Source organism: Alligator mississippiensis, chromosome 12 (genome assembly GCF_030867095.1).
Source record: "Alligator mississippiensis isolate rAllMis1 chromosome 12, rAllMis1, whole genome shotgun sequence".
Lineage (NCBI taxonomy): Eukaryota > Metazoa > Chordata > Crocodylia > Alligatoridae > Alligator > Alligator mississippiensis.
The window spans coordinates 59,787,780-59,909,675 of NC_081835.1; the positions used below are offsets into that span (position 1 = coordinate 59,787,780).

General features: G+C 46.8%; 1 protein-coding gene and 1 long non-coding RNA gene across 2 annotated transcripts; one reads left to right on the top strand and one right to left on the bottom strand.

Annotated features, from left to right (window-relative positions):
• Nucleotides 1-3,193: 3,193 nt before the first annotated feature.
• On the bottom strand, nt 3,194-115,788 carry RAPGEF1 (Rap guanine nucleotide exchange factor 1). Its single transcript, XM_059715626.1, has 26 exons — nt 115,642-115,788; nt 68,748-68,887; nt 63,292-63,470; nt 59,995-60,151; nt 54,856-54,944; nt 54,235-54,387; nt 52,876-52,999; nt 50,635-50,818; nt 49,332-49,847; nt 38,339-38,541; nt 35,345-35,503; nt 24,427-24,711; nt 22,800-22,892; nt 21,134-21,222; nt 20,166-20,277; nt 18,488-18,563; nt 15,369-15,457; nt 13,748-13,836; nt 12,671-12,856; nt 11,510-11,594; nt 11,193-11,287; nt 10,283-10,361; nt 10,043-10,144; nt 9,528-9,625; nt 8,076-8,204; nt 3,194-7,389 (listed from the first exon to the last, which is right to left on the bottom strand). Exons 1-26 carry the CDS (start codon nt 115,664-115,666, stop codon nt 7,239-7,241), a joined length of 3,687 nt encoding a protein of 1,228 aa, XP_059571609.1. The 5' UTR covers nt 115,667-115,788; the 3' UTR covers nt 3,194-7,238.
• Nucleotides 115,789-115,926: 138 nt separating this feature from the next.
• LOC109286545 (uncharacterized) lies at nt 115,927-118,964 on the top strand. The gene is made up of 3 exons (XR_002094616.2): nt 115,927-116,562; nt 117,241-117,311; nt 118,630-118,964. It is a non-coding gene; the product is annotated as an uncharacterized LOC109286545 (long non-coding RNA).
• Nucleotides 118,965-121,896: the final 2,932 nt, after the last annotated feature.

Here is a 121,896-nt window from a genome sequence, read left to right on the forward strand (position 1 = left end):
CATACACACGGCCCCAGCCCAAAAGCTGCTTTACCTGCACTGGCCGAGGAATACTGCATGTTTGCTGCTCCTGAATCTTCGTACCCATGCAAGCAGCCCTCAGGGAGTGGCCTGCTCGAACGCTGGTAGTGGTGTAACATCGCATGTGTGAAAACCAACAGGATCGGTGCAAGGTGCCCGGCTCTGGATGCACAGAGCTGAGCTTGCCCTGCACACGCGTTCAGCATCTGGAAATTAGCTGACTCAATCATGTTTGCAGGTAGGTCTGGGGGAGCACAGCAGTGACCCGGGCAGGCGATGCCCACAGCACCGAGACAACCCAGAGGCTTTTAACTGGGCATGGAGTTGTGCTGCAGTAAGGGGCAGGATTTTCACAGGCTAGCCATGCTTCCAGCTTGTTTTTTAGAGCCGTTATCCATCCCCTGTGGTCCCAGCCTGGGCTTTTCATAGCACCGCTGCTTCCGTTGACAGCCTTAGGGAGGCTGGTCTGGACCCAGCAGAGCAGTTGCAGGTAGGAGTGCCACTAGCCCAAGGAGAACCCACTCCCCACTTCCCTTCACCATTTAGCAACTGCCTATAGCCCCAGACCCGAGAGAGCGGGTGCCGGTGAGGCAGGCCTGCCCAGGTCACTGGCCACAAACAAGCCCGAGAAGCAGGATGATTCGGACCTCTTACCTGCATCAGGCAGAAAGCAAATCTCTCCTGTCCGCCACTGGGGATTCATCCAGTCGCAGGTCCAGAGCACCCAACGCCATCTCCTGGGCCCCCTGCCTGGGCTTTCCACATCTCCATGCTTCCCTGGACAGGCCTCTGGCCTGCACCACACTGGGCCTGGCCTGGCACCAGCAGAGCTGCCCTCTGCCCCTCACTCCCAGCCTCTCTGCTGCACCCCGGCCCCTTATTCACAGCACGGATGTAGCAGGGTGGCCACCAAGCCTCACCCATCACCCTGCAAATGACAGCCCCACACCTGGGCAGTCCTCCCGTGAGGGGGGTGCAGCAGACCTGTGTCCACTTCTTTGGAGCTACTTTGGGCAGCACTTCAGCTGCCACATTACAGGGGCTTCTGCATGGACCAGGTGGCTTGCTCCAGACCCAGCATCCCCAGAGGACTGGAACAGCCTTGTTGAGGGACAAGCAATGCTGGTTCCCACTTTGGGAGCGAGGCTGACACAGGGTTGCCTACAGGAACTTCCAGGACACCTCGTTGCTGCAGACTGGCCACAGCCACAGCCGGGAAGCGACCCCACCACAAACAGCTCAGATGGGCTCCGGCGGGCTGCCATCAGTTCTGCCACTGACTTGCTGCCAGGCCTTGGGCCACTCCTTTCACCTTGCCTCACTCAGCACCTTCTTCTGCAGGGAGGGCGCGTGCTCTTCTGCCCGGCGAGATGCCCAGCAGAGATGCACTGTCACAAAAGGCCGAGAGGTGGCGGACCAGGTAGTCATGGGGCCCGCGTGCAGAAAGCGAGGCCAACCCCCTCCCTCGGGTCCTGCCCCTGTAACAAACTGGCACAGGATTGCTCCAAAATACTGGCAGCATCTACACATCTGCATGGGGTTAGCTCTGAGCTATCACCTCTCCATGAGACAGGCCTGGAGGCAGCATGTGTTACCCAGGCAACACGATCTAAACGGGTCCCTCAGCTACGGTTGAGTACAGCTCAACCTTAGGCACGGGGACCCTCGCAGAAGGGGACCGTGGTAAGCACAGTAGCTCGGAGCTACATGAATAGGAGAGACCCATGATTACAATCAGCAGCGAAGCAGGAGGCTGTGGCATAGTTCACCAAGCATAGGCAGGGGCATGGGAACCTGAGATCTATACTTATTTCTACCCTAAGTCACTTCAACTGTGCCTCGGTTTCCCCATTTGTAAAGTGATCCACGGATGGAAAGTGTTATGTAAATGCAGGATGTGATTAAAGCCTCGAGAAAGTGGAATCTGCTCACACAAGGGCTAGCACCTCTTCTCCTCTGGTAAGGGGCAATTGCTTTAATGGAAGCCAACACGGCAGCTTGATGTCAGTCTACTTCACTGCAACCTGAGCAGGGAATAAGGGTCTGTCTCAGGCCCCTGGAAATACTGCTGTGCTCTGCTATGGGCCTGCTTGTGAGATCTCACACCAGCTCGACCTCAGTCCCACCAGATGCTGCCCGCGTTGCCCCTTACACAGGAGCAGAAGTTGAAACCTCTGTGCACCTGGCAGGCCTGAGCTCTTAAAACACCAACAAACCGTCAGTGCTTAAGCCCAGCAGCTCCTTTGGCCAACACGGAAAGGAAACCACGTCTGGGATGTAGCACGGAAACTGCTTAAAGAGCGATGTTACACAAAGCACACGGGACAAAATTAGTAAAAAGAAAGAAACAGGCAAAGTCCAAGTCAGGAGGCAAAGCACCCTACGTAACGAGAGCGGTGCAATGCTTGCAGAAAGGCCCGCAGCAAACAAGTGACATAACTGCTTCCCCGTTTGGTGCTTTAAAACGCTAGACCAGCCTTTCAATTTATCCTTGCCATAAAAAAGAGCGTGCAGGCTCCATCCGCCCTGGTGCTTGCGGCGTGCTTGCCTGTGCGGTCTCTCCCACTGCAGCTTGCAGTGGCTGGAGGCAATGCGGTTTTCGGGCCGGCTCTGATGTGGCACTCTGTGCACCACACCCTGCAAGCCCATCCGACCGGAGCGCTGCTTTTGGTATTTGACTCAGTCAGTGTCTGAGCATCCTGCTCTCCAATCTGGCACATGCCGATTATTTCCAGTGGAATTTTGAACCTTAGCCAGGACCAGAATAGCCCATGAGCACTGCATTTCCAGTCATCCGTTTCTCCCAGCAATTATCCACAGGCGCAGCGTCCATCACAATGACACTTACTGGATATTCTGACACACGCACACCCTCCTTCGCAGGGTGTAAGGGAACAGAATTCCCCTGCCCCTACACACACACACACACACACACACACACACACCCATGCTACGTGACTACGACGATGCAGAGGTAAGTGGTATTTCATGAACAGTACTTCCTTGGAAAACACCCCTGTTCTGTAGCAATGAATGGGCATAGGCTGGGGAGCAAGGGGAAAGGGAAAAAAAATGTCTTGGTTAGAAGGCATGTGAGACGAAAGCCAACTCAAGAACAAGACCTAGGCAGAGGCAAACCGTAGAAAACACGAGGCCACACCAGCTGGAGAAGTGGGATCGATTGTCACTTTAATCCACAGACTGCGGCATGCACTGTAAACATGATCGTTAGCCTGGGTTCTTTATCTGTGTTTATTTCTTCTTAAATATAAAAGTTACACATTTGAAATGTTTGCAGGAAGATGTCGCTATTGGGGCTGGGTTAGTGGTAAATATACACTGTAACATCTGGGGATGGCAGGAGAGGCTTGGGGACTGTGGAGCCGGCCGGGTTCAGGTCACACGGGGGACGTCCCGTGTCTGGCACTCATCCCTACACCTTTCCAAATATGGCTGCTGTCATCCTAGAAACACAGACGCTGGAGACAGCCCTTATTCGGCCTCTGCTTTGCTATTCAGTCAACGCTGTAGCAACCCTCGACTGCAGAAAAAGGAAGTCGCCCTCAGGTCTCTGCTTGCAAGAGGAGGCTGGACCGACCATGAGAACCGCCGTCTTCTATCCCGCTCAGGCATCGGGCTTGCCAAACACAGCGAGCCGTGGTGTGAGCCCTCCACATGCAACGAAGCGCTTGGACTGCTGCTGACAGGGAACTGATACATGATCTTACGGTACATGGGAGAACATTCCCGTGCCCCTTCTCTGTCCAGCTTTGCCTGCACTGTGGCTCTGGGTCACCCCAGTTCTGGCTAGGTCCTTTCATGCACCTACAATTGAGGGAAAAGCAAGCAGGCTGAGGCTTACCCATGGGCGTCCCCCAAGAGCTGGCCTTGCCTTCATGCCACGCAGCGTGAAAGTAACGGGATCCTGCTGACTGCTGCTAACCATCAGTTTCCCAGTCACTATTTGCAGAAAGCTGCTCAAGCAAGGATCTCCCAGGGTGCAGCCAGGAAATCCACATTCCCACTTGTGCAATGGCAGGGAGGGCTTGCCTTTTGCAGGGAGCTGGCTTAATGCACACGGGCAGCTGTGATTTGTTCTGGGCTAGTTCCCAAAGGGTCTTCTTCTCTGGCGTTCGGTGACAAGGCAGGATGTAGAAAACAATGCACACGTAGCTGGGAGGGTGGAACTAATGGAAAACACTGACACGTGCACCTGCGGGGCTGGTTTTAGGACAAGGTGCGTTCCTGCTGAGGTCAGCTGGGTCCTTTCATTCCCCGTCACCTCTTCTCAGCAAGAGCTGCCTCAGACATCACCCCAGAGGGAACGCGACACGCACGTGCACGTGTGAGGAGCTGAGCCAACGTACTCTTGAAATGAAAGGACAATTTGAGCGACACTGCCACGCACGCATACAATACTGCTATGAATTGCCTACACTCTGCTCTGCTCTGCAAAAATAAAGTGGCGTGTTTGGAGCCAGTCAGCAGAGGAGTCTGCACCAAACGCAGGTCCTATTTGCCTTTTCAGACTTTTTTTTTTTTTTAAATAACTTATTTACAAAGAAAGAAAAAAAATCACTTCCTGCTTCAAAGTTGTCGAACCGTTGAACGATTGCAAAGACTTTGCTGTACGTGGCTTCCAGCTGAAATAAGCAGATTAGCTACCTAAGAATGAGCTCTTTAACTGTTTTTCTTTTGAAGTTAAGGGCACAGTTTCCATACTTGTTCTGCTAGTTTTTTCCACCTCAGGAGCTGTCTAGGTCCAACAGATGAATCCTGGCTAGCCTCTTACTCCTCTATATTCTCTTTACATCAAATGCAGCCACACGCAAAGGATAAATCACGCTGTCCGTCCCTGCTCACTCGCCACGCTTGTTCTGAATGGCCTTTGGACATGGACACTATAAGACACGATGAGAACCAGCCTGAAAAATTAATCTTGCATCTGGTAGGGTGCCGGGGGAGAGAAGGGGGGGACATTGTATGGTATCTACAGAACAACACACTGGTTTAACCTTAAACTAGTCTAAAACCAGGGTTAGCTGAAGAGGTGCAACACCCTTTGCAAAAACTCCGATTTCACTTGAGCTGGTCAGAAAAGAAAGGTTTTCACAGTTACATTGACAAAACCCACTCAACCAGGATATTGCAGCATTTGACTCGAGTTGCTTCAACACGCTCCTTCAGTGAAAATGGTGCCAGTCTGGGTGCAGACAAGTCTTGTTTCTGCTTAGATATATTCATTGAAAACAAAAAGGAAATACACAGTTTAAAAAAAAAAAACAACAAAAAACTACCCTTCAACTGAATACTGAGGGGTGTCGTCCCATCTTGGGCCATGCAGATTGTCACTCAAAGCTGCCACTTAATAGATCAGGAAAGACTTTGCAATCGGTTTGCAGAAGGAAGTGCTTATAGCTCTGACTTAGACAAATGACAGGTGTAGCAAACACCAAACTGCTAGTGAGAAATAAGTTAAAGGATGCTTGTGGGGAAAATTCCCAGGTAAAACCTCTTAGGATTTATAGCCCTAAGACAGCAAGGTTCTGTTCAAATCCTCTACAACAAAAAAACCCCCCCTAACCCAACCCCCCTTCCCCCCCCAAAAATACACATGATCACTGTCAAGTGACTCGCACGCTGTGGTTCCAGAACAGGGCCTTGTCAGGCCAATTAAAATCTACAACAGACACCGGAAAACACGATCAACACTGTAAACAATTGATGGAGGACAAACGAATGGGAAGGGAGAGGGTCTGACTGGTCAAGCCTAGCTGCATTGGTGATAAGGACACATCCTCCAGAGGCGTGAAGATGGGGAGAGGGGACCAAGGGATTGAATAAGGCACATGGAACAGACTGGGGTTAACGTGGCATGTGAAAGTAAATGTGGACCCTTCCCCCTTCCATGACATGTGGGGATGTCTGGGCCCCAGTCATTTGGGACTTGGCTAGGCTGGGCAACTTGGCTTTGCCAACTGCAATGAGCTCCTGCAGCTTTTCTACTATCGAGATCACAAAATGCAGCACCAGGGGGTATGAAGAGGGGGACGACAACAAGGCTGGGGGGAAAGGATGATCAGTCTTAGCGTCGAGCTAAAGCCTTTTCCTTTCCACCTCGGCATTAAGGACTCCGGGGAACACACCTGCTAGCCCTTCTGCCAGGGTCTAGGTGCCTTTCTGTGCACTCTGTTCCAGACACAGCTGCCCCAGGCCTCCATTATACCAGCACGTGGAACATTATTCACGAGTTGTGGATTTTATGCATGGCATTCTGCACATTTTCTTTTTTCCTTTAAACCCACTGGCATTCAGACATGCATGAAAAAACCTCCAATGGAACCTAAATACTAGTATATACAAATGGCCAGTCTCATATACTACAGTATTTACGGTGCAATAGCCAGTACCATTGCTAAGAGATACACGTCTACAAGACAGTGACCCACAGTACCTTGGCTAGTCATTGCTTCCAGGGATTGGAGGGATTACTGTCATTTAAATAACGAGATTCAAGAGGGGGGCATGCCATGACTGGAGACAGCAGCCCCCTTCCCCATGTCTTCAGTGCCTCTGCTGTGTCTGTGGAGGTGGCCTTCCCTCCATCAGGAAGGCCAGGGAGATCTGGGGCACTTAGATTTGCCAGCCCCTGTAAACACAAGCGAGCTCTTTCAAACTGGCACTCCTCTGGGGCAGAGGGGGAGGCTCTCTTCACCTGCCCCTGCCCCTAGGGAAAACGTGATTGGAGATGGCACTGCACAGGAGAGCTGGATGGGAAGGCAGGGAGCATTCCCGGTTCTTGCCGGCTGCTGAATCGAGATTGGCAGACAAGGGGCTGGCGGACACTGAGCTGCCCCTCCCTGCATTTGCAGACTGGAGCTGGAAAAACGTGCTTACAGAGATTCTCCTTCCCAGGCTCTCTCTTCCCCGGTTTAAAGCTGATTCATGGCACAGAGGGACAAGGGGTGGAAGAAGGAGAGTGAAATGAGCTCTGGGGCCTCTGGGCTTCTGCTGTCTAACGAAAGATGGCATCCATACACATTCCCAGCTCTTCCGTTGAGCGACCCCAGCCTTCACAGGCCCAGAAAAGCCAGCAGCTGCTGCCAACTGGGAGGGAGAGTGCGACATCCAGTAACAGGTACAAGTTTGTTGCTCTGGTCTCAGAGCTGCCCTCTGTGCATCTGCGCAGCAGTGCTCACTCACACGTTCTCCTCCTCCTAGGTCTTCTCTTCCCTGTCTGTTTTTCGCCTTGTTATATTCCGAGGCTTGATTTTCAGAGACAGTTCCCACAAGGCCTCCTCGGCCAGATGGTCACTGAAATCGTTGAAGAATGAGACTATGTCGTCATTTCTTTTGATGTCATAATGTCTGAAAAACCAGAGAGAACACTGCAGTTAATGTGATGACTGCCACATGCTGGGAGCCACCCTCATCCTTGGCGAAACCCTAACTATCTGCTCTGGAAGACGCTCAATGTTCTAGTTCTACCATCTGTACAACAGGGTTGACTGCTTAAGGTAACAATGCACTGGTCAAGGAGAGGCAAATGCAGCGTTGATCTTTGAAAAGGGAACAAAACACCAGTCTGGCAACTAGCATGGACCACTTATAATGGCAATCGCTGGCAGGACACAGCATGAAAGAGAAAAACTATGAAGACTGAAAGGAGCACCAGCAACAAATGAGGCTGGAGAAGGAATAAGTTGAACTTCACAAAAGGACCAGTGGACACCTTGTTTCATGGGAAGCTTAAAAACAAGGATGGAAAATGCTTTGGTGTGCATGCTGCCAGGATTACGTCTGAACCCAAAAGGGACGGGGACTGGATCCAACTTCAGACCCAGCTTTCTGCCGTCTCCAGGATTTGGGCATTCTACGCTGTCCCCTCCTGACTTCACGCCACTCCTTTCTTAACTGGGTTCCTTCTTTGTTCCAGCACCAGAGTATGATCTGTGCCCCCCGTGCCCTCTCTCATCTCCTAGGGTATCAGAGCTAACAGTCCCAAGTCAGATTTGACTCCCTCCTCAGACAGACAAACAGCCAACTGCACTTACACTTGCTGGAAGCACCTCATGCTGTCCAGAATGTTAAACTGCTGCCAGCGTTTGGAGAAGTTCACTTTGCCATCGATGTAGTCTGGGTTCCCCAGATGAACAAAAGTCAGGTCCTGGAGAATGAGACCACTGGAAGAGAGATGGGGACAGCAGGCAGGGAAAAGGGAGACAAGTCAAGAGCTTCAGGTTAGTCACAAGGACTGAAAGACAACCATAAACCCCTTCCACTGCTCAGTGCTGCAGCAAGGTTTAGGTCCAGGGTTCTTAACCAAACACAGCCATTCCTTTCCTAGACCTCAAAAGTTCTTGTTGCCATGTTCACATTTGGGACATCCTAGAGAGGAAGCACCGGCACTTACATCAATGGCATGGGGGGCTGGGTTCTGCACCAGAGGAAACTTATCTCCCTGCAGCTGAAAGTGAGGACAAGACACAGGGGAGTTTCCACTGACATAATTCCCAGCAAGAACAGGGTATGGCAGCTTCAGTTTCCCTGCAGTGTTGTGCAATGGGGGGGACGAGCTCTACTTCTGAGAACGTGGCTGGCAAAAGCTCCCTAGGGGAGGCACAAGATCTGTATGATTTCCATTGCCCTTCTGCACTGGCTTGCCTGCTGACAGTCCTGAATGGATGGGAAGCTGTAGCTAATTCTGTGTTTCTGCTGCCTCATCTAATCAACTTTGCACATAGGGAACTGGTGCTAGGGCAGATTTATTTTAGTTTTACTAACAGACCCAGAGAGAATCTGACATCTAGATTACAGGACGTTTACAGTGAAGGGAAAGGCCTTGAACACTTCATTTGAGCATAGACAGTGAGGATGCATGTTTGCAAAGTCCTAGTTTACCAGCACTTACAGTTTGCTGAGCCAGGTGTGTCACAGCCGGCTCTGAATCAGCTCTGACTGATGATTCACTGCGGGTCAAAATCCAGTAACTTCAGACTTCTCAGAGGGAAACTTCTCTATTTCTACTCACAGTTCTAGGAAGGGATTCTAGTTGACTGGCTTGTACCAAAGGTACAAGATAACTCAATCTCTACTCTGCTGTCCCTGATTCACCTCTGTGTCAGTGTCCCCGGGTGTGAACTTCCTGAAGGGTGGTGGGTTATAGTACACTGTACTGAGGGATCAGGCTAGAGAAATCCCAGGTCGAGTTATTCTGTGAACGTGCAGGAAGACTGGGCATTCTGCCATTTCCGGCAAAGGGATGAGCTGCTCCAGTATCAGCACACATGCTTCTCAGTGCCAACAGAAATCCAGAGCTCACAGGACCCAAGAACAGAAGCACTTGAAGGAATCCTCCTCGGGGGATAAGCATTTGGGAAAGCAATTAGGGGAATGAGGACTTAACGATTTCAACTTCCAGCACTCACAAGGTTTGAAAGCAACTACAGGACTTCTAGATATGACTGTACTTCAAGTCAAGCACACCTTGAACTGCTGCTACTCACAGGTATGGTATACAGGGAGGCTCCACCTCTGCCAGAGCTGCTCGGTAGGCACGGAAGGATGAAGAGCTGTCAATCAGTGTGCAGTACTCAGCCAGGCCCTAGGGAAACACAAAGCACACGCTGGTACTGCTGCTACCCTCTCTGCACCCGGGTGTGTGGAAATCCCATCCACAGAGACCAAAGCCAACTGGGATGCAGCAAATTCTGCCAAAAGGCTGAATTTACCAGGGTCTGTGCTTAGCTAGGCAGACAGAAACCCATGCACTTTGAACATTATCATGCCTTCACCATGCATAGACAGATAGGGTCCTAGCCTGTAACAGTACTGGCCTGCATGCAATTTTCAAAGTAGGATGCTGAAGGAAAATGCAAATTAACAGCTTTTTATGAGAGAGACTTTATCATTACACTTTATCGACTGCACTCAGGTTTGAGTTACTAAAACCTAACGAACAATATTACACCATAACTGCATTCATCTTTCACTCAAACACAAGAACCCCTGTGCTTCTCACCTCTGAGGTCTGCTTCTGCCACTCCAGCCGTCGGATGGGTGCCGAATCCAGTGCAGAAAGAATGGCCAGGTAGGAGTTAAAATTATTCAGCTTCCTTAAGTGCTGAGAAGAGGGAGAACCATCAATGAGCGAAGGGTTGTGAGGCTTTCTGGCAACAAGCAGTGCTACACCTAACCATGTCCCACACTGCTATTTCCATCCTGCATGACATGCAGAAAACAGCCCGCATCAAGCAGTTACCTTCATAATCTTGATAAATTTAAGGAGCAGCCTTTCTCTGTCTTGCGCTTTCTCCTGGAGCATAATGATTGAACGGACCCTGGGAGGAAAAATGAAACAAAATGGTAACAGGGATTAAACCACTCGGGCTGGGTTATGATCTGACGGTTCCTGCTGCTTCTCCTGAAAAGCTGGTAGCTAACAAGCACTGATCGATGATGCTGAGAAGTGCCCGGTGCTTCCCTGTCATGTTTCTTCTCTGCACGGCTTAATCAAATGCTTTAATGCACAGACCTTCCAGAATTCCCTAATGTGAGAGCTGCCTACAAGGGTGCACTGCTGTCCCGCAGAAAGTAAGGCTACTGGCCACAGGGGACGTTACTGGGCAGGTGTCTCCCTTGCTGCTGTTGAAGTGGACTGGCAGCAGCAGAATTTCACTGAATCACCCATGTTCTGGATGTGCTTAACTCCTTAATGGATTTAGCCATGCCGGTCCCCATGGCTTGGATTTTCATACAAGCCACAGCATTAGCTGACAGATCAGTTCTCTCAAGAGGCCTGTTTTCAGACTGTTTATATGGAACAGCACCTGCATTTCTACACAGAGCTCAGTTCCATGCAAGAGGGATGTGTGTGTACTCAGGTACATGAGGTGGTGCTTGAAGGGTCTCTGTGATATCAGCCATAAATCTGGGAGATGCAACAGTTTCCACAAATGTTTGTGTTCCTGCTATTCATGAGTTGTTTGCAGAGTGGTCCATGACCCATTCAAGGAGGAAATAAAACTGGGTAAGAAAAGATACATCTTGCTATGGCCAGACAAACCCACTGAGACAGTCACAAGGGAGACTGCCTCACAGAGAGTTTTCTTGGACTCTAGGGGCACTAGTGATGAAATGTTACAGAGGTGCCATTACTGTAATCTCCTTACCAGTAGGACATGTTATTAAAGTGCTCAGTGAACTGTGTCAGGTTGGGACTCTTCTCTTCATTTTGCTCTTTTGCCCAAAGCAAAACTTCTGGGATCTGGGAAAGGAAAGGAAAGGAACACATCACACATTACAAGATGTCTCCTTGTGGATTCCTGTGTCACACACCTGAGTTACAGCTCTCCCCTGACACAAACCCAGCTGTCTTCTACAAGGATGACAAGTGTATATGCATGCAAGGGCTGTCAGAAAACAAAACCAGAGTTTGCAAACAGCTTTTGTTAGACCCTCTCCCACTGCCCCAATCCCTCCTCTGTACCTCTATTTTATAGAAGAGCTCGGCATCCAGGAGAGTCAGCTGCTCAGCTATTTCGTGACTATGGAAATCATGCAGGGTTCCTGGCCTGTGGAAGACAACGAGTGAAAGGTAACAACTAATGAAACCCTGATTCACCTTGGATCCTTTATATCATTTACTTTAGTGAGCTTTCATCCCTCTCAAGGAAGTCAATGAAACAGAGAGAAATCAAGTGTGAGAGTGACCAGACCTCCGCCGTGTTAAACCACCTGCACATCAGTGTGTCCCCAAAAACAGCCACATTTCCACACTGGAAATGGACTAGACTTTTTAAAAAAGACCATCCCTGCAGAGGAGAGGAGCACATACTCTCCTGAGTGCACGCAGCCAGTGGCACGACTTCCCTATCAACAGCAGGTTTCCATGTCATCATATTTACCACACCCTTTCCACTTCCCTTTATCCTGCAGCTGTAAAATCTCAGGACCCCTGTCCTCTCAGGAAATTCTGCATGCAAGCCCTCCTGCTCCTCAGACAGAGCCAAGAACATGCTGCTTGCTCCTCTCCTCAGCTACAAAGAGCTGGACAAATTTTGCTCTCCAGCATTTGGAGCTGGGAGACCATTTACATGATGCCACAGGGCCTGAAATTCAACATGACAGGTCCCTGCCTGGGTCATGGCAGATGTGTAAAACATCCCCCTGCCTGAGGCAGCCAATGGGCCTGTTGCATTTTGGCCTCCTAGGCTTTGCTGCAAGAACTTGCAATATGCCACACTCATGCCTCCTTCCATACATCTGTCTGAGAATTCTGACTTGTGCCCTCTCCCCTGGCACAGCCGAAGAAGGACAAACACATCCCTCTTCATTCACTGAAGGCTCAGGTTATTTCACTGCCATACAGGCAGTGTTCACATAGCTCCTGACCAGGGGCTCAATCTTTGAGTGTAGGGAGGCATATTCAATGCATGCCCAGGAAACCAAGACTGGATGGAAAGAGTACATATGTATGATGGCATGGGCAGGCACAGGTAGGTGAAGAATGGGCACTGCGCTGAAATGAGGAGCAACACTCCTGTTGCTCCTGTTCAGAGCATGACATTGACTTTCCCCTGTCCTACGTGCAGCACAAGGACAGTCACCCCTCAGAGAGGGCTGCAATGGGACTCAAACACTGTCTCACCTGGCAGCCACCCCTCGGGCCGCGAGGGGTTTGATGGAGTTGGCGTATCTCAGCATTTTCTTCTGGTCGACCTTGTCCAGAATATTTTTCCGTAACACCCTAGCGAGGCTGAGCTCCCCGTTGCAGACTAACCGGAACACCAGTTCCATCAGCAGCTTCAGAATCTCTTCTGTCAACTCCACTAAACTGAGAAAGATGGGAAACACAGGGGGTGGGTCAGACACAGGGCATTGCAGACAACAGTCCTCTTATTTACCTGCTGTAATAAATGCTTGCTACCTTTCATCAATGGGAAAAATCAGAAATCTGCATTGACGTTTAAGAATAACATGATCAACACCTGCTGTGCCCCCCAAAATGCACTCCTTATAATAGCTTGGTTTTTCCATTCAGCATGCTAAGCTTCCCCACACTCACAGCTCTGAGAAGCTGTTTCTGACATATTTTCACTGGCAGGCTAGACATGTTGTCCACCTTCACTCATGATACTGCTATATGAACCAGACTCCTTTTGGAGACTGGAGCTCCTACAGCCCACCTGCTGGGCATTGCTCAGTGGCCTCTCATGATGTACAACCTGCCTCACCTCACCTTTCTCTCCCCTGCCCCAGTCTCCCCACAAGGGACCGAAGTCCTGAGTCAGCATCAAACCTAGGATGCTTGCAGGGCAGCAAAATAAGCCCTCAGCTAAGGCAGAGAGAGGTACAATGAGAGGTGTTCTTAAAAATCTCTCCCTTGGACTCTGGCCTACAAGGCTATTAGCTCAGTACAGCATCCAACAGCTTTGCCCACAAGCAGAACGGAACCCGTCACACACTCCTCCTCTTGTCAGCTCTTCCTCCTTTAAAAGATACCTGTTTTATTGCTTATTTTTAAGTCAGAAAGAGACACTGAGAAAACACCTTGACACATTAAAGGCCCAGTGAAGGTGCCACATGGCCAGCACAGATCTGGGGAAGGCCACTTCAGGTCTCCCACCACAGATCTGGTATACATGATGTGGCATGTAGAAGTGGCGCAGCTCTATTCCTGCTACCTCCCTCAACCACCCCTAAACAAAGCAAGAGGGATGCTCACCACAGCTCATCCACCACTCGCACCAGCACGAAGAATGTGTTCTTGCTGACGCGCTTCTTAAACGTGTCTGGGAAGTGACAGAATTTCTCATATGTCAGTCATGAGTTAAAGAATAAACTCAGTAGAGCCAGGGCCATTGGGGGCACCTTTGACACGTGCCCTGATGCGTGTCCCCAAAGGAGCATTATGATCTGCCACTACTGAGGACAGAGTTCAATTTCTGAGAGAGAAACACTGACAAGGCCCTGTACCGAGTAATACAGGCTGCAAACATGAGAAAGGGTCTTGTGGATGCAGTAATAGATGGCAGAGATGATGTGCCCTGGAACCGTTACCTCTAAGGTGACAATTAAATAAGCTGTCAGGGTGCTAGCACTGTCACAGCCCTTCAGCTAACTGCAGCATCTGGTCTCGCTTGTAACAGCAGCTCTCAAGTTCCGATCCTTGTCTCATTCCCTCAGCAGGCAGCACTTCCATTAAACATGCACTCACTCCATCAGTTGCTAAGGATAACGGATGTGGTTTGGAGACCTCCTAGTTTGCAGCTTGAAGAACAATGGCTGTAGTGATTACTACTGGGGAAATACCTCGAGGGCCAGCGTGGGTCGAGAAGACTTGCAACATGCAAGGATGCGACAAGGATCTAAACATAAACTACTTAAAGCAGATAGAGGGAGAGATATGGAGCCCAGAACTCCAAGCTCTGGCTACCTATGCCCAGCACTTCCCCAGAGTGGGTATTTTCACTGCTGACTACAGCATAAGGAGAGGTTTTCTGTGTCCAATTAACAGTAATCACAGCAGGAGCAGAGAGAGTATCGTCTCTGCTGCAGATGGCAGCAATGAGCCGCAACTCCAGGAAGCTCGACAGGCTGCCTGGATGTGCAGCTACAAGACGGAAACCCGCAAGGCGTTTTTCACTGCCTCTTGAAAAGTGTCGCAGCTTGGAGCTGGTGGCAAAGACAGAAGCTGTGGGAAAGGAGCCAAGGGAAGGGAATTCTAGTCTTCAGTGCTCAACAGGGAACACCATGTGGACATGGCTGCAAACATGACTGCCGGTCTACCTTCTAGTAGGTAAAGGGCCATAGACCCAATACCCAGAATCAGCCTCACATCTTGGAACTAGAACACAAAGGGGACATTCTCTTGCATTCTGCCCTTCTTGGTAGTGAGAGAGTGGCAGAAATAGTGACAGGCCTGAGCAATCCTCCTTAGAGCTGCTTACAGAGGTCCAACGAACCCTCGTAACATCTCTAGGAGGGCAAGTCATTGTTGTGGTTACATTCCACAGGATGGGAGCCGAGGCACAGATGGTGACTGATGAGCTCAAAATGATGCAGCGACTCAGAGCTAGGATCAGAACCTCACTCTGAGCCCAGCTCCAGTGAATGATAAACCACTTGGTCTTGATTTATAACCACAGGCTTGTGGAAGGCAGAGGTGAAGAAATAAGGCTTTAAATAAGGAGACAACAGGCTGCATACCACCCACAGGGGTGACTATCTGACACACTGCCTTGCCAGCATGGCTCTGATTAAGTCTTGCCCCACCCTTCTCTTTGAAGTGTCAGGCACACTGCTCCCAACTCAGGAGGGGTCAGGAGCATCCCACATTTGAAAGGATATCTGTACTGCAGCTTCTTGATGAGCTCTTCAGGGGTAATGAATGTCCTGTAGGTTGTCAAAAAGGCTTCACAGTACAGCACCAGATCTGAAAGGAAAGACAATAACACCTCAGTCAACTCTGGGTTCAGAAGGGAGCATTCTCTGTCGTGAACCCAGCATCCTTATCAAGGGGAAATAAATAGGTAACGAGTAGGAAAATTTCTATAAAAGCAAACTGATACCCAGCTTTGTGGGAACACTGTTTTCTTATTTCTTACCAGCAGGGGAATTTTAACACCTAACAGCAATTCAATTCCCCCTACCTGCCTGCTCTGACTCCCAACTGTGATGCTGGGAGCCTGGTTTTAAATTACCGTCTTAAGGGTCTGTAATAACAAGGATTGCGAACACTGCTCGGCAGACTGGTGATACTTTAAAGAAAAGAGTTGCTTACTAGCTGCACTGTACTCACTACTTATAAGTGCAGCATGCAGAAAGATGGACTATTTCCAACAAGAGAGGGAGTTCCCGTCACTGCCAACACTGGCTAAAGGGTGTCAGAGACTAATCCTTAGGATGCACTGGCAGGTCACCAAGGGCACTGGCCACAAAGGACCACCACAGCAGCTTTGTCCATGCTCCTGGGAGCAGGACAGGGAAGCTGAAGTTTGTTGGAGATGCTGGAAAAGCAGGTAAAAGAAAAACGGTCAGGAAAGGTATCCAGAAACGAGGGTGAGAAACTGATCTGCAAAGTGTGGACTGTGATGTCCTTTCATTTGGCAGGGGCAAGAAGCAGGGAGGGAAAGAGATTTGACAGCGAGCCCAGTGAACAGTCCTTCCTTCTTTAAACATGGGCAAAATGAGTTGGATGGTCTCAGCCAAAACCACCACACTGGCCTCACTAATGTCTTTGGATTCACAGTGACTGCGACAGGAAAAAGAGGTTTCAGGTTAGAACTGACATAGGCTGGCAGAGCCGTTTTTGGTCCGGGGGACAAGACTGGTTCCTGCAGGTCATTGCTGAGGCGCATTAGCAGAGCTGTGCGAGGAGACTTCCACAGCATCTGCCCACACTACACAAATGAAGGCTATGCCTCAAGACAGAAACTTCAGCCCCAGTTACCTGTTCATGTGAATAACCTCAATACGTTTGGACCGGGGGAATGAAGTACAACAATCGGGTTTTTCTGTCGGCAGCGTGTCACTTGGCAGAAGTCTCACACAGACAACTCCAAAGAGCTGCTGCTAAAACAGAGGAAAGCCACTGTCTTTTAGTTAAAGATGATCAGATGGAACCTCTAAAGCAGGGCAGATGGGTACATATATCAGAGGTGAGCAGTGTACCTTGTTTGGCTATAATCCTCCCTGTGCAGCAAGCCTGCACTTAGCTGGCTGCAGACTGCACTCCAAAAGACCATGAGAGTCCTCTCATCCCTTATTCCACTTTGCTCTGGTACTGACACCCAAACAGATGAGGAGCCTTGTTCCCTAGGGCAAGGCACTGTATTCATCCTGGGTCCTCCTCTGCCCAAGAGGCAATGGGAGATAATACAGCTGAGTCTGCTCTGGCACTCAGGCTGGCCAAGAAATTTATATTTAAAGGAAAGCCTCTTAAACATCCCCCTCTGTGCAGCTGGGCCAATTGATCTGCAAGCCCTGAATTCTTCTCATTGCAAGCTTAAGTCGTTAACTCTTTCCATCTCCCAAACACCAGGGTGGCATAGCACAAATTCCTCTCTGCCACCAGCTTGGCATGGCACAGGGGGGTGAGGTTTGATGTACAATAAACAGACCGCACGCATGTGTCCTTTCCCCACACTTGAGACAACTCCTATTAGGAGATGATGTTGCTGCCTACTTTTATCATGTGCTAGTTTGTGTCTTATCAGGCTCCCAGAAGCCCTCACCAATGCATGTGGTTCCTTTAGGTTTCTTCATTTTCACCTCCTAGATGCATCCCTCTAGAAATTAACTCTCTGAAAAATGGAAATGCTGTGAAAGAGGTTTTTCCTCTAGCTCCAAGGAAGGGCAAGGCTAAGATGGAGCTCATAAGCAATCCATTCCACTTTCCCCTTGTTTTCCTCTGCTCTACAAAAGAAGTGGAATGTTTCTAGAGGGAGAAGGATCACTACACTTGTTGCCAAATGCCTACTGGTATAGTAGAGAAAAGAGGTCCATTCAAAATGGACAAGGATTAAGACTTTTGGTAGGAGGGCTGAGCAGTCCATTGGGTTGGTGCATTGGCTAGACGACCAGTTGATTGAGACCATCAACAAAAGAGCATTTAGATGTCATCTTCAGCAGTGCTGAAAAGTGTACTCTAGTTACAGGTCTGGAAGAAGTGTTGCCCTCTGTGTGGTTGGGCTGGGATTGGAGAATTAATTAACGAACCATTATAATTTGTGTAGCAAACAGGATGGTTAAGGCTTAATCTCTCGAATCTTTTCATACAGGACCACAGGTATGCAGTTCTAGGAAACCTGAATAAAGAGAAGAAAGTCTCCCTCCAGCCCGCTGCTCTTGTGCGTGACAAAGAACTGTTGCGTGGGAAGGGGCTGGCAGTGCCAGAGCCTCAGGGCTGGAACAGGAAGTGGTGCTGCAGGTCGAAACTGGACTGCGCCAGGCAAATGGTACAGGAAAGCATTGCCCAGTGCCCACACACTCTGTGCCTGGCTCACCACAGTGACACCACTTCCTTTACTTCCCACTACTAAATTCACTCCATCCCAATGTAGAACTGAAGGCAACGGCATAAGACAGTGCATGCTAGACTCTGAAAATTCAGTCCATGGAGCACTGTGCCCTCCATAACAATTATTCTTATTATATGGGAAGGCAGGCACTAGCTGTATCACCAGGCTTTGCCCTACAGGTTTTGTCTCTGGGCACAGAGGTTTAAAAACCTCACTGCTGTGGAATTGAATGTACAAGAGCTTATCCAGCTTATCTCTTTCTCAAAGATAAGCATAATCCCCTTTGCAATAAGGCACATTATGGCAGTGCTCTGTCTTGTCCACATCTGCATATAATGACACAACGTGACAGTTTATATGCTGCCAAGCTTCACCGGGTTCCCAGAAGAGTGCCACACCAGGCTGCCCACGCCCCTCATCTTACACCAATCCACACACAGTACCTTTCCGGTCGGTCTCAGTTGCATGTACTAGCAAGATATCCCCGGACCCCCCACGAACATCTGGCCCATCGTCGCCCTGCAATGAGAGTAGACACAAGTTATAGCTTAGACTCCTTTCAGTACAGCCCAATTCCTTCATACCTAAAATGCAGCACTAACTAGTATGGTCCACCTCAGTCTGCAGAGAATGAGCTGAGACACAGGTTCATGAATCAGACCCATCCTGGGACCAAGTGGGAGAGCTCTGTTGCCCATACGGAAGAACCTAAACCTGACTTTGGACTACGCTGTAAAGGCACAAGGAGCAGAGATGCTGACAACCATTCCAGAGATCACGAAAGGGGCAGCAACAGACTGTAACACGTTAACACAGACCTTATAGTTTCATCACCTTGCTGGTTATAGGATGAAGGCTGCACATTCAGCCTTAGTTCTGGCATTTCCAACTCTGGAACATTTAATTGCAAGTCTTTATTAACAGTTTGGCAAGTTGAGCTTCCCAAGGCTCCCCCCCCCCCTTTCTTTTTAGGGTGGAGAAAGGAAGGAAACTCAGAAGGTGCTTCAGTATCTGTAATTTTGAAACTCAGCTGGCTCAAAAAAACCCACAAATGGAGTGTGTCAAATTTAATTTTCTGGAACTATTTGGCCAAGTGCTGCTATTATTGATCAAATCTAGAGGCCAGGAATAGAATCCAAGAATGTGAGCTAGCAAGTGTCATGTCCCCCCCGCCATATCCTGGACCTTTCATCACTAGAGCAAAGCATCCTCTCCCTATATTATAAATTCAGGGCACAGCATGCTACTGAAACATGTGAAACTACATTATTTTTGAGAGTTTTCCACCCTTCAGGTATAATATCCCTGCAAAGAGAGACTAGAATAGTGCCTAGCTCCTTGCAGTATTTCTCTGGTATGCAAACTTGTGATTTTTCAGGTGAACTGTTGGCAAGGCCCACAAAGTACCACTTAAAGAATGAATGATAGCTTCTAGCTCTCTCCTGCTGACCTCAGTTCTTCAAAGAGCACTCCTATAAGTTTCAGTAAATGATATATTGTCTCCATTTTCCAGACTAGCCCCTTGATAGTCTGAAAGCTTCAAAGACCTTGTGTGTTCCTTCAAGCTCTGTCAGAGACAGCTTGGGCTGGAATATCAGCAAGTGAGCAAAGAGGTCTGGAAGTGCACAGAGGGTCAGATAGAGCCATTTCTCAAATGTAGGGACAGCCACTTTGCTGAACAGCTCGCTCACACTTTTGAGGCCTTTTAGACATTTTGAATCTGAAAGCGTTCCTGGAACAGCATTCCCCATCCTTCAGGTTTGAAAGGCAGCAGCTATAATCTGTGCTCAGTTTCTCATACTAAGACACTCAGCTATCATAGTTGAGATGCTGCAGCATGCTGGTAGTGGAGAGTATGAGGACAGGGGAGTCTTAAGAGAGAGAGTGCCCAGGCTTTAATAAACTCTTGGTTCAACAATCTTCCATTTTTGTGCTGGGGTCTCATCTGCTTTCAGGACAATTTATGCACCTGAAGCTGCATGCAGCTGCTCTGTAACTCCATTTTCTTATTAGCTCGTACACAGGCTGCTCATTTGATTCTCTGTCTCTGCACTCATGGTCGATCAGGCTTTATCAAAGCACAAACTGAGAAGCATGAAAGTGACTCTTCGAGGCACGTACCTCCTGCTTCAGTGTTAGCCTTGCCATAATTTCATTGTGGTCAATCAGGGACAGCTCATCTACCTCCTCCTCCAACTCTGACGATTCCAAGGCATCTGGTGACATCTGCTGCCTGGAAGACAAGCAAGCAGCCATCAGTGTCCTGCCCCACACAAGCAGGAAAGCAGACAGTGTTTAGGCCTTTGCTACAAAGATCAGAGGATGGGGCAAGTCTGAGACTCCCAAAGGCAGGGGTACCCTCTACAACTGAACCCAAGTGTCTAGGTCTAAGGCCGTTGCTTTGTGCACCCCTAGGAAAGGAGACATGATTGAGATGAACCATTCAGGAACTGAATGCTTATCTGGCTGCATTCCTGGCTAACAGGATTTTGCTGCATGAAGCATGAATGCACCTTTCAGCGTCTCCTCATATTGTTTGCTCACTCATGTACAGCACACAACCGTGAAGCTAAGTGATTCTGCCAATTTAGGGATGCTGAAGAAGAAATTCTGCATGACTGGAGCCTCTCCTTGGATGGTTTCTAAGTGCAGTGGCCAAGGCCCTCATCTCTCCTTTTCATTGCACATTGTAGGCTTTACCCCCGCCCAGATGCTATGCATCTCTGGTGCGTGGAAGGGGCCAAAGGGGACATTCTTGGGTCCTGGCACCCCTCCTCTCAAACAGCTAGGACTGGACACTGTCAGTGTTGGACTAAGGAACTAGATGGACTAGCAACTAGCATGGCAGTTCTTGGGCTCACTGAGTTAGTTAAATTGCCCAGCACTGCTTGTATTCTCTTCAGTTAGCCCTGCGTTCCCCTTAATCTCGAGTAACTTAACAGGCCAACAGCCATGATGGTGTGTAGCCTGCTGGAGCAAAATATGAAATAACATAGGACTAGTTTGGGAGTGGCAAGGGTAAAAATCACACTGTGGATGCTCTGCTGTCTTGCGGAGCAGGGGGAGCTCTACATGAAGGTCAAGCCCACCTCTCACCACCGTCTTGGCTTTCCTTCCCAGTGGCACTGCTATTTGAAGTGGAGTCTTTGGAGTGGCCGTCTTTGACAGCAGGAGATTCCTGGGAAGAGAAAGAAACCTTTGATCACTACATAGGATCCCTGCGCTGCAGCTGGTCTCACACTCACAGCCTTGCTGCCTCTACAAAGCCCTTTATTGTCAGTTCCTATGGAGCGATTAGGTGATGCGAGTCAATGCCATGGGCCAGGACCGTGTGGAACTTAATTAGGCAGGAAATTTGGAAGCATCTCTGGAGACTTCAATGTAATTATTATTGTTTGCTTTTGAGGCTGTGAAATGATGCTGAACGTTATAATGCACAAGTCAGCTGTCAGCATGCATCTTACACAAACCTTCCCTCAACCTTTTTAATCAGCCCTTACTGTTGAAATGCACTTGCCTTCTGTTGAGCTATGTGTATTCTACACCAGCTCTAAACGTCCCCATTCAAGTCCAGTTCCCCTAATTCCTCCCCGCATACAGCCCGCAATGAAGTCCAGCCTGTCAGAGTATGTGGCTTTAATAATGGCCTCCCCTTCCCCGCCTCTTTTCTCTCCGAGGAGTTTAGACAGTGACACAATGCTTCCACGTTGTGATGCACTGCTGTGGAAATGATGCTAATCTAAGAAAGCAGAACAATCTGAACATTCGGCATGTAACAGCAGGTAGAGAGTTCAAAGGAAAAAAAAAAAAACACAGCATCTTACATTAGCCATTTATTAAGGAGGAAAACGACCATGAATGACAAATGAGAGTATTAACCCTACAGTGCTGTAGATTATTGCTATTTAAAACCCTTCCAAGTGATCTTTGGATGTTCAACGCGCCAAACCTAGAGAACTCATGCCACCTTTCTACAATTCAGATTCAGCCTTGAAAATGTACCACTGAGTCTGGCCTTTTGAAGTACCTACAGCATTTTGCTGAGCTATGTGCAGTGAAAAATGCTGTCAAGTCCTTGATTTTCAAAGGTAAGAGCTAACTCAACTATATACAAGAGCAGAAAATACCTGGATCTATCTACTGAAGAGACCAGAGGGGAGCCCCATCTCTTGGGGCATATAGAAGCCAACTGGTAAAAGCACTCACAGGCACCTGCCCGCTGCAGGAAATGGCTAACATATGCTCTGTGCCGAGGAAGAGGGAACAACCTGTGTCCATAAGGATTAATATGGGATGCCCAAGGTGACAGCACTTTATAAACACAAGACCTGATTAAAAAAAATGAATAAATAAATAAAGCCAACGCAGTTATAAATAGAAGCACCTAACTAGCACTGATAAGGCTGCTGCACGGCTCCCAGCTTGTAGCTTTCTAGAAAAAAAACTCTCCTGCAAGAAGCTCTAGACAAACAGCTAAGCATATGGAAGCAGCTCAAAAAGAAATGCAGCCCATGTTCTTAACATGTTCACTACAACCTCCATAGCCAAGCAAGTGCCATCCACTCCTCATCCAAATCAAGACTCCACTGCAGACAGAAATCCAAGGATGGGCAAGCAGCAAAGGGGTCTGTTCACCAAAAGAAACGTGGAACCTCTACAATATGCAGGAAAGGCTTATGAGCGTGTTGCCCCCGGCGTGAATCGCATGCACTGAGCAGCCCCTTCCCAGTGTTTGGCCTTCTCCAGGTTACTTACTCCTTCAGAGAGAGGGAGTTCCCCGTTGCTTTGGCCAGAGGAATACAGATTGACGTATTCACCCTCACCAGCATCCTCACTGGCGTTTTCACTCTATGGGAAACAGGACGAAAGGAAATAGGTGACCGTGCCCCGTGCCCAGCACTCGGTGTTAGAAACGTGTGCAAGTGAACAAGCCTGGCCAATGCCCGGAACGGAGGATCTGTCAGCACCTGCTGCAACCTGACTGGGAACCTTGGCTTGGATGGGAGGCTGCTACCACTGTCCATTGGCTCTGTGTTTTCACTGAGATAATTATTTTCCAATTCATGAGGACTAATCAGAAGACCCTGAGCAGAACAGCACAGCCAACTGCTTTCTGATGGCTAGCTGTAGGCTCAAAGTGATACTGCAACATAGCAAAACACAAATGCAGACTTCAGAGTTACAGATGCTGAATCCTTAAAGCTTCAAACAAAAAATCCCAACTGTGCCACAGCAGAAGCCTAGCTACAATGATCTACAGCCCAGCCACAGTCAACGTGGCTAAGTCTTGTAGTAAAGAGGAGACTGCACTGTGCTCCCAAACCAGGCTACGCAACTTGGAAACGTCATTACAGACACAGGTGAGACCCTACCTACAATACGAGACTGAATCAGACTGGAGGCTACTGTACTGGAATAGCATCCTGCCGCCACTAGACTAATGAAGCAGAACCTGAAAACTGGTTTCGCGATGACTTGACAATCCCTGAATTAAGGAACGTGTCCCCTGCTCCAAACGGTTGAGCAATCCTTGCAGGCACTGTGTTGACTGTTTTGACTTCATCAGTTTTGGGGGCAGGAAATACAGAATCCTTGAATTCTGGTTTTCCCAGGCCTGCGAAGGAGGAACCACTCTGCAAATAATTAGCTCAAAAGTGCAGCTACAATGCACGAACCTGCACATTCAACAGATTTAGGAACTAAAAACTCGTGACACCCACCCTGTCTGGGCAGCTGTATCAGCTTATTGGACTAGTATCTCTGAATGAGCTAAGCAGTTCTGCGTGCTGACACGTCTCCTTCAACAGCAAGCCCTCTCGCCAGCAGCGGACCTCAGGCATCTTGCAAAAGGAAGGCCAGCATTTAAATCCCCAGGTCAGCAGCCAGCTGTGCACAGATGCATGGGAGAGGCAGGCAGTTACACCACACTGATAACTGGAGCAGAGGCTCATTGCAAAGGCAGGGGTGGAGTGCCTGGAGCAGCTGTGACAAAAGCCCGACATAATCCATGACAGAGGGTGGACCAGTGCTCAGAAACCAACATCTTGCACAACTTTTTCTTAAAAATCTCTGCCTTTCCCTTCCTCCAACTTACACCACACAGTTTTGAGACAAATCCAGGAATTTCTCGGCTTTCCTCATCCACCCCCGCTAGATCTTGGAGTGAGAGTGTCCTGGGAGTGCTAATGCTGCAACCTGTTTCTGTTCGTTGCTGCTTGTGACCTGTCACTCGACTAGAAAATGGTCTCGCCACTCCCACTACACACAAGCTGGTTCAGGTCACATGTGGGTTATGCTAAAGTGGGCATTAATACAAGAGACATTATTTAAAAAAAAAACACAGCCTTGTGTTAAGGTGCATTATCTCTTTGGTTATTCTCACCGAAGACGTCTGGAGAGAATCAGTGAAAGAGGTTTCAGAAGGAAGGCAGACAGGAGCATTCCCGTTAAAGCTGCTCTCCTGAGAAGAGGAGTTTGGCACATCCACAGTGCTTGGTGACTGGCTGGCTGTGGTTGGCACCGCTAGGTCAGGGCTCTGAGATGGATGGACAGGTGGAAAAGGTGGGGTGGTGGAGACGCAGGAGGAGGTAGAAGAAAGAAAAGGAGGGATGGAAGCTTGGTTGTGAGGCACAAAGTCCTGCGAGTAGGACCTAAACACAGATTTGTACTACAGGAGGCAAAAGGAACAACACAAAAACAAGGAAGACAGGAAAAGGAGAAAGACAGACAAAAGAAAAAGTAATTAGATTCACAGTAGCTTGGCAGTGACAGTACAAGGTAATTCTAACAAAGGCATCCCTGCATTCAGAGGCTAAACTAAAAGGAGACAGCATTTATTTTATCACCCGCACACAGTAGCTAGGAGAGCTACCTGGGACACTGGCCAGTTCTTCCTAGGTAAAGGCATGTTTCTGTACAAATAGGAGGCAGGCTGCTCATCTTAGAGAAGCCATGGAAAGGAGTCCACAGTGTCATACCTGGAGAGATTCAGTCTTAGGAAAGTCTTGCATAGTTTGGTACAATCAGTGACAAAAGGCACCTCGAAAACTGTATCAAGTTTGTGAAAAAACACACAGGTATACAGAAACCACAGCAATGAGCATGGTGCAAATACCTACTTGAAGAAAAGTATTCTGCATGCACAGGACTTTTCTGAGGATTTCCATGGGAAACACACTCAAGAAACTGTTTGGGGAAACCATATAATTTGGTGGTTACTGTGAAAAGTCTGCTCCACGGATATAAAACCTGACAGGGGAAAGGGGCCAAACACCGTCTTTCAAAGTCAAGCTGAAATGGAAGGCAGGTTACAATCACCGAAAACTTCAGGGAGCAGAAATGTCGATTGCTCCAAAGAGCAGCCAACTCGCCATTGAAACCATCCTCTCTTATTCAATGGGTTTCGGGAAAATTAGTTGGAAAAGGGATGGAAGGAAGCTTTCAATCTATACAAAGCCCTGTTGTGCTACGTCTCCTTACTGTCAGACTATTTTCCCAGGTTGTAAAAACAAGGGTGGGATGGCAGGAGTACACTGAGTCGATAAGAAAAAGCCCACACCTCGCTGCAAATGCTGCTGGTGAGAACTCCCGGCAGGATGACAGACGCAGGAACAGATTTCCCAGGCTAAAACTGACACCCCGTTAAAAAGACAGACACATGAGGCTGTATCCGCTGGTCATGAGTTTACTTTAAAACGCACATAGCTGAACCACTGGCAAGACCTGCAGTATCCAGGAAACTTGAAAAAAAGAGTGAAGTCATCCAAAAAGCTTGGGAGAAGCTGCACTTGCATCTCACTGGCACCAGAATTGATGAGCTGCTTTAGGAGAACCACTGGCTACAGTTTTCTAGCAAGGCAAATGCAATTCGATCAAGGCAGGCAAATAAAGATGCTGCCACATTTAAAAAAGGGGAAAAATATGAGTCTTGAACGCCATGGCCATGCTTTTTCAGTACTGAAACTTCAACAACCCACCTCAATTCTTAGTAGGTTGACCACAGCCTACTAAGGTTATGGCCAACCTACTAAAAAGCATAAAAAGCAAAGCTGAACTCACTGCCTGACACAGAGCATCAGCACTGGGAGGCGATTAATTTGGCCCTTTATATTTCATCCTGAAACCATCTCAATGTCCAGCAGAGAAAAATCTAACCTGATAAGTCAAGGCACTCCCTGTGCCAGCAGCTGGGGCAGGGAAGCTTTACCACCACGAACTGAAAATGAAACAAAGAGGCGCCTGGTAGATTTTACCTTCCATCACCTTGGTCCTCTTGGCTGCCCCTCACATTGGGCGTGGAGCCCGTGCAAGACTCTCCGCGGTCTCGGAGCCTGGCCTCAGTTGCCCATCATTACCGAGAAGAACCGAGAGAGGTGCTTTGGAAGCAGACCCTTCCTGCAAGCCTGCTGCTAAGAGGAGTCTGGCTCCAGGTCACGCTCCTTTCCGTTCCTGCCCATCTCTTTACAGAGAGCAGAGCTGGCTCTGGGGACTCTGTCAGCATTTGGTGCTGCCTCAGTAACATTGACAGGTCTAATCTCCATATTTATGTTTGGCTGCTTGGATAAATGCCCCTCATTTATTCTTTTTCACTCGCCTGGTACAAAATGCTAAATCCCCTTGTAAGACTCCGGGCTCATGACATGGGCCTAGCTCAGCACATTCATTCTCCCTGCCACGTCTGGCTTGATATTTCATGATCTCACCAGTATTAATGTCCTGCTAATGTTGCACGCTTCAGGCTAGGCCCCGATTAGGAAGGGGAGCTGTGTGAACGAAGAATGGGGATGAGCCACCAAGCACCCTTAACTGGCAGCTCTGCTGCCCTTGTAATGCTGGCTTCACAACAATGGACTTCTCTGCCCTGATTAAAGGAAATTTTTGTCTCAAGCATGACCTGTGTCCCAGCTGAAGCCCTGTACCCTCCTAGGTTCAGCACGCTGGCCTGCCTACCTCCACAGGAGACAGAGCAGAGAGAGAGTGATCACAATGGCCGTAACGTGGCATATACCACCTGAGAGCTCCCTAAGCACTTGGTCAAGGCAGCTGCTCTTTCATAAAGGGAACAGAAAACTGAGCACAAAGACGACGACATAGGGGACTTGAACAATCTCCCAGGGCAAATCAGTGGCGGGGCCAGGATAAGACACCGTGAACGCCTCTTGCTGTCATTACTGAATAATGCTCCCACCTGAGCTGAAAAAGCAAATGCCCGCTTCTGTAGCAGAGGGGCCTTGTGAGCTGATCAGGCCATCAGTGAAGGGGAACGGGTGGCCTCGGTCTAATCACTGGAAGAATTATCCATTCTGCAAAAAACTTACACATTGCTTGACAGAAGGGACCCGTTTTGCTCGGGGCAAGGCTCCGTCTGGAAGCACATGGGGCGATGCACAAGACAGCAGGGAAGTTCAAGGCTAAACCAGCATATGCAGCTGATCAGGACACAGGTCAATTATAAGGGAGGGAGGGAAGTCTGAGCAGCTTCTGCCTCAAACCGTTTCAGATGCCCGAGTCCCAGTTCAAAAGCATTTCAGCACTCAACCAGACTGCAACACCAACGTCGAGTTAAGAATGCGGGATGTGGAGCACACAATGCAGATAAGGTGCTTGGCTTTACAGACCTCTGCTTCCGGCCTTCTCAACAACGCCGTCAAAATTAAACTGGAATTGGACTTGCAAAAGATGCCTGTTCAACACACAGGTAGCATGTAAATGCATGCAATCCACTCTCACTGGCATTACATGACTTGTAAATGAGCATTTTAGAGCCCAGCCTCCAGAGACAGGGCAGGGAAGCTTGGGCCGGCTGGTATTAATTAGTCATGCTGCTCCCCACGCACAATTTCGGGATGTTGCATCTTCTCCAAACAAGCCAGTTAAGACCCCTCCTTTCTCCTGCAGCTCAGCACGCCTGAGAGCAGCTCTGGAATCCCAGCTATGCAGTCATGCTGGGACAAGAGCCAAGAATGCAGGATACTTTTAAAGGGGAAAAACACCCTGTGTTTGAGACCGTGTCCATATGGCACCCGTTCCTGCAGAGCCCCAGCCCCAGCACGCAGCTGCAGCCCAGGTTGCGAGAATGACTTCCATAGGGCTGGGGCACAGTTCTCCTGAAACAAAACCTTCTGAAAACCCAAATATACTCCTTGGGGGGTCAGGGGGGATGGAGATGGTTCCTTCAGCAGAATGGCCCCAAAATGTAAAATCTCAGCTGAGAGTTGATCTTGAGCAACGGCTGGTGCTTGGTTTTACCCACTTCTGTAAGGCTTCTGAGGGTCAGCAAGGCTTTGGCTACAGTTGTATTAAGATGGCTTCTAACTCTGCAGCTTTGCATGTTTGTATGAGGAGCACTTCTAAGTAACCTCCAAGGAAGGAAAAAAGCAGGCAGCATGCACCCAGACCCTCTGGGAAGGGATGCTTTCTTCTCCTTGACCCTCATGTGATGCTAAGTGCTAAACTTTTCATGTTATAACACGGCTCCTCTAAAGAGCTCTGCTTAACCACTAGCACTAGAAAAGAAAGCACCAAGGTGCTATTCTGCTGCTATTCCCTGCAATGAAGTCCCAGCAGCCAGTTCATTTCCTTGCTTGGCCTCACTAGGGAAAAGCAGCCAACTGAAAAGCCAGGACTACCAAATGAATCAGAACTCGTGGTAGAGGTAATATCTTTTATTAGACCAACTGGACATTTGCAAAAAAAAAAAAGGGTTTTATTTGCAAACATCTATTTGGGTCTAAAAAAAGATAGCACCTCTACCACGAGTTCTGATTCCTTTTGCCTCCAGACCAATACACATACAACCTGGATACCCGAGTGCTACCAAAGTACTTGCAACTGCATTAAGCCAGCAGCAGACTACCGAGTGGAAAAGGAGTCCTTCCTTGCACACCAGTTGTGGCACTCTTCTTCCAGTGACAGCGTCGCCGAATGCTTCCAACTCCGCCTCCCTCCATCCCTGTCCTGGCTGCAAAGAGAAGCAAACAACAGCCGTGTGCCGCTCATCTCAGGATGTACCAACTGCTGCCACCACTGAAAACATTCCCAGCAATTAGCTGGCTGCCCACAAGCCCCCTAGTTGGCACTTATTTTGGGAGTGTTGCTGTTCTGCTGACAGTGGGGACGAGCGACTGCAAGGGGCAGTCGGGGCAGCTTGCTTTTAGGTGGATGTTAATTGAGAGCAGTCACCTGCACTTGCAGTTCAGAGCTGGACTCCATTAAATGGCTGACAGGGCACTTAAAAGCACCAGCCGGCAGGCACCGTTCACCCTTCCAGGACCCCTCATTAGGAAGCCAGCTGAGCTTCTCTGGCAAGTTTATCTGCGATTCTGCTCAGCATTACCAGATCAGCTACAGCGTCCAGCTTCTGATACGTGAAGCAGTCCAGGGAAAGAATCAGACCTTCCCGTCCTTCCTGCTATTGCTAACTCCAGGGAGGCAAAAGCAACAGGCCTGATCTATCTGCCCAGTGGGCAAATACCATGTTTACAGATACTGGGCGTTGGACAGGGCTGTGACACCCTTGGCTTGTAATGACAGAGGGAACTATTAGAAATCACTTCCTATCATAGGACACAATGCTGGCCCTCCAGGTCCCTTACTAATGAGGAAGGAAATGCTTCGACAATGAATGGCTGGAAGTGTATACTGCCAACAATATGGCTTCGAGCACTGCCACCGGAAGGGCAGCGACCCCTCGTACTTAAACATTTCTCAGCATAGCCCTCCGAGTGGTCTGCTCAGCTGACCTCGCTATTTTTAAAGGCTGCTTAGCGCACCAGAAAGAGGGCCTGAGTTTTCTGCTCCCTTGGGCAGATGGGCTCCATGCGAGCCTGCACTCCAGCGAAAGAAGCTCAAAAGCAAAGCTCCGCTTATTGAGCCTGGTTTATAGTCTACCTCCACTGGGGAAAAAATGGATAAGTAAAAACCTATTTTCAAGCCTTATTAGCAGTGTTTATGGTGCTGATTTCCCTTTGCAATCCTAACTGGCAGTTCCTTCTGAAGCTCTCAGAAGAACCCAATCTGATGCACAGACACAGCACTAACGACTATTTACCCTGTAAAAAATACCTCCAGGCACAGTAAATAGCTCTTTTGAACCAGAGGTTGGAGCCTTTTGCACTTGAGAGGCAGAGATAAGGCTCCTAGAAAGTCAATCACACCAGGAAAGTGGAACATAGTGTATAAAGCAAATAGAAAAAGGCTGCCTAGACATATAGGCAGAAGGAAAAGCAGCATTTCAATTGTGTGGTCAGAATTAAGCCATTGGGGGAAGTGATTTTCACAGGCAGGATTCAGCAGTGCTGGAAGATCACAACCCTACTGGTATCCCCATTCAGGCCTGCTATGGGTAATGGAAATAAACTTAGCCGCAGAAGGAAACAACAAAGAAACAATGCTTGGAGCTCAACAACTAATTACACAGATTTAAATCTTCTGAATGGGTCCGGTCTGGTTTATAATCAAACAAAATCCTGTGATCTCATGCTTGCCTCCAGCAGGGAGCGGCTTTCATGACTGAAATTTCACACATTTTACACAACTTGCAGCTCTGCTCTGGACTGAAGTTGCAAGGGGGGCTGCGGATCAGGAGAGAGCTGCGCGGCCAGCATGTACAAAGCACCAGCCCTGCTGCTGAACGAGGCTGCCTCCCCTTCCTTTTCCTGAGCGTGCACAAACACAAAAGAGAAGAGGAAAACCGGTTGCCGCAAACTTTCCATGCACTTGCTCAATTCACCCTGGAGCTCTGACAAGGAATAACTGAAATACTGAATGGGAACGTTTCCATAGGGAAACTCTTTCCACCTTCTATAACAGTCAAGCAGCCAGTTCAGTTTCTGGAAAGATGCTTGCCATCTTTTTCACTTAAAGAAAAAAAAGAAGTTACAGTGCACCATTTTTCCATAGTGAAGGAAGCTGCCAGCTTTCCAGGAGATGTCTGTACATGCCTGCTTTATATGATTGCATTTGCAACCAGATATTTGTGCAGGGAATAGATACCTACCAGTAACTGGATGCGTTTCAAGTCTTCCTACTTTGCTCAAATCGAAAACACTGACAGAAAGGGGCATACCTTGTCTCTATTGATTTTTTTTATGTGTTCACCATGACTACATCTACACAATTCTCCTGTGGCCCAGTTACCAGGTTCAAAGCCTGACATTCATGTTCCTAGTTCATCCCCTTCCAGAGGCAAATGAACAAACAGATGACGAAACCAGAATAATATCTACCTCCACAGTAAAAGTGGAAGAGGATGAACAACAGGAGAAAGGAAGACTTCTGCCAACAGTTACCAAGAAGGAACATTTTCATACAGAGTACGCTGCTTCTCTACCACTGAACAGAAAACAGCTCCAAAATAAAGAAGTGGGATCCCTAAAATGACACATGCCCCACACGCCACTTCAAACTACTCCCATGAGTACGAGATTTGCAAATATGACTCTCCAAAAGATGGGGAACTGTCCAACTGCCCTTGACAGTCTCACCCCATAACGCATATGGGGGTCTCTGCCTTGGGAGATCAGGCTTGGAACAGAATTGGTGGAAAACAGACTCAACTTGCCAAACCTATGAGGTCTGAACCGGCTGCTCAAAACCTGCTTCTGTACAGTAAGTGCCATCACCTCTGATGCAATGTCCTGCCAAGCAGGGGAAAGCATTATTAATGGGTGGACAGGGGCAGGGTTAACCTAGGGATGGAAAAATCAGGCCTGCAGAAAACCATCATATTCTGGCATACTTTATAAACCAGAGTGAAAAAGGTGAAATAGCTTCAAATTCCCTAAGATACTAACAAAGTGTCAGCAAAAACCAAAGGGATGTCTAACCCATCCTTCACCATTGCTTCCAAATAGAAATAGAGCTGTACCTTATCTCCAGGCTTCAGCCACCATTGCCTTCACCCTCCTAAGGACTTAGTCTAGACACTGGGTCATTCATGGGCTCTTACACTTTTTGCCTAATCTGCTACTCAGGAATCTCGCTTCTTATACTCAGTTCCACTCTTTTTCAGCACTCTTGTAGTGTTGTGTTGTAGGCAAGCAGTCTTTTGCATTACATAGCAATTCCTGGGAAAAACACAAGCAGAACCTATAACTCCATGATGTTACCAGGCCTCCACTTGCATGCCTGGGACACTGGTCTGTCCAAGATGGAATAAAAATTAGAGGTACACCGATACATTGGTCCATATCGCATTGGCACTGATAAAAGGAAAATTGACGTTATCAGCAATCGGCTTTTTTTTTGGCTGATGTGGCTGATAATGTCGCCGATAAATACCACATGCATGTGCACAACTGCAGCATGCATGCGGCCAGCCCAGCAGCTTGGAGAGCAGCATCCGACTGGTAAGTCTGTTGTGGGGAAGGGGCAGGGGGAGGGAAGGGGCGAGGGAGGTGCAGATCAAGGCCCATCACGGTGAGGGAGGGAGTGGGGCTGGAGCAGAGGCAGGTGCTGCCCAGGTGGGGCAGAGTGGGCACAGAACAGAGCCAGCTGGGGGATGCAGGGGGGGTGCGTGCATCTCCCACCCCTGTGCACGCCCCCGGGGGAGGCATGGAGGGAGTATGCCACCGGATCTGTGTGCAGGGCGAGGCCAGGCTGCGGGCAGCACCGGGCTTCTGGCTGTGGGGGCTGCGCCAGGGCTGCACTCAGGCCAGGCAGCAGTGGCTATGGGGTGGACTGCATACCAGCAATTGGATTGGTATCGGCTGCTATGGCTTGTTAATAATTGGCCATCAGTATCAGGTCAAAAAAATCTTTATCAGTACACTCCTAATAAAAATGCAAATCCTATTTTCCATACTTTTTGAAAAGAAGAGCCCACTGCAAAAAATATCCCCTGCCTCCAATCCCCAGGAGATTGGAATAGGGAGAATCAGACCAGGAGAGTGGTAATGCCAGAAATTCAAGACATGCAGACTGAAAAGCAGCCCTCTTCAGAAGTTGATAGAGGGCCAGGGTCTGAGTAAAGAATGGCTGGTTCAAGAGCAAATCCCTCATCTGGAGCTCCAAGAAGCATGAACTGTAGATGTAGCTGACTTCAAACTCCAAGGGTAATAGATGGCTTGCTCACCCATCTTTGCTGTCTGCACCAAAACCTTACAAACTGGTACACGAACGAACATTACCTTTTGGACTCCATCCCACTGCCTTTCCTACCCACATTCACATGAAGAGAGAAACTGCTAAGCAAGGCAACTTTCAAGGCTAATGTGAGCACAGAGTCTCTGTGATGAATTGCTCACATGCTCTTAATGGATAGCCATTTCATTTTTTTTATTATTATTACATTTGACTTCCCAGTATTGATTGAAGGATGCTTTGCTTCATGTATAGAATGGATAAAGATTAATGTTTCATTTTAAGAGACAGGATAATCAGTATTGATCATTTTGTCCTAAGCAGGCCTATTCCTTTGGTGGCTTCTGTGTGAAAGGTTAGCTGTCCCGAGCACCAAATCCCTCTAGGATTTGGTGGGCAGCCAAGGCTTAATCCTTTAACAGGTTAATTGTTTTTCCAAGCATTTATCTAAGTGGACTTTTGACTACAAAGAGAAGGGACAAAGATGATAACACAGCATTTGAGAGCAGAATGTGGCAATTCACTTAAATCCAGTATCTGCAGTTTACAGATTTCCACAAGCAGGAATACACAGTAACCTCCTCACAGGCAACAGAGGTTTCTCTCTCTCTCTCTAGCTAATGTTCAGAAAGATATTAACAGAAAGATTCTAGCCCATCCTAATCCCCAAATGAAGGGTCTTAACCTGGTTATGTATGATTTAATTCTCTGCAGTTGTTCTGTACCTTATATTACGGCAGTAGTTCTCAACCTCGCAAGATTCAAGGCACCCCTTGATAGACTCAAGGCACCCTTGGGAAAAATACCAGCTCTTAATTCTCACTTATTTCCTGACTACAGAAAAATAATGCAACAATTTGTCTGTTGCAAACAACTCAGAAAGGCCACAACGGGCCAGAAAGTTATTGATACTGCAGACTCCCATTTGAAATCTCTGAGCTTATCTTGTGAATCCTGGACAGGGGTTTGCACACCCAAACCTGTATGACACCCTGAGGCATCCTTAAAAGGATCCCACAGCACCCTGGTTGAGAAGCAGTGCATTAGGGGCAGGAACAAGGGGCTAGACCACTCCTGATAGGTAGGTGGGTCAGCTGTGAAACATGTAGGGCCACTGACATTCTGTGTGTCATAAACAAAGAGACATGGACAATGGGAAAACCACATTTTTGCCTGAAAATGATGGAGCTTTTACAGTCACAGACAATAACAGAAATTACTATAATTCAAAGTTATTAGGGAGAGAAAGGGCTATTTTTTTCCTGCTTGTTTACTTTGTACATTTGATGGCGCATTGAGTACAGCCGGTTCTACTGGTTTCCCAAGCTCTGTCCAAGTGTTTTTCTGTTGCTGGAAAGAAAAAACCCAAAAAAAACAGGGCAATAGGAAACACACAAACAAACAATGCATTTTTAAAAGGAGTCCAAAACACAATTAAGAAAAGAAAACTGACAATTTAAAATGAAATCATGCTTGTACCATCCATTTAAGATCAACTAAAATGCTTTCTAGAGTAAAAGAAACTTTGGTTATACTAAATCATTAAACACCCCCAAGTGTAGCTTTATAACTACAAGCAGTTTCATTTGAAAAGTAAACTGAAATGCTTTTTAACCTGCTGAGATCTGGATTTATAGCTGTGCTCCGATACCAAACTATAAGCGGTGCTGGAGCTAAAATGCAAAGCTGCACCTCAAACGTTTGCCACTGGCTCTTTGTGCATAACTTTAACGGTAGAAGCTGTTTCATGCGCTTGAATGGATCCCTGCACTGAAGGAAGGGACAGTCCCTCATTATCTCTCCAAAGCTAGATGCACAAAGCAGTATTTAACTGACTAGTCCTTGTCACTGCCATTACGAGTGAGAGTACTTCACAGAACCAGTGCCTTGGGGCAATGCAGATGAAGGAGTTTGCCTTTGGTATACAGGCCTGGTTTCCTGCTTTCTTCCCTTGCCCCTATCATAAATACACACAAGATACCCATAAAGACTAGCTTCCCCATCCCAGGGCATGTCTCAAGGTCCAAACCAGCCTCCGCCTACCCAACCTCTCCCTGTCCCAATTGTCCTTATTACTAGTAAAAGCTTTTAAAAGCAGTCATGAACTTCTGAATTTACCTGGAATTGGGAGACTGATCATAGAACACGTGCAAGAGCATTTCACTAACACAACACACGCACGCACGCACACGTGTAAAGACGTGCAGTTAGTGACTCACCGAATGCACAGGAAAGGAGCTGTGCCGGTTGAGAAAGGAGTTAGAGACTGACATACTGAGGCCCTGAGTGGCACTGATGTCCTCGGGCAGGAAGGGCACTTTAGTTTGCTGGACACAGTAGGAGACAGAAGGGAAAGAAGAGGCAGCATAGGAGGCCTGCTGAGTAGGAGAAAGAGAAAGCAAAAGAAAGAAGAAACAGAGAAAGAAAGCACAGAACAGACTATGAATATGGGATAAGAAATGCTAGCTGCAAAACAATGCATTTCAAGTTGCTTCTAAACAAGTAGCTACTCATAAAACTCTGATGCCTCGTTGGAGTTGGTCCCACGGACACATGGTTCTTAGCTCGAAGAGGCACTGCAGAGACGTTATTAAAACCGCCCTTGTTGATCACACCCCTCAGGAACAATTTTCCCCTCCTGGCTTGTTACTGTTCAGCTGTTTGGTGCACAGGTGAGCTCTTCCTTAGTGTTACTCTTCACAAACCACAGGGCAGAGCTGCTCAAAGAAGCAAGCGCAAAACAGGAGCTGCTGCCAAGCGGTGAAACTGGCCCTTGCTTCCAGACATTAGGAGGGCTACTTTGGTGGGCTGGTTTCTTGGCCAACCAGCAGCCTGGGAACTTAGGTCTCTCCAAACTGAGCGATGACGCACTTCCCCCGTGAACAGGCCTAACCCTGAGTGTTTTAATCTTTAATACCCTCCCCCCTCAAAAGCAAAACTGTGCTCCATCTGCATAAGAGGGAAATACTATACTTTACGTATCAAAATGCATCCCACTGAACGGTCTAGTGCACTCCATATATTGGAGGGTTAGCCATTAGAGATCCTCTCCAACAGCCTGGTTTGCTTGGCAAGTCTCAATTCAGATTCAGGGATTTTGGGTACCAATGGGTCTACAGCCAGATCTGAAGCTCACAAGGCAGCAATTTTTCTTAAAAATTTATGCAGAGGAAGAGTTCATCAAGCAGAACTAGACTCCAGCTGGAAAAGTTCCTTGTGTCTATGTGATTTGTTTTTGCCAAATCTCTCAGGGCAGCCAGCACAGGAGAACAATGCACTGTGATAGCTTTTGCAGTCATTGTTGAATGAACTATTGTCTCATTGCAGAGTTCAGTGACACCATTTCCCAGATGCCTGGGAGATGAAGGAACATAAGGAAAGGCAACCCCGTCAGGAAACCTCTGCCTCCAGGGAACTGTAGGCAACACCTTGATGGTATCATCTTGCAAGGAGAAAACGCCCAGCAGGCAGAACTATGACCTCTTGGTCAGTCAGACAATTATTAAAAGGCAGCAAAGGTGGGGGAGTGCAGAAAGGAAATGCTTTGTTTCAACTGACTTGGATTTGGGAAAGCGGCAGACTTTCTTTCCAGAACAATAGTATCTACCTTATTGAAGGTCTCATCAGGATTTTATTGGGTTCAACGTTTTATACAACCCTTTTACAATGTGCCACCCAAATGCAGCCACTTCCAGGGTAGGAGGCAGGTGATGGGATAAGTAAATGTGCCACCAGGTCATATATACTGGAGCACCACCTAGCTCTTCAGGAAGGTGTCTCATTGAATTTGTAGTGCCCTTGAAAAGCAGATGGGACTCTGGGATTTACCAGTGTCTCATTCAAGGGACCCTGGCACAGCACCACTGCGTGGGACTCGATTTATCTTCCTTGGAAGGATGGGCTGACCCTGGTAAGTGCTGAACCTGTGCTTCCAGAAAATCCAAATGCTTTGAAACTGAAGCTCCAAAGCTCTCCATTCAATTAAAAAAAATACAGCTGGAAAGTCAAAAATCAGCACAGAACTGCAACAGGGACAGACATGAACAATTCTGTCACCCAACCTTGGGGGCAAGTGTAACATTTCAAAGGACATAAAATAAGCTTGTCTGGTAGCAACTCCCCCACCCCCTCCAGGCCCGTGGCTAACAGCACAGCAGCACAAGTTAGCTGGGCGTTTTCATTCGAATGAGTTTGCTTACTGAAACAAAATACAATCCCTGAAGCAAGAGGATTTAAAAAAAAAGCTGAGGAAAAGAAAAGAAATAGGATGAAATCCTGGCTCACTGAAGTCAGCAGCAAAACTCCCACTGGCAGACTTCAGTGGAGCCAGGATTTCATTCAGAGAGTAGAAACCGGCAGTCAAGACCTCATCATGCTTGGGGCCCTCTGAAGCATGCTCCAAACGCCTGTGGATTTGAATGGGCACAATGCACGTGGTGCATTCTTACTTCCAGAAGGGCAATGGGGATTCTTGGTCCAATGCAGCAGAAACCTCAAGCTGTCACAAACCAGATTCAGCCACTTAAATAAAAAGCCTGGTACTAAAGTAAGTCAAGACAGCAGGGCTGGCATTGGAATGGCTGTCCATTCCTGTTCCTGGTGGACCTGGAGCAGACAGAGACAGCTCACTGTGAGCAAGCTAATGGGGTTTAACAAGGAAAAGGATATGCATTTATGGCAGTTACCGGCTGCACTAGAGCCGTCTTTGCTACAACCGAAAGCCTACAAGCAGTAACTAAGTTTGAACAGTTACTACTAGCCAGTTCCCTGAGCAGTATCTGAGAATGGCTTTAGGAACTGGGTTACAAAGCAATGCTGTAAATTATATAGTGGCGTGTAGCCTATGGCGTGGTTTAGTCATCCTGTCTCTTAGGATACACTTGCTCAGACTGCCAGAGGGACAGAAGCAGTAAGAGTGTCATTAGCACAGCTTCTACCATGTTGTTTGCAAGACCTGGAAATCTCATTTTCAGAGCATTTTTGGTTTTCTCAGAGCCTGTGGGGAAATGCTTGGAATCGGTGTGCTGTAAGTGATTAAGTGATCGGTGATTAAGCTGGGTCATGCAAAGTGTCAGAAAACATGTCGACTAGATTGCAGGGAGTGTAATGTGGGTAAATTAACAGACAGAGATCTGCCACAACGGACAGGCTGACTTTTCCCCAGATCTGTTCCCAGGAGTCTAACAGACCTTGGTACTTAGGGTGTCACTCACCAGCTGTCGCTGTTTAGGTGGGAGAGCAGGGGGAGGTGCCAGATCTTGGGCTGAGTCTATGCTGATGAACGAGTCGTTGAAGCCATAGACTTCCATGAGGTGCTTGTTTTTCTGCTGGTAGATGTGTTCATTCTGGGGCGTTTGGTAGAACATGGATGGCTGTGGCTCCGAGTAGTCTTCCACAAACTGCATGTAGGCCATCACTGTAACACAAAGGAGGGACACACACATTGGTGATAACCAGCCCATTACAGCCTTTCCAGAAACAAGTGGACAAAATCCCCATGCACAAAAATCAAGGAGCAGATGCACTGGAATCCTTTATTCATACTTAGCTTAGGGAGCAGAGAGCTGAGTAAACCCTTGCAACCCGTCTTCGTTCACAAGTAACACAGAAATCTCCCGCTCACCTTGGCTGAAAGAAGTTGTGATCATCAACCTCAAGTGGGGGCACCAGTTCCCACTTGATCGGCTTTCACAGGACAGACAACTATATAGACTGTCCAAACAATCCCCTTTCTTAAAGCAGGCTGACACCCAGGGCTGAGGTCACATATGAACAACCACATACCTGAGGGTTTCCTTGGAAAGAAACAAAGACTGATTCTGCACTACCACATACTGTTGCAAAACTTGGAGCATGCTTACACCGAAAGCTCCTTTGAGAGCGCAGACCCTTTTCCCACATCTGCCAGTTCCCCCACTTTTCCCGAGCTAAAGCATGCCTCTGGCAGCTGGCACAAGGCAGATACTACCACATCCTCCTACCAGCTGCCCTGGTTCCTTCCGCAGACGGTGCTTTCCCAAAACACCCTGTGATTTATTAGCAGAGCTGCCAGCAGCACATGGATGTGGACATGTTTTGACACCTTGGCAGTGGTACGTGGCATCTGCCACCAGAACTTCCACTACCAAACTGGGTATGCGTAGGCAAGGTCAAAGTAACTCCAGCTGGACTGACCCTGGGAGTAGGCCGCTTGACAGCTAACTGGCAGTAACTTTTGCCAAATGTTTTGGTAGTAGCTAGAACAGGGGTGCTCAATCCCTGGGGGCCAGATCTAGCCTGTGGAGCTTGTGTTATCCGGGCTGCTGGGCTCCCCCAAATCTGAAAATGTGGTGGTGGGGAGTGGTGGCAGTGTTAAATGCTGCTCTCCCACTGCCAAATTTCAAGATCCATGGAGAGAGCACTGTCGGCTGGAGACAGCATAGCCCTGCACGCTAGCAGGAGCGCTCAGGGCTGGAGAAGAGCAGGGCCCAATACAGGCACACAGGGCCGGGCCAAGGTAGCACGGGACCTGATTATCATGGCACGAAGGTTGGGCCAAGGCAGCACAGGGTCTGATGTGGGTGGTGTGGAGCCCACCCCTGTACACTGACTCCACAACAAGTGATCCAACCTCCAACACACACCCAGTTGAGCACCACTAGGATAGACTGATTTCTAGAAAAAGCAGCAGACCTTTTCCCACGCTGTCAGAGAGTCAGCACTGGATGCAGGAGAGGGGAGCCAAACTTCTTGACAATGGGAAAAGAGGCTCTAGGTTAGGGTGGGCAAAATGTGGCTTGGGGGCCGGATGCGGCCCACCAGGCCATTCTATTCTGCCCGTGAGGCCCCTAAAAAATGTAGAAAATTAATATTAATCTGCCCTGGGCTGCCTGTCATGCGGCCCTCGATGGTTTGCTGAAACTCAGTAAATGGCCCTCTGCCCAAAATAATTGCCTGCCCCTGCTCTAGGTTATGCTGCATGGACCTCCCACAACCCATTTTTGTTTTGGGACTGGCAGGCATCAAGCAAAATACCCTGCATATTTATCAACCCAACTGAAATTCTGTCCCCTTTCTTCTCTGAAGTTACCTCCAAAATGCAGTATGCCGAGGCACAAAGTTCACCTACAGAATTTAGTTAAAAGAAATGTTTTCATGATTTTTTTAATTCAGCGAACATATATTGTTCTGACTTCAAGAGGGAGAGGCAGTCAAACAGACTAGAAACCAAGGCAGTTTGTGCTCTTTTTACTAAGGGAAGTGCAAATATTTAAAAAATAGCACGAACAGTGAGAAGTAAATTAGACCTTTTTGTAAAAAAAAAAAAAAAGAAGCACCTTCACTTTAAATAAGCAGGAAGGAACACTTGGGTTGTTGGGTTGTTTTTTTTAAAGTTGGAAGCATCCATAATCACTGTCCCTCTCACTCTGCCACCTTAAACATTATAATTTCCCTCTCTGTGATCATCCCAAGCCACAGCTGCCCAGCGTCATGTGCCCAGTGTCACACACACACACACACACCCAGCCTCCCTTCAGCCTCTCAACTTCGCATTTCCGAACTGATTTGGTGGGAAAACGCCCTGGTCTCTCTCACGGGATCCATCTCTTCCAAGTCACCTGGCACGACTTTGCCTGGGCCCTCTTTGTGCTGCGGCTGGCACTGGTGGAAAAGCCTTCTCCCAACAGGACCTGTGCCATCTGGAATGGCCTCCTTGCATCTCCCCACTTGACTGAACCATCTCAAATTTCAGCTCTATCAGTCTTTTTTTCCTCTTTTCTAAATGTGCTTATGCCTCTAATTCTACAACTAAATCCAAATCTACAGCATGTTTGGGAGGCATTCTGTATGGAAAATATTGCAGAAGGAAGCCATAATCCTACCTGGAGACTCCTGGAGCGGTGGACCTCTGCAATGATGTGATGTCCCATAGAAATCTACAGGGCTCTGCCTAGGCATGGGAGCCTGCTTGTGCAGTTCTCATAGAGAATTAGGGCCTTAAGTTGTATTTTCTTGAGCAAGCAACGCATCTAACTTCAGCATTTCTCTCTCAAGCACTTTAAAAGGGGCTGACTGGCACATCTGCAAAGGCACCTTGTCATTCCTCAGTTGTTCTGCTCATCATTAGTGACAAAGGGTTTGCTTTTGCCTCATGCATGTTTTTATATCTAATCATGAAGCAGCAATTAGTCGGCTTGCACAGGCATCTTAAGTCTTATGGCTGCAATAAATGGATGCCTGCTGGCAAAACGGCAGGCGTTGATCACAATGCAGCAATGCATGCATTATGCAAAATCAATGCAGGGGGCCAGTTCCCAGCTTACAAGGTCAGTCACCGAGTGACGTGCTCGGCTCCGCTCCAGCCACCGGGTACCTGCTGGCCGTCCAATTCCACACAGGATGTAGCCATACATACATGTCAGCAGGAAGGAGCCTGTCTGCACCTGTCAACTGCACCTTTGAGACTTCCTCGGATATTTTTAAACTTCTTTTACAAAAGGAGCCTTGCAGAGCTGCCCCAAAGAATTATGAGATAGGCCCCTGCAGCCAAAGCACAGGAAAACGCTGCACACAGACCTCACCCTTGACCGGCAACACCTGCTATTCCCATCTTATGATCCTGCTCAGCTCTGCCAATACACATCATGCTCCTGTCTTGCAGCAACCTGCCAGCTCCTATAGAGATCTGGCAATGCTATTGAATCCTGACCTTCAGTAATCCCTGCTATTCAGTCCCTGGGGTCCACACAGTGATGTCAGATTTTCAGTCTTCACCTTCAGTACTCTTCCTGGGCTCCTCCTTCAGCTCTGTGGCTGCGCTGCATGACTGGAGTGGATAATTTTCAGGACTCTTTGGATAACGAATGCAGCAGATTGGACCTGACAGCCTCAAAAGGCCCCTTCCACTGTTACACTCCTCAGTACCCTTTGATGAGTCAGGAAAAAACATGCCAATATGTGCATACGTGCAGGGGGGTCTTTTTGCTGGGTGTGGACAAATGACCCCAAAGGGTAGGACTGAGACTTAATTTATTCCCCTGGTGATGTCACTTGAATTTGAACCAAATCCTCTCCTGGTGAAAAACAAGAGTCTTGATACAATCATGCCAAAAGAGGATGGAGCTGGACTCTTCTCAGCGACGGCAGATGACAACAAGGAGCAATGAGCTCAAGTTGCAGTAAGGGAAGTTTAGGTTAGATATTAGGAAGCATTTTCTCACTAGGAGGGTAGTAAAACAGTGAAACAAGCTACTCAGAGAGGTTGTGAGATTTTCAAAACCCGGCTAGACATCCTTGGACATTTTCAAAACCAGGCTAGACAAAGCTTCAGCTGGGATGATCTAGTTGGGGATGATCATGCTTTGAGCCGGGGGTTGGACTACATGTGACCTCCTGAGGTCCCTAATTTCTTAATTTTCTATGGGCCAAGTTTCTCTTATTTTCAATCAAACCCAGGCAAAGGACTCCTGGGGTACAAGAACAAATGTTTTCAAATATCAGCAAGACTCAGGGGACCAAACTGCTCCCTTCAAAGCATATGTACAGAGAAGCACTGAAAGCCCCGTGTCAATACAGAGCTCCAGATCACAAAGCCTCTTTAACAGACCAGCTATCCCCAGCACCCTAGGTTACATGTAAGGGCTGCGACTTTCCTGGGTGGAGGAACAGAAGCTAAAAGTCTGGGGCAAAAGACCACGTTTTAGCTCACAGCTTGAATGGGACTGAAACCAGTCAGAAACAAGGAAAGCCTCTGCGGGGTTGGTGACCCAAAATACGGTAACAGCCTACACAGGCATGTTCTGACTAAGCCTCGGTAAGGATTCATCTACAAAACCAGCGCCACATTGAATGCACTGAGCTGACGTCACCACCCGACAGCCACAATGGAGCCCTGCTTCAGTAATGGGAGTGTTGGTGAAGAGGCGACACATTCGATTCCCAGGGAAAATGAGCTTCCAGCCTGTGCCTTTGCTCAGCGCAGCATGCCTCTATGCTGCTGGGAACCTTAACTCAGTCTGGAAAGGAAGAATGAAGAGCTCCTTATCTCTGCTCTTTATGCCGCTAATGCGTCCCATTGCCATGGCAGCGACCGATAGTGCAGGGCAGGTGAGCGTGTCTGTGCACTTCACCTACGTTTTTAGGTGAAGGGAAAGGCATTTGACACAGCAAAGCACAATCCCTGCATTCAGTGTTGCGGGAGCGGGGGAGGCTGAGCGCGCACAGAAGAGGCCCTTTAAATGCCTCTATCTTCAGAAAAGAAAACGGACGCATTCCTGAGACTGCTGTTTGCAGAGGGCTCCCCCCACCCTCCCCTCCTCTCTGTGCTGCGGTTTTTAATGAGGCAGAAATTCAAAAAGCAGATGGGGAAGTGACATCACTGGCTCGGCACTGGCTGCACACCCTGCAGTTTCTTCCACAGGCGGGAGGGAGGAGACGTAATGCCTCCGGCCAGAACATCTCCACAGCGGCACCCTGTCACCCCCCTGGAATGAGAGACGCAGTCTGGAGCGTTCCCCTCCAAGACCTTCCAAAATGCCTCCCTTACGTCACCTCTCCACCTAGACCCAAAACGTGGGGGGGGACAACAGCAGTGCTGCGGTTAGAATCACCTTCACAAGCATGTCGTGGCTTCCTGCTCCTGGATGAGCACCTCTTCAGCTTGCACGGGTGGTCACAATCAGGTTTAAAAGGAGCCAAAGCCTTCTTGGGCTACCCTAGTTGGGTGCTGAGCTCCACAGGCTAACTGCCTCCTTGCCAAAACTCAAGTCAAGATCTGTCGCACATCTCAGGTGGTGTCAGCTGATGTGCGATACTGTTACCACTGCACGAATGATGGATGTGTGTCTGTGCGAGGACAGGGGTTAAATTAAAGAATAGACTCAAGCTGTGCTCTCGTGGAAAAATCATGAAGCAGATCCTCAAGGAATCTATTTCTAAGCACTTGGAGAAGGTGATTAGTTAGGAACAGTCGGCATGAATTCACCAGGGGCAAGTCATGCCTGACCACCCTGACTGCCTTCTGTGATGAGATGACGGGCTCCGTGGGTGCAGGCAGACCAGTGGATGTGATACACCGTGACTTTAGCAAGGCTTTTGATATAGTCTCCCACAACATTCCTGCAAGTAAGCTAAGGAAGTAAAGGTTGCATGAATGGACTGTCAAGTGGACAGAAAACTGGCTGGCTCACTGGGCTCAAAGGATAGTAGTAGTTAATGGCTCAATGTCTAGTTGGCAGCCAGTATCAAGTGGGGGTCTTGATAACTACACATTGGGGGTCTTTAAGAGAAGGCTGGATAAGCATCCGGTTGGGGCCCTCTGACCCCAGCACTTTTTCCTGTCTAGGGCAGGGGGTCGCACTTGATGATCTGTTGAGGTCCCTTCCGACCCTAGCATCTATGAATCTAAGTGGAGTGCCCCAGGATTTGGTTCTGCAGTTGGTTTGTTCAGTATCTTCACCAATGACCAGGAAGATGGGATAGAGTGCACCCTCAGCAAGTCTACAGATGACACCAAACTGGGGGAAGCAGTAAATACGTTGGAGTGTAGGGTCAGGATTCAGAGAGACCTAGATAAATTGGAGGACTGGACCAAAATAAATCTCATGAGGTTCAATAAGGCATGGTCCTACACTCAGGATGGAAATATCCCATGTGCCAGTACAGGCTGGGGGCTGACTGGCTGGGCAGCAGCTCTGCAGAAAAGGACCCGGGGGTTACAGTGGACAGTAAGCTGAATATAAGACAACCGCATGCACTTGTTGCCAAGAGGGCTAATGGCTGCATTGGTAGGAGTGTTGACAACAGATTGAGGGAAGTGGTTCTTCCCCTCTATTCTGCACAGGTGAGGCCACATCTGAAGTCCTGTGTCCAGTTTCGGGCCCCCCACTACAGAAGGGATGTGAACAAATTGGAGAGAGTCCAGTGGAGGGCAACGGAAATGGTTAGGGTGCTGGGGCACATGACTTTCTGAGCAGGGATCTGGGTTTTCCATTTCCCATGGAAAAATGGAGAAAACTGCAGATTTTACCCTTTACTGGAAGAAACTGCAGCCTTTTTATTTTACCGGAGAAACCCATGGATTTTGCAGGTTTGCAAAGAGCTCTCTACAGGGGACTGGAAGGGAGCAGGAGGAGGGTGGGCAGGCAGGGGGCTCCATGTGCATGCACGTGGCCCCCAGGCAACCTGGAGAGCAGCTCCCGCAGGTAAATGGTGGGGGGGATTGAGGCTCCCACAGGGAGGGAGGGAGAGAGAGAGAGCTGTACAGGGCTGGGACTGCCCTGGTGAGGCGTCCCCTGTGCGTGCAGCAGCAGCAGCAGGGGTGGCAGTGCTGGGCTGTGCTCCACACTGTTGCTGCGTGTGCAGGGGACGCCTCGCCAGGACAGCATGAGCTCCCAGCTGCAAGCGCCAGGTTGCACCCGCTGGGCTGCGGAGGCCCTGGGGGAGGGCAGCACGGTGGGGAGCCCAAGCCACACCAGCCCCATGCACATCAGGCAGGCAGGCAGCAAGGGGGGGGGGGAGAGAGCCAGGCTCCCTCTGCTACAGAAGCTACCGCCTCCTGCTGGGGGCAGGGGGCTGTGGCCCTGGGTCCCTGGCCCCATAGCCAAGGCAGCCGGGGGGCCTGTCGGGCAGGGCTGGTGGGGCAGGGGGCTGTGGGGCACCAGCAGGGCCAGGGGTGGCTGTAGGAGGGAGTTAGGGGCCTTTCATTTTAATCATGTATTTTGGAGTTTTTATCAGAGAATTTGCACTTTTTTTTAATCAGGGAAAACCACGATCCCTGCTTATGACAGGGAGCCTGAGGGAACTTGACTTATTTAGTCTGGAGAAGAAAAGACCAAGGGGGGATTAAACAGCTGCCTTCAACTCCCTGAAGGGGGGTTCCAAAGATTGTTTTCGCAGTGGCGGATGGCAGGACAAGGAGCAATGGGCTCAAGTTGCAGCAAGGGAGGTTTAGGTTGGATATTAGGAAAAAACTCTCTCACTAGAAGGGTGGTGAAGCACTGGAACAGGTTACCCAGAGAGGACATGGAGTCTCCATCCTTGGAGGATTTTATAACCCAGGTAGACAAAGCCTTGGCTGGGATGATCTAGTTGGGGCTGGTCCTGCTCTTAGCAGGGGGTTGGACTAGATGGCCTCCTAAGGTCCTGCATTTTCTATGATTCAGCAAGTCTGAATCATTTCTATGATTCATGTTCCCTGACTAGTGAAGACAATGGCAAAGAAACTAGCCTTCATCATCATCTTTGAAGATAAGGGTCATTTATATTATGCTGGCTAACACCAGCCTATCCTTAGTGTGGTTCCAGTAGACAAATGCCATCTGCCAAGAAGGCAGCAGGCTGCACTTAGTCCCCACTAACAGGGAGAGAAAAAGCAGCAAAAACATTAGACAGAAACATGAATAAAAACTCGTCCCTTGACTGAAAGCTGCTCGAGTGGAGGATCCTGTCTTTTGAGACCATGAGCTCTTCACAGCAGAGGCTGTTCTACATTTGGTGCCTGGTATAACACAAGCACATTGTTGGTGCTTAACTATGGTCTGGTATAATCCACCACTGGCACAGTAGCGGGTTGGAAGGTGGATCATTCTCCCCATTTGCAGCAGGCAGAAAGGGGCTCTTGGAGGATGTTTTAGGCACAGTTCATATATGGTTCTTTAATTCAGTCATGATTTGCCATGTATTATTAATAAACAGCCCCTCCAAGTCTCTGTTGCATTGTTTCCTGCCAGTGAATCAATTGCCTTAGGCTGACTCACAACAAAGCGACCACAATCAAGACAACTCTAAATCTTAGCGAATGCATGTTTCCTTTGGTCAGCATCCTAGGAGTTTGCCGTGGATATTTAAATGTACATATATATTTATTTACACTAGAATATCTGCATGCATCATATTCAAGATGCAGGCTAGCAGCCAAGACAAGAGGGTGCTACCATATATCTAAAAATGTCAGTATGAGAAGTGAGGATTTTAGAAAACGAAAATAAACAACCACAGACCTGTGGCGCGATGCACAGCAGGGTACGGGCTGCACACAGCAAACTCTGGCTGACTGCAAAGCATGCTGCAATGGAAATTGGGCTACAGCCCAAATGTTACTGCAAACTCTGTACCAAAGGTGTTGTATCAAACTAACAGGGCTGATGATATGCTTGATAACCTGGCTTCTCCCTCCCTAGCAATACAATCTAATCACCTCTCTGATACTTTCAGATCAGATTACTGTGCCAACTCTATTATACACAGCTCAGATAAAACATCAAGGCTAAATCTGCTTGTAGGTTCTTCTGCTATTGGGGTTCAAAGTGCACACTGGCAATAAGAAGGAGAAAACCTTTTAAAATCATTTTTAAATACAGCTGCTCCTCACTTAATGTCGTAGTTACGTTCTTGAAAAATGCCACTAAGTGAAACGATGTTAAGCGAATCCAATGACATCACAGCAGTTACCTACTAGCAGGCGGCGGCCAAACAACGTTATAACTGAACATCGCACGACTTTAAACAAGCATGGTCTCTAATAGATCATTGACGTAATAATGAAACAACTTTAACCAGGACAACATTAAGTGAAGAGTACCTGTAATTCCCTGACTCTGTGAACAGCTTCGTATCATAAAGAAGAATAACGCAGGGCTCAGAGAGCCAGGCAAATGGCCTATTGATCTCTCTCAACAAGGAATGGGTCTTCCAACCACTTTCAGCCCCTGTACATCCATCCGTGCGCCTCTCCAAAGCTGTCACCTACATGTATGTGGTGGCATCTCCCTGCACACGCCCATTGAGGTGACCGAAAGTGCACAGGTGAGCAGTGCATCTGAACCTGCATCCAGGAAGGAGAACTTGTAGCCCCATTCCACTGAGATCAGCGCCACACACAAGTACAAGCCTTGGGTCAGAATAATCATCCCTGACTAAACAATGTAGTAGCCTGTCTCTCACTTGTGCCATACGTGAGCCCCTGCTTCGACTCCCAGTTGTTTGCTCTCGGTACCTTTAAACCTTTTGTCTTACCTTGCCCACAAGCCATGCTCTTGTCTGGCTGATGTACTGGCACAAGGGTGGGGAACTCTAGGTAAAAGACTGGGTTCTCAAACTGGGGCCGCTCTAACAACACGGGTGGCAGCTGCAGCCTGCATAACTTGAGGACCAGCCTTGCCAATGGAAATGTGGTTTTCTGCTGATGAACTCTTCCTACGTCATCAGTGTGGGAATGGGATGGTATTAATTTGACAGGATAGAGACCATTAAGCAGTTCAGGCTAGTTGCAATCCCACTCTGGTCCCAATAAAAAAACCACCAGCTACAGAAACAAGTCAGAAGCCTGGCTCAATATTTCCCAATTGCTTTGTTTGCTGGGCTGGAACACACACAACCTAGCAGCTCTGATCCAAATGCTGAATGACAGGGCAGTGCACACAATGTCTTTAAAGGAGGAACTGTAAGGCTAGCCAGTGGCTGAAACGCTAATGCTTGCTGGGTCTAGCCACACAGTCCACAGCTCAGTTCATTCCCTAATGGATCGGTGTAACTGTTTTCTTTCAACAAGATGGCCAAGTTTTAAAAGCAAGGAACCTACCACTTAGTGGATATTAACATATTCCAAGTGGAGTCATTATCTCCAGTCCTCAGAGCCAGAATACGGGGAGCTGGGAGTCTGGTTAAGGACAGAGGGCCCCTGCATTCAGATGGTCTTCACTTTAATAATGTGTTTTATGTATAAAAAGGAAACGACATCCCACAGCCGGATGGCAGCACCAGGCAACACCAAGACAAGCTAGTCCTATGCTGCTATGCCAGTGATCATGATCCAGTGCCCAAACTACAGGGCTGGCACCAATTAGCCTCAGGAAGGGAGAAAAGCTGTAAAAGAAAGCTTTTCTTTTGGTTCACAGAAGAACCCTCCCCTCTGTGGTGGGAAGCTTCCTTGAAATTAGTCTTCAAAGGCATAAAGAGGGAATACATTGGGGAGGTTCAAAAGGCACAGTCTCCCACACTTAGGAACTGGGGGAGATAGAGAATGGCACTCTCTCTACAGGAAGCAACAGTGTTTGAGGCTGCCATAAATATTAACTGCTGATCTCGCCCTCCCTTGGGTTTGGAAATATTGATGAGGAGGAAGGGAAAGACGCCTGGCTTTAGGGGGCTGGGGCATGATCACCCATAGCACACTGGCTCTAAGGGAGGGAAGGACATGAAGGAATACCAACAAAGGCAGTGGCTTACTGTGTTTGTTCTTCTTCTCTGGAAGAGGGGGTGGTTTCTCTGCATCACCCGTAGAGTCCGGAGCAGCAAAAGTAGTAATAAATTCAATCGGTGCTGAAGAGTTCCCTTGCTGGAAGGGCAAGACAGCAGCAAATGGTGGGAAGGGTATCGATGGGAGAGCCCCGGGGTTCTGCGTGTCATCCTCTGAGATATTATCGTACTGCGAAGGGTGCCTCTCATATGAGACCCTGCAGCTTGTGTTATCTGAAGTCTGAGAGGCTGCACTCCTCCTCTTCTTTTCTGGCAAAGCTGGGGGAGTCTCTGTGGACTGCATTGCTACCAATGTGCCGCAGTGCTCCGGCTGGGGAGAGCTGCCCTGGGGGGTCTGGAAACTATGTCCATGAAAGGGGGAGCCAGACTCGCCCAAGGACTCTGGCAACGGGCTGAGGATACTTGGCCCCTGCTGAGGTATCTGGTCAGCGTTGGAGAGATCCTGCTGCAGGAATTCATAGTCCGGGTCATAGTGATCCGAGTGATCTGCACATAAGAGAAAGGACAACAAAACCCAGTTATTGCGGCCTGATGCATTGCCTTCCAGCTGTAACCCTAGCCCCTTTATATATGTTACACCCCACCTCATGACATCTTCATTTGCAATATCAAGTCCTCAGTTTAGAGGGCAAACCCTTTACAGCACAGACTCTTCCAACATCATCTGCAAAGTGCCTAGCAGACTCCTTGCAACATCTGAACTCCTTTAGGTTATTAAGCAAACACTTTGTAACAACCATCCACCAGATACATCATTAGAGGGATAATGTTTCTAGAATCACAAATCATCAGGCTGGGAGGGACTTGCAGGGGCATGTACTCCAACCCCTGTAAAGATGCAAGAAGTGCTATTTCTAAACCAGCCCAGACAGATGCCCATACAGTCTTTTTCTGAAAATCTCCCATGAGGGAGAATCCACCTTCTACACTGATTGTATTTGGTTATTGCTTTGTCCTATAATTCCTCCAGGCTTGAAATAAAAGTTTTTTTAGCATCATGGAACTGCCCTTTTCTGCTGATGTGCACTAATGAGGCTGAACACAACCGCCATTTCAGCTTGTGACCCAGATCATTGGAATTCAGACGTCTGTAGCTGAAAGGCAAGTTAACCAACTCTCTTTGTGCCTCTCCTCGCTCTGACGGAATAGCATTTATTCCAGAGCTACTAGCAGCAGCTACACAGAAACGGTTACAGGCGAGACCCTGTTATTCTTCTGCATCACTGCCCTGTGCTGGTGCAAGACGAGAGTGATTTGGGACTTGCCTCCTTACCTAATGTTTCACAGCTTGTGTTGCGGGAGCACTGCCCACTGTCGCGGTCCAGCGAGGAGAGTTGCTCATCCGACTTGCTGAGTTTGCCAATACTATTGCACGGTGAAAGACGAGGGGACTCCCCTCCATAGGAGTGGCTGCCTCCTGACAGCCTCCTCTGGGCGTAACAGTCAACATCAAAATCCTTAGGCAGAAAAAACAACCACCCAAAACAACCTGCATTATTATCAACAGCTTTCTAGGAAGGAAGACAACATCCAAAGCAGAAGTCTCCTCCTGAAAAAGCTTAGACAGTAGGGGGACAATCTGCCAGGTGCACCCTAGTTAGAAAGACCTACCTCTGCTACCACACTGTTCATTTGTGCAACTAGGGGGAAGACAAAGGGAGCAACTGCCACAAATGCTGTATAAGCTTGCAGTGCTGTGGACAGCTTATGCTGAGCAACAAGAGCTGACTGCATACTAGGGAGACCAAGGCTGAGCTCTCTGCCAACATCCTACTCTACGAGGCATTTGTCATGACCAAACTGGATCAGCATAGCTTTGCTGACTTATCTGCATGTGCTCGGGGGAACCTGAACTGGGTTACTGCCATGTAGGCCTGGTCTAAACAAGAAGGTTTCTGCCTCCATGACAAAAAGCATGTGGAGACACGCCCATGTTTCTTGCTGGCTGCCACAGCCATGTCAACAGCTGGTGCCCCCAGGGTGTATCTTTTGTCCTGTTGGTACAGCTATCATAGTGGAGCCACATGGTTCTGGAAGGGGCTGAGGAACCACCAAAGTCATGCAAGGTGTGTACTGGCTGTCATTGCTGTCTGCTGGCATAAGACCTGCAATGTAAACAAGGCCTGCGCTGTTTCCATCTTAGTGTCTATGGCTTTGACTGTGGAGTTTACTAACATTCAAGTTGGCACCTCTATAGTTTCTGTTATCTCCCTTGGGAGGAGTCACGGTGCTGAGTACACATGAGCTGCATGGAGTGCTTGTATTAGCAGCTGATGAGTTGTGCTAGCTGTAATCGTCACCCTATAGATCAACAGCCTCTTGACAGATCAACCAATTGGAGTTAAAAAGCACCATCACACTCATGTTAAGGACATTAGCATGTGGACTGGAGTCAAGCTGGGGTAATCTAAGTTATTTCAATCTTTACTGGACAGCTAACATGATGGTGGATCTCTAGAATGGTATATCCATGATAATACAAAATGGCAGACAGTGACCAACACCTTCCCATCTTCCATTCTCCCCAGTACAAGAACCAACAGGGCCCAGAAATACTCAAACCACCTGTGCAGGGTAAATGATTTAATATGCAATTGCTTGGATATGGAGGCATGATCTCTCCAGTGAGCTATATATGGCCCACGGCATACCCAAGAATGGTGGGTCTTGGTAAGATGGGCCTGGTGTTTTGCACTCGCTGGGCACGTCTACACGTGCTATTAGCATGCAGCGATAAACTCCAGTACATATTGCACTAGAGTTTATTGCTCCCAGTTACGCTGTTTGAATGTACACCTGTGACTGTAACATGTTGAGCCGGGTTGGAGCAGCCCCGGCTGGCAGCAAGCCAGGGCGTTGGTCAGCCTACCAAGCCTGGGGCTGCTCTTACCCAGCAAAACGTGCTACAGAAGGGCTGGCTGGGGCACCAGGCTGCTCCAGTGTGGGGCTAGCCAGCAGGCAGCCCCCATACTGAAGCACCCTCACGTCCCAGCCAGCCAGGGCAGCATCTACTTATATGCTGCTGCGCACAAAAAACATTCTGCAGCAGGACAGTACTTGTGTTTACAAGTACTATCCTGCTGGGGAGTGAATTAGTTTCCTGAAGCCTAATAGGGCTGCATGTGTAGACACGAGACATTTACAGCTGAGTTAATTAGTCTACTGTGCAGTAAACATCTCAAGTAGACACACCCAGCATGCTGTTACGGACTGGCATATTCACTCTCTCTACTCTTGAAAGCCTACGATCAGTCACTGTAACAGAGCTTGAGAGAATGCATTATTTAAATGCAACAGCAGCCTTAAGAAATTGAACTGATGCAAGTTATTTATTACATGATGCTTTACACTTATGAATCTCCTCTTCATGGAAAATGTAACTCTTCTTTAAACAAGCCTGTTTAGCAAGAGAAGTGTGCTGTGAATCGTAGAGATGAAGGCAGCAGTGCTTCTTTCAGCTCCCCCTACATTCCAGAGCGCGATTCCATTGGTTTTAAAGGGATGAAGCTATTACCTGTCTGTTGATTCCAACAGGCAGACTGGATCCACTAGTGGCTCGACTCATTGGTGCTACTACTGCCACTCTGGTAGGGGAAGGTGCCGACTGCCTTTTTTTAGGGGGCAGTGCTGGAGGAGGGCTGCAAGACACAAGGACACAGGTATTTCATATACTTTGTTAGCAAAAGGTTTCTTGGAGACTCCAGGAGACTGAGAACAGGTTTTTACTGTCACATAGTTTTAGGGCTTCTTGCCAAGAGCTGGGTGGCAATGTTTCAGCAATCTATTTTTCTAAACCCTGAAATTTTTCACAGAACAGGAAAGTAGCTCTTATCACAATCAATTTATGCACCATTACTCAAAAGAGGAGATGGTTGTCCATGCTCTCCCACAGCCTATACTGTGAGGGTTTATATTTTGGCACTGGGACAAAGTTGGGAAATGCCCATCTCTCATTACTTAAGACAGCCATTTCCCAGTACATGGGAGAGCTCCCTGTAGTTTTATATATTGTTTTACATGCTGCTCCTAAGTCCAGGAACTCTCAAACCTGCCTGGTCTCAATTTGTATGCTCATAGCCTCTTTCTAAAACATACCAGAACCTTTCACAGAGTAAAGAGAATTTAAAACTACCCAGAAACAAGATTCTTACTGCTAACCACAGCCAAAATCCCTATTTCCACATAACCATGACATACATTTTCATACCACCCATTTTTATTAAAACTGTCAGGTAAAACTGTAGTAGAAACACACCAAAACCTCTCAAAATCTCGGGGTTTTATTCCCTCTCAGAAAAAGAGTGCAGAAACATTTCTTTGGTTAGTAGTAAGAGTGATGACAACGCACAGTTGTATCTTTTCATCAGTATTTAACCTGCTAAACAATGCACAACTATCTGTGTGCAGATTCAAGTGTGATAACACGCCTGCTGAAATTAGCGCGTTACCTTTGGCTTCAGGGGAAACTGATCACACCCTATCTACAACTAACACACAGTGCAGAAAAGTATTATCCAAACAAGGCATTCATATCTTTTAAATGAGAATACTTTGCACTAACATGGTGCCTTTCATCCAGGGATCTCAAAGCCCTTTAAAGAAGTTATCCCCAAATTTCAAACAGATAGAGGAAGGTACAGAGAGGCGAAATAACTTGCTTAAACTCAGACAGCAAGCCAGAGGCAAAGTAACCCTAGACTCTCAGCCCTTATTCTGTCAATAGGCAGTTCTGACTTCCCTCCTCAGATGAAGGTCCTGAAAGTTTCCTTTAGAGGCATCAATAGGCAGTCTATATACAGGAAAGGATACATAAAAAACAACTGGCCGATGGAGACAAGAGATATCCTAGAGACAGATGGCTTGGGAGCATTACCTGTTTTCTGCCACACGAATGCAGGGTAGAGGGGGTTTGGGAGGTGCAACCTCTTCATCCATGGAGTCAGTCAGTATCTCTGTAGACTGAGTCAGACCAGTTGTCTTGTTGAGAATTTCCATCTCTCGGTCTGTCAGGGGAAGCTCTGATGCACTGTAAATATCACACATGCTTTTATATATATATATATATATATATATATATATATATATATATATATTTTTTATTTTTTTTTTACGCACACAGAGGTGCGTGTGCGCACATACATGCATGTACACATGCTATTATTATTGTAAGGTATGCCTATGGCCTTCAAGCAAAACTCCATTTGTATCGACACTAAAATGTATTGACATTTGTATGACTGCAGCAGTCATGTACATTTTTATTGCCAAATTCTGGATCCCTCATTCACACTGAGAATATTTTATGCCTCAAGTAGTTCCACTGTGAATAGGGCTACCTGAGGAATACAATGCTATTATCATGTGCAGAGGTATATCAGATACCGGGCCTGAAATACTCAGCTATTAGGGGGAAGACACAAGCCCATGTGGAACTACCACACAAGACACATACACGTGCTAAGGCCCCCAAATGAAGTATTTCCTGGTGACTCACCTGTCAGATTTACACGTTGGTAAACTTGTTTTAACTGGGCTTGTGGGAGAGGGATGGTCCTGCTTCTCTTTCATGAGTTTAACCAGCTCCTTAAAAAAAAAGGGTGGGGGGGGGAGCATGGGTAGAAAAAAAAAAAAAAGAGACAAAGGATAAATGTGATGGCACTCTGTTAAAAAGCAGCACGTTAAACCACACAGAGACACAGCAACTTCTACCCTGAGGAAGCCATTTGGAGCACTGTGTCCTGGTACCCATCCTCACCAGAACATATAAGGTTCAGGAAGGCTGCCGCTATGAAGGGAGGAAGGAGTGAGGTTTTCTCTGCACTGTCCGCTGCTAACTGAGATTCTTCCCCCACAAACTTTTCAGCAGCTCTCAACAGGGAGACCAACGTACTCGGCTTTTTCATTTTTCTGATTTCCAACACAATTCTTAGGTTTCTGTCTGCTGATGCCCAGGATATGTCCTGAAATTTTGAAACTGCCCAAATGTTACCGCATTGTATGTATAAAGCCAGCGAACTGCCATCCAAACTTGGGGAGGGCCTTACTTTGCTCAGCGAATAAAAGAATTATAGACCTGTGTTAGCATCTATAATTATTTAAATCTGTGCAAATATTTAAAAAAAATATGATTTAGGTTTTCTACAAGGTTGCCTTCCACCTGGAGTTAAATTTGAGGGCATTTGTTACAAGGCCTGCCTCCAGGGCCTCCCTTAAATACTACAATTTTGGAACTCCCAGAAACATTTAAAGTACTACTGTACTGTCTGTCTGGCTAAAGTAGATAAGACTGAGGATAAAGAGATAAAGGCATGATAATCCTTGACTTTAAGTCCGCCAGCAGTCCAAACAACAATCACTCATGCTCACACAATGCCATAAGAGCATAGAGAGCATTGTATGGATGTTTCAGGGAGGCAAACAGATCCGTTCCTCAAAATTATCAACATGCACCTCGTTACAATCAAACTGGATAACAAGCAGTGTTGGCAGATCACAATGACTCCCCTGAGCTTTATTCCAAGGGAAGCTGCAAAGGACTACCTTTTTTTTTTTTTTAAAACAATCTGAAATTCAGTGTAAGCATTCATTGCCATTCAGCTGTCTTCACATCCAAATCTGCCGAGTTAGGAAACAGATGTCAGAGTTTCATTAGACGTAAGTAATCACGATCAGAATATCATCATCATCATCTGACTGCAGAAGAGACCTTCCTAATGAGCACAAAAGCTAGACTTCCAAAGGAAAACAGGCCACGGGAGAACAACAGGAAACAGGGCAGCATACATGGTGGTGTGCGTAGACCTGTTGCCCGTTTCACCAAGACAACGTGCCCAGTGCAAGGTTGCCTTTGCCTTTGGCAGTTGTAGTTGTGTGTTTGGCCCAGCTCATGCTCAAGAAATGGCTTACCTTGTGTAAGACTAGACCTCTCTCAATAGCAGAGAAAATGAGGCAGCTTCAGTGAGGTTATCCTGGGAAATCTCATACATGCTCAATGAAACAGACTGTAGAAGCAGATAGGGCATGAGTGCTTGACATGGCTAGGGTTATGGACTTACTCCTCTCCTGTGTAGACAGAAGAGGCCTTGAGGGAAGTGAAGACTTCTGTGAGGAGGGCTTGACTTGTTGGACAAGGATAAAAGATAAGGTCTGGGATTAAGGGAAATGCTTTGGCCACTGTTAACCTCTTTTCTAGCATGCTGCAGCCCTCACGCTAGGCAGATCACATATCAAAGTGTCAATAATTTGAATGGGGGTAACAACAGAGTGGCAGGACTTGCGACTGTATCTATGAAGTCTATGGTGCTGATGTACATTGGAGATACAGTACAAAAGCCATAAAAACCAGGTCCTTCTTTTTCAGAGAAAGTGCAAAGCCAACACGAACACTGAGCTAACCTTAAATTTCTCTGCCGAATGCCCTCTCCTCTCCTGCTAACTGTGGGCAGGAAGAAGTAGTTTTAACTAACCTTTTAACTGCTTCACCCCCATGCCCTGGTATCTGGTAGCACATTCTTGGACATGTGCAATGAAGCTGGAGTACAAGGAGAACTCACAAAGGGGAACAGATTTAGGAACGTACTAGTCAAAGCTAATGTACATGCCAGGCCTCCTCCCACAGCCCACGCAGTATGCACCAGAGGAAAAGAAATCTAAAATTAACTCCACCTTTTGTTTAGCTTTGCAGTTGCCTTCTAACATTTTCATAGCAGATCTTGACCAGGGCAAGTGTGATGAGATGATGACAGTGGAGAATAGACCATCGGTCTCCCAACTCCTCTAGATCCCAGTGAACCTATCCTCATCTCCCTACTAATTCTCACCTTGTACCACAGAAAGCAAGCCACCCATTAAGGGGATACCATGGCAGCAGAGTGTCCCAACAGGGATGCTCCCAAGCCTGTCCTGCCTTCCCACTCGTATACACTGAACTCAGAACCGCTGTAGTGCGATTGGACTCCAGTGCGCCTAAGGTGGTGGGTGCCCTGGAGCTGCCTCACTGGCATATTTCCAGCTTACAGTAGGTGAGCAGGAGTAGGGCGTGCTTTGGATGGTCCCTGCTGGCACACGCTGCCATCATGGCATATGTACACCCTCCTTGAAAACCACCTTGAAAGGGCCTCCTTGAAATCAGAGCTGATCCCACTTTTGACAAGCATTATAACAGAACACCAGCAGATTTCCCATCCCATTACCTCCATCTACATTAACCTCGGACGAAAAAGCCATGTCCAAGAATGAAACCTGTGGATTTACTTCACAACATAGAGGATTATCAGTAAAGTAACTGGGCCAGAAGCACAGTATATTTCTCCTTAGCACATTGAAGAGGATTCTACAGCAGTAATTGCAGATAATTAAAACCTCTCTCTGAACTGAAGCTACTTTAACAAAATGGAAAGTCCAAAGCGAGATGGTGGGGTTTTTTTAATATTCTATGATTATAAAAGGGAATTTTTCTTGCTATAAATAACCACAGGGATGGTAAAACCTGGCATTAACATAGCAAATAAGAGAATGGAACTGGTGACGGTCTGCAGAATTCTGAAAGCGAAGAGGGAAGTGAGCGCTGAAATGGGGAAGTGGATTTTGCATTGCTTGCTAATGATAAAATTAAAGGATCCAGAAGTAGAGAAGTAACCTATTTCTTAGTTCCTGCTTGGCCCTTCTAAAGTACCTAGGCACTTGTTAACACAAGGGACGCTTTCACATCACTTTTAAATACTGCCTCCTTAGGTCTCCCAGCTGGATTCCCAGCCAAGGGCACTGACATCAGGTATGTAACCAACTCAGTCTCTCTCTGCAATGGACCTGCACACAAGTCTAATCAGTCTTTGTGCAGTATTGACAGGATCCTTAGGTACGTTTACGTAACAAGCATGAGTCTTCCAAGTTGCTACGTCATTTTTTCACCCATATACTTGCACAAGTTTGCACAGGTCTGTATAACATTATTAAGCTGCAGGGTTCCAATGTCTCCCCTACATGCTTGGCAATTTGGACACTATAAGGTAGGTCCCCTAGGGTGGCGCACAATGCCAGAACACCGTTGAATTCAAGGAAGTATTGTCTTTTCCACCAGCTAAGGCTCTGTCTCTGTAGTTCCTACCCCCCCACCCCCCCCAAACTTCTCCTGGAAAATAACTTCTCTGGATGATGGGAACATTTTATTTTAAACAAGTTTAAAGCCCTTGAAAAACAGCAATAGCATTTAATAATTCAGGTGAATGATATTGAAGGCCCCTGGTAGATGTTACACTTAAAACATGATTAACCAGTTAATCACGTCTTAAGTAGTAACCCAGCCACACATGCATGCAATTAATGGTGTGATAAAATGGGGAATAAGCCACAAAGCTATTAAACAAAATATGCTTAACAACCTTATGACTGGTTCCCATTGCACCTTAAATTCAATGCGTGGCTGATCAGCTGACTGGAGCTCCCAGCTGTGCACACACCAGACACCTGGCTTGCTGTTTTCTGATGTAGGGGGAACACAGGATCAAGATCCAGTCTTGCACCAGCAAGAGTGCGATTAAGATTTGATCCTCAATCAGATGAAGAGTGTATGATATGGCAGGAGGTACAATTGTAAGGACTGCAGATCCCTTTACACCTTTAACTGAACATCTATCAGTGGCCCAAGATGGATACTCAGAGTATGACAGCGGCCAATAAATACATTGGAAAAAACGGAAAGGCCAAAATTAAGGAAATGTGTTTTGCTTTAACGGGGAGTTCCAGGCAATAAAATCACAGCCAGTTTTGAGTACAGAAAAGGATGGCTGTATCTGATAATACTATGAGCAAGAAGAAAGGGTGATGAATGCAAATAACACCCCCAAATGTATTTCAGTCCTAGTTCCAAAACGATCCTTAGTGGTTTGATTCAGCTGGTATATGCAAGACACTTAATCCTCCCTTTCTTCAGCAGAAAGAGAGCAGCTAGGCCCTTCACCATTAGCAAAGACAGAGAAAGGCCTGGAGAATGGTGAGGAACATGGATGCCAAAAAACTTCTTGGGAGGTGGGAAGAATGCCAGCAGCTTTTCCAGGCAGGGATAGATAGCAGGGAGTGCTCCAAAGAGGTCACACAGAGGATACAGATAGATCAGTGAGACTGGAAAACGCTTATACAAACCAAACCTCCAAAACAATTGACATTACCCCATCACCAGTAACAAGTCCCAGCATAACTGGGAATCTCAGAACCATGCTGTTGATAAATGGTGAGGTTGGCAATCTTTGATTCTTCCTCCACATTAACAGGAAACATTTCCATTAAACATTGTCTAGACAGAAAATATGCAAACTCTAACCTGTAATCTACATTCAGCATCATGAAGATCCTTTGAACATTTAATACAATGCTCAATAAAGACTTATTGTTTCTGGCACTGCATCAGGCTGCCAGGGTGTGCATTTTAAAAGCATGTGTTGGGCTTCTTAAGAAATATATCAGATAGGGTCATCTCAATTGAACTAAAGCAGATTTAAGAGATGCAATTTTATCTACTTCAAGGACAGGATCTTTAGAGTCTGTGCGCTCCTAAAAGCCAACATGTTCAAACAATATCTATTTTAAAAGATGGATAGTTTATATTTTGTAAAATCTGGCAATCCATTTCATGTACCTTGACTCCATCCAGAACAGCTTTTATGACATCTTTAACTGTGGTCACCACCTCTTTGTCCTCCGAGTTCACACCTTCCAGCATTACCTGATCAGACCAACGAATCAGATTGGCCAGACTCTGGTAGACACGGTTATAGCAGGAAGAGATAGCAGAACTAGAGGGGGAAAAAAGAAATGAAAGAGAAAAGAAACTGAAATTCTGGAAAAATTCCCTTACAAAACAAAATTACAATAAATTTGAATTGTCCTCGTTAACTCTGTCTTTAGGAATTTGCATTTATTTAAGACACAGGTTTCTCTTCTGTTGCAGTTGCTCTGCTGATTCCTCCACTAGCAGATGAAATAAGAGTAAGAAGAAACATTTTGATAATTTTGAAAATCATTTTCTCAGTGTCTGTAACCCCTGAATGCATTTGACTAAAATCCAACCCCTTATTAACATTTTTCTTCAACACTGCAAGAGTCCAAAATTTTTCTTTTGAAACTCTGGATTACCACAATGCATTTCAGGTTTTGGGGGTTTTGGGGTTGTTTTTTTTTAGATAAGAAACAGAACTGACATTACTCTTTTGAAGAACCACATGCTTTGAGGGAGGATGAAAACACTAGCTAAAAGTAAACTGTAACACAACTGCTTTCAGGTTTGGTCTCACCTGCTCTGAAAACATTCATTTTGTTAACTAATAAGGTACACTGACAGTATCAGTAATGGCGATGCTCCTGTAACAGTCTTTTAAAGCCATGCTAATTTTAAGCTTTGCGAGAAATTGGAGAATAGCTTTCCAAGCACCGCTGGACCAAAAGAGAACAATACTCCCGCGCTTCTCACTGATGCAAGGCTCCCCCCAAAGGTCTGAGTCGCCTCCTGGATCTGTTGTGCACTGCTTTAATTCCAGCGTAGTCATGATGGGGGTGGGGGGAAAACCAGGCCCGCTGATTTCAATGAGTTTGCTTGAGAGAATGAAGTTGGCAGAATCTGGCCCCACTTGAATAACCAAGTAATTTCAGGCTTCAAAGGAAGGACTTCAAACAAGGGAGAGCACATTTTTTTCAGCAAGATGGTGCTTGTCAGCATCCCCTCTAATTTTACGTGAAGTTAGCTTGAGAGCAGATATTTCCTAAACACTGCCTCCCCTGATGCTTTCCATGGTTTTGATTTCTTTACCATTAGCCTTCGATCTGCTTCCTTTTAAGCAGGCAATAATTGAAAAGCCCACTTTTTGTACTTGATGTAATCACTCCTTTTTTTTTTTTGTCCTCAGTGCAAATGCTTCCCTGAAAGCAGAAAGGAATTTCAGCAACAATTGCCTGGCTTTCTTCCACACCATCCCAGACTCGCCCATTTTTCTTGAGGGGGATTTAACATCAAATCTGCCTTTGTGCCTTGCCACTACTTGAAAGGAATAAAGTACATAGGTATGCTACAAAAGGACACTGCTTAACGAGCCTGCCAAATCCCCGCTCACTGAATGGGGCTATACTTGCTCAAACACGCATATGGGATTCATGCCCTAACAGATTTTGTCTACAGAAGGTCATCGTTGCTCGATGAACAACACTAGAGTATACCCCATGCCAACCAGGGAAGACTAAATTCCCTGCTTAAATTCTGACATCCAGTGTCCTTATCTCCTTATTTAACCATCAGAAAAAAGTTTGTACATAACTTGCAGAGAAAAATCTTCTAATCCTCTTCTGCTTGAGGACAGTTTAGAGGATATTTCTGTTCCTGGGTGTATGCTACTTTTCAACCTCCCTTTTTAAGAGACACTCATCCAACAAATGCCCCGAGAAGACATGAATGAGTCAGCGAGGCAATGATGAGGTTTTCTATCCTTAAGATGCTTGCTGACATTTTACATACTCACCTGGTAAGAGTTAGGAGGATTTCTTTAATTCTTTTTCTGTACGTAAAGGCAGGTACTAGTCAGCAGTTCACTGGCTGGGGGAAACCTGAGAGCAGCCAAGGAAACCCTTGGGTCTCAATCCAGAGATATGACCAATATTTCAATTTAACAGCCTTTGTTCTTCCTAGCTCTATGGACGTAACCCATAAACGGTGCTCTCCCACCCCTAGTACACTTCTAGCCTGTACCAATATTCTCTCTACCCACTGTACTGTCAAGCTCTGAGCCGAGCCTACCCCCTATAGGCAAATACTAAAGGTCTGTGCCATGCTGATCGGCCACACTTTTTCTCTAACAAATCACTTCTTATGCTTGACTCATCCAAATCAGATCAGGAGGAAAAGAGTGCTTTGGCCCCTGAGGTGTCTCCTGTGACAGCAGCAACAGTTCAGCGGAGGACATTTCCAACGCTGCTCACAAAACAAGACCAACAGGCATCCTGTGTCAAAACGTAGCTGTAGTCAGGAGTGTTCAGCAGGGGAAACTCAAAAGAACAGCACAAACCCTGGCAACATGTCAGGATTCGTGCACCTGCATTTTCTGGTCTATTCCGATTCTTTTTTGTTCGCAGCACATGATTTAAGTGATTTGCTTTGTTCGGGTTTTTTTAAGCAGCTGCTCCAGCAATCAAGGAAGGGGTAATCCAGCAGGCAGGTTTCTGGCCCATAGTTGGAAGAGTTCTCATAACCCACAGTGAGCAAGTGGCCTTGCCAACTCGCTAACTCTCTCCTGGGCAGCCTCTAATTCACCATCAAGGATTCATGCACTAGGAGTCAGAGAAGAGCCAAACAGAATCCACTCAAAAAGGTACGCGTTTTGAGATCAATTCAGCAATATTCTTCCAAAGTCAATGGAATCGCATCTGTTTACATAATTTCTCTATTTGACCCAACAAAATCCAAGGAGCAAATTCCAGACAGGCTGAAGACTTCTCCGATATTCCCATGGATGAATTTCACACAAAGTTATTATTTGGAAGATGACCCCTCTTGTATCCAAATACTGTCTGCTTGGGCTTACTGCTGTTAGCTGAAGTATAAGCGGAGTATCTGACGGAGACTCACTGAGTGTTAACCATACCTCATTTTCCTGCCCTTTCCCATTTCAGTCCTTCCTTCTCACCCACAACCTTTCTCTGGTTCTCCTTCCTGACCTGCCATCCAATATTTTGCTCGTCTTACATTAGGGTGCAATCCCTTTGCACCAAGGAACTTGGCTTTAGATTCATGTCTGTGAACTGCCATGTAAATGGGAAACTGTTTTTACTAACGATTAGCAATGGCAGCAGTTCATGCAACTTCTGTGGCACAATTTTTCCAAAACAACTAGATGCAAATTGCCTGGTGACTGCGTCTCCCCCGCTTACAGTCCTCTGAGGAGCAGCTTACCTTTTTTGAATTCGCTGATCCATCTGTACCAGGGGCAAGATGGCCTCCAACACTTTACTTGCCGAGCCTGGCAGCATCTCCAGCACTTTCTTGTCAATCGCCATTTTATCCACTATCGTCTTAAAATAGCGCAGGGCACTTACAACCTCTTTCTCCTTCTCGTCTAACCAAAATACATTCTAAAGGAAAATTGTTGGAGAGAAAATAAAAGAAGGTATTATACACTGTCAGCATTTTTTTCAGAAAGTACAGTAAGTTTATTAAGACTGGAATAGCATGCATTGAACCTTCACCTCAAATTTAAATCTCAATTCTTGCAGAAGAATAACCAATATGTTATTTATTTTTAGCAGAAACTCTTTCCTAAGTGTTGATCTTCCCCCTCCACACAATGGGTGGTGAGCTGGGAAAATTAATTTGCACCCATAATTTAATAGACTTCAGTCGTTTGTAGCTGAAGTTCACATATTACTGATGAGTCACCCCAATTCTGTTGCTGAGGAACCAAGAGGGACAAATAATGCCCACGCTCTCCAAATGAGAGAAAAAAACATGCCACGTGCAAGACGGCAACAGTGATTCAAACAAAGTGATGGCAACGGCTGGTTTCAACAGAGGAGTCACTTTCCCCTTCTGATCACAATTCTAGTTGCTTTATTAGTGGGACTGGAAACCCAGTGTCTACTCTCTTTTTCTCTCTAATGGACAAGAACCAATTTTCAAGTGGCTACCAGTTTGGTAAAGTTTTGCTTTTCGTGATCTTTCCATGGAGCTGGGACTTAATAAAAAGGACGCATGGAGGAACACCATGAAAATAAAACAGGGCTTTAAACTATACTTTGGAGGTAACGCTTTGCAAGAGTCCCTAAGTGACTTAGGAGCAAGCCCCTTTTCCCCAAAATGCCTATAAGTCTTACTGATGATCGGGAAAATCCAGAACCTAAATGACTTTGGTGCATTTGATAATGGCATTCTCAATCAAACATGGAAAAAAATTGAGAAAAATAATACTGCAATCAAACTTCCAAATAGCAGTATGACTGAAAACTGGTTCCTATATTTTCAGACCCATCACTGGTGTTTAGTGATAAACATCATGTGTAGCCCTACCCTATTTAGGGCTGCTGATCTCCACAGGACTATTCATGCAAGTAAGAACTAGTTTCAGGCTCTCTGTTCTGATCAGCCTCCTCCTGCCAAATTCATTCAATGATGCTGCTGGAACAAGGGGAAAAAAATCACCCATGAGGATGAACTGTGAAAGGCATCAGCAAATGAAGCCTTCAGGAGGAAAAAGTTAAATTAGAAAAAGCTTAACCATGGCTATCAACAGCCTTACAATCAGCAGTGTTAGACAAGGAAATTCAGAAATGGGATGTGATGGCTTAATGATGTTTGGGTAAAGGATAGATTTTTTTTTAAGTTTGCCAGATCATGCCTAGGGGTCTTGTAATGCTGGGAGTAACTTCCTATGGGAGAGATCTAAATTAACAATTGAGCATTGTTAGAAGAGGAGCAGAGAGCTTAACAGAGTCAGGTTTCATCCATTATCTCTTCAGCAGATTCAGCTTCAAGAATTAATGACCTATGGGCATTATGTCCTCCCATATTCCCATCAGCTGTTAAACTGCTGCTTTTCTGCAAAGCAGGGCCAGCAGCCGACCTCCTTTGGACAAGCCATTTATACAAGCAGCACTGGCAAGTAACATGAACTTGAGGCTGGATCCACAAAAGGCCTGAGTTTGCCTGAAATTACTATAAAATTGCCCCAAATTGCAAGCTCCAAGAACTCCCACTCTACTGCCTTCCTAACCCACAGCATGCACAATGCCATCCTCGTGCCTCAGCTCAGTCAGGATCCTCCACCTATGTCTCCTGAGGGCTCAATCTTGTAGGGATACTGGAGGTTTCCCAACTGCTCAGGCTCTGCCCAGGACACTGTAGCTGTTGCTCCTTTCTGAACATGACCGGCAGTGGTAGCAGGACCTGGCTGCTCCTCCACCTGGCATGCAGTAGTGCTCTGACTACTGAGCCTTACTCAGGATGTGGAGATTTGAGTTTCACTCATCCTCAGCTGAAGGAGATTCAAGCCCCTTCCTGGCGAGTGCTTTAACCATCAGGCTATTTGGCTATTCTAGGGTGGGGGTACTCTTGACTCCTTCCCATCAAAGCAGTTTCATCTTGTATGGAAGAATCAACTATTTCACTAGCCAGAGACACCGGACATGCACCAGGGAGAGCACAACTCCCACCTTGTGATCGAGGCACTCGTTTAAAAGGGAGCAGTCCTGAATTCCAGTACCTGCCCCAGCACCTATTCACATGCTTTATCCACAGCCTGGAGATCAGGGTACCCTCCTGGAAGCAGGAAATTAAGTGGCTTTGATTCTACTTTCAGAACAAAATCCGGAGCGGAGAGAGAGCTACGAACTAATATTCCCTAAAGTCTACCTGCTGCATTAGGGGCTCATCCACCAAATATTTTAATCTGCGGGAGAGAGATGGGTGGTCCAGTCTGATTGCTACAGGAGGCTTGAACAAGTCTCTTCTTTCAAATTCCACTTGCGGGGGACCTGCCCTAACAGTGAACTTCTGCTGGCAACAGGAGGCCAACAACTGCTGAAGTCACAAAAGCAGAAATTCCACTCAGTACAGCCATTTCCCTCTTGGGCAGTATGCAAGATGGATTTACTACTCAGCCAAACCAATAATTCCCCTCCAGCTCTCTGCTTGACTGACACATGTGGATATCATTGCATGATTCTGGAAGGTTTCCCTCAAATAATCATTACAACTGCATTATGTATGAGATGCAGTTGACCTTGACAGAGAGAGGTACAGTGAGTGTGGAGTGTACAGTTGATGATTAGATGTGGGATATATCAACCTCACGGTCTTTTCATAGCAACAAGCCTTAATTTAGGTTTAATCTTTTCATACTGTTGCTTCTGCTCTAGCTAGTTTATCTACTGTAAGATGCGCATAGCTTCTCCAGGATTTAGAAGATGGAGAGATATGAAATCTGCTCAGTCATGTCTGCCTTTTGACATCGTGTATCTTAGGGAAATCTCTAATTTGCCAGCTTCTCTTTACAGTCCACTGAGACTTGGTGATAATGACCCAAGGGCACCCTTCCTCCCCCCCAGCAAAACTAATCAGCTGGCTACAATCTAACTAATCAATTAGCTGGAGACAGCCATTAAAATGGATTAGGACTGAGCCAGAGATCAACACTTCACAAATCACGAGGCTTGCAGTCTAAATGCTGATCCACAAGAGCCAATTTATCAAACATTACCATAAACTGAGCTGCCTTCCTACTAAGAAATTACTGTAAGTGCTTTGCTTTCCTCATAATGCAATTCCAGTTCCTACATTTTTTAAACCGCTTTTATAGGCTCAGCAGATTCCTGATTTTCCCCACTTTATTCTTTAGGGAAAAACAATGAAGAAATTGGCCTGCACTCCCCCCCCCGGGGCATTTTTTTACAGTATTTTTCAATTTCAGTAGGTCCTACGCTGTTTGCCATCAGATACCAGTTAAAAAGAAACACTACAGCACTTTTAGCATGCATGCTAGTGATTCTGTCAATACAAATAAAATAGTGCAAATTCCTCCCCAATAAATAGCATATGGACAACAGGAAGATGCACTCTATTGGTGCGTTGAGCTGGTCCCTATATATTAAGTTTACATGTCATCCTATAATTGCCTTGAAATTAATATGATCTCTCCAAGAAGGATTCCAAGAGAATTTTTAATAAAAACAACAGCCTGTGCTCTCTTGTTAGGCATGTTTTGCTCCCTAGATTTCGGATGCTCGTACAGTAAAACTTAATATTCTATTAATCAGAGTTCTCTCTCTGTTAGCTTCTATTCCCTCTGCTTCATTCACCAAGAAAAAGACTCAGCTGAAGTGAAAATAAGAAACAAAATGAGATTTTTGGATTTTTCTCCATTTACTGCTTTAACAGGCCCCTCAAATTCAAAGCTGCACCCCAGAATTCAGTGTCAAAGCCCCAACCTTAGCAGACTGGTCTCATCAGCACAAGGAAAGCCCTCGTTGAAATGGAAGCCGAGTACTGCAATTCGCTGCTGCCAACTGCATTTCTTCCCCACTGAAACGTGGCAGGTTAGAAAACAGCATTTGGATTTGGTTCTTCTGCACTGCTGTGTTAGAGGTTTCTTTAATATCTATGATTTGGGTTGATTTACAAGTTCTGGGCTCTACACCACCACACTCGCATGTCATTTAGTAGTTGTCACAGGAAGGCAGCTCTTGAGGATAGCTGTAAAGAAGCTGCCCTCTTGGTGGTTTACCTCTCTCAACAAGACCACTTACAGGTCAGAGTCAGGAGCCCATGTTTTTTTTCCTTTGCTCCCTGAATGAAAGCTCTTTTCCAACCCTGCAAGGAGTGTGAAGATCCTTCTAATTTTCAGTCATTCACAATTCAACCTCACAGTGATGGGCATGACTCCCTTTTGGGGCTGACACGAATGCTCTACAGCTGTATAAAGTACCCATCTTCCTAAGAAACAGGCACATAGTCTCCATTGCAAAACCCAGGCTGGGATTTGAAGGCCAGAGTCTTCCACACCGTGCTACCAGGAGCCCTCCAAGCTGTGCAACAGGCCACAATACGAAGGGTAGAATTACTTAATATTATTTTCAAACCGCACGAGTCCACTCGGCAATCCTCACTAGGAGTAACCTACAGGAGTTTGTATAGTTAGTGTGGTACTTTGGATTGATCCCTAAAATCAACTATGGGGAGAAGAGAGTTCGCAGGTTACCGTAAGAAACCTCAGTTGTTGGTAATGTTAGACCAAATTCCACTTCTGAAAATTAGAAGTCTAAGCCTTGTCAGAGATAAGTGTTTCCGTTTGCCTAATCAGGTCAGAAGTGGGGTGGAGGTACAGGGGCAAAAAGTTTGTCTTAAGAGAAGCAAACTTAATTCTCACAGGGCTTGAAATAAAAAGATTGGATTTGAGGAAGGGTGTGCAGAAAGTCAGCAGCTGTTTGAATACTTTTGTTTGACTCTCCCTGGTGAGGTCACCAGAGACTGAGCACATCTTTGGACCAGTTCCCCAAAACCAAGCACAGATTTGAAAGTTGTAAGCATAACCCTTGGGCGTATGTGTGAGGAGGGGTTGTCAAGCCCAAATGCCACATTCCATCCTGAGTCATTTAAAGGCTCATAGAAGGAGCACTCAGGCTCTCAAAAAGGAAAAAGTTGCATGCATTGACTGATCCTGCTTCCTGTAACCTATGCTGAATGATCCCCTGCGACGGTTCTTCTGGGACACATCTCTGAAGAGCCCTTGCACATCTCTTTGGAGGAAACAGCTCCATGCACACTACCAATGAAGTCGGTTTTAAACGACAATCCAGACTACACAAGCAGGCAGGAAGTTGGCAAGAGTGCAGCCAAGAGCGTGCCACTCATCTGCTTACTTTGTTCACGGTCTTCTCTGGCGTTTTCACCGGCGGCTCAGCCTGTTTGCCTTTCTTTGACGGCGTCCGCTTTATTTTTGGTGAATGAAACTTGTCTATCAGCTTCATGGTGAACGAGGAGAGATGGGAGCGCTGAGAATCTGAAAAGAAGCACAGAGATGAATTATGAGATGGGACAGGCTGGTGGTGCTATCAACCTATCTACAGGAGCAGACTCTGAAATACAGAGTAGGCCTGCTAAATGTACGGGGTAGGGACAGGACCAGAACACGTGAAAATCAGTCATCACTCACCACCCCTTCTCATCCCAGACACAGCTATTGTGAAAAGCACATAGATGAGCAATGGGGCTGCTCTTCCTCCGTTATTTAACGAACCAAGTAGTGATACTGCCTCCAATTATTTCCTATATAGTACTTTTCCTCAGTAGGTCTGACTTGCCTGCAATCACCCAGTAGGCTCGCGACAGAGCCAGGAATAGTGCTGTGGTCTCCCGAGTGCCAGGCTGATACTGAACTCACCAGGAAACACTGTCTTTAGTGCTTTTGGTATGACGAGTCTGACCCAAGTTGTTTCGACGCTGACAACGGGTCTCAGCTCAAAATGGACCATGAGAAGGCAAGTCTGCTCCCATATCGGTCACTCTTACAGAAGTTTAATTAGAGAACTGAGTAAAGCAATATCCTCATGGAAGAACACACTTCTGTTTGAGGAAAGCAAATCAAGTGCTTTTGAGCTTTGTGAGCATCTAAAAAAGGAAGACTTCCAAAGGTCTACGATCCTGTTCCTTACAGATTTGCTGCTGGCATATTTTTAACTGTTCAGCTCTAGAGCTAAATAAAACTGCTGAACAGTGAGCAAGCTGGAGGGTATTTATAAGCAAAATGCATTTTAAGAGGCGAGCTGGTGACCAAGAAAACTGTGCTGGCAGGCAGCGGACTTGCCTTCAAGATCGTTGTGGATACAAGCAAATGTCTCCCCTTAAGCTTCCCTCGTGCTGGGAATGGACTGCCCGAGTAAGAGAGAGACGTTCCCACGTAGGCGCTGCTGCAGGTCAACTTCAAATAAGCAGATTTGACTCAGCAGCCTCTAGCACTCGGCAGCTAAATATCACAAAGCCACGTTAATGCTGCTGCACGTTCACCAAGTGCTAACCACAATGTGGGGGAAGGAGCCTCCCACGTTTTCTTCCTTAAATTCATTACTAGCTCTGTTGACTAAATCACATCAAACTCCCTCCTCTTCATGCCACCTTCACTAGGGGCAGCTACATCAACTAAAAAGATACTTTAGGTTAAATTTTTACAGGCCTTAAGCTCTGTGGTCACTGGTTACATCTAGGCAAGAAGAAGAAACCGCATTCCTAGCAGCTACCTTCGATCAGTATTTAGTCCGAACACAAACGTCTTGCTCCACAAAGCGTGGAAAGGCCGCTGTCGGGCTGAAAAAGGCGGCTGTAAAAAATAAGCTTTTACAAAGCCCGAGACCAAGAGCAACACCTCAAAATCTTACAGCAGAAACAGACTCTCCAGCGCGCACACACTTCCTCTAGCACCACAGCATTATAGGTGAGCCTGTAAGTGCTAACGACCAAACACGGAGGAGGGAACATACCCAGCGAACCTGGTTAGTTGATGCCTATTTTTGCAAGCTAATAAAGTCACAAGGGGAAAAAAAAGTCAGCATAAAGAGTGAAAAGGAAACTTTGGTACTAAAATATGCAGATCTGGTCTTTAAAAACAGGATCCAAAATCAGGTGCTGAACTTTATTTACTGCAGTATGAAAGCAAAGACGTTACTGTAAGCACTTAAATCCAGATGCAAGCACTTGAATAAAAGTGGACTGTCAAACTCAGCAAGCACGTCCAGCTCCTATTCATTTCACCGAGTGGTCAGCGCCTCCGAAAATCAAGTCCCTCTCATCAAGCACCTAATCCTTAGCAGGCCAAATCTGACCATTTGGGGTGTCAGATACTAATGTAGGTAGGAAAAGTTAAAAAAGAAGATTTTTTTTAAACACTTCCATGGGCCCATTTTATGGCACAGGAGGCATCTTTCAACTTCCTCTCTCTCTTTCCATATACCAGTAAGCTCGATCAACACTGGAAGTAAAGACTAAAAAGAAAAAATTGCCAATACACAGCAGTGTGAGCACAATAAATGCAACTGATTGAATCAAATCCATGTTCAGGTTTCAAGAAAAGGCAGTCACCCACTAGAAAAAGCAGAAGGTCAGAGTTGAGATATTTCCAAACCTACAAATAAACGGTCGATTCTTCCCATGAAAGAGAAGTCTTAAAACTAGAAGAATTTTTTTTTAAGTTGGTTTGAGAGGCCTGATGGCATCTGTCACCATCCAAGAAACACAGGTTTGACCACTCTTAAATGATAACATACAGGTGTACGGTACAGGCCCAATACTCAGCTAGTCATACTCATAAGATGGCAGGCACTCAAACAGCAAACAATAAGGAAAATCCCAACTTCCCTACCCCGTAAAAGCCACTGAAGTAGAACATAAGTAGGGGTGCACCACGAGAGATTTTGGGGGCCGATGCCAATAGCCTATTTTTAAGGAGGCATATCGGGCAATACCAATCCAATTTCCCCGATACAGATGCATGCAGTTGGCAAGTCTGTTGTGGTGGAAGGGCAGGGGGGAAGGCAGATAAACACCCCCTGCGGTGAGAGAGGGCATGGGGCTGGGGCAGATGCTGCCCAGCTGGGTGGGGTGCGGGACAGAGCTGTGGCTTGTCCAGGGAGTGGGGAGGAGGGCGGCTCCCGCCACTGCACGCGCCCTGGGAGGGTATGGGGGGGGGTGCCCCCAGATCTGTGCAGGGCGAGCTGCAGCTGTGGGCTGGAGCCAGGGCTGCACTGGGCTCTTCTCAATGGGGGCTGGGCTCGGGGCAAGTAGTGGCGGCACTGGGAGGGGGCTACTTGGGGGGGCTGCAGCCACCCCAGATTTCCCCGCAGCCACACCACTCCTCACTGCCTGCATGCTGCGCTGAGGCTGCGCACATGCACGGGCATTTATCAGCCAAATTATCAGCTGCATCGGGCCAATTTCCAATGCAGCCAATCTTCTTTGTACCAGTGCCGATCTGATATCAGACCAATGTATCAGTGCACCTCTAAACAGAAGGCAACTGTCATTCAATACAACAGGCACAGGCCACTCCTGGAGTGACCCCAACCAAGTCAAGTTCAATTTGGTCAAATATAAGAGAAATTTAAATGTCACGAAAGTATGCCTTGTAAGGATTTTACAAAGGTCAGGAAACTTTGTTACTAGGTTTTCAGTATTTTCCTTGCTTCTGTTCACCAATTTATTTCTGGACCTTGGCCATCACGCAAAAGCATCTAGGCATCACACTGTCCAAGTAAGACGGTGCCCTTCAGCCGAGTCTCATGCACTAAGCTTATTAACAGGAAGGGATGGCTGTTAGCACCTTTTGTTTTCTAAAATGAGATTCATGGTGTTTTAAAGACTCCTACACACATTAAAGAACTTAAAAATCTAATGCCTGATAGAAAAAGTTATTAATAGGAATGTTTGCCTGAAAAAATGAATGCTTTAAAAAAACTAAAATCACCTGCTTTGACTTATTTCCTTGTCTGAGGTCAGTATGTTATGGCATCACACTTGTGGAAATGAACAAAACGTTACTCACAAGTCAGTGCTTCAGCTGGGAAGTTAGCAGCAGAAAAAGTAAACCCCTGCTTAAAACAAAAAAAGAATGGACAACCGGATGTAGCCTTATGCCAAGTCTGATACAGGGAAAACTTTCTAACTGTAGAGCAGGTTGGGAGACTAATTCTCCACTTGAACATTTCTTAAAAGTTTCCCATGTGCTGTCAGCTGCTGTTGAATTCCACAGAAGAGGGAAACACTACAAATCATTGACCCTTGCAGACAAAACCAGGCACGCATCAACTGACCTCCTCCGAAGTATCCCTCACAGCAGCTGGCATCCTGACTTAGCAACAACTTGCGTCAATGCTTTGCGTCCATGGTGGGGGCTTCTAACTTTTAAAACCTTGCAGGCCCCACAGAGTGCTCAACGTTGCTGCTGATAGCAATTCCTGGCAGGTGCAAGAATGCTTTTGCGCTCTATTTTTGCAGAGGCACCAGTTGTATCTCCTTTGCACATACGCACATGTGCCAAGAGAAGGCATAGCGCAGTCTTAAAAAAAAACAAAAACAAACCAGGCACATACTGAAATTGCAATAAAGAGTCCAGATGGAAAACGATGTTAGTGGCAATAGATAGCACTGTGGTTTCCTCTGGCACTCATAGGAGAGGACCGTATTTGACAAAGCAGCACTGCTTAAATTCAGATGATGTTTAGTGCGTGCATCCTCTCAAGATGCCCTATTTAATGATCACAAACAGTGCAGCTCACTAGTACTTTGACCTTTCATCTTAAACAAGTGTCTTTCTCTAACCCAACTGTTTACACAATTATATTGCGTTTGCCTTTAAAAAAATGGATCACTCTACGTTTTCCTAAGGAGCCTGGGTGGGTGGGTGTGTAGGTGTGGTGGAGGGAGGCAGGGGTTATAAAACAAAGCAGTAACAAGTAGGAAAAAAATACTCTGGCTCTAAGGGAAGTCAGCTGGCAAGGCTTTTAGAAACTCAAGCAAAAGCTACTGGAAAAAGCTTAGCTGCGTAGGACTCAACTAGGTCTTGATCGGCTTTCAAAAATCCATTTTCCTTTACACCCTACAGTGCTGAAACAGCTAACACTTTCTGCAGCTCTCCAGTAAACAGCTCAAAGAGAAGAGCAGGCGCTTAAGCATTTTAATGGTGTGCCTTGAAGAGCAGGAAACTAGGCTACAAGGCAGCAGAGGGAGGATAAAACGCTAACCTCCTACACTTTGCTTGCCTGTCTACGCTACACAAGCTAGTTGAAATGCTTGACTCTCACTGTCACTTCTGAAATACCTGCTGAAGTATCGCGGGCTGTGCTAGGTGATCCGTCCCTTGCAAACAATGGCAGGATGTTGCACTGGTCTCCTTTAGAGCAACACCATCACTGACTTCTTGAACTTTTTACTTTCCTTTTTGGGGCATAGGAATGGGCATTTGGTACTCTGGGAGATGGAGGGTTTAAACTGATGCAAGGCTAGAGGGAAATGGCAGGATAATAAAGTTGAACAGAAATTAAAGGGGAAAAAATAATCAAATTAAAGGGTTTCTGTCCCCAAAGGAACTGCTGATTTTCCATCCACTCGCACCGAATCTGCCTAAATGTTTCATTGCCGCTCAGATTTGAAATAAAACCCTTCCAAAATTGTTTGCTGTGAAGGGAACTTGTGCCTCTTGGTTTCAGACTGGAAGTTTTAATATGTCAGCCTTTTCGCTGGTAATTCCCACCTCCTTTGAAAAAGAAATCTCGCTCTGTTGTGTTTGAACGTGCTCCAGCAGTTGAGTCACGGGCTTGCAGAAGTTTAAAGTCTTGCCTCCCCTAAGTCGGCACGTGTCTGCGCTCCGACCACACACAATATTAGAAAGCTCACGCAACAGGATCGTGCTGCGTCCCCACTACCATGTACAAGGGGAGCACGTTACAGCGCCCTGCCCTTTCAACGTCTGGCAGGTGTCACAGCACAGTCTGAATGGGAAGGCCAGTGCGAGGTGACACCTTAGCACATGGGCGGACAGGCAATACCACTACCTTGAACACACCTGTATACTGGCAAACTTAAATCTGATGAAGAAAGAACTGTTGATTTTAAACCACCACGGATTAAGAGGTGCAGCAGAAGGCAGAAATAAAATCAGCCTACACGCTCCATGAAGTTATGAAGCAACAAAGCCCTCCTGCTTTAACTGTACCAGAAGGAGACAGGGAAAAGTTCAAAATCAGCCAAAAACATTCAGCTGCTGGCAAACCCCATCCATTTCACCAGACGGTAGCTTCAAGTTAAAGTGAAAGTTCAGCAGATTGATCACTGAAGACCTCTCCCCACCCCAGCCTCCTCCACCAAGCATGAGAAAGGTGCTGTCAGAAGATCACTTGGCAAGAGTGTTTAAAAAAAAAAAAAAATTCTATACATCAGAAATAGTCCAAAACAGGTGTGGGATTTTTAGAGGTGCTGGTTATGGTGGCAGAAATTAATCATCCAGACGATCAGACGGGACCAGCAGAAACTTGCAATTAAAATGTTCTACTTGTCTAGCAACTGAATCAAATCAAGCAGACAGCTATTACTAAGACAGACATGCACGCGTGCGCACATGTTCTTCTGAGTTTGCAACCACAGAAAACCTCAAAAAAGGTTCAAATTCAGCTTTCCATTTCAAGTCTGGGGTAATGTTTAAAATTCAACAGTTTTTAAACACAAAACTATTCATGAGATGAATTTTTTTTAAAGCCAATCATGTTTGCTAGAAATACATTTTTAAGGGCTGCCTAATAAAAACAGAAAAATCTTTCCCGATGCAACCACAGAGGCAGACTCTGAAATAAATACGCCGTGATGCTTTACTTGAGAGGTAGCTCAAACATATGGAGATGACAAAAGCAAGCATCAAGGTTTCAGTCGATCCCTGACCGACAAGCAGCCTGAGAGTGCCCAAGCAAAAAAGCTAACTTGGCTTTCTCCCCCCAAACTGAACTTTTACCCCTCCACCCCCACAAAATGGCAAGTGGCAGAAAACAAACCCCAGCCCTTTCAACACTGGATGGAAAGCAAACATTAAGCTCGGCAGAGCTGTTGCTATAATCTCAAACTCAAATGATTTCTTCCACGCGTGCAATGCATTTTAGAGAAAGGAACTGGTTGGGCTGCCTGGGAGGCCACTAATTTAAGGATCCTCAGGACAAACGTAGAAAAACCTGACTCAGACTTGGGGTTGGGGGGTAGTATAATACGTATGGCTTGTGGTACAAGGGGGAGCGGGGGAGAGATGAACATTGCACGACACTTGACCTGAAGGCTTGTAGCTACCTATTCTCACAGCCTTGATGATTGAGAAGAAGAAATGAAGTTCCTCAAGATACCAGTACCCCAAGGGAGGCTGTAACCAGTGCCCCAAGGGAGGCTGTAACCAGTACCCCAAGGGAGGCTGTAAACGACTGAGGAGGATGAACACAAAGGAGGGCCATGCACATGATTAGAGGTCTGGAGAGCAGGTCATATGAGGACTGTTGAGCCTGGAGAAGAGAAGACTCAGAAGGGACTTGGTGGCAGCCTATATTAAGGGTGTTCATCAGGGCCTGGCAGAGCATCTGTTCACCAAGGCACCCCAGGGGAAGACAACAGACAATGGGCACAAACTGATTGACAACTGCTTCAGACTGGACATAAGGAAAAACTTCTTTACAGGTCAAGTGCCGAGGGTCTGAAACAGGTTCACCCCAGTCACCCACCCTGGCGATCTTCAAAAAGCGTCTTGGATGCCCACCTAGCTGGGATCACCTGACCCCAGCAGTCTTTCCCGTCCAAGCGCAGGGGGCTGGACCCGATGATCTTGTAAGGTCCCTTCCAGCTCCTAACATCTATGAAACTATGAAACACAAAGTTTTCTGTCCACCCACAACAGCTCCACTCAGCTCTTCTTCGGTCTGTGAAGGAAACCGCTTACAGTCATGTTCCCTTCCAAGATCATGGGAAATGGAATAATTAATGACGTACTGCTTGCGTGGTGTTTTCCATTCTCAAGGGGCTGTGGAAATGGCAAAACAGGATCAGAAGACACATTTTGAACCTGCAAATGCTTCACTCCTCCTTCAATGGCCCATGACAGTGCCATGGACCCTTAGACATTATAAGACAGTTTTCCCCAGCTTCTGCCACTAGCCAGAGGAATGGTGGCAAACAGCAGTCATCAAAAAAATGAGGGGAGGGCAGGGGAAGAACCGGAAGGAGATTTTAAAATAAAAAGCTAGGGAGGGTCCTACACACACCCACCCTAACCTTTGCATCATAGGCAGAGCTGTTTTAATCTGCCCGGGGGTCTCTGCAGGGAACGTGTGAGCTGAGAGAGCTGCCAGGTTTCGGAGGAAGCCGTGGAGCAGGAGCCGCTTTACAATTCAAACAATAGCACTGGAGTGTTAAAGGAACTTTTCCCTTGAACATCACGTCATCTTCTCAGCAGCCAGGCCTTGGAAGCAGGAAGACCGGCTGCCCCTGCTCTTTCCTGGCAGTGTAGCGAGTGAGCATAAACCAGGGAGCATTAATGATGTGCAATGACAGCATACAAACTTCTATGGAAAAAAGGAGGCTCAGTTCCCTCCTCAGCTGGCCAGGCAACACTCAGTGACTCACAGGCTTCATTATTTTTCATGCAGCCCTCTGGGGCCTCCAGAGGAAGCAAAACATTTTTATTTGTCAGAAAACACATTTTGATTTTGATTCCCCCTCCCACAAGCAACCATGAATGAGCCATCTCCAGCTGCATGACCCTCGTGTGGAAAAGAGCTCGCAGTGTGTGCGAGGAAGCTGAGGGTTGGGCGGGCAGCGGAGCCCACCAGTTAGGCCACGTCTTTTGGCTGCAATGAATGGGACGGGATGATCATCAAAAGCATTCAGGGACATTAGGGTTCGGATGCCCCCTAGTCTTGCTTGCCAAAAGACCAGGGAGTAAGCCGGGGGAAGGCAAAAAAAGCAGTCCCACATTGCTACAAAATTGGATAGACGAATTCCCTGCATTTAGGGAAACCCGTAGGGGTCGGCCTACCCAGAGTGCAATGGGCACATGAGAACCACAGCGGGGAAGTTGCAGGGGTCAGCATGCCCAGCAGACAAGGGACAGGCCTCACCCTGGGACAGCCATCTTATTGATCATGGTATCTCCACTGCCAGGCACGTAGGATGCCTGCCACAGATCTGGGGAGTACCTGAAGCCCCAGACCAATGGGTCTGGGAAGGAGCATACTCGCCTAGTGGTAGAGCCACACAGACTTGAACAACTGAGCTCTGCTCAGTCAAAATTTGGAACCTGGCTACTGGGCTTTGCCCGATACAGTTCAGAACCGATTTGGCCCTTGAAACTAAATTTTTAAAAAATATCGTCAAAAGCATTAATTTTACAGGGGTATAGGTTGTAGCTGTGTTGGTCTAAGGATATTTATTTATAAGGGTATTTATACCCAAAAAGCTTGCAAAGAAGAATTTTTCCAACTATTTGAGTTAGTCTAATAAAAGATATCAGATGTACCCAAAGAACCTTGTCTTCATTTTACAGCACCTCATGCTTACTAAATATTCTTCTTTTCTCCTGAAGGACTGCATCAGCGATTCATAGATGTTAGGGTCGGAAGGGACCTCAATAGATCATCGAGTCCAACCCCCCGATTGCTCTCCCTACATCTGAAATGGTAGGAAGACAGTGGCCATCACTGTGCACAGCAGCCCTACCCAAAAGGTTGGGATAAGCGATAAAGTACAAGTGAACATGCAGGGGAAATTTAGACAGGCAAAAAGTAACTACACAAATCTGAACTGAGCCAACAAACGAGGGCTTCTTTCTGAAAGGGCTCTTCATGGATGAGAAGGGATCAGGGCCATAGTTTTCTACTTCACCTGAAAGAGCACTACCAGTAGCTGTGGTTTGATATCAACTTGCAAGGAAGTATGTGGGGGGAAGTGGGCACGCTAGAAGGGAGGAATAGGCTGCAATTGGACCTAGACAGCTTACAGGGGTGGGTGGATGAGAACAGGATGGGGTTCAACACTGACAAGTGCAAGGTGCTGCACCTGGGGAGGAAGAACCAGCAGCATACCTACAGGCTGGGGAGCTCCCTTCTCGTCAGTGCAGAGGCAGAAAAGGATCTTGAAATCATTATTGATGCCAAAATGAACATGGGCCGACAGTGTGGGGATGCGGTCAGGAAGGCCAACCATACCTTGTCATGCATCCACAGATGCATCTCGAGCAGGTCCAAGGAGGTGATCCTCCCCCTCTATGTGACACTGGTCAGGCTGCAGCTGGAGTACTGCATCCAGTTCTAGGTGCCACACTTTAGGAGGGATGTGGACAGCATGGAGAGGGTCCAAAGGAGGGCCACCCGCATGATCAGGGGGCAGCAGGGCAGGCCCTATGAGGAGAGGCTAAGGGACCTGAACCTGTTTTCAGCCTCCACAAGAGAAGGCTGAGGGGGGATCTAGTGGCTGTCTACAAATTAGTCAGGGGGAACCAGCAGGCATTGGGGGAGTCCCCGTTCCCCCGAGCACTACCAGGAGTGACTAGAAATAACGGTCACAAGCTGGCAGAGGGGAGATTCAGGCTAGACATCAGGAGGTGCTACATCACTGTCAGGGCGGCTAGGATCTGGAACCAATTTCCAAGCGAAGTAATGCTGGCTCCTACCCTGGGGGTCTTTAAGAGAGGGCTGGATGAACACCTCGCCGGGGTCATTTGACCCCAGTACTCTTTCCTGCCATGGCAGGGGGTCAGACTTGATGATCTGCTCAGGTCCCTTCTGACCCTACCAGCTATGAGATTATGTCATTTATTGAATCATTAGCAAATCTTCACTAAGCATCTGGTCAGTCTTTGACTATTTCCCACTGAAACGCTGGCTTTGAACCGCGCCACAAGCCTGCGAGGGAAATGAGACTACGCAAGTGCCAATGTGATTCATGCCTCCTGTGTGCTGGCAACGTTGAAACACAACAAAACAAGAGTCAAGCAATCTCCGGTGTCAAACCTATTGGTGCGGTTTGTGCCTTGGTGCTCAAAGTGATCCCCAAAACAACAAGCTTTCCAATGCTGCTCCGTTCCCAAGGCACTCATTCTGATTCTTGACTGAAAACCCCCTCAAACAGCAAGTGCCCAATTGTGAATTACTTAGAAAACAGCTTTGAGAACAGAAATTACAATGGCAGATAGGGAACCTGGATTTTTGCTTTGTTCACCCAATGTGACTTAACACACGGTTCCTCGGCACTCTCCTGGCAGCCCTGAAGCTTTATGAGGAGACAGTCAACAGATGACACAATAATGATTCAAACACTAAAAAATAAAGCCCTGCAGGCTCAGATGTGCAGGCGCACACCGTCTCACAACTGTGCAAGGAAAACTTTGAGGCAGAAGGACGATGGCGCATTGCACACTAGCCAAGCAAAGAGCCACGATGCAGCATTCATTGCCAAGTTCCTTCCACTTGCAACACCTTCTTACTTTCCTTTAATGCATTTATTTACAACAGGGGTGCTCCACCCCCATCCCATGGTGCGCTGTGTCATCCAGCTCGTGAGGCTCCCCACCCTCCAAAAATCGTTGGCAAGGCAGCTAATTGCTGAATTTCTGGACCCCTGGTAAACCCTGCAAACTGGACAGCATGGCCCGGAACACTAGACTGGGCATGCGGGGCTGATCAGGATGACACGGGGTTGACCGGGGCAGTGGAGACTCCACCCTAGAGCACAGGGCTCGATCCAGCCTGCTGCAGACCAACCCTGAGCCCATGGGGAGCAAACGTTTGAGCATCCACGATTTAGAGCATTCCCCTATTGCATGGTTTAGGTTTCAGGCACACTGTTTCAGACAAAAGATTATAACCTGATGTTGCTGGAGCTGTTTATCTGTCTCCAAGGGGACGGAATGATGTCATTGGTGCTCTTTGCAACAGCAATCAGAGCTGCCGTATTTCCAGTGCTTCGGGGAATAACATAATTGCTAACAACCTGCCCAGAGGTTCAGCAGCTCAGATGCAAGGTAGCAAAGGCGAATCCTTCAGTTCACAGATGCCCTGAAGCACCAACTTCATCAGCAACCTCAGCGCTCTCATCCTCGGTGAGTAGCCTCAGCTCTCATTCACCAGGAGATGGGAACGAGGTGAATTGGTCATACAGTTATAAAACATTTATCAGTTGCTTCAGAAAGAGCAGTACTATCTTAAGCCATTTTTATTCCCACCTCAAACTGCAATCTCTGTACATCTGGGGTTTGTTTGCTTTTTTAATTCAAACTGCGAACTCCTCTTTTAACTGGATGTGAAGGTATTTTGATAAGAGCCTGCAAGGCATGCATCCAAAACACCTTCCCATACTAGTGCACACCCTCCTCTTAAATAAAACCAATTTGCTCCCACGTGTCTTGCTCATTCCACATTCAAATCTGAAGTCCAGTGAGTCTGATTTCAGCTCCCAAAGGCTGCTCCATCCGAAAGGTGAAACCTCCCTTTCCCCAAGCAGGTTAAAAAAAGAACCAACTCTTCTGGAAAGAAGCCTCATTTGCCACTGCTATTCTGATTAGCAGTCTGTTGTGCTAATGACAAAAAAACTGGTATTTTGTTCCTTGGGATGAAATCCTCCCTTGTCTGCCCCCCCCGTTCTGCTACCCCCACATGGGACTCGCATTTAGATAACAAAAAGGAACATGAGAAAATCGAGAGCCAGATCAGCACCCTTCCCCGGAGCCACAGCACAACCTGAACACAGATTTCCTAGTCTCCCGCTCAATGAAGGAAGGCAACAAAGCAATGCGTGGTGGGAGGACTATGCAAATCAGTCTGGGAGCTAGCTTTGAAGAACTGTTAAACTGATGCCCCCAGGGATCAGCTATACTTCTCCATGTACACAGACACCAGCACACACGCGAAATGATACTCCAGGCGAGCAGGTGTGATATTTCTGATGCAATCAGTCTAGGACTGGGTGCTACATCGTCCTTCTTGCTCTGCTCAGCCAAAGGTCAATCTGCTGCAGACAGTAGCCTTCATTTGATGTCCTATTCTATAGCTGATGCAAACCCAGTTTTATTGCCTGCCTACAGGGGCTAGGAAATCCTAGTTTCCTATAAGCACATGTTGAAACAACATCTTTTCACTGCTGCAGAGGATGTTAACTGAAAAGAACAGACCAAGGCAGAGAGGAAATACTGCATCTCTGTTTGTTGTAGGATTAGCACGTCTGGACCATCATTTCAAGAAACATAATGCTTTTCATGGAGTCTACATACACATGCCTTTATGCCACCGTATAGAAAATTAAGAGTTGGCGTTTAACCTACTAAACCATTATTTGTGACAACTCAATTTTTTTTCCATCTGCTCACTGCTGAGCTGGAACTGACCTGGTTATCTCTGGTTATAGTTAATTTGCAGCAAATGTCTTGAATAGAGGAAGCTCCCAAAATCTCTTATGAAAACCAAATTTGAGGAGCAAGCTCTTTACAAAAAAGATTCAGAAGGATGGACCTTGAAGCTTTATAGAAACAAAGGCATGAACCTCTATCAAGATGGACTGATCTCAGCAAAAACATGTCATCTACCTAGTTAAGTGTCGATCATACAGAAGCTGACAAGTCAAACCTTTGAGGACTTGAGTCATAACACTGGAGAGAAACAGTCATGACTGTTTCTCTCTGTCGTCAGGACTCAAGTCCTCAAAGGTTTCAGATTCAATGAAAAAACATTACAAAGCAGCCATTTTGCCCCCTTTTAAAAATCGTCATTTGTCAGTTTAGCAATGCACCAAAATAATACAGAACAGGTGTCGGTCAGACAGTCGTGTTTCCTTAAAACCCTGTTTCGCCATTGTTAGTAGAGCCCCACAAAGGGAAAAAGCAATGGTACTTCTTTTACTGCCCTAATTATAACTGGGTTCCAGCCGTTACAGTGAAACCCAAGACCAGCCCTCACAGACAAGATTAATACTGGGCTCTAGCAAAGAGCAGTCTCTGGTTTCTAATTTACCTCCAACCTGCCAGTGCAAGAAGTTTGCTCCAACGCCCAGGAATATAACACAGGAATGAACATGCTTTAAAATTAACAACAGTTAATGGGTGGGGATTAAACAGAGCTAAATTAAGGTCTATACTTTAGAAGAATACACTTGTGATCTCAGAACCTATTTACATTTCAGCTGGAAACCCTTCTTTGACTATTTAATGAAGTGTGGCAAATTAGTGATGATTCCAGTGGGACTCAGGCTAACTAACAGCTGTATCCTTCCCTTCCCTTTCATTTTGCAACCACAATTTTAGAAGTACTATGGCAGGTTTCAAGAGTGAAACCCTTGAACACTTGACAAATGTTCAGTAATAATATCATCCAACACAGGATGGGGAAGGTCCTGGAGCCACTCTTGCCCACTACAGTCCAGTTATGTATAGTGCCAGGATCAGCCAGGGACAGCAGCAGTAGCAGAAGGGTTCCCTTCCCCAGCGCCTGTCCCCAAGCTGTCAGTGGGGGGACCAGCACGGAGGAGAGGTCTATACGCTGCCACTGTCCCTAGCTGAGCCCAGCTCTACAGGCAGGAGAGGCTCTGGGAGCTTCCTCCATAATCTGGTTTGTGGAGATCCCCCAACCCTCAGGACAGCTGGAGGCAGCAGGAGAGGTGAGCAAGGGGAAGAGGGGGAGGGAAGGAGAGTGGACACGCTGCTGAGCACCAAGGGGAAGGAGGGAGAAATTATGACTGGCTTCAGGGGCTGAAAAATAAAGTCCTTGGCTGTTGCTCCCATGGTATGCTTGACTGAAAGGGTGGGGCAGGAGAAGGGTGCATCAATGCCACTGCACTCCCCCTCCCCGCCCCCCCATCCACCATTATTACATCTTAAAAAGAAAAAAAACAACTAAATGAAGAGAACATTTAGGTTGCAGTCCAGTGCTCAAAAGTTGTAGCAGGAGCCAGGATTAAGGTTCCCTATGCTCTTTGGATCCTCTCTACCAGATGTGTCCGTTATGGTACAATACAGATGTGATAACATGCTATTTTTTTTCCCACAGGACTTCTGTACTACCCCTTGCAACAACCACTTAGTTCTTTTGTTCAATCAACCTGGGCACATCTTGGTATATCTATGTGCAAGCATCATTAAACAGCCAGAATTTGTTTGATTTCTAAGGTACTTGATCATTAAGGCAACCTGAATGGTATAGGAATATATTACATACATTACTGAATTTGTAGCGTTGCAAAGGACCATCTTCTTAGCATGCTATATAGCCCTGATTACAAAAAAGGCCAGCATCCAGCCATTGCCCATACATGTAACATCGCACGTGACATACAAGACAAAAGACTGGAAGCATGATCCGTAAGTGTATTCCTCTTCCCTACACAGCAAATCCCTTAGGAAAACCAAAACACATACTGTAGGGATGCAACCTTTACATTCAAATGGTTTACTGGCATTTATCATTAAGATTTCCACAGGAATCAATGGTGTGAAACAACAAGGGTCACCTTCCAGGTTGCAGTCGAGGCCAAAGTCTCCTTGCAGCAAATTATTCATTTGATGGTTTGAATTTGTCTTTCCTAAACTAACAGTCTGACTTAGAATAATCTCCCCTGGGGAAAAAGATGATAAACAAGATTTCTTCCCTATATCATCAAAGTTTTCCAGGTAACGACCCAAAATCACACATACAGTTCTGGGATAAGATCCAGCCACAGAGAACAGAGATTACAGGATCAGCTTGACACACTAACTGACCCCTTTGTCACACCACTATCCCAACAGAAAAATCACACGTAGGGAAAGACTGTGTGGAAGAGGGCACATGTTTTATGTGGGGAACGATGCATCACTGAAAATCCCAGAAACGTAACTCCATGTATTCCTTCCTTGTCATCCTCTTGTTCCCTCCAGCCATCTTCTTTGTCCGTTACCTCTTCTACCATCCTGTCCTGTAGTGATCTGGTTGGGCACTACGCTTTTCAGGACAAGAGCTCTGTCTTCAGTATGCAAGGTGCCACACGCACCTATGCCACTAGGTAAAATCATTAAACTAATCCTACTGGACATACAATCAGAATCAAACTCCCTTTTCCTCAAAGAAAAGACTTATGGGGCTTTAAAAAGATGCTGAGAGGCAACATAGACCATACAGTAGGAAGATCTAGGTTCGAGTCCCAGCTTTTCCATTCACCACCTTAGGTAAGATACTCTTTTCCATCCTGCATTTTGTCTGTCTTGACTACTAAGAATATAAGCAATTCAAAGGAAGGACTGCGCTTAGTGCATGTTGGTCAAGCTGGCGCCTCTCAATATTGCTGTAAAAATACTCATATGAGGGCACTAGACCTAGTTTGGATACTGTGGCCTCCCTTATATGCAAGAGCAAAACTTTTGTGCAGCTTAGAGAAAAAAAAATAAGACTGCAAGGCCATAAATAACTCAAAACGCAGTTAAAATATCAGAGCACACTTCTGCTGGAACATTTCTCAACTGCCCCAGGCAGAGCTGTTTGCGATGGAAAAGCTGTATTCAGCTCATGTAGTTCCACATCAGCTTGGTTTTTCACTGGCAAACTCCAAACCATTACCAAGTTTATTTTTGAAAGCGCTCGTATGTCATTTTAGCAGAAAACGGTTTTCCTAGACAGATTTCCTGAGGCATTACCAGACTTTTTTGTGGGTTATGTTAATCTCACAGCAACATCCTAAATCCAGTATTGGTGACAGTTGTGATGTCAGACCCGGGGATTTTACTCCAAGAACCAGGGCTTGGCCATCCTGGGAATGTGGAGAAAGATATATTTATTTAGTCAGGAGTTTGCCAAACTCAGTACTGCAGGCTGAAGAGTCCTTTTGCTGGTGTTAGATGGTTACAGTCTTCCATCTGCCCACTGAGGAAGTGTGTTTTAAAACAATGTAACCCATGACAAAGGACCCTAAACACATCTATAGATAAATTATTAAGAAATTCCTCCAAGCTGCATTTTTGTCTAAATTTGGTTTTGTGAAAGCAGCAAAACCAATGCTGGGCATGGTACCGATGCTTCCATAATGCAAAACACAGTTGTGCTGCAATTCTGTGGTCCAGACCTCAAAGGGTGGATCAATACTAATTTTAGTTAGTGGTGTATTGGGTAATGCTTTCTTTGGAAGTTAAGGAGCTCCATTTGGAAAACAAGACAGAGAGTTTAATGGGAGGCCAAGGAGATGAGGTTTCAAACATGTGGCTACCCGGATGCCACAGTACATGGAAGGTTAAAGGTCGGGGGAGGTCAAGCTATGCTCCAGCACATCCAGAGAAAAATCCCATTTATGTTCATTTAAAACCGGTGGTTGGCAAGAGCTTAATGCCGTTCATTTTTCTTGCCTCTGCAGTAAGAAAAAGTTCAGCATACTACTCATTTCTACTGTGGGTTTAGCTTTTCCCAGCTATCAGATTTTGAAAAGACATGAGAACACATGTATATAAAAATACTCTCTGCTCCAGGCTCACAAAGGCAAAAAAAATTCCCGAAGATGCTTTCTACTTGGCCCGCTGATAACAGAGACTGCTCCATTTCACCCTCCTCAGTGTAGGGTGGGAGTGAGTCTTCAATCAAAGTCTGGCTAACATCTCCTAAATTTTACATTTCGGTACTGTAACAAAGAAGTGCACGTCCGTTGTAACGTGTCTACTGGAGTAATAACCATGCGGCTGTAACTTTATGGGGAAGAATTGATTCTTGGCATCTTGTTCATGTTTCTTACTATAAATCTATAACATAGGAGGCATCCTAGAAAAGGCTTTGCTGGAATCGAAAGTCCAGTGGTGTTTAAGAGATGCTGCTCCAGGGTAATCGGAGATGGACTGAAAAGTCCTCTGTATGTCCCAAACGATAAACAGCTGTGACGGGGTCCTTGAGAGATGGGAGGGAACAGCACTGGTGGTCCTCAGACCTGCTCATCTTCTGTGTTCCTATGTAAAGAGTCACCAAGGGGGAAAAAACGTAGTTTGACAGAAGCAGCAGTCTGGTAAAGAGAGGATCTGGCTGGTGAGGAACACTTCAGCCATTCATGGTGGAGCCTCGGCAAACAAGCCGCTCACCACAATGAGCGCCTTTCCACCAGGCCTTCACAAGGAGGGCTCAGACTGGAGCGCAGACAGCGCTGCCCTTCCTTTCTCTCCCCTTTACAAGTCAACAAACCCCTTAATTTAAATTCCCATCAAAAAGGGAACTGTGTTTTCCTCTTCCTTCAAGTTCTCCTCGACATACACATCAAACCCAGCTTAGAGCGCAGTGCACAAACTTTTCGCAGAAGTGTTCAGCTGAGTCAAACTGCTGCCCAAAGCTTCACCGGTTCTGGGAAGGGAGCAACAGCTGGTTATAGCTCGCCCTTGGAGGAATGATGGATGGAAGGTGCCGACACTGCTATCTTTCCCTGCTTCATTTCCGAAAGCGCTGTGGTCAAGAAGGCCTCGCTCGCAGGATGAACTTTCACCCCTCGGAAACCTGAGAACTGACTATGGGACAAAACGCACATCTGCCCCAAAGGGCACAGCGTAAAACACTCTACACCAACCCGGCTAGAACCACTTGGTGGTGGGGACTCCAGTATGAGGGAGTTGGAAGCTCACCAGATCCAGACAGAAAAGAGTCCTACAGATCAAGTGACTTTTCTGCATGTGCAGTCAGGGCTTGTGATAGGGATGATATCTTTTATTAGACCCAACAAGATTTTTGCAAAAATAATCTAGACAAATATAGCTACAACCTGGACACCTGCATATGCAGAACATGCCCCCTTGCCAGCCCTGACACTTTACTTCCTCACCAGGTCTGATAATCTTCTAGCAAACCCCTGCTGCTTGTTTGCAGCATCCGTTAAACATTCATCAGAGAAGATTTTGCGTACAGAGCATGGAGTGTTAAATTATCAAATTGAGCTTGTTCATGTTTAGACTTTCAAGGACCCCTTAATGAGGGACATTTGCATTAAAAACCCAATTGCCCATGAAAGGCAATAAAAAAAAGAACACTTCCCTGGTCTAATACCTCTTTGTACGTACTGTATATTCAAGCATGCTTCCCTCCCTTGGAAGCAGAAGGACCAGGTGAGGAAATAATACAGGCTTTCTGGAAACTACACAGACTGACACTTTTTTAAAGTCAGCTCACTTGGAGCTATGCTACTGCTATCTCCAAAACTCGTGCCCACCTTGGACAACATCTGCCAACGCGGAGTTTGTAATCAGAGTGCTCGTCTACACGGGAAAGTTACTTTGGATTAACTGCGTTTAAAGCACCATAACTATTCACGATCAACTGTGTGGCCACACACATTCCAGGATGAGAGGCTCTTACTTCGAACCTGGATTAAGTTAATTAGGAATCAAAATGTCCACACGGGACATTAATCACATGTAACTTTCTATCCAGACAAGCCAGGAATTCACGCTGACCCTCTTTGAGTGATCCCCTTCCCCATCTACTGCTTTGTTTTCTGCTCCTTTCCCGTACTCTGCCCAATTTGCTGCTTTGCATTCTGCTTCCTGCCCGACCTGCCGCTGTGCTGACTGCCCTCTTCCCCATCTACTGCATGCCACGCTTGTGACACCCATGCCACGGGGTGCCTATTCCTGGCCTAATCCATCATCACTCTAGATTGAAATAAGTTATTCAGTCATGGGGGGGCAGTAAGCACAATGTTTCTTGTATCCCTTTATTAAAAGCACTGGGCTGATGATACCACTTCAAACACATGCTCCCATATACACACACACAATTTCAGGATACAGGTAGATGAGAAGATACCATTTGTGCAACTTTCTTCTGATTCAGAACGGGCAAAAATGAGCAGTTCTGAGCTGCAGAAATACTGACCTGGATGATCAGTTTCTGAAACGTGCCAAATAAAAGAATTAGTGATTGGCACATCAGACCAATCACGGCCGGCTCACATGATCTTGAGACCACAGAACGCTGTTACGAGAATGCTGGAAACCCATCGCTGACAATCAAAGTGACTGACAGGAGACCGTAAGCAATTTAGTGAAGCTGTCAGAAAATAATCATCGGGTTATTGTGAAACATGCTTCCCACATTTCCAACAATGACCCTATCCAACCAGCCTCACCACTTCCAGCACGTTGTGTAAAGCACGCCGCTGCCTGAGCAAACTCAAGACGTAACACTCAAGCCGTCCGAGATTACAACGGGACAACCAGAGAGCAAGGACTTGGGATCTGGAATGCCCAGAAGTCCTTGTGGGTACACAAGTCACTTGGTAGCTCTCTAACGCCATTAAATCTACAAGGCACTGCATTGCTAGCCACCAGCAGAGTCTAACAATGGCGAGAGCAATTTGCTTAAGAAGATTTTGCGGAAGGGAGAAAATAAAAAACCAAAAATTGTATGTAAAAGGTGCCCACAAGATCCTTCTGGGGTCTCTGAACTCCACGGCTTCCCTTTAACTAAACAGGCCTGGAACAAGGCTGCAAAAAGATTTTTCTTCCTTTTGCCTCACATCAACACAGGCTTTATTCACATGAAAATGAAAACCTGCCTGAGGACATCATAGCATTTCCACACTTTGAACCTCCCTTGCCCCGAAAAGCCTGTCTTGTTCCATTAGTTACAGACACGTTCACTTCTGCCGTTCCGACCATTTGCAGAATTGAAAGCATTCGGCTGAACGCAGGGAGATGCTGGCAGGTAAAGTGGCTCTTGTTCAAGGGTAAGCAAACCCCAAATGGTCTTCTAGATTTAAAAGCTGCATCGAGTGCTTTAAAGTGCAATTCAGAGAGCGATCGACAATCGTGGACATACTGTGTGCACAACACCAAATACAGTTCAAGATGTGAAATACTCTTTAGAGACACTCACACCCCAAAATTCCAGTGGTAGACAAAATGTTCATGCTTATAATTGGCCAAATCTCCCACTGATTGGTTTTTTTACACTGAACAGTTACATGATGCTTTTTATTGGGAAGTACCCCACTGGGCTGTAGTACAGTCAGAGTGCATCACCACCGACAGAAAAATCACAATGGTAGGTAGGGGAATTAATGCCAAAGTGTACAAGGGCAAGTCCCCAGCTAAAACATGGTGCACAGGGGCACATTTTAATGCCATACATTGCCAGCAAAAATTCACATTCAGTTTGATAGGCCTTACTGGAAATATATATGATAAAAAATATGTATTAGTACAGGGGGAGGGCTGAGCTGAACCTCCAATTCAACAGGGCAGCTGTTTCAAACTAAAGTCTCATCTAAGATATCACCAGTATCCTGTGAGTAGGCCTGCCAAGTGCAGAGAGTCATTTCTTTTGTCCACTTCCTCATTCTCCTACCCCACAAACACCGCACTGTCATACTACAAAAAGAACAGTCAAGACCCACATCGAGACCTATCCAAAAAAGAGGAAATACACAGGAGATGAGTCTGGATTTGCAGGTTTCACTCAACTAGCTCAGCTCATGACCTTTTTCCTGATGTGACAACCAATTCTAATGCTAAATTTTCATTCCTTTAAACTTTTTTTTTTTTTTAAACCTCACATACATATATATGCACAGTGCTTCGCATGGTGATTGCCAGTTCGGACAGGTTCAAATTCAGCAATGCCTACTATTAAAATGGTAGATGGGTTATGCTGCTCACTGGTACAGGAGTACAAAAAAAATTTAGGAATATAAGCTTATTAATTTAAGCTTATATTTAATATACAAAATATTTCACATATAAATGCTGGTAACAAACCATGTACCTACAGCTCAGGAAAAATTACTGGGCTGTCATTAGCCAGGTCCATTTTAATGAGATTGAAATACATTGCTCCAAAAAGGGAGATCCAATCTCTTTGGTGCATATTACCCATCTCTCACACTGGGTTGCTAATTAACAGCAAGTGGGCAACAGCTGTTGGTAGCCTGGAGGCCAAAAAGTTATCAATAAAAAGGGGCACACAATGAAGAAAGAGCCATACAGGAAAACGGGTGCTTGTCCAGGCGGTCAATACATGTAATAGGTTTGGCCACAGCAATGACATGGCCACGTGCCCCCCTTAACTGATACACTTCATATTGGCATTATTCCAGCTGTTTCAAGACAGGCATTCAAAAGTTAGCCTACTTCTATCCCAACTATACAGTTGATCCAATGAAAGGTATCACCCTAAGAAATCCTTGCCTATTGCATAATTGCTGGACCATGACAACCTAGAAAAAGAAAGATGTCATATAAATCAAAAACCAAAGAAAAAATCCCTGCAGAAGGTGTAACCTGACTTTGTGAGAGTCCAGAGAAAAGCCACTCGCATGATTAGAGGCCCAAAGAGCAAGCCATACGAGGAAAGGCTGACAGATATGGGACTGTTCAGCCTAGAAAAGACTTTGAGGGGATTTGGTGGCAGCTTACAAATATATCAGGAGTGAGCATCAAGAGCTAAGTGAACAACTATTCACCAAAGCGCCCCAGGGGAAAACCAGGAGGAACAGTCATAAACTCCTAGAAGGAAGTTTCAGACTAGACATACCAGCGGTGGTGGTGTAGGCACCTACCCTGGAGCTCTTTAAAACGAGACTGGACCCACACCTTGCTGGGGTTATTTGACCCTAGCAGTCTTTCCTGCCCAGAGCAGGGGGGCTGGACCCGATAATCTCACGAGGTCCCTTCTAGCCCTAAACTTCTGTGAATCTGCGATTACCAGGGCCCAATCCACAATTAGTATAAATAAGACTCACTCTACTGAATTTGGTATCTTTGATTACCCTAATACTTAGGAGCCCTAGCCAGAAGGCGGATGTCCATTGTGCTAGATGTTATATAAGTGCAAGAGAAAAAACACCAGTCCTACCCCCAAGAGCTTGCACCCTCAGCTCAAGTCTGCACCACAGCTCTGCTTGCAGAGGTCTACTGGTCAAGAAAGTGAAGAGGTGTGATCTCTGACCAACACAGCTCAACCAGCTCTGCACATGCAGATGCTTCTACTGCTTTGCTCCCTGCAGGGCAGAGGGTAAAGACAGAGGAACAGGAGGTTATGTTTTCAGAGAGGCAAAGGGAGCTTTTTAAATTGTGGGACAAGCCAAGGTCAAAAGAAGTTGTCCTCAGGATCCACAGAAGCCAAAGCTGTGACCTGCAAGAGGAGAATGCTGGATGCCTTAGAGCCGTGTTTCTCAACCCATGGGTCACAACCCAAAAGTGGGTCGCAAGAATATATGAAAGGGTTGTGAACAAACTTTTAAAATGGATCAACAAACTTTAAAAATGGATTCTCCTTTAAAGGAGAAAAAAGTGGGAAACTATGGCTTTTCCTGTCCAGGCTGGCAGAGTTTTAGCCTGCCCCACACACCCTCCCCATGCCCTACACAATGGGGGACAGGGGGTAGAGGGTCGGGAGCAAAGAGCACTGAGTCAGGGCTGGCCATCAATGCTTACAAATGGGTCCTGGTACAAAAAAGGTTGAGAACCGCTGCCATAGGGGACTCCAATGCAAGTCCAGAGCACAATTCGAAATAGAGAAGAGGCGGGAAAATAAGTGTAGGACTTCACCTCTGCACACTCTTTGTTCTATGTATGAAAAGAGTTATGCTATTTAGAAACCCTCCTTACAAGGCCTGCAGGTATATTTGCGTGACTCGCAGGGCCACACACTGGAGAATATCTAAACTCCGACTACCACCCAGAGTGGCGCTCTGCGAGAGGGAGTGAGATGCTGGGGCTGTCAGCACTGGTCCTGGGGCACAGGGCAGGGAAGTTGCCAAGTCCCATTTCTATGGAGGGGCAACAAAAGGGCAGCCTGTGCCCAGAACATATTCCAGGGGTACCAAGGGGGAGATCCAGTTCAGCAGCCCACTCAGATTGAGGAAACCTATAAGCACATGGACCCAGTGAGATGAGACTCAGCCCGGTCACCCAGCAAGCATGCATCCAGCAAAGGGAGGCCGTGTGCAAGGGAGAAGCTATGAGGGAGCCAGGAAATACAGATGCCAGGAAAGGGAGGGGAAAGAGACTGCTCTGCTTCAGCACCTCAACGCGGCGGGGGGGATTGTGCAGTTCCTGCTGTGCTGCTGAAACACTGCTAATGCTGTGCATGCTTTAAAACACATCCAAGGCAGGCCAGCTCTCTCTCTCGTTGACTTCCTTCGCCATCCCATCAAGACTATGCAGTCTGGGCTGCAAGAACAAGGAAAGCCACTGTTACCTCCCAGCTTTAACCAGTATGCCGAATGCATGAGATCTGGGACACGGGAACCACGGACTGCAAGTCTCATGGGCAGCACAGCAACATGGTTAGAAAACCTGAGTCAGCTCCATTGACAAAAACTGTGCCTGCTCCTTCTCCACTCACATCCCTCTCCTAACACTTGAAGCAAAACAGCTTTAGTTACAAGGTGCACAGGACAGTAAATAAGGAACTAACAGAGAAATAATTAAGCCATTTAAGAGAGATAAAAGAGCCTCTTCCCTGCTGGAGATGTTGATTACAGTAATTTGAGGTAACAGAGGAACCCAGCACAATTCAAAAGCAAGGGAATGTTTTATTAAAACCGTCCACTGCCCATTTATTACTAATGAGGATGGGTTGAGATCTTCAGCAGGTAACAATCCAAACTCCTACAAGTAAGGCAAGCTCAAACATCCTCTACTTGAAAAAAGCACGGATTTGTGACCAGTTTCTGAGACTTATCCAATAGATGGCAGTCCGGGAGGTTGGCAAATTACATCAGCATTGTAGCAAAGGGTGTGAGCTTAAATGCATCCGGTAGGGACTGGGTGGGAGCTGGAAACTCTTCTGACAGAGAGGTCTGGCAACACCCTGACAAACCACGTCCAAAGAAAGTGTTCTTTACAAATCAGAGACCTGGAGAACGAGATCCTCAAAGCCACTGATCAGAGCCTTCTCCAAGTGAACGTGCAACAAGATTGCCAATGTGGCACAGATCTCTCAGTTCATCCTCCCAAATCACTTCTGCTTTGGATTCAGCTCCTTAATTTCAGGCGAGCCTTAAGGCGAGAGCATCACTCTGGCTCCAGCTCCTCCATGCCAAGTTAAAGAGCACCGGAAGCCTAACCAGGGTCTAAAAGTCCCAGATCTAGCTGGGAAAAGATCCTCTTCATACAGAAACTGAAACAGGAAGAGGAAAACTTGCTCCCAGGAGCGCATCTGTAAACCCTGGTCTAGGCAACACAGCAGGAACCCAGCGTGTTCTGCAGCTGAGAGTCTGGGCCATGCCTAGGAGGATGCCAGAACACAGCCAAGCCCCACGGCTCTCTAGGGCCTGCTTTACAGCCATCATAGCACACTTCACCCCCTTGACTTGCAAGCTCTGTGCCGGGTCCCTGAAGAGATGCATCCCAGAACATCCCCCCTTCCCATCTAATATCAAGAGCAGGACTCTCGTGCAGAGAGGGATCACCCTGCTAATACTGGGCACTTTGCAGCGCACCTCCATGCTCTCAAGTGATTTATGCACATGAGTTAAGGCTCAAAACCCGCCTCCAGGGCATATCTCTTTGTCAAGGACAAGCGGCACGGAGAAGCCTGTGGCGCAAGCAGAAACCACACAAGCAGAATGACATGTTACATCCTACGTGTTACGAAGGTGAAAGGACCATGGACCAAACTTTCACTCGCAGCCCGGTTTCCTTTGCAATTTGAAGAGGCAGAATCCCCCTGAAAGGACTCATGAGACAGAAAGACAAGTACAATGAGCAGGAAATGTCAAGCTCTATGTAAGTGCTAAGCAGCATTTGATATTTTGTTCCCCAATGCAGGAAATCAAATATACTGAAGAGACCCCACATCCTTAAGCATTTCTTTGGGGCTTTGCAACTACAAAACTTACATGGCATCTGTACATACGAGATGACAGGAGGCTTTACAAATTCTAAACTAAGGAGCAAACGTGCTTAAGAGGTGGCTTAATGGAAGAAAATGACTCCAAAGTTCAAATAAAAGATAGGGAACGACAACATGGGGAAAAGCAGCTCTACAGCAGAGAAGGACAAGATGGAAAGAACTGCAGCACAACTAGGAAAATATTATGCCGGTCACAAAAAACACCCCACGTGAAGGTGAGGCAGTGCCATCTGAGCTGCTTGTTTTTGCAAGCCCTGCTTCCAGACATATTTGTCTTCTGGAGCAAGATATTCCAGACTTGGTCTTGTACTATGAAAAAGCTAGTGCTGTCTGGCAGGCAGGGCTTTTCTGCCATTCAGGGAGTACATCCTGTGATCCTAGTGCTGCCATCACTGGAGCTGGTCTTGGATTTTTGGACCATCCTTCTTTGGGAAGGGATAAAAGGAAGGCAGGTAGAAAACTCAAAACATTTGCAGGAACTAAGATACTGCTTTCAACAGTGACAGAAATGATGGTCTGAAAAAGGGACCATCGCAGAAAAGCCAGGGTTGCTGGTTGGGCTGGTCACCTGAGACGTGGGAGACCTAGCTTCAAGGCCATCTTCTGCCAGACGCACACCCTGGCCTCACCAGCTCAGCACCTCACACGCCAGGTGAGATGCTCTAACTGCTCTTCTGGAGTGGGTCTCTCTAGGTTTCTACTTGGAAAGGTTTTGCCCCCCCCCACGTGAAGCAAGAACAATTTTGTCATTCTGAAAGCTGTCAAGGGATGGGGAAAGATTTGCCAATCCAGCTTTACTCAGCCTTTCCACAAGCATCGACAGAGTTAAATGTGCATGTTTCATATCTTAACACAGCTGTCCAGAGAGTTATGAATTGCAGCAGTTAAAATGACTGGAATTATTCATTTCACGCTGCTGCTGCTTAGGAAAGCAATGCCTGGGCGCCTAAGCAGTGCAGATATCTGTGCACAGACTCGGAGAGAAAATGCTTCTGAAAATCAACCTAGCATAACCAAACATATCTGTATCCTGGAGCTACAGACTAGGGAGTGTAGGCACTATCCTTTGCAAACATTAACTACCTCAAAGACAAACACCATGGGGACGCACCCTTGGGAGACTTTGTTTGTAATCATAAGAAAAGAAGAAGTCTTTTTAAAAAAAAATCTCCCCAACTTTGAGTCTTTGCTCCCCCATTTATCTCACTTACCAGATTAAAAAATCCAAACAGAATGGATTTTTCTCAGCCCTATATAAACCAATTTTACATCTGCACCCCGTGTGTAAAATTAAAATGATTGGGATAGCCCTAGATCTTGCAATTAAAAAAAATCTTGAGCAAGTTATAGTAAGAAAACTGGTATTAATGAAGCATTCAATCATAGCCTGCTGCTGATCAGTCAAGACAGTAACGCGTCCTACTGATATTAAGGCTCTTGGGGTTTTTTTCTTACGACTTACTCATAACGAACAGCTGCTTTGGCAACTGCTGGTATCAGCATGAAGCTTCCTGGCTTGGAAAAAAAATAAAATCTCTCTATTTCAGTACAGAGGAGAATTTGGAAATCAAACACTCTTTAAAACAATTCACCGTAGGTCTCACCTGGCCGCGTGCCATCGGCACTCCCTTAAACAATGGTTACACCCACCATGCAGCTGAAAAAGAAGGAACTGAACGGGAAGACATTTTTTACCAGTTCCCAGGGCAGAACACTTCCTAGGGCCACTGATGGGGAACTGATATTGTTCCAAATTTAGGAATAAATGCCTAAGTGAAAATTCCCTCCCCCCCCCCCGTCTTCTCATTGACATGAGAAAAAGCCCTTTTCTCTAGGCTCTGCCTTTCACCCTGCTGATGTTTCATAAACAGAACAATTTCACTGTTTCATTAAACGATGAATATAAAACAGAGCTGCAGCAGACCAGTTCTTTAAACTTTACCTGTAACTGCTAGCAGCAGGCCACCAGACTGCAGCAGACAGGGACGGTTGTGCAACTCTCTCAGTGCTGATCTTATACGAAACACAAATGCTTAGTGATGTGCCCTTACAGCGAGTCCCTGCTCACAAAGACCTTCTTGTGTAGCCATGCAGCTTACAATACACAGTAGGACAGCCTGTCAGTACAAACATTATTGTATTAATTGCATCTGTTGATTAAACCAGCCTAACAACAGACTCTTTTCAATAATAAGCATCATAATACAGTACTGAAGCTTTACTAGAAGTGCTGCGACGAGTGAGTCAACAGATAAGGTACACCAGCATTTCGAAGGACGCAGCCGTGCTGCGGTTGTTTTATAAGCTGCGCTGTTAGACGACCAATGCTCTCTCTGCCTGCATGTCGGCTTGCTCACGCATTCCTGAGCAAGCCTTTCTTCTAGTTCAGTCGTGCCCTTTGCAAACCACACAGCGAACCCTAAGCAAACATGCCTGGGGATTGAGGATTTTACACAGATGGAGAGGAATCCTTAAGGGACATAAGCCCCTTGAAATCACCTACTAAACAAGCAACCTAGTTCCAGGGACTATAGGTGCCCTTCTGTGCCTCTGCCTTTGTGATTCCTCCTTTGCCTACTTGGTGCTGTAGGAAAGACCCATACAAACAGCAGGACAGAGTGATGGACTTTCCAGGGGGAAAGATTAGCGCCACACAAAAAGCTGCTGCCAAATGCAGTCAATAAAATCATTTTTCCTCTGCTACCACTCAGCCAGCATCATCTCAGCTGTAAATGAATGTTTCTGAGTAACTGATGGTCTCCCTTTAATTCAAAACCATCTGCCATTCATCTTTGAGAGATGAGAGAATCCCAGGCAATTTTTCCCAAATTGCTAATCTGGGAATCACGTTTGATTTCCAAACAGAGATGGAAGCCAATTAACAGTTCAATCCTGCAAAGCTGCCAGCTCCCATGGCAGTCAACAAGAGCTGAAGGTATTTGGTACTTTGTAAAATTAGGCCTTCAAGTTCATTTGACTGCACCTTTTCCAAGAGGGTGACATTTGCATTAAGGAAAGGAGCAGTGTAGCTACAAATGTCTCATGTGGACACATCATCCCGGCTCAAAGCAGAATTTACACTTTGCTCTGCTGTGTTCCCAGAATAAGATGTGCCAAATTAAGCCTGGGCTTATTCCACTGCTATCTATCTAGAGTACATTTCATGGTATGGATCTCATTAATCTAGACTGGGTGCAGCTATATGCGTAATTAATGCAACATGATTAATTTAGGAGCAGTTTGTACCAGAGAAAATTGATCCTGGGTGCAGTGTCTACACGTACGTCTGGGACAGCAGCACTCTGCACCACAGCAGAGCAGCCCTGGGCTGGCAGGAACCATGGGAGTTGGCCCCAGGCTCCAGATGGTGGCGGAGCGGCTGGCTGGGGCACAAGGGTGCCGACAGTGTGGAGCCGTGTGGCCAGGCAGCCCCCGCACTTTAGCAGCCTCGTGCCCCAGCCAGCCTCTGTCACCATCTATATGTGCATTTCAGTGCACATAATGACTCCGCTGTCAGACAGTACAGTCCCCAACAGTACTATCTTATGGCAGTTAATTTACTGTGTCATAATACCAGTGCACATGTAGATGGTGATGCTTTAGTACAGAGCTAATTAGTTAACCACAATAAAGCATGCATGTCGATACACTCACAGGGCCCTAGTCCCCACAAACAGGACAAATGCCTTATAAATCATAATGAAATATAATGATAATAAAATAATTTGTCCACAAACAGGATAAATGCCTTATAAATGATAATAAAACTGCACTTTAATGACTCAAGCTTATAAAGTAATATGAAAAAAAAAAAAAAACCCAGGAAGAACAAAATAGCGAACTCTTAACTAGAAATCGGCTAGTGTATATTTTTGGCATTTCTCTTAATCTCACTTGGTGGCAATTCTGCTAAGTGTTATATTTGTCATTCATAGTCATATATAAAATTAGAAAGAGGCATGTGGTCAAGTGAGTCAAAAGGCTTAATACAGCAAGACTTTCCCCTCCCACTCAACCCTTCTCGGTTCTCTGCTGGGCTCAGGGAAAGGCTCCACAAACTGCTCGTCTGGTCTGAAAGGTGCTAGTTTCACTTGCTTGCCCACATTACTTATCATCACTCTTGTGTGGCCTCTTTGTGTTTGGGGATTTCAAAATCAGATCTGTACTTCATTAGTAATTATCACTTTAAAAACCATACATGCACAGGCAGATAAATTACCTCCCACATTTCACCCAAAAGCCAAGCCTATTACGGAAAGCCTGAGTGTTCATTAAATACAGCAAGAGGATGATTCTTAAGAGGCTGCTTATTTTCAGCATTCAGAATTTCAGAAAAATGACAGAAATGTTAAGAATCCCAACTCTGTTTTCCTCTGCCAAGGAAACTCTTGAGCTGTTGGCCAAAAAAAAAAATCACTTTTTACCAATCACATAAGTTAGTTTTCTGGAGATTCTTCAGTTAGCAAGGTTCAGGATACAGTGGAATTCACCGTTTGAACTGGTTAAACCATTTTGGGAAACAAAGATCTTTTTTACAGTTCCTTCTGGCCTTTTCAGTAAAATCAAAGTCTACAACAATCTTGACAGACAACGAGAAGAGACAGGCCTGACTTCCTCTCCCCTAGCCAGTGGATAAATTCCTCATCTTCTTGAGCACCTCCTCCTACATTAGAAAAGTTCACAAATACTATTCCTCTGGCTAGGATACGGCATGGAGGAAGAAGCACAAGGAACCATACTGTATATATGTTTAATGAGAAAATAGGAACTTTTCCATCAAGTTTCATTTGGTTTCCTCTGAAAGTATTGACAGATGAGTGATGAAAGCCCTGCCATAGCCACGGGCTTTTTTTCATGGCAGCACCAGATAATGAACAGCAGCTAGAGATGCACTGATGCTCAGGAATTTAGCAGACCGCCTTGTGATTAAGAATGAAGGCCTGAGGGATGTGGAGGAGCAGAAAAATAGAGTCTAGAGCAGGGGTGGGCAAAATACAGCCTGCAGGCTGGATCTGGCCTGCCAAGAGATTTTGTCTGGCTCACAGCAGGACCCTCAGTCCTGCCAAGCCAAGGTGGGGAGGGGGGAAAAGCACATGTGGCCTGTCCCACTTCCCAAATGCCCCTGCCTACAGAACCAGCACTCATGGCAGGGGCCTGCGGGCAGTGGATCATGGCTCTGCCCCAACCCCGCATTGTTACCGCTCCATAATCCCAACCCCAGCGCTGTCTGCCCATCCCGCTTCCAAATGCCACTCCCTGCCTGGCCGCAGCCCCATGCCAGCTTCCTGGCTGAACGCGGAGCAAAGCCACTTGGAGTTTGGGTGAGGTGTTGGGGGGGCACACTGAGCTGACCCACGACAGCTCACCAAAACTCCCTATGTGACCCATGGATCCAAAAAACAGCCCAACCCTGGTCTAGAGCTTTATCCCAATCCCAGAAACAAAGATCATACTGTGCAGCACCAACCAACACAGCTCGACTCTTCCTGCTTAAAGCAGGTTTTGAAAAATAAATCAATGACATTTACACCATAGACTGCTAGTGGTTTCCATCGCAGTCCCTCACCATCTTGTTCAGTGTTTAAAACTCAGCAGATTAGGCTGTTTGAAAAGGTTTCAGACATCACAAATGACCTGAGGAACATTAAATGACAAAACCGCAAACGAAGAGTCCAACCCCTTTGCTCCACCCATCAGACACACTGTCCTGCTGACAAGTGTGCACCAAATCCCACTTTGCACAGCAAAGTCTTCACCTTGGCTTCCAGGCTTTGACACGTAAATCAGAACCTCTGCAAGGATTTTGTCAGCAGCACCAATAACAGGCTTGGGACACCAAGAAGGATTTTCAGGATCACAATTACCCCCAAATTTGATGCAGGAAAGTTTTTTTCTTAGATACCATGGGTGGACCTTTGACTGACGGTGTGACAAGTGATAGCGATCTTGGATCATATCATCTGTAATGGCCAAAAATGCCCAAGCAGTATCAAAACAAGAGCGTGAGCAGTCAATAACCTTCCAACACATTTCATGGTGACTAGGGTCATCGTGTGCCCCAGGACTAAGAGTTATGACTGTCTACCCAGCTGCCAGAACAGTTCTCCTGAACTTTCCCTGGCATAGTACTGGTTTCAAACAGAGCAGAAGGAAGCATGAAAATATATGTTCAGGGGATTATAATGAACATAGGTAAAGACAGCAATGCTGGAAACCTGCCAGGTAAAAAGCTTTCCTGCATGGCTACATCTGTTAAAAAGCCACTAACATCCAGAAGGCTATGCCAAGGATCCAAGGTCTACCAGGGATCCCTGGTCTTTGGTAGGAATTTGGTTTTAAAGCTTAACCTGTTGGCATTTTCCAGGCTGCCAGCCAAATGAAAACTTTTCAGTCTTGCATACATCCTCAGTGATATATAGCTGCTGTAAGTAGTCGGTAGGTTACAAATAATACAGTGCAATGTTCACGGGATCTCAAATCTTAGGTGAATAAAGCCGTAATTCAGAAAAATCTCTTACGTGTAAGACTTGCTAACAAGTACAAACAGAATTTGTAGAAATGTTTTTTTCTCAAGGATCGTAGCAATGAAAACCCCTTAGGAGCATTACTGTATATTCTACTGGGGATCTGAAAGAAACTCCCTTCTTACAGACCTTTTAAGAGCTCACTTGTTGCCAAGATGCTTCATCTTTACATTTCAGGAATTCCACTTTAAAGGTCTGGTTTCTGTTTCAGCTTCAGAAGGTAACAGCGAATTAGAAGCAAACACCGGCAAGTCCACAGGTTCCTGCGTCGTCATCATCATCAGTAACCGAGCTGATATTACACAAACCCTAGCAGGCGGGGATGTTTTTCTTCTCTCTGCCGTGATCTGCATACAACATAGATTGGACAGGGCTCTACTCAACCTTGATTTCCTCTCGAAAGAACCCTGCAACCACTTAGGGCAGCCCCACACTAAGGCCTGTTACATTTTTCTTCACGCTAAAGAAATGCATGAGCTGATCTCTAAGAAGTGGTGATGGAGAAACGTCCTCCTGAGCTCTAGTTCAGTCACATCTTTAGCAAGCGGACTGCTACGATGACATGTTTACACTGATATAATTAACACTGTATTAGTAAGGAAACATCACCTGGAGGAATCTTTAAAACCTACAACTACGCCTACCTAACACAAGCTCTCAAAACACCACCAAGAGCAAAAACATGACTAATAGAGACTAGGTATAGCTTAGAAATTCCCCAGCTCTGCTAATTCTACTAGGGTACTTGCATTGCTTCTATCGCCACAGCACTACTCTAGTTTCACCAAAACCCTGCCCAAAGCTGCACGCTTCCCCTTGCCCATCTCTTCGTAATATGCTTCAGTAGAGGAAAGGGGGCTGGAGCTACACAGCTAAATAACCAAGGAAATAGAGGTTCTCAAGCAACTACACTGAGCACTGCAGGGTTCCTGTGACTTAAGGATTTTAATAGGGGTTTTGCCTATTAATTTTCCTGTGCCTGAGGAAGGGTGAGTGTGCCTGAAAGCTTGCAAATAAAGCAATTTTTTTTTTTTTGCAAATTTCTAATAAAAGATATAACCACCCCTTCCAAGAGTTCTGATTCCTCCTGCACAATTAGGCATCTAACAGCTCTTAGTTACCAACTAATTTCCCTCTGAAGCATACATCATTAATCAGCTACTGTTTCTGATAGTATCTGTTGGGTTTACTGCGGCCAAAAGGGTGACTGTGCCCAAAAGGGTGTGATCCAGGGCGATTGCACCCGAAAGCTTGCAAAGAACTTTTTTTCCAACTACTCAGATGGTCTAATAAAAGATATCACATCTATCTAAAGGACCTTGCCTGCCTTTCATGCTCTGTGACATTTGCAAACAAAACACCTTGAAGTTTCAAAAAAAAAAGGGAGCCAATCCAAAATCTCAAAGCAGGACCCAACTGCTCAGAAAAAGTTTCAGCTCAAGGCACAAGTGCTGAAGAGTTGGGTTACTGCTACAGCTTCATGTGTGGCATTCTGCTGCTGCAGGAGAATTTGATGACGACCCACCACCACCCCAGAAAAATCCTGACAACTTGAGGAATCTGTCAGGCACCAAGAAATTTTAGACTTCAGATTCTATTTAAAAAGAAGAAGATATTTTGGGTCTGGCTATGAACAAAGATGCACTGGTTTAAGCGTACGCGTGATGTTAAACCAAAGTTGTAAAACAGGGCTGATGCTCTCAAATCTCATATTTACAATTAACAGGAGCAAGCTAAACCAAGAGAATCCCGTTTAAAATTCATGAGAGTGGCCACGCAGCTATGAGTTCAGTGAGATGCTAAAGACCTATGTCTTTCAAGTCTCCATAAACCGATCTACACACAGAAGTTGCCTCCATTAAAAGAAACCTGTTTTAAATTAAAGCAGTGCAACCTTCTGTGTGGACAGTCTCATAGGGCGTTTATACACACGCTCGAGAAACGCTCTAATTAAAGTGCCCGAAGCGGCACGTGTATCAGCGTTCCCACCCTGAAAGAACAGCAGCAGGGGCCTTTAACTAAAGCTTGTCGGACGCTGATACACATGATGCTGGAGTCTGCTGAAGTGATTACCCCACTCCAGCAGACTCAATTAATTGAGTCTGCTCCAACTCACTGTAATTGCAGTGCATCGGAGCAGCCTCTCTGCACTTGTATAGACGCCCATTTTTCCTGAAAACCCCGATTATCATCAAGGTTTATATCTTGTGCCTCTTAATTTACCAGTGCAAAATGAACCAACACAATCCAAGTTTCAGTGATATCTGAGCATCCATATAAATTTACCCTAGTGTGATGAAGGAGATTTTATTTCTCTAATGGGACGCTGTCAGGCTGCACATTGTAAAATGCCATTTCTAAAATTCTTGTAAAATGTTTCATCAGGATTCTTCTGTTTTCCTGGGATGCTTACAAGAGTCTATCTAGAGGCAAGGGCAGTCATGCTGGATCAATGGTTTGGAGGCAAATATACAACCAGGCAAAGCAAGGGAAACAGCTATTCACAAATCAAAAGCAACAAGCAAATCTAACATAGAGTTGCCACACCTCCCCTCCCTGAAGCTTAAATGAGTTCTCTTAATCTCAGGTGTTACTTGTGAAGGTTAAAAAAAGCCACTTCAGACAAGTGTGATCTGCACACTGGCCGTGGTTTCTTCAGTATAGCACAATTATCCCAGAAGGCAACCCTGGGGAAGTGAGGGCGGAGAGTGATGAAAGAAAAAGCTCAATTCAATACTCAATTCAACTTTGCTCTGTAGGAAACCTGGCATCACAATGCATTACTCCCCTTCACAGGCAAGACCAGCTCCCAGACTATTGTACGGGGCAGCACAGTTTGGGGAGAAGGTGAGTAGCGAACAGTGGCAAAAGAACAGGGTAGGGACTATTTAGAAAAGCTGGATGGGTACAAGTCCATGGGGCTGGCTGAGATGCACCCAAAGGTGCTGAAGCTGGCCAGTGTGATTGCAGAACTGCTAGCCATCATCTTTGAAAACTCATGGCAACTGGGAGAGGTCCAGATGACTGGAAAAGGGCAAACATAGTGCCCATCTTTAAAACAGGGAAAAAGAAGGATCCAGTGAACTGCAGGCCAGTCAGCCTCACCTCAGTCCCTGGAAAAATCATGCAGCAGATCCTCAAGGAATCCACTTCTGAGCACCTGGAGGAGAAGAAGGTGGTTAGGAACAGTCAGCATGGATTCACCAAGGGCAAGTCTTCCCTGACCAACCTGATTGCCTTCTATGATGAGATGACTGGCTCTGTGGATGCGGGGAGACATGGGGATGTGATCTACCTTGATTTTAGTGAGGTTTTTGATATAGTCTCCCACAACATTCTTGCAAACAAGCTAAGAAAGTACAAGTTGGATGAATGAACTGGCAAGTGGACAGAAAACTGACTGGAGAATTGGGCTCAGAGGGTAGTAGTCAATGGCTCGATATCTAGTTGGCAGCCGATCTTAAGTGGAGTGCCCCAGGGGTCAGTGCTGGGGCTGGTTTTGTTCAATATCTTCATCAACGGCCTGGAAATGACAGAGCGCACCCTCAGCAAGTTTGCAGATGACACCAAGCTGGGGGGAAGAAGTATACATGCAAGAAGGTAGGGATAAGATTCAAAGAGACCTTGTTAAATTGGAGGACTGGATCAAAAGAAATCTCATGAGGTTCAATGAGAAGAAGTACAAAGTCCTGCACTTAGGATGGAACAATCCCATGCACCAGTACAGGCTGGGGGCTGACTGGCTGGGCAGCAGCTCTGCAGAAAAGGACCTGGGGGTTACCCTGGAAAATAAGCTGAATAGAAGCCAACGGCGTGCCCTTGTTGCCAAGAAGGCTAATGGCATACTGGGCTACGTTGGTAGGTGTGTTGCCAGTAGGTCCAGGGAAGTGATTCTTCCCCTCTATTCAGCACTGGGGAGGCCACATCTGGAGTCCTGTGTCCAGTTTTGGGCCCCTCACTATAAAAAGGATGCAGACAAATTGGAGGGAGTCCAACGGAGGGCAACAGAAAAGGTGAAGAGGCTGGGGGACATGACTTATGAGGAGAGGCTGAGGGAACTGGCCTTAGTTAGTCTAGAGAAGAGAAAACTGAGGCGGGATTTGATAGCAACTTTCACTTCCCTGCAGGGTGGTTGCAAAGAGGATGGAGCTGGACTGTTCTCAGCAGTGGTAGATGACAGAACAAGGAACAGTGGGCTCCAGCTGCAGCAAGGGAAGTTTAGGTTAGATATTAAGAAAAACTCTATTACTAGGAAGGTAGTAAAACACTGAAACAGGTCACCCAGAGAGGTTGTGAAATCTCCATCCCTGGCAGGTTTTTAAGACCCAGGTAGACAAAGCCCTGGCTGGGATGATCTAGTAGGGGTTGGTCCTGCTTTGAGCAGGGGGTTGGACTAGATGGCTGCCGGAGATCCCTTCCAACCCTAATCTTTTATCGTTCTATCTGCCTCCATGCATCATTTCCAAGGATATTTTAGTTGACAAAATATCTACTCCATAAACCAACGCTCCATTTCCTGTATAACCCCACTGAAAATTCATTGATAAACAAAACTAATCCAAGCCTATTCAGAGACTTCCCTAGCTGCTAGAAGTTAGTGTTACTTATGAATAATTTAATTTACAACTGTTTCTAACGTCAGATGAGTAGAAATGTGGAGCCCTACCCATGCATTTTTTAGGATGTTCATTTTCTGAAAACATGCCAGGAAGGAAGCTTTATTTAAATTTCTGTATCACTGGTCGGTTGTGCTGAAGTCAGTGGAAGCAGCGGGCACTCAGCACTTCAAGAATTAAAACCAGAGTCTACTAACTCCATAAAAATTAACAGGAACCTGTGGATCACTGCTCCATATTCTCCATATTCCATGATGCTCAGCTGCACAACTCTGGTGAGATCGTTTAGAGTCCCACATGACAAACTTCAGCTGATGTAGGTGATATTCCCCACATTAAAAGCAAAAGCAGTGCCCATTAACTCAGAAGACCGTTTCAGGCAGTATCATGATAGTAAATGAAGTCCTCGTTTTAGAAAATTAGAAGGATTTGCCAAATATTATCATCTGAATTTAGCAGAAATGCACTATAAAACCAGAGCTAAAATACTGGATTTTCCTCCTATACCCTGTGTTGCCTTACATTTCGCTTGTTAAGGAAGGCTTCTTCATATGCAATTCATTCCTTAGGCTATTTTAACACCTCCTTGGATAGCAAGCACAGGGTGATTTGGTAGATGAGACTATACATTGAAAAAAATCCCAAAAGACTGGGGAATAAAACAACATATGTCACGCATTGCACAGACACAATCATGAATCATGCTGCTGCTTAAACGTGATAATACTGCTTACAAACTAGAAGCTAACAGTCATACAACCATAAATGCTCAGCATACTGAGACAATCCTCAGGACACTCAGGACCACCGTTTCCAGGAACAATAATTTTGCATGTTATGCATCTTTCTGGAATACATACCCCTGTGTCAACACATCACAGCAAAACTTAAGATATGTATTTACTTTCGGTCTATGAGTAGATAAAAATTTAATACAGATGTCTCAAGTGCAGAGAAATGAAAATCCTCAGTGCGGCTTTCCAGATTTAAACTGCCCCACGATTTTACGTCCGTTCGTTACTGGGTTTTAGCTTGATATGTCCGGAGGTGCTTGAAGGCATGACATCTCATCCATATTCTTTCAAGGAATAAGTCTTTGAGTTTTTCACACAGCTCAGGGGCATAGCTTGAGGTCCTGACTACAATACAAAATGGAACAGTGCTTTTTACTCCATTGGGGTACAGACATATAATAAGGACTCCTAATATGGCTGTTGTTTGGAAAGAAGAATCCTTCTCCCTTGACATAACACGCTAGTATTTCCTCGGTGTCATCGTCAGCAATGCCAGAGCCTTGACTCAGAGCACTGCATGGCAGTGGGAAGGCACTATTATGCAGGAGCAGAGATCCTTTTCCTGCCAAAAAGTGTCAACACACTGGAAAACTGCTAGAATCAAATGAGCCTGACCCCCTTACATTATAGAAGGCCCTCTTCCAAGGCCACCAATACTGAACTGACCCTCTTGTTGGCTGTGAAAAGAGAAGCACGAAAAGGTGGAAGAAGGACAAAACTACAAAGCTAACCAAAGCACAGACATCTCCTACCATTTGAGCATACTGGATTTCAAAATATTTGAAGCTGTATCTCAAATTTGATGCAAAATGAAAATCCCAAGGCTGACAGTGCACACCTGCTTCATGTTGGTGCTTCCAAAAAAGAGTCCCAGATGCAGATGCAGATTTTCTCAAACCTGTCATTACTTCTAAGCTTTCATCCTACTATCCACTTCCATCCTACTCTCCTTGTGGAAACAATTCCTCAAGACATCCAGCAAAGGACAGCTACCACAATGACTGACAGTGAATGGATTTAAAAAAAAAAATCAAGGGACAGTTTTAAAGAGGAAGAGCGGTCAGAGCGAAAAATAGAACAAAGGAAGAACTGGAATTCATTTTCTCTAAGGGGGAGGTTTCCTGCGGCACAAGAGAAAAGTACCTGTCCACAGACCAGAGTTTAAAATACTTTTTAACAGACACCACAGAACTAATAGGGTACTTGTAAGTAAAACTACTGCTATGGCAATGTGAAGGGGAGAATTGGAGACCCGTTCCATCTTGAGAACTAGTCTCTGCCAGATTTCTTCCAAGCCTCTCTCTCTCCCCTCCAACTGAAGAATCTTTGGAAAATGACCACCAACCTATTCCTTGCACAGTCTCCTTTTGGTCATTCTCCTTTATCTGACTCAGCTGATAATTTCCTTTTCCAGGGTTTTTTCTCCCATTCTAGCTTTCATAAGTAGGCGCATTATTCTTGGTTCTCTTCTTAGCTTTCCAGTCACCGCTTTAGCATCACCATTGGTGGCTGACATTCCTCTTTTCCTCTCCTGCTTCCTTTTCATGCCTCTAATCATTCATTATAAAAAACCCACAGCATCCTGTTGCAAAACTTAAACCCCAGCATTGAAGGATCTTGCTGTGGGTCTAGAAAGCAACTAGACTGTAGGAAAATGACTAGAAACTGATTGCTGTATTCTCATTGTTCAAGATACAGCACCAGAAGATGGTTGTGAGGATTATACTAACGGTCTGAAGCAGGGATTGGAAAAACGGAAAAGGAAATTAAAAATCATGGCATCTTATAAAGAAGGCTGCATAAATGGCAAATTACATTGTATAAACTCTATGGCTGGCTACTACTTCCTCAGCTACCCAGACAGTGGTGACAAATGTCGGTGTCACCATTGCTGGATGACAGCCAAACACTTATAACATCCCACACATTGCTATCGTGGCAATAGCTGACTCACAGTATTGTTTATTCACGTACATAAAGTAACCGGAGCTGAACAGCCCAAACAGAGATGGGCTGAAAAGTCTTTGCTGACAATAGTGCGAGTGGCCCAATTTAAACAAACCATGAAGCTAAGAAAGATTCCTCAAGAAAAGATGACTCTTCTGCACTGGGTAATGCTCAGGGTCTTACTTTTTGGCAGTAGAGGAATGCCCAGCCCCTTGCGCTAGCCTCGATACAAAGACAAGGTAGGAAAAGATAGCCCTCTGCCTTGAAATGCTTTGAGCAGTCCATACAGAGATGTTGCATAGGTAGAAGTATTTCAGCCCAGAGTGAGAATTTGTATTAAATGGTTATACCACCATAGTTCCCAATACAAAGAGACTTAGACTGGCATTAATATATGGACACAGCTGGAGTACTGTGTCCAGTTTTGAGTGCCACACTTCAATAAAGATGTGGAGAAGCTTGAGAGAGTCCAGAGAAAAGCCACTCGTATGATTAGAGGCCCGAAGAGCAAGCCATACGAGGAAAGGCTGACAGATATGGGACTGTTCAGCCTAGAAAAGAGAAGACGTTGGGGGGATTTGGTGGCAGCTTACAAATATACCACGGGTGCGCATCAGGGGCTAGGCAAACAACTATTCACCAAAGTGCCCCAGGGGAAAACCAGGAGCAACAGTCATAAGCTCCTAGAAGAAGGTTTCAGACTGGATACAAGGCAAAACTTCTTCACAGTTCATGTGATCGGACTCTGGAACAGACTCCCAGCGGGGGTGGTGCAGGCACCTACCCTGGAGATCTCCAAAAGGACACTGGACACACGCCTTGCTGGGGTTATTTGACCCCAAGAGTCTCCCTGCCCAGAGCAGGGGGGCTGGACCCAATAATCTCATGAGGTCCCTTCCAGCCCTGAACTTCTGTGTGAATCTGTAAGGTGCCTTGCACAGTTACAGCTTACTTCCCTTTCTGTATGGAAATAGCTATACCAATATGAGCACCTTTATATTGATATAACTGCATCTACACTGGGAGGAGGGGTTTGTTGTACCACTATAGCTCTACCAGGGTAAAACTTTGTGTGCACAGATGGCCCCTTACAGTCTGATTTAAGGCAAGGCAGGAGTGAAAGCTAAGCAGCTGCCACAGGACTGGCAAATGGTAGCGATATTAAAAAGTGATGAATTATGTACTAAAAGCTCCTATCAGGGAGCAAAGCTGTTTTGTGGCAGATATTTAAGAAGCTGAGAGATCCCTTTCCCTTTCTGGATTTAATGCAAAACCTTCATAGAAAATACAGATGAACAAAAAGGAATCATTTCACCACCAGGCTCCAGTGCAAATAAGAGGCTGATGAGAGTCAAACACCTCTGTAAATTGGTATCGCCTCCAGTGCTCCTGAAAATGCATGAGCATTAGCTTCAGAAAAACCCCAATGGGTAACTGGCTTGGGGAAAATGGAACACATTAGGTCCTCTGCATTTATCCCAACTCTGTAAAATAATCAAGGCAGGGGCAGAGGGAAGTGGAAATGGATGCTATTAAGTCACTTGCCTGTGGCAATCGTGTGTAATTTATTAGCTTATCCTGTAACATGGATCCTGCACAGTTCCTGGTGCTCTATCTGGCACAGACCACAAGGATGTGCACTGTCTTCCCACCTTTGCTGCTGTACAAGGCTGTTTTGATTTAAGTGTTATGATAGCAAAGAGGAAGACTTATCAGTTCTGGCTGCCCCCTTGCAGTAATAGTGGCAGGATGATCCACACCTCCCTTGGCGCACACACAAGGAATGAATGCTGGGGTTTAAGTCTGATTGCCTGTTGGACATCACTGCTCCTGGCAAAGAGAAAGAAAATGCAAACATGTTTCTATGGCTAGGAAGGAAGAGCTTCAGTAAAATCAAATCTAGGAATGGTTTGCAGTTAACTCACAGTTAGGATGCTGCGAGTTCCCGTTAATCCTCTTCTTTCAGCAGGTTATGGTTTGGCTACTCTATAAAGTTTCTCAGCTCAGGAGCATATTTTACACATTCAAAGAGGTGATACATGGGACAGAATAACCTCTGCCTCACAAATTTTTAGAGCCTTCCTAACTTCTACATGTGAAGATAAGCTTAACAGAATTGGAAATGGCATTGATGTACTTACAAGTAGACCAAGTAGCAGAGCGTGCTGGCAGAGGTATTGCTTATAACTCAAGGTTTTCCTGAGCAAGAACAAAGCCCCAAGGAACCCCAAAGAATGTAGCCACAGACTCCCTAGCATATGAGCAAATATCAAGTTTCTTTCATACATGCAGCAGACTATAATACTCTAGACGTTGCTGACAAGAGTACGGGTCTGTTACATAAAGGAACTTTCTCTGCAAGCAGAGCAGTGTGTCTAAATGTGAGCGATTCACTTCACGCTCTCCATCGAAAGTAAACCTTCTGATCCTATGTATTGCCAGGACAAGGTGAAGAAGAGCCTGAGAGCGCATCCCTAAGCTCCAGCACGATTACCCCCAGATATTTTTAGTTACTGCATTTCGGTATCCCTGTGGTAGAGAGTGAGAAAAAAAGAAAAAAGATTGCCCACACCCAGCAAATAAATTTAGCAATTGTTTCCAGTTTCATCTTCTAGTTGACTAAGTCACAACACAGCTGCCTCACATTCCATTAGCCTTCAGCTGTCCATCTCCCCCCACTCCTTGGCCACTCCTTTCTTACAGTCATTACGGACATTCACTCTTGCTCCATGCGCCTGCAGGCTACAGTTCTTAGCACTGTAGTTTTGAAGCTCTGCTGTTTAACACCTGTCAAGCCTACACCCTACCTCTTTAAAAAAATGTTAAACCCCCCCATTCTTTATGCTGATCTCTGCAAAGCGTCAAGTCACGATGCTCACCCCATGCCTACAGTGTGCCTCCAAGCAAAACTCAGCCTGGCTTTTCCTTAAATACAAACTTAATTAACTCAGATCTTGCCAGCTTGTGAGCATCATTCAAGAAAGACTGCAGGAGCCACCAGAAGTGTCAATGCTGGACTATGTCAGATGCATAGTCCTCCAGATAATGGACTGAGTCTTTAGAAAGATGCAGGTAGGAGAAAGAGATTAATCTTCCGTTTCCAAGACATTTCTCCAGAAGATTACTTGGTTTGAAAACCACTAACCTGGAAAAGGGACATTTATGTTGTTCAAATGCACAAGTTCTAATCAACTCAAAAGTCTTCTCTGGTATCTGAGAACATGGTACAGTGATGGAAACATGACTAGAGGGAGACATCTCTCTGCCCAGTAACTCCACTTAAAACTTAGGAAAGCAAAGGAAAAAATATGGAAGACTACATAGATGTGAAAATAAGGACTCCAGGTGGGATAATTTCCAGACTGACAGAATGATCATGTCATGATTAGAGGCAGAAGAGTCCATGACAATTAGAAATTTACCTTTCAAGGTATCTAATAGACAAGAAATAATGTACTGCATACAAAGTTTCCACCAGGATGTACCAATGTGTGTCAGTTGTATTCTATCGTACCTTTTTTCTTTAACCATTTTCCACGAGAATAAAAGCTTTCTTAGGATTTCCCACAGAAGTTTATACAGAGAGCTTAAAATGGAGGAGGACTTCAGAGATCGACTCAAGTACTTATAAGAAAGAGCTTAAGACAATAGCATTTACTGTGAAAACGTGTTTGCCCTTGGCTGCTGAAGTGAAATAAAGCTACCTGCCTGCCCACCAGATAATTCAGGATATGATACCAGGCGACTTGTGTGTGTGTGTATATATATCCTCATGACGTGGCTACTGAAAAGGCAAGTTTGAAGATGGAGCCGGAGAGCTTCCTAAGCTATTGTAAGGCCAGGAATTTCAGTGCACATGAAAGATAAAGGTAGCTCAGCATCCAGTTTCATTCAAACAACTGAAATCTACTTTTGCTAATAAGATGCGCTATCCATTGGACCTCGATCACAGAAGCGTCTTCTCCTTTGAGCAAAGATCTGCTTGCATCCAAATGCTCTCTTTCTCTCCATAGATCTGAAGGATGCAGAACAGTCCAGCTCCCTGGAGTGTGCAGTCCACCAGGTAAACAGGTTCAGGAATTGAGTTATTACTGCGGTAACAAGCAACCCAAGCCGTCTACAGTCTTCTCTGCTCTTCCGCAGACACTTCACTCTGGACTTAGGACTGCAGCACTAACTAGGGTCAGTGGGGCAGGTTGAAACAGCATAGTGTGGACGATGGCACTCTTTCTGAAACACTTGCAACAGACTCCACATAAATAAAAACTAAAACAATGGTGGGAACTACTGGAAATATTTATTTGAAAGGGAAGACTGAAAGCAGCAAACACCACCTGCCTATAAGTTCATCATGGGGCACAGAAGGGAGTTGGTGAGGCTTTACTCACCAAGGCGCCCCTGGGGGTTACAAGAAATAATGGCCACAAGCTAGCAGAGAGCAGATTTAGACTGGATATTAGGAAGAGCTTCTTTACAGTTCGAGTGGCCAAAGTCTGGAACGGGCTCCCAAGGGAGGTGGTGCTCTCCCCTACCCTCGGGGTCTTCAAGAAGAGGTTAGATAGGCATCTAGCTGGGGTCATCTAAACCCAGCTCTCTTTCCTGCCTATGCAGGGGGTCGGACTCGATGATCTATTGAGGTCCCTTCCGACCCTAACATCTATGAATCTATGAATCTGAGAAAGGAAGAGACCAGTAACTAACGTGCATGCTCTTATCTGCTAGGGGATTGCTAGAAGGCTTTGCTTTCCTGAAGTATTGGAGGGTTACTAGACTTCGCTCTAAGATACACGGGGAATCTAATGCCAGTAAAAAACTGAATGAATCTTGTGCTGTGCTGCTGTATGAAACCCCCTTGACCCCTGGACAGCGATCCAAATTGCTTTATAGCGACCCTTCTCACTGATTAAGCAGTAACACTGACAGGCTCCAAAGACAGCCTTGGCCACTCTTTGTTGATGGACATGATAGCTGTTATTACCTATTACCATTTCTTACTGGTTTTCATTAAGTGCCGACAATGCGTTATAGCTTGAGGGCTCACAGAGTAGAGAACAACTCCATGTCCCTGACAGAAGAAGGACCTCCTGGGATCCAACCCCTGAAGGTAAGAAATGCTTGTTGTTCCCTAGCCTTGTTGGACGGTCGTTATTATAGATAATTAGAAAGTCATTCAAAACAGATGCCAGCTTTGGAGCTACCCAAAAATCACTCCTTATCTGTCAGCATCATATTTCATTTGCAACATAAACGGAAAATGTCATATCCTCTTCTTTTTACAATCATCTAGACCACAGGCCTTGTGGCACTTGCATGGCTCAAACTGGCATCGCACACTTTGGGGAGAAAGGCTCCAGTTGCTTATAACCTCACAGCATACAGATCTTGGGTAACGCTACCGCTTGAACTCCCTGCGTCACGCGCACACGTCTACACCCAATCCAGGTCACTCAGGGTATACTTTACTGAATCATCTGGCCTTTAGCTCCTCTTGGTTTGACTGGGGGGGGGGGGGGGGGGATGTAAATGAACAGCTGAAGGAGGACTGTTTCACAGACAGTCTCCATTACTCAGCAAACTGTCACCAGGAGGCACGTCTCCCACAGGCAATGTCCTCAACACCACCGCCCGGAAAGCTTCACCCACAGCCTCCTCTTAACCACGCAACGTGGGGACAGATACTTCCCCATGTTCTTCCGTGGAAGCCATGCAACGCCCTTAGGGGCAGGCTCATGGCTTGCACATAGCAGAGGAGTTTTGTAGCGCATGTTCGGCCTCCCTGTTTCCCGTTTGTTGAGCAGCATCACACGTGCGTCTCCTGGAGCTGGATTCATTTTCCCTAGTTTGAACTCCTCCTGCCGCTTGGTTGTATTTACTACTCTGGCGGCGTTATTTACCGCACACGAGTAAACAAAGTGTGATTGCTTGTAGATACGCCGTTAGTTACCCGCACCGATGCTTGCGAGCGCTGCGTTCAGCTCCGACGCTAGGCAAGCGGGGAAGCCTTTGAAGCCGTTCCCACATTTACGAATGTCCCGAACGCACTCTCAGTCGTACCTCATTACGAGCTTATAGAATGACCAGATGTACTCTCGGACTAACGAGCGTTTAAAAGGTATATCCGGGATCCCCCCAGTGAAGTACTCTGCCCCACTGGGATCAATGGGGAAAATCGGACAAGGGTTAACACGCGGCACTTGGGGAAAAGCACCTGTCCTACGAGGCGACGCGTGCTTGTTAGACGGTCGCTTGGTGCAGAGGGCTGGAAACGTGCCCGTGTACCAGACTCGGAAGCTGCTGCCAGGCAACAAGGCCACGCCAGCGCCGCGGCGGGACGAGGCGGACAAGAAGCCGGATCCGGGGGCGTTGCAGGGACCCGGAGCAGGGATCGCGGCCACCTACACGCACCTGGCTGCAGGGGGGTTATTCCCGTTTCACCTCCGGGGTCGGGACCGCTAAACACGACGCACCCACACGCTACTCTGCAAACACAGTGTACACCATCCATGCGTGCAGTGCACACCACACGTGTTACATACCATGCACTACACACGCATCAGACACGCATGCAGTACATGCCATGCCACACGCACTGGACACACACCCCACAAACACACTATGCACCGCAGAGTACATGCCACATACCTCACAAACACACTACATGCCATACACACACTAGACACCCCCCCACACTTTGCACCACACAAGCAGAGTACATGCCACACCCCCCCGCAACCACACCACACACCATACATGCATGTATTATGCGCCACGTGCACAAGACACCCCACAAACACACTGTGCCATACACACACTTAATACACGCCACACAAACACACTTTGCACCATATGCACGCACAGTACCTGCCACATGTACTACAGACAGACACGCACCCTGCAAACACACTACCCACCATACACGCACATGCCGCACACCCCATGCACTACAGGTGCACACATACTACCTGCCACACACTACAGAAACACACCCCCCTTAAACACACTACACACCATACAGATGCACGCACGCCCCACAAACACACTACGCACCATACGTGCACCACACACACACCACAGACACTCCCTACACACCACACCCGCACATGCCACGGGCACTATGGATGCACACATGCCCCACAGACACACCGCACCCCCGCAAACATACACAATATGCCACACTACCGAAACACCCCCCTTAAACATACGACACACCGCACCCGCACGACAGCTGCACACGCACCCGGCAAACACACCGCACAGTACACACCGTGCACCACGTGCACTATAGACGCGCACCCCGCGCACCGCACACACACACACGGGACGTGCGACACACACCGCTGAAACACACTGCGCACTGTACACACACACACGCAGAGTACATGCGACGCACACCACAGAAGCACACACTACACACACCCACACACACTATACACCCCCCCACCACACACACACACACACACACACACACACACACACACACACACAGCGGGCCCCGCCGCCCGCAGGCCGCGCACCCGCCGCCGCCGCTCACCTGCTTTCTCGACCTTGCCGGACATGTCTAGCGGCGGCGCGGGGCCGGGCCGGGCCGGGCCGGGCCGGGCTGCGATGGCGGCGCTCAGGCCCAGCCCAGCGGGCGGGAGGGCGCGAGCGGCCGGGCCGGGCCGGGCCCTCCCCAGCTCCGCGGCGCTGCCGGCCGCGCTGCTCCGCCGCCGCCGCCGCCGCCGCCGCCACTGCGGGATCCGCCAGCGCCGCCCCCCGCCCTCCCGCCCGCCCACAGCGCCCCCTGCCGGCCCGCCCGCCGCCCGCCCCACCCGTGCCGACCACGTGGGAGCGCCTCTGCTCCGGCTCCGCGGCCGCCCCTCACTGAGCTGGGCCCAGGGAGGGAAGGAGGCGCGCTGCAAAGCCCGGCCGGGCCGTGGGGGCTGCCAGCATGGCAGAGGGCCTGCGCTGCAGCAGCATTAGTCACCGCCTGCCTACGCTTCCTTCATCCCAAGCATGGCACAGCCCTGGGCTGAGGGGGCACGAAGGCCGGATCTTTGTGCGCAGTTTGGTTGCTGACCCGTGAGGGCGAACCGGCTTGGCATGGTCCAGCTGATGGGCACAACTGTGTTTAAAAAGTGTCTTTCAGGAGCAGCTGCAGGGGACGTCGGAGGGGAAACCAGCAAGGCAGGAGGGTCTGGGTCCACTGGAGAGAGCGGATCTGCAGGCCCAGAAACGTCGAGCCCGAGGAAGGCATTACAATGCAACGGTTGTCTGTGCGTGCCGGGGACAGCGCACACCCCTCCCGCACAACGCTGCATTTTACTCGGTAGTAAGCATCCACGCGGCTAGGACTAGCTCTCCGATGCTAGCCGCCTCCAATCAACGAATGGGGAATAATCCCATTTAGTACAACACATTGCCATCGGGGGAGCCAAGGGCTTGATGGAACCTTAAGACTAATCAACTTCAGGTGAGGCAACGAGGCCCATAAATTACAGACGTCTGAGCCCCCGCGCAGATATCCTCATCCCATGGCGGTGCATTAAAGGCTTCTGAAGGACAGCTTCACCACTGTGCTTTAACTCCGGCACGTAGTCATCACACTTTAGTGGCCCCGCCATCGCTTCCCCGCCCACATACACCTCAGGAGTGGAACCGGGTCCTGCCTCAGTGGCAGCAGGAGAAAGAGTTCACGGGTGCAGAGGAGATGCCCGGTGCTGAGCACCGCTCAGCGTCCAGTCTGGATCCTATCCTTATAGAAGACGTCAAGCAAACGCCCAGTTCATTGCACTGGAAGCAGGAACAGGGCCTCAGCTTACACAAGTTCCCATCGATTTTGAGCCTACATTGGGCACTTGTATTATCTTCCCAGCCATACTAGCGTAGGTCGAGGGTAGATCGATAAAGTCCCTTGGAGCTCGGCTGGACTCCCACTGAGATCAGACTCATGAAGAAAAAGGGACAGTTTAATGCACGAGATCAGAAACTGTCCTTTTTTTCTTCATGAGTAATAAGATCCATCTGCTGGAACTAGGATCTGCAAGAGCAACAGAAAAATAACTTGCCTGAACACGCATCTGTGTTCAAGTGCTTAAGTATTCCTACACCAAATACTAACCTGCATGCACTCCTATTTGTTTGCACTCAGGAACCAGTGACATCAGTAAATCCCAAGGATTGAAATGCAAGGAAGAGAAACTCTGGCATCCTCTCGTGGAGGTAAGTGGAGTATGACACAGCCCGTAGACATGGGTGATTCAGTGCGAGAGAGCACCGCTGTGCTGTGGGATTCATAATGTTTCTTAGCCAAAGACAAACCGCTCTGTGCATTTCAAAAGACGCAAACTTCACACTTCTGTTTGCTGGGGATTTTACCCAGTAGGTCGAGCTACCTCCTCGGGTCAGATCAGGCATTTTTAGTAAAGTGATATGCTTTTTTTAGGCCCCAAATTTCACACACCTTAAAAGTGGCCCACCAAATCCCTGGCTCTGCTGCTTTCCAATACTGATCAGGTGACTGAATTACATGCATTTCTAACGCTGCTGCACTCGCAGGCCATTCTGTGAGGAAGTCCAGCATGGGAATGGATATAGCTTTCATTCCCAGTCACACTCTCCTGCTCCCAAAAGTGAGAGATTAACAGATTTAATATAATTACTTTCTATGACAAAAATTTGCTGGTGGTACTTAAAGTTGAACTGAAAAATGTTCTGGTAGTACTTAAGGTTGCATCGGTTTAAATTGGTGGTACACAATCTGACAGAGTTTGGGAGCTGCTGCCATAAAGTATTAGCTGTCCACAGCCTCCCAATCTGTGGTGGGGGTCCCCTGCCAGGGACATCCCTGGACCTGCCAACCTGGGAGAGACTTTTTTTTTTGGTTTCCTCCCTTTAACTGTACTGAATGGCACTGATTCTGCAGGGAACAGGAATAAAAGTTATTCAACACGTACTGGAGTCAGTGACATGAGCACATCTAATTTCTGTAAATGCTGTACCTACACAGGAAGCAGCCTATTAAGTAAAAAGGTACTAATCCTACACAGTCCCCTTTTCAGAGTCAGGCAAAGGAAAAGAGGCAGTGGGGGGTGTAAAATGGGAACAGAGCAGTTACTAAGCAGGGTGTTTGTTTTCCACTAAGCTTCTGGATTTAAAAAGACCAATTCTTCACACGGTGTGGTACACACCGGGCCGAATGCAACTCTCAGGAGTTGCACTGTGCAAAACTTTGCATTTCCACATATCCTATTGAGTAGGTCACGCTGAACTTCTTGGCACTGAATAAACCTTCTGTTATAGACTACGTGTCTCAGTATCAGGGGTGAGGGGAGAACTGGGGCTTTAAGACTACACAGCAGGGCTTTTCTTCCACTAAGACATGCCACAAGAGCAAGGGGTGGAAAGGCATCCTGCAGGGACACTTCAGTTGTAAATAGTGGGGCAAGAAATCATGAGGGCGATCGGTCCTGCCAAGACTTGACACTGTTGGGGTGATGCTGGAGTTTACTCAGGGGTTTTCATGTGCTGCTTTTTCAAGCAGTGACCCACTACTCTCCCAAACGGTGCAGCAGCTAGCCGTGCACAAGGGACTGACAGCATCAATTTTGAAACAGCCTGGGAGAGGAGAGGATTTCTCTCTGGAGATCCCTTCATCACTGGGAGGAGTACACAGGAGCCAAACATTTGAGGACACTTTGCCAGCTCTCATCAACCATCCTGAACCAGCCACCCCAATTGATTCTGCTACACACTTGTCTATCTGTAATGACAGCCACTACAGAAGGTTAATAGACAATAAACTGTAGCCTAACAAGGTCGTTTCCTGAAATGATTCGCTGATCGTTACGTATGACCTACTAGATAGGGGAAATTGTGCAAGAAATACCAAAGCACTGAGAGGCCGGAAGCCGAAAGAGTGCTCCTGCCCTCTTGTGAGCATTCAGTGTATGCAGGTGTGGGATTTTTTTAAATTCTAATCCCATATACGCAGTCTTTGCCTGCTCTTCTCTGTTGTGTGTTCTGGGATAATGCTGTCTCTCCTGGTGCAACATTTTGAGAACATCCTGTCATCTGCTGTGGAAAGGGCAGTGAGGGCTTATGGCTGAATACAGCAGCTCAAGTTGGCCACGGCAGGCACGTTAGGGTGCAACTACAACAGTGTAGTCAAATATAATCCCATAAGGATTTAGGGAGCCACTGGCAGGATGTTCTCAGTGTTTTAAGGTTGTTTTGCAGAAGCAAGGACTCCCACTGGAGTGCTTACAGGAACAAGGATGGCCACAGAGAGGGGGCTGGCAGGATTTACAGAGAAAGACTGGTTACTACTGGTTGCTCTAATCACAGCTTCTGTAGGAACAAATCACTCTGTACAAAGACCTGACAGTGTGCCTATGCATCCAAGAGCCCAATGACACCCGACTGGCATAATCCGTCCTCCTGACTGTACTCAGTAGCTCAGGACAAGGGATGAAGAAGATTCCCAGCCAGTAAGAAATGGAAAAGCGACATTAGCTGAGGAAATATTGGATGAACATCCTGAGACGAGTCAGCACAGCTCCTTTGAGTCCAGGGGCATTGCACAGTTTTAACATGGAGGTGGGGAGGGCAAGAACCAGGGCTGGGAGTATAGGGTAGGTGTACGGGGATAAAGGCCATTTACCGGGCAAGGAACAGTGGCTATGAATTGGGATGGAACAAGGACACGGTGTAGGAGGGGAGATAGGAGCAGAAGGAAAAAGGTGGGAGTAGGCAAGGACACAAGGTTCTGTGCTAGTCCCATGGAAAAAGATAGCATGTGATCACATCATTAAAGTCTGTATCAGATGAGTACGGGTGAGGGAAAATTCAGGGTACAGGGATAACTGTAACGTTGGCATTTGATCACTTTGAAGCGGTCAGTCAGCTTTGCAGCTCCAGCAACACTCTTTTACTGAGTTGTTACTAGTGGAAAGAGCTGTGAGGCCTTGACTGAAACCTGGGCCCTGCTATCCCAGCTGTTCTACAAACAGTGACAAACTGTCCTTGACCTGAAGAGCTTACAGTTGAGGCAGAAAGCAACCCAGAGAAGACAAGGGACTTTTGCAACAACAACAACAACAACAAAAAAAGGTGCAAAGCAGCTATTTGGTAGAGCCAGAGTCAGACCTTCCCTCTCCTGAATCTCACTGTAGCTAACTCACTGTGCTGTACACCAGTATTTCTCAACCCGTGGGTTGCAATCCGAAAGTGGGTCACAAGAATACATGAAAGGGCCGTGAACAAACTTTAAAATTAGATCAACAAATTTTAAAAATGGATTCTCTTTTAAAGGAGAAAAACGTGGGAAACAGTGGGTTTTCCCTTGCAGCCTGGCAGAGCTCCAGCCTGCAAGGGGCTGCTTGGCCCCCCCCCCCCCCCCCCCCCGTGTCCCACACACCCACCCCCTGCACCACGTACTGGGGGCAGGGGGCAGTGAGTCAGGAGTGAGGGGCACTGGCAGGGTCAGGGGCTGTTTTGCACTTAAACTATTTACTGGGTCTGGACTGGCCATCAATGTTTACAAAGAGTCCAGAGTCCAGAGGAGAGCCACGCACACGATTAGAGGTCAGGAGAACAGGCCTTATGCAGAGAGGTTGAGAGCCATGGGACTCTCCAGCCTGGAGAAGTGCAGGCTCAGGGGGCACTTGGTGGCAGCCTATAAGTACATCAGGGGTGTGCATCAGGACCTGGGAGAACGTCTGTTCACCAGGGCACCCCAAGGGAAGACACAAGGGTCACAAACTGCTGGAAGATGGTTTTAAACTAGACATAAGGAAAAACTTCTTTACCGTCTGAGTCTCCAGAGTCTGGAGTAGACTCCCCCTAGAAGTGGTGCAAGCACCTACCCTGGACACGTTCAAGAAACACCTGGCTGGCTCTGGCCCTGAGGCAGGGGGCTGGACCGGATGATCTCGCAAGGTCCCTTCCAGCCCCAATGTCTATGAAATCTCTGAAATGAGTCCCGGAACAAAAAAGGTTGAGCACCACTGCTGCAGACCAATGGTTCTCAACCTTGTTTGCATCCAGACCCATCTGTAAACATTGATGACTGGTCCTGACCCAGTCCCCCTCACTCCCAACACACTGCCCCCTGCCCCAGGCTTCAGCCCCGCAGTGTGTGAGGCCAGGGGTGGGCGTAGGGGCAGGGGACCCAAGCAGCCCCTCGCAGGCTGGAGCTCTGCCAGCCTGTGAGGAAAAAGCCAAGGTTTCCTACATTTTTCTCCTTTGAAGGAAAATCCATTTTTGAAGTTTGTTCGTGACCCTTTCATATGTTCTTGCGCCCCACTTTTGGGTCACGACCCACAGGTTGAGAAACGCTGCTGTAGACTATGCTGCCTCTACTTGATGCCCCGCTATAGGCCCTGGAAGGAGAATGGTGCGTGCTATTTTTTCAACACAGGACCCAATCCCATAGTCCTTTACTTGGCCTACTTCATCATAAAATCAGCAGGAATTTCCCCCCCGAGTAACCAGACCCTAGTGCATCCCATAATGGTGCTTAATAAAGGCCAGGCACACTTTTTTGCAGGTACAGTGAAGGTTTTGCCTCTAGAGGGCAGCACAGTCTGCCACATCGGCGCTACAAACCAGCACCAAACTGCTCCTCCAGCCAAAGCGCTTGTGTCCAGGGGGCTTCATAGAGAAGGGAGCAGAACTGAGCCCACATCCACGTCGCTGCATGCAGAAGCACCACGCTGCTCCCACCTCCGTTTCACTCTCTAATTCTGATTTTGAGCTAACACGTCTTCTCTTAAAAGCGAAGGGCGTTCCAGAGGCTTGCTCATTC

Coding starts and splice junctions, on each gene's coding strand:
- RAPGEF1 (XM_059715626.1), bottom strand. CDS start 115,666: ATGTCCGGCAAGGTCGAGAAAGCAG. Junction 68,888..115,641: donor CGGCAAGGTCGAGAAAGCAG/GTGAGCGGCGGC, acceptor GCTTCTTTTCAG/ATTCTCAGCGCTCCCATCTC. Junction 38,542..49,331: donor AGAGAAGAAGAACAAACACA/GTAAGCCACTGC, acceptor TTTGTGTTACAG/TGATGGCCTACATGCAGTTT.